The following is a 121,383-nucleotide window of genomic DNA, read 5'->3' as shown; positions in this document are numbered from 1 at the left end:
CTCTTTTTTGGTTCCATATGAAATTTAAAGTAGTTTTTTTCTAATACCGTGAAGAATGTCAATGGTAGTTTGATGGGCATAGCATTGAATCCATAAATTACTTTGAATTTATGACCAAAGTATGACCAGTTTCACGATATTGATTCTTCCTATCTATGAGGATGGAGTGTTTTTCCATTTGCTTGTGTCTTCTCTTATTTCCTCAAGCAGTGGTTTGTAGTTCTCGTTGAGGAGGTCCTTCAAGTCCCTTGTAAGTTGTATTCCTGGGTATTTTATTCTCTTTGTAGCAATTGTGAATGGGAGTCCATTCATGATTTGGCTGTCCGCTTGTCTATTACTGGTGTATAGGAATGCCTGTGATTGCTGCACATTGATTTTGTATCCTGAGACTTTGCTGAAGTTGCTTATCAGCTTAAGGAGTTTTGGGGCTGAGATGATGGGGTTTTCTAAATACAGAATCATGTCATCTGCAAACAGAGACAATCTGACTTCCTCTCTTCCTATTTGAATACCCTTTATTTCTTTGTTTTGCCTGATTGCCCTGGCCAGTACTTCCAATACTATGTTAAATAGGAGTAGTGAGAGAGGGCATCCTTGCCAGACTTATCTTTAAAGAAAGTATTTACAAAACACATATCTGAAGAAGAACTTGCACGCAAAATATACCAAGAACTTGCAAAATTCGAAAGTAAGAAAATAAACTACATTTAACAAATGGACAAATATATGTAGCAATACCTCCCAATAGTAGATATTCTGATGGAAAATCAGCATATAAAGACATGGTGAACACTAGGGAATTAGGAGAAAAAAGTAATGCACTGTACACTAAGGAAAGCAAATTAAAACAGCAATGAGATAGACAGCCTATACATCAATTAGGACAGTTATATAAACAACAAACAAGCAAAAGCCAGCACTACCAATCCTTGGCGAGGATATAGAACAGGAACTTTCCTTCATTACTGGGGAGACTGCATAATGGCATAGCCACTTCACAAGATAGCACGGCATGTTATTGCAAAGGAAACTGCAGCATCACATAGTATGCAGCAACTGTGCCCCTACACATCTACCCAACTGGTGTGAAAACACATCCACATACAAACCAATAAGAAAATACACACAGCAGTTTTATTCACAATGACGAAAACCTGGAAGGAATCAAATCGTCCTTCAGTGAACACATAACCAAACTGTGTCGCTTGTAACCCGAGGCAGAACAGGTGATGGAGACACATGAGACCTTTAGGGTGCAGCAGAGGAAATGGGGACAGACACATGAGAAGGCAGCACTGCAGCCACAAGGATTTCAGATACAAAAGGAAGACACTGACCACAGGCACATGGTATGGCAGCACTTGAGGACAGATATGTTTGCAGTCACAGGGCAGCTAGGGAATGAAGACACTTGAGGATGGATATGGACCTCTAGGTGATGAGTGAAGACCCAGGTATCCTGACATGGGCCACATGGACAAGGAATGGATACACATGAGGGAAGACATGGGCTACGTGCAGAGGGACCAAAGACAAATGAAGACTGGCATGGGAGGCAGGCGCAGGGGAAGGAGACAATCTAGGCAAGATCTGTACTGCAGGCTGAGAGGACGGCAAAACCTGACAACACACAAGGGCAGACATGGAGAGAACCTGCAGAATTCAGGCACTGGGATGGAGATGCACAAAGCATGGCATGTGTGCAGGGACACAGGGATGAAGACATTGGGAGACAGACAGTGCTGCAGGCACAGGGGTTGGAAACAGCTGAGTGCATACAGGAGATGCTTAGATCAGAGCTTAGTGGAAACGTACACCCTAAGTGAGGATGTCAGAAAAGAGAGACTGAAAATCAATCATCTCAGCTCCCTTCTCAGGGATCAAAGCTAAGGAACAATCAAACTGGAAGTATACCGAATAAAGGCAATTAAAAAACATAACAGCAGACATCAATAAATGAGTAAAAAATAAAGCACAACAAAACAAATCAACAAATAACATCAATAAACCATTAGTCAATGTGATTAGGAAAAAGAGAAGTTAACACAAACCATCAATATCAGAAATCAACACAGACACATTCTTCACTGGGCCTGTGGACCTTAACAAGAACTTAAGAGGACTTTGTGAAATATGTGAGTCTAAAAATTCAACAGAGAACAAAATGCACCACATTTAAAAACCAACTTACCCAAACTGACCCAAACATAACATGAAATAGAAAAACTCCCAGTCTACTAAACAAATTGAATAAATTCTTGGAAAAAAAAAAATCAAACCAACAAACAAAAATGTTCCACAAGTAAAACTCCCAGCTCATAATTATGGAATAGTCCATACAAAGAAAAACACTAAAATGAAAATAAAGATAATATTTAAAAAATTTTTTGTGTAGCTGGCATTACATTGAGGACACAATTGGACCAGGACACATTATGGAACACAAATGAATAAAATTATGTCACCTCTTTCATAAACAGTATGTATCTCCTTTTTAATAAACAGAGCTGGGGCCGGGCGCGGTGGCTCGCACCTGTAATCCCAACACTTTGGGAGGCTGAGGTGGGCGGATCACAAGGCCAGGAGATCGAGACCATATTGGCTAACACATGAAACCTCATCTCTACTAAAAATACAAAAAAAAAAAAAAATTACCCGGGCATGGTGGTGGGCGCCTGTAGTCCCAGCTACTTGGGAGGCTGAGGCAGGAGAATGGCGTGAACCCAGGAGGCAGAGCTTGCAGTGAGCCAAGATCTCGCCACTGCACTCCAGCCTGGGCAACAGAGCAAGAGTCCATCTCAAAAAAAATAAATAAATAAAAATAAATAAATAAATAAACAGAGCTACAAATATTCTAAGCAAAATATTACATGAATGAAGCCACCTATGAAAACATACTAGATCAATACTAAATGGAATATACACCAAAATGCAAGGTCCTTACCATTCAAAATAAATCATGTAAGTCATCCCATTAGCAGAAAAATACAGGAGAAAATAGTAAGATCATTCAGCTGAAAAGTTTTTTTAAAGCATTTAATAAAATTTAAAACTGAGCCACAAACACACACAAAAAAACTTGAGTAAAACCTAAAAAGAGGATGGGCCAGGTACAGTGGCTCACACCTGTAATCCCAGCACTTTGGGAGGCCGAGGCGGGCAGATCACCTGAGGTTGGGAGTTAGAGATCAGCCTGACCAACATGGAGAAACCCCGTCTCTACTAAAAATACAAAATTAGCTGGGCGTTGTGGCACATGCCTGTAATCCCAGCTACTCGGGAGGCTGAGGCAGGAGAATTGCTTGAACCCGGGAGGCAGAGGTTGCGGTGAGCCGAGGGAGGTTGCGCCATTGCACTCCAGCCTGGGTAACAAGAGCGAAACTCTGTCTCAAAAAAATTAAAAGTAACAAAAAAAAGAAGGCAACTTCCAGCCGGGCATGGTGGCTCATGCCTGTAATCCCAGCATTTTGGGAGGAGAGGCAGGGGGATCACCTGAGGTCAGGAATTCAAGACCAGCCTGGCCAACATGGTGAGACCCCGTCTCTACTAAAAATACAAAAATTAGCCAGGCATGGTGGTGGGTGCCTGTAATCCCAGCTACTCGGGAAGCTAAGGCAGGAGAATAGCTTGAACCTGGGAGGTGGAAGTTGCAGTGAGCTAAGATCGAGCCATTGTACTCCAGCCTGGGTGACAAGAGCGAGATTCCATCTCAAAGAAAAAAAAAAAAAAAGCAACTTCCTTAATTTGATGAAATCTGATAAAGTCTAATACTAGCCAATAACATATAACATAATTAACAGAGAATTACGGGAAGCTTTTTCCATCAGTGCAGGACCAGATAAAGATGCCTGCTATCACTCTTTAATCAGCATTGTAGTGGAGAAACAATACAGTAAGAAATAAAAAGGCATTAGGATTAATTTTTAAACCAAAAAAATTGTCATTATGTGTATATGACACTATTACATGCCTAGACAATCCCTGAAAACCCCAAAACTGTTACAATTAATAACTTACTGGCTACATTATTGTTATCAACCAGATTACTATATACTAGTATGAAACCAGTAGAAAATAATGATCAAACTAGAGAACAAGTATCTATGACAAAAATGAGCCAATAAAGGATCAATTTGCAGATTTAAGATAAATCCTTCAAATCAATATTAAAAAAAGGACCCTACAAAAACACGCACAAAATGAACAAAGCATATGAAGAAAAGTAATGCATAGAAGCCGATAAACGTTTGCTAAACTCTACCTCACACAAAACCCACCACTGCAAGTTCCAGGTGACAGGATCCCTGCAGAAACACTGCAGGGCAGGATCCCAGGAGGCAGGACCACCAGGGAAGTGATGGAGCCCCTGCAGTGGGGAGATCTCAGGCCCAAGATGGCCATGTGGCTCCAGACCTCCTGCTCCAGCTTCCCCTTACTCCCCACACCAGGCACAGACCCACGTGAGTGCCCCGATGCAGGGAGGATTCTGACTGGCCATGTCTTCTCTGCCACTGTGCAGTCTGCTGAATGGCAGCCTCCTTGCCCATTACATCGTTCCAGGCTTCCCTTTCATGGGTCACCTTCTCCCTCCCAACACAATGCCAGAATCCACCCCAGGAGGATAGGGACCGGGAACCAAACTGTGGCACCATGAGTGGAGACCCTGCAGGCAGACATGGGTGTAGGCACAGAGTGGAAACATGCTAGGCCTGGCCGACGGGTGACAAGCACAGAGGATGGGGACATTCAAGGGCAGACATGGGCTGCAGTCACAGGAGAGAAGACCTGGGCTACAGTCACAGGGGATCCAGACAAAAAGGGAGCTCACTGGCTACAGCTGCATGGCAGAGAGGCACACCAGGGACAGACATAGGTACAGGTGCAGGACAGAGGAGTAGGTGAAGGTTGGCGTGGGCAGGGGGCACAGAGATAAAGACACCCGAAGGTAGATGTGGCTGTAGGCTGAAGGGTGGAGTCACAAGAGTCCTAATGTGGGCTGCATGGACAAGGGCTGGAGACACAGGAAGACAGGCATGGGAAGCAGGCACACTCAGTGACAGGCCTCTGCTGCAGTAACAACAGACGGAGGTACTCAACGAAAGAGACTGGCTGCAGGTACAAACACTGGGGATAGGAGTTTTGGGCATAGTCTCCTGGGAGAAATGATCCAGAAAAAGGACAGAAATGGGCTGAAGACACAGGGGAAGGAGACACACGAGTGCAGACATGGCCCAAAAAGCATGGATGAAAACACTGACTGTGGACATGGATTAGGGGGACAGAGAATGTAGCAAACATAAGCTGGCATGGGCAGAAGCTCAGGGGACAGACAGACAAAAACATCAGAATGGGCTGCAAACACAGGGATTGAGGCACTGGAGGACTGCTACTGCCTGAAGGCTAAGGAGATGGCAACATTCAAGGCAAGCAATGTGCTGCAAGCACACAGGATGGAGACTCACACAGCTGGCACGGGCTGCAGGAGCAAGAAATGGAGACTTCTGACAGGGGGCATAAAGTGCAGGCAGAGGACAGACCAGGTGACAATACACAAGGGCAGACGTGGGCTTCAGTCATTATGGGATGGTGATACTGGTGAGAAGATACAGGCTTCAGGCACAAGGATGGAGACACACAAGGCCTGACATGGCTGTAGGCGATACAGGGTGGAGACACTGGGAGGTCAACACGGCTGCAGACACAGGGTTTGGAAACACCTGACAGAAAATGTGGACTGTCAGATAAATCCCTGCTTAGAGAGAAATTTACGCCTTAAAGGAAATTGTTAGAATAGAAAACAAGATTGACAATCAATCACATAAACTCCCTTCTCAAGAATTAAAAACGATCAAAATAAAAGAATGCAGCATTAAAGTAATAAAGAGCAGACATCAATGAAATAGGAAAAAAATGCAACAGAAACAAATCAAGGATAAAAGTTGGTTTACAGGGTCGGGCGCGGTAGCTCATGCCTGTAATCCCAGCACTTTGAGAGGCCGAGGTGGGCGGATCACGAGGTCAGGAGATCAAGACCATCCTGGCTAACACAGTGAAACCCCGTCGCTACTAAAAAATACAAAAAATTAGCCGGGCAGGGTGGCGGGCGCCTGTAGTCCCAGCTACTCGGGAGGCTGAGGCAGGAGAATGGCCTGAACCTGGGAGACGGAGCTTGCAGTGAGCCGAGATCGCACCACTGCATTCCAGCATGGGTGACAGAGTGAGACTCCGTCTCAAAAAAAAAAAAGTTGGTTTATAAATATTAATACACTTAAGAAACCACTAGTGAAACTAACTAAGGCAAAGAGAAAAGACACAAAAAACCAGTATCGGAAATCAAAAGAGAAGCCTGCTCTACAGAGCAGTATATTAAGACACTAGGAGGGTTCTGTGAAATACTTAGGACTACAAGTTTGACAACAGAAATTCAAATAACATCACATTGAAAAATAAACTTCCTAGGCCGGACTTGGTGGCTCACGCCTGTAATCCCAGCACTTTGGGAGGTCGAGGAAGGTGGATCACCTGAGGCCAGGAGTTCGAGACCAGCCTGGCCAACATGCTGAAAACCCGTCTCTACTGAAAAATACAGCTGGGCACTGTGGCTCACACCTGTAATCCCAGCACTTTGGGAAGCTGAGGCAGGTGGATCACGAGGTCAGGAGTTCGAGACCAGCCTGGCCAACATAGTGAAACCCCGTGTCTACTAGAAACACAAAAATTAGCCGGGCATGGTGGCACACACCTGTAATTCCAGCTACTCAGGAGGCTGAGGCTGGAGAATTGCTTGATTCCGGGAGGCGGAAGTTGCAGTGAGCTGAGATCACGCCACTGCACTCTAGCCTGGGAGACAGAGTGAGACTCTGTCCCCCAAGAAATAAAAATAAAAATAAAAATAAACTTACTAAAATGGACACAGAAATAACATAAAACAAGAAAGCTCCTACATATACCAAAGGATTTGAATTATTAGAAGTCAAACCAGCCAACAAAAATACTGTTCCACATGGAAAATTCCATACCTAAAGAAATATTCCAAATATTTAAGGCAGAAAACACCTAAATTTCTCAGACTCTTCCAAAGAGAAGAAATACAGGAAATATTTTTCAGTTGGTTTTTTTTTTGTGAAGCCAGCATTACATTGACACCACAATCTGAAGACGACATTAGAAAAAAATATATAGGCCCTCTCTTTCATTAACAGAAATACAAATATTCTAAAAAAAAAAACATATGAATTAAACCACATATGGAAATGTAACACATGGTTACCAAGTGGGATATACTAACAAATGCAGGATTGGTTAACATCCAAAAATAGTTCATGTAAAATATCCTATTTTCAGAAAAATAGGAGAAAAACATATGATTTACAGTTTATGTAAAAAAAAGCATTTATTCAAATTCAACAATTAGTCATAAATAACTCTTAGCGTATGTAAAAGAAGGCCGCTTCCTTAATCTGATTAAGTTTGTCTAAAATGAAATTATAGCAAACTACATAAGGAATACAGGATCACTGAAACCTTTTCCCTGGAATCAGAACCAGACACACCGTGTTCAGGAGGTGTGATCGGGACAATAAAAGAAGAAAATAAAGAAAAATAAAGGTGTAAGAACCGTTTAAGCAATATAGCTGTTATTATATGTGGCTGACACTAAGTACATAAGTATTTAAGTACGTAAGTATTTAAATACATAAGTACATAACTACAGGTACATAAGTACATGAAAAACCCACCACAATCCAAAAATGATGGCTATGAATATGTGAATTAAGCCAGGTAACACGATACAAAATCAATCTATAAAATCAATTAGATTCTTATTGATTTTAGCAAGAAAGAAATGTGAAATAAAATTAAGGTACAACGACCAGACTAAAACAAGAAACAACTATCTGCACTAGAAATGACCCCATAAAGGATTAATTTATAGAATACCTTTTTAAATTCTTCAAATCAACGTAAGAACACAAATAACCCAACAGAAAAGCCAGCACTGAAAATAAAGACAAAGACGCAAAGGCCAATAAATATTCACAAACCGTGGCTTCACTAACTTATTTCCAGTTCCAGATGACGGGAGGCCCTCAGGGACCCAGAAGGCAGGACCACAGGGAGGTGACAGCGCCAGCAGCAGGAGGGCGGGCCGGGAAGCCCGAACCCTGGCGCTCCTGGCCCCTGCACACGCTTCCCTCCCTCCTCCCCGTTCCTCTCTCTGTCTCTCTGCCTTGGGCCCCGTGGGATGCGCTCACATCCAGACTCACCAGGCCCGAGACGTTGGGAGAATGGAGAAGCGCTTGCTAACCGAAAGTCCTCCAGGAACACGTGAAGGAAGCTTCGCCTGCACCTGGGACACCCTTCCCTGATGCTGGCCTCACGGCAGGCGCGCCGCACACGCTTCCGGTCCATGACGACCACAGCGCAGAGCAGCACGCGAGCCCAACCTCCACGAAGAGAAAATGGCAGAATGGGCCTTCGCCTCCCTTTTACAGTGGCTGTACTCAACCGCTGTATCTTGGAAGCTTGGTTCTGACTGAGTGAGAAGGAACTTTTTTTGACAACTCTTATTGGATAATAGTCTCCTGCTCTGACTGGATAATCTTAACTAATCATAGTTGGAGACTTATCCAATCTGTGTTGTAGTACAGAGTCTGCTCTCATCCTATCAGAAAGAGGCTTCCAGGATATGTTGTTTGAATACAGACATTATAAAAGGGAGGCAAAGATCTGCACCTGCCGTGGAGGTTGGGCTCGTGTGCTCCTCTGCATTGGAGTTAGCTAAGGAGCGTGTGCAGAACACTTGCCTCGTAGGCCAGCCGTACAGGAGGATGTCCCAGGTGCAGGCGAAATTTTGTTCATGTGTTTCTGGAGGATTTTTCCCGTGGCAAGCGCCTCTCCATCCTCCAGCATCTCAGGCCTGGTGAGTCTGGATGTGACCGCTTTCTATGGGGGCCCCAGGCACAGAAAGATGCAAAGGAGGGTGGATGGAAGGGGAACGTGGGCAGGGCCCAGAGAGCATCAGGTTGCCTGTTTCACCAGGCACCCCTGCTCCGGTGCAAGGCAGAGGCCGACCAGGCCCCCACCTAGCGCCCCTCCTGGGCTCTGGCCCTGGCACCTAGACCCATCCCGCCATTCTCCGCAGCTCCACTGCCCGCAGGCAGGAGCTGCCGGCGTGGAACCTGCGGGCTGCAGTGAGCAGTGGAGGCAGTAGCCGCTGCTCCCTGGATTCCCGGGATGTTTTTCTTTGGCTTTTTTCTTTTTCTATTTTATTTTAGATTCAGAAGGTACACGTGCTTGTTTGTTATATGTATATCACATGCACAATGGGGGGGGGGGGTTGAACTTCTAGCATACCCATCACCCAAATATTGGAGGTTGTACCCAGTAGGTACGTTTTCAACTCTTCCCCCCAACTTTTTGAGTCCCCAGAGTATATTCTCTCCATCTTCATGTCCATGTGTACCCATTGTTCTTACTTAATACACGAGAACATGCAATACTTGTCTGTTTCTGCATTAATTCACGTAGGATAGTGACCTTCAGCTGCATCTGTGTTACTGCAAAGGACGTGATTTTGTTCTTTTTTATGACTACCTAGTACTTTGTGGTGTATATGCACCACATTTTCTTTATTTAATGAACCGTTGGTGGATACTTACCTTGGTTCCATGACCTTGCTGTTGTAAGTTATGCTGCGATAAACATGGGAGTGCAGTGCCTTTTTATATAATGATTTCTTTCCCTTTGGGTAGATACCCAGTAGTGGGATTGCTGGGTCGAAAGGTAGTTGTACTTTTAGTTCTTTGAGATACCTCCCTACTTTTTCCATAGAAGTTGAACTAATTGACATTCCCACCAACAATGTATGAGCATTCCCATGTCTGGAAGAGTTTTCCTAGGTTTTCTCCTAGGATCTTTATAGTTTTAAGTCTTACATTTAGGCCTTTAATCCATCTTGAGTTAATTTTTGTACAGGTGAGTGAGAGGGGTCCAGTTTCATTCTTAAGCATATGGTCAGCCACTATTCCCAGAACCACTTAGTGAAAAGGGTGTCCTTTCCACGTTAAGTGTTTTGAAGAGCCATTGGCTGATTTTTTTCCTAGCATTATTTCTTGAGAAAAATCCTTCAGTAGAATGTTGATGGAAGTGGTCAAAGTGATTACTCATGTATTGTTCCCAATCTTATGGAGTAAACATTCTTTACCCACTAACTTAGTTTAGGATGTTTATTGTAGGTTTTCTTAGATGCCCTTGACCAGATTGTGGAAGTACTCTTCAATTTCTAGTTTGGTTAGGGTTTTAATCATATGATGGATTTAGCCAAATGCTTTTTTTCCTGTGTCAATCAGATTATCACATCCAAGTCTGGTGGTCAAACCTGCAGACATGTATAGTCTTATTACACACTGGATAATGGGTCATTCTTATCTCTGCTTTGCCCATGCAGTGCACCAGCCTTCCTGTGCCCGTTGATGGACTGAGAGGAAGATGAGCCCTTAGGATGCCTGCCATGCTCACTGTTAAGGTAGGACTCATCCTTCTCCCATGAGCACCAGTGTTTCTCCTGCCCATCTCTCAATGACCATTTCCTATCATTGGCCTGGACGTTCTGGCACTTCAGTTCCCTAACTGAAGGTCTCACCCCACCAAGTTCTTTCCACGGAAGTAGGTCATGCCTACTGGGAACCTTTACAGCTCCCCAGACTCCTCCAGGTGGTCAGTACCTCATAATATCACCCAAGCAAGGCACAGAGGGGGTCTGCCCAGTTAATAGAGCTTGTGTTCTGAAACCCATCATCTCACCTTTTAACTCACCAATGGCCCTTTCTCAAGGCCAGGGAAAGGAATGAAGGCTCATTGCTAAAAACCGCAACCTCAACAAGGCTGTACTTCCTTTTAGAGTCCCCTTACCCGGCATTGTCATTGTCTTGGAAGAAGTTCAGAATGCTTCTCCCTCTTGGTTTTGTTACTGACCTGGCAAACATGTTCTATTGTGTCTATTTGTGAAGAAGATCAGGTGCAGTTCACCTTCAGATTTGAAGGCTGACAGTACACCATTAGGAGGCATCTGATGGACTACCTCAACAATCCTCTGCTGGCTCAAGGTTGCATTGACTAGATCTAGCTACCCTCTGACTGCCGTCTGATGTCCACTTGTGGCACTATGTGGATAATGTCCTTCTGCCCGATAACAAAGAGGGAGAGGTTCAATGGGCCCTCATATTGACAACTAACCACACAACTCAATGGGGATGAGCCATCGTCCCACATGATACAACAGCCTGCCATTTCCATCAAATTGTGGGGCTATATTTACTTATTTTTTTGGATGTAAAATGTTAGTTTTATAGGAAGAATGGAATTTAAACTGGCATTGTTTAAATGTGGAGTATCCAAGTTCAATAGTCTGTACGCACTGATTTCTTCCAAAAACAAAAATTTAAGGGGCAGGCCTGAACAAGTCACTAATTACTTGAAGCTATATGGTTTGCAAATGTTTTGCTCTTATTTCAGTACAGTTTCATATAATGAGATGGGATTTTTCCAAAACTGATACACTATAAATCTCAGTGGACATGCTAGTATCCTTTCAATAAATTTGCATTTCAATAATATGGACAATATCCAAGTATTATATACAGAAGGCTAAGAAACAGAAGAAATTACCAGACTATATTATTCAAAACATCAAGAAACTGACGTCTGACTAATGTATTCAATCCTTGTTCTGGAGATCAACATTGTGAATGCATGAATTTCTAAGGGAAATTTTTAAAATTATAATTTACTCATATTATAAATTTTGATGTTGAGAAAATTAGTTTTTGGAATAAATCTTTGATTTTTGTCAAATAACAGAAGAAAAATTTCCAGCATACTAAATAGCATATGACATTATTTATGGCAAAACAAAATGATTCTAATTGATGTTTCCTTTTAAAAATCTAAAGAGTACTCATCCCTTGATCTTTCTGAATTGCCAAATATACTCCCTTAAATTAATAAAATTGAAAATGTAATTATATCAGGAAAGAACTATTATATTCTTATATTCTTTTCAACATCGTTAAGCTATTGTCACTTTTTTAAAATTTTAGTAGGTTTTTGGGGAACAGGTGGTGTTTGGTTACATGAATAAGTTCTTTAGTGGTGATTTCTGAGATTTTGGTGCACCCATCGCCCGAAGAGTCTATACTGTACCCAACGTGTAGTAGTCTCTTATCCCTCACCCTGCTCCCATCCTTTCCCCACCGAGTCCAAATTGTGAGGCTATATTTAGAGTAAGGAAGGCAGACAAAATCTACAACCAGTCGGCCTCAGGCTCGTCACCCTCAGGGTTTCCCATCTCCACCAAGAAGACCCAGGGCATCGTTGGTATTTTTGGCTTCTGGAGAAAACATATGCCAAACCTCCAGTAAGTTCAATTTTTCAGGTCACCTGTGAGACATCCACCTTCACTCAGGCCCTTCTCCAGAAGAAGCTTTAAGGGTTGACCAGCAGGCAGTCCAGGAGGCTCTTCTATTGGTCCTCTGGAGGAAGGATTTGCAGATTTTGGCTTTAGGTTTCAAGAACATCGCTTTTTGACACATAGAGGCTTTAGATTACCCAATCCAGGTCTCTTCTTCCAGTGGGCTTTTGGCATAAATCCTGGGTTTAATGTGTTTGACTCTCTTGAGACAGCTGGCTGCAGCTTACCTAGCCCTCTCTGAGATGGACACTGACAGGATCCAAGCCCATCACATTAAAAATAGATCCCCATTGTGCCTTGGATTTGGGATCTTTTTTTTTTTTTTTTTTTTTTTTTGAGACGGAGTCTCGCTCTGTCGCCCAGGCTGGAGTGCAGTGGCGCGATCTCGGCTCACTGCAAGCTCCGCCTCCTGGGTTCACGCCATTCTCCTGCCTCAGCCTCCCGAGTAGCTGGGACTACAGGCGCCCGCCACCACGCCCGGCTAATTTTTAGTATTTTTAGTAGAGACGGGGTTTCACTGTGTTAGCCAGGATGGTCTCGATCTCCTGACCTCGTGATCCACCCGCCTCGGCCTCCCAAAGTGCTGGGATTACAGGCGTGAGCCACCGCGCCCGGCCGGATTTGGGATCTTCATCTTTGCAAACTGGGCACCACCACCTACCATTTCTTGCCAAGTGGAAATGGTAGTCACGGGACTGAGCCAAGCCCGAACGCTTAAGAGTTTCAGTGCCTCATGAGGATTTCAGTCTCTGCTCCTCCAGTGTGCCTGAGGAAGATCTCCAATAAACAGCTCCCACTCAGCCTTTGGTTAGTTGGGGCCCTTCCACCAGCTGGGGGGCCATCACATTGTTGCAGCAGGGGTATGCCTGCTTCACTGATGGGGCATGCAGAGGTGCCATCTGGGTAGCTACTAGCCGTCCTTCTGCTTCAGACACCCCCTTCCAGCTGCAGAGGAAGGGTCATTCAGCTCAGTGGGCAGAAACTACAGCCATTGTCCTGATTCTACCATCCAAGGCCATCCTGAAATCCACATCTTCACCAATTCTGGGGCCTTTGCTGATGGCTGTGGGTGGCATCACACTGGATGACCATGATCAGGCACTGGGGTGGGGTTGCTTCCCTTTGGGGGTACATTGCTGATACTTAATAATTGTGCCACTTGTTCACCATGTGTCAGCTCACAGCAGTCACAAAGATGCTGCCTCTCAATATAACCAAAAGGCAGACTGCCTTACCCACATCTCTACCCTTATAGCTGAGACTGTGGTACTTGGACCGGCTGGACCTCCTGGGCACACCTGACTTTGGGACATCTAAGCTAGGCCTGACTGTCAACTTGGATTTACATATGGGGCTTCCTTGTCCCATCCAGCTCATTTGCTTGGGCCGTCCAAGACTGGCTGCTCTGCTGATGAGACATCACTCTTTTTTCTCCCTTAGTCACATTTGGAGAGGTGACTACCCACATGCCAAGTGGCAAGTCGATTTTATTGGCCTACTCCAGCAAGGAGCGGGCCTCACCAGCTATGCTCACTATTGTTGACACTTACTCTAGCCTGCTCCTTGCTTTTCTGTTGATGTTGACAGCCCAGAAGGTCTTCTTCCTACCTCAGTCCTGACCCCTTTGTGGAACCCCCATGTCATTCAGTCCAACCAAGGTACCCATTCTACAATTGAGGTCACCCAACAGTGGGCACTGGGGAATGGCATTCACCTGGGCATTTCACCTTCCATACCAGCAGACTGCAGTGGGCTAATGGAGAGAATGTGTGGGCAGTTGGAAAAACATCCCTTCTTTGTAAACACATTGGCCACTTGACTCCTTCTTGGCACTAATGTCTGCCCCTGGTGCTGGCCCATATTAACAGCTGCCCACTGCTGCCACTACTCATCTCCACACCCAGGAGGCAAACCCGCCTTTCAGTCTTTCTGCATGGTTCTTTAGGCCAACCTGCCACCCCATTGTGGGTTAACTGGACTTTGATGCTGCCACAGCCCTTGTCCTGGCCCTAGGAAAGGAATCCTTGAATCATGTTTTCCACTTACCTGTCTTCTCAGGGATGCTATCCATACCTCAAGGCCACCCACCATGGGCATTGGCATCTCAGGGTCTCCTCACCTCTCCCTGTCCAGTTACTGTTACAGGGTTGGGTGTGCCACCAACCACCCTGTATTTGATCCCACTTTGAGACATGGCAGCCACCACCACCTCGCTGTCCCACTGGGGGTTCTGGAACCCGACTGCAGAATCAACCCTGCATGAGAGTGAGCTGACAGCTGGCAGACTAGAAAAATATCCTGGCAGATGCCCTGGGAAGCACATCACCCCCTTTAGGTTTCTAGCAATAAGGTAACTTGGGCTGAATCACATTTCTGGCCAACAGACATACCCCATCCTGGTTATTGCCACTGCTGCTTTTGCTTTATGTTAGTGCTTCTCATTCAGGGCCTCATCTCTATATCCTGGGCAAACCTCCTGAGGATGACTGCCATGCAATGCTCTGGACTGGGAGCCTCCCTGTTGATGTCCTCTACTGTATGGCCTGCTTACTACTAACTCCACGTTGTCTACCACAAACCTCAGACCAGAAACTGCCCCTCCAGTGCCAATAAGCACCCCCGGGGTCATTTGTACCAAAAATACACCTGATAGTGAGGACAGGACCCTGCTCATACTGTTAAAATGCCATTTGATTAGCATCTCCAGTGTTGGAAGGAGTGCCCTGACTTCTGTTCCTACCACTGCTACTACTACTACTGTCAGCAAGCCTGTGAGCTGTGCTTCCACTTACGGCTCCAACTAGGAACTCTCGAATGGTGCCTCAGGCAGAGGCCATCCACTGGACCCAGTTCACCTCCTGGGGACCCAACTTCTTATGCTGCTTCTGGACTGGGCTGACTCAGGGTCCCATTGTCATTACACTGACTGATTCTGACTGTGCTGCCTACAAGAGTCACTCCAGATTTGACCCCCTTTTCTCACTTTGATTTTTCACCATGCAGTGCCTCCACTGCTGGATTGCCAGAATTCCAACAATTAGTTGCAACATCGGCCTCATGACACCTTCTCTCTGGCACTCACATCTTTCCTCATGAGAAGTGGAAGCTGGGACTTCACTGCTAATTGACTCCTATCCCGTGGACTCTGCCATCTTGCTATGTGACAATGCTACTGACTAATATCACTGCCTGATTGACCACAGGCAGCCTTCTGTGTCACAGGCCACTTTCTCTTATAAGAAGTCTGCTTTTTTCTAACACATAGCAAGCTTCCCTTCTGGATCAGCTTCCATAAACGCCTCCTCACCTTTTTTTCTTAGCTTTTCTTCAGACCCCTCTATTGCTGTGACAACTTTACAGGCTAGCGCTTTTGTGACACTCATCTAGTCCTTGAGCCCACTCAGATCTTTCCAATCTTCCAGGAACTACCTCATGCCCATGAAGCTTCTATGCCTTGTACCCCCTGGAGACTAGTTCATGCCTTTCCAGATCACATACTGATTTTTCCACCTGCTGGAAGACTCTCTCATTGTAACCATCCCTGTCATGCACCCAGGATGGCCACACACTGACCCACCAATCATGACTACATTCCTATCCAGCAAGACCTTTACTGATGTATTTAAAACTTTAGACAAATTAAATTTCACAGATTTTAATTGAGTAGAGAATTATTCACAAATCAGGCAGCCTTCAGGACCAGAAGAGGTCAGTGCTCTGCTCCAAAGTGTGTGCAGGAGGGAGCATTTATAGACGGAAAATATAAGTGAGGTCCACAAACAGCTGGACCAGTTATGGCTTTGCATTTGCATTTATTAGGCATGATTTGATAAGTTGGCAGCCTATGATTGGCTGAATCTCAGCTGCTTTTGTTGGTTGGGACTCAGCTATTTGTTACAAAAATACACTCTTAAGTTAGGCTTCAGGTTTCTTTCCATGCTAAGTTATGTTGCAGCTCCATACGTAGAGACTCAAGGTATGGAGGCAGCCTCAGGCCCCATTGAGTTTAACTCTTAGGCCACCCTTATCACTGTTTCTACAGCCTGTGCCTCCTAGAAACACTTGGCATCTCAGTTGTGCTTCGCAGCCATTCGGGATGGAAAGGATCCAAAACTTAGGGTTGATTGGGCCACCTAAAGGATCAAGCTTTTGTGCCTATGACATCACCTCCAGCACACGCAGTGTGTTTAGACCTTACTGCTTAGTTCTGAGTCCTCTCGGTCCTGTCCCATTCTAGCCTGCCGTTGCTCACAATGCAGCAACTCCAAGCCTACTGCCACCCGGACCTTTCAACTCCTTTTACATCCCCATGGAACCATTTTTCCAAGCCTCAGTGTGCCGTGGCTTTTGCTGTCCCAGGTTTCCCAAAGTTCCTCACATAATTGTGTCTTCTCCAGGCCTGTTCACCAATTACTCGGCTCTCAGGTCATGGACAGTTTTTATCATAGGGTCATTTCAGACACCACCCAGTAGCCAGCCTTTTAGCTCACCAGTCATGCCTTTGCTGACATCCTGCCACCTTACAGTCAGACCCTGGTTATGACTCATTTGCTGCTCTTCCCTCACCGTTGGTGAGTCTGCCTCAAATCTGCAGCTGCACCTCACTCGCAGTATCTCCTCTAATAGTTCAGCCACCAGTGGACCTACTATGCCCTCTCTGCTGATGGTGCAGTTCAGTTCCCAGCAACTGTTTCAAGGATGCCACTGATTTCTGTCTTACCTTCACAATATGCCCCCCTATGAGAGACCCTCACACTATTTTTAATTTTATTTTATCTTGTGTTGTTTTCTTTGACCCATATTTTACTTACAAGCATATGCTTTAAATCTCCAAGTATCTTGGGATTTTCCGGATCTTTCTGTTAACTGATTTCTAGTTTGATTCCATTGGGTATGAAAACATAGAACACATGTTTTGTGATTTCTAATTCTTTTGCATTGTTCAATGTATATTTTATGGCCTAGAATGTGGTGTATCCTGGTAGACGTTCCCTTATTCTGTTGCTGGGTGGAAGTATTCTATAGATATCTATTATATTCAGTTGATTAATCATGCTGGGGGAGTTCAACTAGAATAGTCCTGATTTTTCTGTCTGCCATGTCTGTCTATTACTGATCGAAGGTATTAAAATCTTCAACTAAAATACTGGATGTATCTAGTTCTCTTTGCAGTTCTATCAGTTTTTGCCTTGTGTTTTGATGCTCTGTCATTGGGCATATACATTGAGGCATATATGTGTACATTGATATCCGTGATTGAAAAATTGACCCTTTTAAAATTAACAAATGTTCCTGTTTATCCCTGATGAATTCCCTTGTTCTAAAGTCCCCTCTGTCTCAAAACAAGTTTTTATTTTTATTAGTCTTAGTATAGTGTATCTTTCTGTATACCTTGACTTTTAAACTATATGTGTATTTATATTTAAAGAGTGTTTCTTGAAGATGCCATACAGTTGCATTTTGTTGTTTGATTTACTCTACATCTGTCTTTTAAGAGATGAATTTAGACCATTGATTAGTTATTGGCATAATTGGATTAATAATAAACCATATTTGTTAACCGTGTTCTATTCATGCACCTGTTCTTTGTTTCTATTTTTCCTTCTGTTACTTATCTGCCTTTTACAAAATGAGTTTATGGAAGGATTGACTTACAAAAAGCAGTACATATTTAATATGTAAGTTGGATAGTTTTAGAGATAAGTATGTATCTGTAAAACCATCAACACAGTCTATTCTGTAAACATATCCAATAACTCCAAAATTTTCCCTGGTGCTCTTATTTATTATTATTTTATGTGATAAAAACACAACATAAAATACACCCTCTAGGCAAGTTTTTTTTTTTTTTTTTTTGAGACAGAGTCTTGCTCTGTCACCAGGCTAGAGTGCAGTGGTGCAATCTTGGCTCACTGCAGCCTCCGCCTCCTCGGTTCAAATGATTCTCCTGCCTCTGCCTCCTGAGTAGCTGGGACTACAGGCATGCGCCACCACGCCCAGCTAATTTTTTGTATCTTTAGTAGAGACGGGGTTTCACCATGTTAGCCAGGATGATCTCAATCTCTTGATCTCATGATCTGCCTGCCTCAGCCTCCCAAAGTGCTGGGATTACAGGCGTGAGCCACCGCACCCAGTTGCAAGTTTTTTAAGTATAAAGTACTGTAAAATTTACTGTAGGACCTATGTTGTATAATAGATCTCTAGGACTTATTCTTCTTGCATGGATAAAATTTTGGACCATTTTTTCTTTTTCTTTTTACAGCTTTATTGAGGTATAGTTGACAAACCTGTGTGTATTTAAAGTATACAACTTCATTTTTGCTTTATTTATTTTTGCTCTAATCTTTTTATTTATTTCCTTCTACTAAGTCTAAGGTGAGTGTTGTTGACAGCATATCGTTGGACCTTCGTTTTCTATCTTTTTGGACAATCTGTTGATGCATTTGATCTATTTGCATGTAAAGTAATTATTTATACTTAAGACTTACTATTGCCACTTGGTTAATGATGTTCTGTTCAGCAATTTTTTCCCTCACTTCCTGCTTTCTATCTTCCTTTGTGATTTGATTTTTTGTTTTTAGTGATATATATAGAATGATTTCTCTTTCTTTTTTGTATCTAGTGAAAGGTTTTTTTTTTTGTTTTTTTGTTTTTTTTGAGGCAAAGTCTCGCTCTGTCACCCAGGCTGAAGTGCAGTGATACAATCTCGGCTCACTGCAATAGCTGCCTTGTGGGTTCAAGCAATTCTCTGCCTTAGCCTCCCAAGTAGCTGGGATTACAGGTGCCCGCCACCACGCCCAGTTAATTTTTGTATTTTTAGTAGAGACAGCGTTTAACCATCTTGGCCAGGCTGGTCTTGAACTCCTGACCTCGTGATCCACCTGCCTTGGCCTCCCAATGTGCTGGGATTACAGGCATGAGCCGCCACGCCTGGCTGAAAGTTTTTCTTTATGGTTACCATGAGGCTTGCATAAAAGTTCTTATACTTCATAGTCATCAGTTTTCAGTGGATAACCACTTAACTTTAATCACATACAAACACTGTATACTTGGTCAGATGCGGAAGCATCCTCACACTGTCCCCATGACTCTCTGCTCTGTCCTGATTGGGGGTCTGGCCTGGTGGGCTGGGCAAGACATGATGACACTGAGACCACTCCCCACATGACCCAGAAGAAGGTCAGGAGTGTGGTGAGCACCTCCCTGCCTGGCCTTCCCCAGCTGTTGCCTCCTGTGCACAGCTGGACCCCGGGGTGGCCAAGAAGGACCAGGCACCACCCAGTGGGAGGTGGGCCTGGTAGAAATGGGGTGCAGGCACAGATCTCCCCCACCAGGGAACCCTCCTGGCCTGATGGCCACCCTATCCCTAGGGCACCTCATGAAGCTTTCCTGGAGCACCGTCTGGGAGTTTCAGGAGCAACTCTCTCAGAGCCGGGTCCTGGAGGACAACACCGTCCTCAGGAACCTTCAAACCTCCATGAAGGAATTCACAGGAAACACTGGGGCCTGCCACCCCCAGGTGGGCTCCAGCACCAGGTCCCCTCCCGAGTCTCCCTCTGGGGCAGTCAATGGTTGGGGGTGTCCTGGCCCCATCAGCCCTCCTACCTGGCCTTCCTCCTGCACCTCTTCCTCCTCCTCTTCCTCCTCTACTCTAAGAAAGTCAAATGGGTCTGCCGCTCCTCAGGGCAGGCGCTGAGCGCATGTGTGTGTGCTGGACATGCTGTGTGGACGGGCAGGGGCCATGGGCAGGAACCCCCAACACCCCTCCCCCACTTTCCACATTGTCCCCCTCTCCTCCTTGAAGGGCCCTGAGGGACACTGGGGCAGTCAGACCCAGCTATGGAAGCCTCCACCCCCACCTTCAAGTAGCCTCAGAGAGCAGCAGGAACCCCTCATTCTTGAGTGCCCCTCCAAGGGTGTCAAGACAACAAGCCAGGGAGACAAGAGAATCAGTGTCCCTGACCCAGAGAGGATTTGGGCAGAGGGGACGGGGAAAGCCCTGACCCAGAGCCAGAAGCAAGAGTTCAGCAGGGTGTGGGATTGCTGCAGCCCTGGCATGGGGTGGATGGCCTGGAGGGCAGAGGGGAACCCATGCCCATTCACTTCTCACCTGCTGTGAAGACAGGACCCCATGCGAGGTGCTGGGTGACAGTGAAGGTTTCTTCCACCTGAGTCCTGAATCGGGGCTGCTGAACAGCCCTGAGGTGAGGGCAGGAGGCAGGAAGCCCTGAGCCAGCGTGAACCCAGGGGGCCTTTCTAGGAGTGACCTGAGGTTCCCTGAAAGCTCCCCCACCCCAGGCTGCGCACAGCCCTCACCCTGGGATCAGCAGCCTGCAAGGGCATCCTCAGTGTCAGGCCAGGGGGCCACACGGGGACCCCGAGGACTCCAGAGGCCCAGGTCTGTGGGGTCCGCCCTGAAGGGACCCTATGGGCTCAGTGAAGATGTTTCTTTTTTTCAGCCAAGATGCAGTGAGAGTCCTCGAGGGTGACCCCTGGCATTGGGCGCCTCTGTGAGGGAGACAGACTGGCCCTCCCCACCCCACCAGCTCAGCTCCAGGAGCTCATGCCATCAGTCCCCCTGGGACAAAAGCCTTGTCCTCCCCCAGCCTGGCCTGACAGGGCTGTCCCGAAGGCCGAGGCTGAGGCCCAGCAGCACAAAGGGGCTTCCTGAGAACCCAGGGCAGCAAGCCACTCTTTGAGGGCCCCAGAAGCTCCAGATGAGGTCAGCCTGTCCCCCGGTGAGGTCAGGCTTTGTATTACATGGAAACACTTCTCCGGGAACTCTACGCCACAGCTCCACACAGACCTGCATGTTGGGGGTCCATGTTTCCTGTGCTGCCCTTTTGAACATGGCTCCTGGGACTCTGTCACTTCGACATCTTCCATAGACAGCCCTGGAACAAAACGACAGACCCTGCCCAGCAAGCCCACTGGGACCCCGACACCAGGCCCTGCCCGGGCTTATAATAGAGAAGAGGCAGGTCAAGAGACACCCCAGCAGGAAGGTGGCACCCGCCTGTGACTCCCCTTGGTAGAAGAAGAACTTGGAATGGAAGGAGCCCAGGCAGCACCCGCCCAACTGCCTTGCAGCCCCAGATGGCTGCTGGACCTTAGTTTTTACTGCTATTTTATTTTTATTTTATATTTTTGGCTTGTGGGCCTTGAGAAATCCCATTCAATGGGGGACTTGGTCCCATCAAGGCCTCTGGAGGGAAGGCTGAGCATGGAGTTCCCACAGCCCCAGCCAACCAGCAGCATGCCCTGGGGCCCGTGACCCCACCCGTGGGTCAGAGCCCCTCCTCCAGGGCCCAAGTCCCAAGCCCAGACGGACCTGGCTTCAACCTGAGTCCTAGGAGGAGAGGGGCACTGCAGGCCTCCAGGTGACCACGCAGGGGACCAGGGCACTGAAAGCCCTGATGCTATAAGGATTCACATCAGAGAACCTGAGCAAGCCAGGCCAGAGACGCTGAGCCCGTGCACTGATGAGGATGTAGAGGGCTGGCTCAAGGGGGTCAACAGCTGTGAACACTGCTGCCTCTTCCCGGCCTCATTGTTGCAGTGCAGGCAGTCTGCACCCCGGAGCCTGGCCCAACAGCGCCCTGAGTGTCCTAGTCCACTATGCCAACATGGCACCGGGAGGCTTCGCGGCCCTGCCTGCTGCACGACCCCTCTCCCGGAAGCCTCGTCCTGCAGCCTAGCCCCTGTCTCAGCCACAGCAGGCACCACTGCCAAGAGCCTTCCAGCTGGGCTTCCCAGAGGACAGAGGCGCCCTGCAGTCATTGCCTCAGCAGCTCTGACTGTGAAGATAGTTTCATCCACATTCCCATGTTCCCACCAAAGAGAATCCCTGCAGAGGATGCTCTTGATCCTGAGGTGGGGAAAACGGCACGCCGGGTGGATGGAGTCAGCTCCTTTCCCTGGCCACCATGCCTGCCGGATAGACCCACGGACAAAATGGCCATCAGACAGTAATGAGACACAAGAGTCTCAGCATCCTGCTCATGCCCTGACCAGGCTGACCAGGCCGACACCACTGCCGAGTGCCCCATCTGCTGATGAGAGACTTGGTGTCGATCCCTGGGCTGGCACTGTTTCCCACCAGGACCGGTTGGCCACCTGTGGGCAGGCTGCCCACACTGTAGAGAAGGCTGAGATCGGCCTTCACTGCAGGGAGCCCCTACCTGGACATAGACTCGCCAGCCCTGCCTGTTGCCATCACAGCAGACCACACGGCATTGCTTGTGACCAAGGTACCCCATTCACAGTGAGGGGCATGCAGCAGTAGCCCCTGACCAGGGAACTAACTGTTCTCACTATGTCAGCCGCCACCTGGAAGCAACTGAGCTTACGATCGCTCAGTTATGCTGAAGTGATGGTTTGTCTTACAAGATAAATGTTATGCTTTCTACTGGAAACCAGTATACGGTGCTGACTCCCCAACAGCCAGAAGGTGTAGTTCTGAGAGTGGAGGTGTGAAAGTGGACGATGTTCAGTATTGCACCGAATGTCTCAGTCACAAAGTTTTCCTACGCCTGTCCTGGAGAAATGGAGCTTTGCTGGTTGGAAGGTCTTGGGACCCAGGCAGAGTGAAGTTTCCCCCAGGGGAACACAATAATGGTCCTATTTAACATGAAGAGACAGGACTAAGTCTGAAACCCTGGGGCGTTCTCTGGTGTTCTCGGTGTTTTCATGCAAAGAAAGTCAAATAACAAAAGTTTGCCACAGAGGCATCTGAAAAAGGACAGGGCACAAGTATTCAGATCTCGGAGGCTTCAGAATCAAAGATGAGGCCAAGCAGGAGACTCCTGGCCCACTGAGGGCAGGGGAAGTATGTGGGGGCTGCTAGGAGAAGACGTCGTACAGGTCCACCCCCACGTTGTGGTATGTCACAGCACTGTGCACTTGAATAGCTGTGCACATCTTCTCTCCACTGATTATATTATTTCTTTCCATTTGTGACTCTCCGATCACACAGAGAGCTTGCTACAAAATGCACATTGCTGTACCATAGCCTGGGGCTTGCAATCCAAGGCTGGAAAGAATTCCTGCACGTCAAGGGCCTCAGGTGACTTCGTGCACATCCAAGGACAGAGTCCTTGATGACACCTTCCTGCTCAAAAAGAAGGAACAAGGGTCAACGAACAGCGAGCCAGTCATGGAAAGGGATGAAATGTGAGTGCGTGGCCTTCCTGACACCCAGACAAGACTTTGGGCACAAAGCCAGGCTGCAGCTGTGGCCACTGACTCGGACCAGGGACGCCCCCATGCAGGCCAGTGTCCCCTGGCTGCCCTTCTTCCTCCTGCACCCTCCCTTCGGCTGCTTGTGTCAGGAAGGGAGAACCTGCCAGTTTTCAGAAGAAAATGTAGCTTTATTATGACATAGGAAAGACTGAAGTTATTAGGGGAGGAAGAGGAGTCCTGAAACAGCTCCTGAAAATGAGAGGGAAAAGGAAGGTGTAAATATGTTGTAATAAATTCTCCGACTACAGCACAGTCATGGGAATGTTTTTGTTACAATTTTTGTTTTCAAAGTTATAGTAAACAAAACAGTTTCCTGAATTGTCAAAAGAACAGCAGTTTGACACAAGGAAAAGCATACACACCAAGCCAGAATAAATCACACTTGGGTCTATGTGTTGCAATGGTGCTGGTGCAGGAGGGAACATCCAGGGAAGTTCCAGTGCCTGCCAGGCAGCCCAGGTCCACCGAGGGCCCCGGGGCTAGAGGAAGGTCACGTACCACTCAGCTCAAAGCGCTCCCTTCAGGCATCTGAAGAGGGAAAGCCCATTTATCTTCTCCGAAATGCAGGCAAATTTTCTTACACTGGTGTGAATCTGTTGGGGTCACCCAGGGGCCCCCTTAATGGCCAGATGCAGTTTATCACAAACTGGTTTCCTGAATTTCATATTGGATCGGGAGCTAAAAGAAGAGATTCCCAAACCCATCATGTAAATATTTGGTTCTAACAAAGTAAAATTACAAGAGCACATCAAACACAAGACTTAATGCCCAGGGTAGTGCCCAGGCTGCCCCCCTTGGGTGAGAAGTTCTTTAGCAGCAGGCACAGAGGTAATTGTTTAGAAAGGCAATGCTACAGTGAATAAGGGCGATTAACTTGGATACAAACATTTAGAAAGATGCCTGAAAAAAACTGATGTGGCTCCATCTCTCTTCTGGATTCTAATGTTCCCAGAGCAGCAGCCACCCCTAAATGCAAGTGGAGACAGGATGGAGCCCAGGGGGACATGGGGGAGGCAGGGCTTGGCCAAACCACAGGCAGCTGCCAGAAAGGCCCACACACCTGCCTTCCACACTCTGTGGTGGACACGCCAGGAAAGATGTAACTGCCAAACAGGTTCATCTTGCCTGCAGCCTAGACAGAGCCAATTTATCAAGACAGGGGAATTGCAATAGAGAAAGAGTAATTCATGCAGAGCCAGCTGTAGGAGAGACCAGAGTTATTACTCCAATCAGTCTCCATTTGCATAATCCATCAGCATTCGGGGATCAGAGTTTGGAAGGATAATTTGGTAGGTGGTGGGGGAGGCCAGTGAGTTGGGAGTGCTGATTGCTTGGGTTGGAGATGAAATCACAGGGAGTCGAAGCTGTCTTCTTGAGCTGAATCAGTTCCTGGATAGGAGCCACAAAATCAGATGAGCCAGTTTATCAATCTGGGTGGTGCCAGTTGATCCATCAAGTGCTGGGTTGGCAAAATCTCTCAAGCACTGATCTTAAGCTTTTTAATAGGGATGTAATTACCAGGAGCAATTTGGGGAGGGTCAGAATCTTGTAGCCTCCAGCTGCATGACTCCTAAACCATAATTTCTAATCTTGTGGCTAATTTGTTAGTCTTACAAAGGCAGTTTAGTCCCCAGGCGAGGAGGTTTGTTTTGGGAAAGGGCTGTTATCATCTTTGTTTTAAAGTATAAACTATAAAATAATAAATGTGCTTTATCAATTGGGTGTGGTGGCTCACACCTGTAATCCTAGCACTTTGGGAGGCCAAGGTAGGCAGGTAGCTCGAGCCCAGGAGTTAGAGACCAGCCTGGGCTACATGGTGAGGCCCTGTCTCTACAAAAAAATACAAAAATTAGCAGGCATGGTGGCGTGTGCCTGTAGTCCCAGCTACTCAGGAGGCTGAGCTGGGAGGATCTTGAGCTCAGGAGGTGGAGGTGGCAGCAAGCTGAGATCACACCACTGCACTCCAGCCTGGGTGACAGAAAGAGACCCTGTATCCAAAAAAAAAAAAAAAAAAAAAAAAAAGATCATCTTTCTCCCTTCATTCTTGTGATGCAGTGGATTACATTGATTGATTAGGCAGCTCTGATTTTCCAGGATAAGCTGTAAATCTTCATTCTGGTGGGAAACTTTCCTTTTTTTGTTTTTGAGACAGGATCTCTCTGTGTCGCCCAGGCTGGAGTGCAGTAGCATGATCTCAGCTCACTGAAACCTCTGCCTCCCGGGTTCAGGCGATTCTTATGCCTCAGCCTCCCAAATAGCTGGGACTACAGGCACATGCCACCACACCCAGCTCATTTTTGTATTTTTTTTTTTAGAGAATAGAGGGTTTTGCCATGTTGCCCAGGCTAGTCTCAAACTCCTGAACTCAAGTGACCCACCCACCTCAGCCTCCCAAAGTGCTGGGATTACAGGTGTGAGCCACCACGCCTGGCCAGAAGTCTTACTTTTAAAAATGTAGGTACAGAACACATGATTTTGTGGAAATTCTGATTTGCGGGGAAAAAATTTAGGTACAGGCCAACCATTGTTGCTCATGCCTATAATCCCAACACTTTGGGAGAATGAAGCTGGAGATCATTTGAGGTCAGGAGTTTGAGATCAGTGAGGGCAACATAACATGACCCTGTCTCTACCAAAAAAAAAAAAAATCAGCGGGACATGGTGATGCATGCCTGTAATCCCAGCTATTCTGAAGACCGAGGGGAAAGGATCACTTCAGCATAGGAGGACCAGGCTGCATTGAGCTGTTATCCTGCCACTGCACTCCAGCCTGAGCAACAGAGTGAGAATCCATCTCTTAAAAAAAAAAAACAACGGGAGGGAGGTGGGGGGGTCAGCCCCCCGCCCGGCCAGCCGCCCCGTCCGGGAGGTGAGGGGCGCCTCTGCCCGGCCGCCCCTACTGGGAAGTGAGGAGCCCCTCTGCCCGGCCACCACCCCGTCTGGGAGGTGTACCCAGCAGCTCATTGAGAGCGGGCCATGAAGACAATGGCGGTTTTGTGGAATAGAAAGGGGAGAAAGGTGGGGAAAAGATTGAGAAATCGGATGGTTGCCGTGTCTGTGTAGAAAGAGGTAGACATGGGAGACTTCATTTTGTTCTGTACTAAGAAAAATTCTTCTGCCTTGGGATCCTGTTGATCTGTGACCTTACCCCCAACCCTGTGCTCTCTGAAACATGTGCTGTATCCACTCAGGGTTGAATGGATTAAGGGCAGTGCAAGATGTGCTTTCTTAACCAGATGTTTGAAGGCAGCATGCTCGTTAAGAGTCATCACCACTCCCTAATCTCAAGTACCCAGGGACACAAACACTGCGGAAGGCCGCAAGGTCCTCTGCCTATGAAAACCAGAGAACTTTGTTCACTTGTTTATCTGCTGACCTTCCCTCCACTATTGTCCTGTGACCCTGCCAAATCCCCCTCTGCAAGAAACACCCAAGAATGAGCAATAAAAAATTAAAAATAAAATAAAAATAAAAAATAAAAAATAAATTGCTGAAAAAAAAAAAATTAGCCAGGAGTGGTGGCATGTGCCTATAATCCCAGCTGCTCGGGAGGCTGAGGCAGGAGAATCACTTGAGCCCTGGAGGAGGAGGTTGAAAAGAGCCAAGATCCCACCACTGGACTCCAACCTGGGTGACAGAGTGAGACTCCGTCTCAAAAAACAAAAAGTAAAACATAGTTACCATATGACCCAGCAATTCCTCTCCTAAATACATACCCATAATAATTGAAAATACTTGTGGCTGGGAGGAGTGGCTCATGCCTGTAATCCCAGAATTTTGGGAGGTTGAGGTGGGTGGATCACTTGAGGTCAGGAGTTCCAGACCAGTCTGACCAGCATGGTGAAACCCTGTCTCTACTAAAAATTAAAAAAATTAAAAGAAAAAAAGCCTGGTGTGTGGCGCACACCTGTAATCCCAGCTACTGCAGAGGCTGAGGCAGGAGGATCACTTGGACCCAGGAGGCAGAGGTTGCAGCGAGCTGAGATCTCGCCACTGCACTCCAGCCTGGGTGATAGAGCGAGACTCCATCTCAAAAAAAAAAAAAAAAGGGAAGGATTCGTGAATTTGCGTGTCATCCTTGCGCAGGGACCATGCTAATCTTCTCTGCATCATTCCAATTTTAGTGTATGTGCTGCTGAAGCCAGCACTATATATATATATATATTTTGAGGTGCAGTCTTGCTCTGTCACCCAGGCTGAAGTGCAGTGGCATGATCTCGGCTCGCTGCAGCTTCTGCCTCCTGGGTTCAAGCCATTCTCCTGCCTCAACCTCCTTATAGGCGTGCACCACCACGCCCAGCTAATTTTTGTATTTTTGGTAGAGACGGGGTTTCACTATGTTGGCCGAGCTGATCTCGAGCTCCTGACCTTGTGATCTGCTCATCTTGGTCTCCCAGGGTGCTGGGATTACAGGCGTGAGCCATCGCGCCCGGCCTCTTTCTGTTACTTCTTTGGGGTCTCTTAATGAAATGTCCCCTTCTGAATAAGGTCTTCCATGACCACCCTATTTAACTCTTCTTCCTTGTTCCTCTTTTCTCCCTAACATAAATGTACCATTCCAAATTGTGCAACATATAGCCCAGCACCCATGGCATGAGCCTGTAGTCCCAACAACTCAGGAGGCTGAGGTGGGAGGATCCCTTGAGCCCAGTAATTGAAGTCCAGCCTAGACAACAGAGTGAAACTTCGTCTCTAAAAAAGAATATATATATATATATATATATATATAAATTGTTCAACAAAGTGGAATTGTCCACTACCTTCTTTTTCCATTTTGTTATTCTCCATAACACTTATCATCTAACTTACTATATAGTTTACTTTTTTTTTTGAAATGGGGTCTCACTCTGTCACCCAGGCTGTAGTGCAGTGGCAAGATCACGCAGCTCACTACAGCCTTGGTCTCCTGGGCTCAATCAATCCTTCAGCCTCAGCCCCTGGAGTAGCTGGGAATACAGGCGCATGCCACCACGCCCAGCTAATTTTTTATCTTTTTTAGAGATGAAGTCTTGCTATGTTGCCCAGGCTGGTCTCGAACTCCTGGCTTCAAGCAATCCTCCTGCCTCTGCTTTCCAAAATGTTGGGATTACTGGTGTAAGCCACCCCCCACTGGCCCTAGCTTACTTATTTTTTTGGTTTTTTGTCTGCTCCTACACATTACCCCACCCCTCCAGCTAGAATGCAAGTTACATGAGGGTAAACATACTTGTCTGTTCTGTTCACTGCTTTATCCCCAGTGCCTGGCCCACAATTGGCATTCAATAAATATTAATAGAATAGAATATAAACATTTACATACATAGTTATTCATAATTATAGTCTTTTTTGTTTGTTTTTGAGACGGGGTTTTTGTTCTTGTCGCCCAGGCTGGAGTGCAGTGGCGCAATCTCGGCTCATTGCAACCTCCTTCTCCCAGGTTCAGGTGATTCTCCTGCCTCAGCCTCCCGAGTAGCTATGATTGCAGGCGTGCACCACCACGCCTGGCTAATTTTTGTATTTTTCATAAAGATGGGGTTTCACCATGTTGACCAGGCTGGTCTGGAACTCCTCACCTCAGATGATCCACCTGCCTCAGCCTCCCAAAGCGCTGGAATTACAAGGGTGAGCCACCGCGCCTCACCTACAGTCTTATTTTTTTAATAAAAAAATAAAATCATGACATATAAAAAGAAAAAAAAAAAAAAACAAAGTTCATGTGCATTAAAAAGTGGCATGGGCTTGCATGGGCCAAATCAAATTCAGCTAAAAGCCAAACTGGCCCTGGCCCAACAGTGTGAAATCACTGATCAAGGAACTCAAAGGCCCTGCCTTCCTTTTTCTCAGGAATTCCACTTCTAGGAATCCTTCCAGAAGAAATAATCCAAAAAGTGGGCAAAATTTAACACATGCACTTGAGTATCACTTTTATTTTTATTTATCTATTTTTTGTGAGACAGTTTCACTCTTGTTGCAAAGGCTGGAGTGTGACCGTGGCTCACTGCGACGTACACCTCCCAAGTTCAAGTGATTCCCCTGCCTCAGCCTCCCGAGTAGCTGGGAGTACAGGTGCCCGCCACCACGCCCAGCTAATTTTTGTATTTTTAGTAGAGACGGGGTTTCACCATGTTGGCCAGGCTGGTCTGGAACTCCTGACCTCAAGTGATCCACCTGCCTCGGCCTCCCAAAGTGCTGGGATTACAGGCGTGAGCCACCACACCTGGCGAGTATCACTTTTAAACCCAAAGCTGGAAAGTCTCTGAATACTCAGCAATAGGGGAAACTTAAGAATGTCATGGTCAGCCCCATAAAATGAACATTTTGCAGCCATTTAGAATGGCTTACATGAAGACTATGAAGTGTCATCAATAAATATAGGTGATATCATTTTAATGATGATTGTTCAATATCACCATAATTGTCTCCTACTATGAACATACACTTTTTTCTTGTGACAAAAAGAAGAGGGGTTCCCCAAGACCTTCTCTCCTGGCTGGGGTAATGTGGCTCAACAATAGGTCATCTCCCCACTGCCCACCTTTCCTCTATTTCCAAATTTGGAATGATGTCCTGATATAACATTTCTTGGCACTTCCCACATTTGATTCACATTTCAAGCACTTGACTCTCACGAGCACATCTCCACACACCAGTTTCCCTTTGGCTGGCTGCGTGCTGGTCCACAGCCATTTGCCCTGCTGGTCCCACATAGAAGTGCTTTGGGCAGAAATCCACCCCCTGTCCCACCCATCCCTGTCTTGAATCAAAACACTTGAATCAAAACAATCTTGAACATCGTTTCTCACATTGCTGGCTGGCAGGGAGGCACCTGTCTCCGAGAATTCAACACCATGGACAATGGGATTCACTGGGCTGCCATTTTTGACCGTTGCAACCGCAACCCTTTCTCTAAGCAGCTGGGATCACAGCCTCTTCCATTCTTCCTTCTTGTATATCATGTCACGGAGCAGATGCTACACACAGAAACCCAACAGTTCTTTCCAGGCTTCAACCTGTAAAACCCGACTCCACTCTGAGTATTCCAGGCCCACACATCAATGACAGTGCCTTGAAAACAGAACAAAGTTCCGCTGTAGTGTCCACACCAGGTTGGGGGCTGTCACACCCCTACTAAATGTATGAACGACACTAAGATTGGGACAGTACAGGGCGGTGGGGCACTGAAAAGGAGCCCCTAACCCAGCTCAGCCTCCCCGAGGAGTTGCCGCTCAGCTGCGTGCTGTGAGGTAGATGTAGAGAGAAAATGCTTCACAACCAGCAAGCCGGGTGCAGTGTGGTGCAGGCCCATCCAGCGGCCCACAGCGCCCTGCTGGGCTCAGAGGACAGGGAACACTGCAGGGGGTGGGGCAGGGCTGCGTGGAGGGGGCCCTGTTTGAGCTGAGCCTCTGTGCTGAGTTCAGTAGCAACCTCCCTAAAAGTCATGTCCACCCAGCACCTGTGAAAGTGACCTGATTTGGAAATAGAGTCTTCGCAGATGTGATCAAGGGAAGATGAGGTCTTGCTGGATTAGGGAGGGCCCTAACCCGGCGACTGTTATCTTTATAAGGCAGGGGATATTGGACAGAGACACAGGAAGGAAGGCCACGTGAAGACGGAGGCAGAGGTTGCATGCAGAGGTTGCATCCAGAGCCCAGGAACACCGAGGGCTTCCGGCCACCAGCAGAAGCCAGGGAAGGGGCCAGGAGGGGCGGAACCTGCCAACCCCTCGATCCTGGACTCTGGCCTGACAGGATAAACTTCTGTTGTGTTAAACCCCGTTTGTGACACTGTGTGATGGCTGCCACAGGACACCCCAGCAGCTTGAAGCAGGCCTTATCTAAATGCCCCTCGGCACCTGTGGGTGGGCAGCCGCTCCTCCTGGGTGACAGCCGTCCTGGGTGACAGCCATAGGTGATAGCCTTGGGTGACAACCTTCCTGGTTAACAGTCCTCCTGGGTGACTGCCCTTGCTGGGTGACAACCCTCCTGGGAGACAGCCCTCTTGGGTGACATGCCTCCTGTGTGACAGCCCTGGGTAACAGCCCCCCTGGATGACAGCCCTGGGTGAAAGCCTTGCAGGATGACAGCCTTCCTGAGTAACAGCCCCCTAGGTGAGAGCCCTTCTGAGTAACAGCCGTCCTGGGTGACAGCCCTCCTGGGTGACAGCCCTTGATGCTCCAGAGTGGCTGCCTGGCATCCAGCAGAGAACCAGGTGCCAGCACCTCTTGATGGTCCCCAGCAGGTGGTGCGACTGGGCTCCTCTGCACCCCGGGTTCTGGATGGGGCTGGGAGGAGCCAGTTTAGGCGGGATGGAGCCCTGGACCACTTGCTCTGGACCAAAGTCAGGTGGTGAGCATGGGTGCTCACCCGGGTGAGCACCCAGCTTCTTTACCTTCCTGAGGCCTTGGTCGAGGGGCTGGCTGCCCGCCCTGTGCAGAGGACTTTGTCCCTGGGGTGGGTGGGTGCAATAAATTTCAGGGCTCTGATCCAGGGACAGAGGGGCACAGAGGGTAAAGGGTCCCTCACTCTCCCCTGGCAGTGGCCCCTTGTCACAATCTAGGAAAATGTCCAGAGACTGCCGGGTGGGAAGTTTTGCAAACCAGTACAGTGGGTCAAAACCAGTCCAGCCGCCCCACTGAACAGATTCTGCAGTGGGTCACACCTGCAATCCCAGCGCTTAGAGAGGCTGAGGCAGGAGGATGGCTTGAGCCCAGGAGTTCCAGGCTGCCTGCCCCTTGCACCCCAGCCTGAATGACAGAGCAAACCAAGACCCTGTTGCCTCTTTATTTAAAAAACAAACAAAAAAAAAAACTTTTAAAAAGTAGGTTCTGGAGCCCGACTTTCTGGCCCAACTCCAGCTTTGCCACTGTCTCAGGCAGGGGCTCAGAGTCAGACCCCGGGACAAGGATTCCAGAGCAAGTGCTTGGCTTGGGAGATGCAGGAAGCCCCAGGGGAGGGCACGAGAGGGAGGGAAGGGAAGAAGCCAGTAAAGTATGTGTTATCAAGGCAGTTACCAGGGAAGCACCAGGCTCTGTGCTGTGGGGAGCCCTGGGAGACAGTGTGGAGCAGGCCCCACAGGTTGCCCTGCTGAGGAGCAAGGGGTTGGAGTAGTTGTCCGCCACCCCCATAGCCACTGTTGGCTGAGACCCTCTCCTGGGGCAGGGACTCTCCAGGCCTCCAGTGGTGGAGCCTGCCCGTCCTTGCAGCTGGGAGAAGCAGCCCAAGGATCCTGCTCGGGCGTCCCAGGCTTAGAGGTGAAGAGGCGAGTCCTGCATGGGGAGGGTGGGTGACTGATGGATGGGACACCAGCTGTGTCCTCTGTGGTCACTGGGCAGCTGTGTGACCTCAGGCAATTGCTCAGCCTCTCTGTGTCTTCTCATCCTCCTTTGGTAGGAGGCTGCCTAGGCCCAGTGAAGGTAGAGGGCCTAGAACTGCGCCTGACACAGCACTACGCATGCCAGGATCTCAGGAGCCCAAGCGGTAGTCCTGTCGCACCCCATTTCACAGAGGAGGATGTGGAGGTCAGAGTGGCTAAGACAACTGCTCAATGCCACTGGGCACCAGAGGGCAGATGGGGCTTGGGGGACCCTGATCCCACACTCACAGGACCCCTGTCCAGTGCGCTCCTGTGGGTAGATCAAGGCAACGCTGCCTCTAGGACCACCTCCCTCTTGCCCCACACCAGCCAGGCATCCTCTGGGCAGGGACCATGGCACCATGACCCCCACCTGTGGCCGGGCCTTCTGGGTCCTCTCCAGGAGGTGTCTTGGCGCCACGCTGTGGCATCAGCATCACACACAATGCTGAGATGAAAAGTCTTACGCAGGTGTCTTCGCACACCTGAGCAAACATTTCTACAGGAATAATTCCCCCCAGCGGGATTCTTGGATCAAAGGGAAGCACACATGATTATTCTAGAAGTTGACAGGCATTGTCCACCTGACACCCTCACCCACAGGGCTCTTTCCCCACATCCTTGGCAATACCGGGTCCTTGTTTTTAAATCTGTGCCGACCCGATGGGCAGAGAGTGGCACCTTGTCATGCTGTCTCCTGCCTGTTTGATCCAGGATTTTGTGGACCGTGGGTTTGGCAGCTGCTGGCACTTCTTCTGCACATTCCCTCTTTGTATCCTTTTCCAGATTGCTATTTCTTTGTGTCCTTTTCCAGATTGCTATTTCTTTGGGGCTTTTTTCTTAGTGATTTGTAGGGTGCTTTAAAATAAAATCCTCTGTCTGCCATGGTCTGTAGGTGACAAATATTTCTTCTCAGCTAATTGTTTTACTTTCAGCCATGTTGGTGGGGACTTTGTGATTGTTTTGTTTCTTGTGATTGGTCTTTGGAAGTTGCTCATGTTAGTGTAATCGGATTTGTCATTCTTTTCCTTTGTCATTTCAGAGTTTGTGTCAGAATTCTTCCCTCTTCAACCCGTTCCTCCGCCTCCCTCCGCAGACTGGCCAGTGTTCTCTCTAGATCTGCCTCTCCCTCCATGCCATGCTCTTGGGCCCTTCAAGGTGAAGCCAGGTGGCCGTCCTCCTGCCCCTGCCCCTGAAGGAGAAAGCTCCAAGACCTGCTGTGTTCATGTCCCCTTCCTGGAGCCCCATCTTCACGTGCCCACCTATCTCCTTGACATGCCTGAGTCCCTATCGCTTTCCTCTCGCAGCAGACTGAGGTGCAGAGCCCGAGGACTCTGGTCTGACACCGATGGCTTCTTAACTACAATCAGCACACCTGCTGCTCACGACCCCTGGCCAGACCAAGTCACAGCCAGGCCCAGCCCTGGATTCGAGATTGTTATTTCTGCGGAATGGATCATCCAGGCATCTCTGGCTTGTCTCTGGCCCCCCTGCAACCCCCCACCATGCCCCGGGGCTGCTGCTGCTGACGTCTCCTTCCTGCCTACAATGGACCCATTTCCCCCATGTTCATCGCTGGGGCTGGGCCACCTGCTGCTCCCCCTGGCTCATCCACTGCCCGTTACCAAGCCACACACAGCTCATCAACCTACAGCCACACTTGTCACACATCCTTGCAGACCACGAGTCCAGAGAAGCACGTGATGCAACCTCCCACACCTGACTCTTACAACCAGCAGGCCACTGGGAGGCTGCCCTCCTTGCCTCTGGGGCGGCAGCAGGGGAAGCAGGAGAATGAACAGCCTCCAAAACTTCTCCTCAGACGGAGCCGCCATGGAGGAACAAAGGGTCACCATCAACAAAGCCCATTTAGTCCAATCAGCCTCCTGCCCAGCAAACCAGGGAGGCATGCTCTGCCCTCAGCCAGCGTCCCAGGGGCCCGGCCCTGGCAGCCTCTTTGTTATTCCTGGCTCCCGGGACCAGGACTCTCAGGGTGCCCATGCCAGGGAGGCCTGCATGGCCGGGAGCAGGTATTTCCTTCTGTGCCCTCTGCGGGCTCAGGAAGACCCCACCCTGCAGGTGGCAGGAAGGGGCTGTGTTGAGCAAGGGGCCCAGCAGCTGGAGTGGGCCTGGGTCTAACTCTTTACTCCTGTTTGCATTGGCAAATCACCACAGCTGACACGGGCTGCGGGAGCACCACGCTCAGGGGAGCCGGCGATGGCTGTTTCCCAGCTGCTTTGCAATTTGCTGAGTTCAACACATATGTATTGACTGCCCACCATGTTTTTTGTGCTCACTTGGAAATTCTGCTGAGCGCCTACTATGTGCTAGGCCCTCGTCTGTGTGCTGGGGATATGGCCTGGGGCAAAGGTGTCAGTTCAGCTCCCCTGGGAAGTAGACAACAGGTTGGAGTTAGAGATGCAAGAACTGTGTTAGGAGAAGGAGCTGTAAAGGAGAAAGGGGCGAGGGACAGAGCAGTCAGGGAGAGCCTGGAGCGCACCAAGCACAATGCTTGTGAAGGAGAGGGGCCACTGGAGAGCTGGGTGGGTGAGCCTCAGCCGGCCCCAGGAGGTCTCTGGAGCAAAGATGGCCAGTAGTGGGGTCCCAGTTTGGGCAAGATGATTTGAATATGGTGGAGGACCCTCAAGTAGCTGGAGCCTGTCGGCTGACTGCACTTCTTGCAGAGGCTTCTCTCTTGAAGTCCGACCTGAGAAGAGCACCTCCATGGTGGCCACGGGAGATTAAATGCAGCTGCCATCCTGTGGAGGGGATGGACAGCACACCAAGCAGCAACTGCACCCCCTTCTAGAACAGAGGCCCCAAATGACAGTGCTTCAAGGGAGGTGGGAGCTGGCTGTGCACGGTGGCTCATGCCTGTAATCCCAGAGCTATGGGAGGCCGAGATGGGAGGATCACTTGAGGCCAAGGCCTGCCTGGGCAACATAACGAGACCCCCACCTCTACAAAAAAGACCAAAAAAAAAAAAAAAAGTTCAGCTGGACATGGGGACATGGTGGCATGTGGCTATAGTTCCAGCTACTCAGGAAGCTGAGGTGGGAGGATTGCTAGAGCCCAGGCTAGGCTGCAGTGAGCTGTGAGACCCAGTCTAAAAAAAAAAAAAAAAAAAAAAAGATTAAGCAGGAGGGCCAGCCCTTTTCCATCTTTTCTTAACCCTGCTGTTTAGGATGTGGACATGATGGCGTACTGTCTTGAGCTACATGGACAAGAGAAACACCCTAGGGATGGGAGAGAGGAGGGTGGATCCCTGAATGACTGCATGGAGCAAAGTTGCCACCGCAGCCCTGCCCTGCCCTGCCACCCCTAGACCGTGTCCTGGAGAAATGAACCTCTGTCTTGTTATAGCCACTATTGTTAGACGTAGCTAAACTAGATCCTAAATACAAACATAGCATAGCATGTTCTTTTTTTTTTTTTTCTGAGGCAGAGTCTCACTCTTCACCCAGGCTGGAGTGCAATGGCGCAATCTCGGCTTACTGCCACCTCCGCCTCCCGGGTTGAAGCAATTCTCCCACCTCAGCCTCCTGAGTAGCTGGGACTACAGGCGCCCGCCACCATGTCCAGCTAATTTTTGTATTTTTAGTAGAGACGGGGTTTCACCACGTTGGCCAGACTGCTCTCGAACTCGTGACCTCAAGTGATCCACCCGTCTCGGCCTCCCAAAGTGCTGGGATTACAGGCATGAGCCACCGCTCCTGGCCAAACATAGTGTGTTCTTTTTGTCCACATAAAACTTACCATCTTGACCATCGTGAAGTGCACAGTTCAGTGGCATTAAGCACATTCACATTGTTGTGCAACCATTACCACCATCCATCTAAGAACTTTTTGTCTTCCTCAAATTGAAACTCTGTCTCCAACGAACAGTAACTCCCCATTCCCCTTCCCTTAGCTCATATACGTGGAATCATATAGAGTTTGTCTTTTCATGGCTGGCTTTTTTCACAGAATATTACATCCTCACTTTCTTCCATATTGTAGCACGTGCCAGAATTTCCTTCCTTTGTAAGACTGAATATTTCATTGTAAGCACAGACCACATTTTGTATATCGATGGCCATTTGGGTGGCTTCCACCTTTTGGTTGTTGTAAAGAATGCTGCTATAGTGAGCCAAGATCCTGCCACTGCGCTCCAGCCTAGGCAACAGAGTGAGACTCCGTCTCAAAAAAAATGAATGCTGCTATAAACATGGGTGAACAAACGTCTGTTGGAGACCCTGATCTCAATTATTTTTTGGGTATTTTTTGGTATATACCCAAAAGCAGAATTACTAGATTATATGGTAATTCTGCAGAGTGACTTTTCCACTAGTGTTTAACATGGTGTCTTGACAGAATAGCTGAAAGATGACACTGAAAAAGCAGCAGGGGAAGTGCTGTGAAGGCGGCCCATGAGCTTGTAGGAAAGGCGGTCAGCAGCACACCTCCACTGTAATGGGTTTGTTTACCCGCTAGTCTACCAACAGCTGCAGGCCCCTTTCCTGGCCCTGCCCCTGCCCCACATTGCTCCCCACATTAGACCCAGCTGTGCTGCACCTCTGCCCTTCTGCCCCAGCTCCTGCTTGTTACAGGGAAGGGCTGGAGGGCTCTTTATCCAGGTTTGTTATCCAATATGAGCACTCAGTGCACACGGATGGCTTTACCTGGCACTCAGCCAGTGAACTCAGCGTCTGCTCCGGCCCTTTAGCACTGAGCTAGGCTATCTACCTTCATAGGCCAATCACAGGTTGTCACAGGTAAATGACCACACGTGGTTTGTGCCTCACTTTCTGACTTTGGAACATAATCCCCTGGTAGGGGTGGGGGAGGGCCATTTTTCTGGAGCTTCCTCCTATTTTCAAGCTTTATCATGCAGAACAAAACCTTCTAAGCAGAAGCCTCAATGTCCTCTTTCTGTGGGTTGAATGTGTCCCCCAAAAGGCATGTATTCAACACTTAATCCCCAGTGCAATGGTATTGGGAGCTGGGGCCTAATAGGAGGTGTTTAGGTTATGAGGTGCCCACTGTCACGCATGGGTTAATGCTGATTATAAAAGGCCTTGAGACTGTGAGTTTGGTCTCTTACCCTCCTGATTTCCACCATGGGATGAGGCAGCAAGAAGGCCCTCACCAAATGCTGGGCTCAGGCCGGCACCATGCCCTTGGGCTTCCCAGCCTCCAGAATTATGAGCCACATAAATGTCTGATTATTATAAATGACCCAGTCTCAGGTATTCGGTTATAGCAGCACGAAATGGACTCAGACATCTGTCTGCCAGCCCTGCCCTCCTGAGGGCTGGAATGCCGTTCACCGCACTTCCCAGCCTCTCTACTTTGCCTCACACTGACTTCCCTCCCTGGAACCAGCAGTTCCTGCTTATTTGGGCATTTTCAGATCTTACTGATCTTTCAAGGGCACCTCCTCTGTGAACTTACCTGGGTCCTTCCCAGCTTGGAGGGATCTCACAGCACATGCTGTAGCCAGTACCATGTTCTACCGTCTCTTCTAAAGCACAGTTCCTGGGCCAGAGCCCCAGCATGGCCTGCAGGCTGCAGGAAATGTGAATTCCAAGGCCCCCCTAGACTTCCTGACTCAGAAATTGGGGGTGGAGCCAACAATCTGTGTCTTATTGGCTTAGATAGTTCTAGGTCTACCAGGCTGCCAGGAGGCCTCAATGGCCCGACAATCATGGGGCACGAAGGCAACGCCCGCGAGTCAGCAGCAGGGGGTCCCAGCTGGTCTCCCCAAGGGTTCTTCTTCCCTCCTCTTCTTCTTAAAGTGTGGAAAAATTTACAGCAAAGTACACAAATGTTGGTGTGCAAATCAATGCGTTTTAACAAATGTGTCCACCCCATCATCACACCCCAGATGAAGACATGAACATTACCAGGACCCCAGAAAGCTCCCTGGTGCCTCCTTCCTGTCAATAACCCCATCCCCCACCCGCCCCACCAAGAAACCACCACCATGACTTCTGTCTCCATAGATGACTTTTGCCTGTTTTTGAACTCCATACTGTGCATGCTCTTTTGCGTCTGGATTCTTTTGTCTGACTTTATCTGCAAGACTCATCTAACTTGTTGCGTGGAAGAGTCATTTGGTCTTTTCCTCTGCTATGCAATGCAGGAGAACATTTGTTTGATTTTAGTTTATAGAATGCAGTAAGTTTTCTTTTGGTGGACATCAGCACTTGTTTCTCTTGGGTGTCTGACCCTTTCCCATGCTTTCCAACCCTAGCTTCTAAGCTCTCTGAGAGTACAGAGTTTGCCTCTGTCTATCCTGGCCTGACACGCAGGCTCCTCCTGTCAGCATTTACTCAGTCCAAACTGCAACAGGGGCAGGTCCCTGCCAGCTGAGGGAGCTATTCTTCCAGCTCAGCGGGGGGTTGGCCAGTCTTGTCCTCTGGGACAAAGCCCAGCCAGAGTTCTGGGCACTGTGGTTCAGAAGGCCTGAGACACGTGGTTTTACCAGGGCTGGGTACCAAGAACCATGCTTGAGGCTGACGGCATTTCATTGGCAGCGTCTGTGGGGGTCTGGGGGACTCAGCCGTGGGAAGCCTGTTCTGCACACAGCCATGGCGCAAGAAATGCTTTTTCCTGCGACGGTTCAGTGAGAACCATGATGGCAGTGGTGCAGCATCCTCCCAGCTTGGTTTTTAAACATGGGAAGGGCTTCTAAAAAGTCACACAGCTGGTTAATGTTTGAACCAGGGTGGCACAGGTTTGTGCAAAGCAGTGAGTGGAGATGTCTGAATGCTAGGAGGAGGGTCACCCTGGAGGCGGGTGACACAGGGGGCAGTGCAGGTCAGAGGCAGAGGCTGGGCCCAGATGCCATGCGAGCTCCAGGCCACTTTCCCAGAGAAGTGAGAGGCGGCCAGGCTGCCGGAGGTGGTGTGGCCTCTTCAAGCCCTCACTGGTCCTGATTTTGAGGGGTGACTCATGCCGGCTTGGACATCCACTTCTGGCTCAAGTTGCTCTGGGTTCCTCCACACAAACCAAAGGGATTCCTGCGTCACAGGAATCCAGGAATGGGCGGGGGGAGTTGCAGGTTGAGAAGACAGAGGTGAGTGGCCCCAGGGCCCCTCCCCTGTTGAGTCACGGGAAGGGAATGGAAATAGTGTGTGCTGAAGCTGAATCAGGGCCCAGCCTCACCTTCTCAGGACCTCATATGGGCTCTGAGGCGAGAGGCCCACCTGTCCCCCCCCTCCTTGCTGCCTACTCTCCCAAGCATGAGGAGGGCGAGCAGGAAGGATTTAGGTTAGCTCTCAAGAAGGACTTCCTGAATCGCGCCAGGCAACACTGAGAGGCATCTCTCAAAGGAAGTTGTGAAATCTTCCTTGGGACCAATTTGAGGTTTGGTCTGGGTCCAACCAGGACTATCTTTATGGCTCTAGAATATTTTCAAGTGTTAGACATTCCTTCCTCGACGTGACTCAGGGAGCATCCGATGTGTGCCAGGCCTGGTGGCAGGAGCAGAGCCAGCTGAGTGTGGGACATACAGCACTCTGGGGGTCTTCTCTAGGTCAGCATTACAGCAGCCTTGGAGAAGACAGTCCCCACCCCTTCCCTCCTCCCCTCCTCCTGGCTCCCTTGGGCAGCCTGCTCTGCCAGCCACACCACACTCCACTTTCGGATTCCGGAAGGAAACCATGGGCAATAAATAGGACAAAGGGTCAATTTCCTTCCTGTGCAAATCCCAGTAGCATTTGCAGAGCGCCAGGCATGGGAGGGCGCCCTCCTAAGTGCTTTACCTGCCTTCACTCCACCACAGCCCTGTGAGGAAGGTGCTCCCCTTTCACAGAGAAGGAAACTGAGGCTCAGTGAGGTGAGCAGCCTGGCTACAGTGGCACTGCCAGCAAGCAGCAGACCCAGCCTGTGACCTGGGCTGTGGCACAGCAAACAGCCAGCAAGCACTGGGTGCTTTTCCTGTGCTGGGCCAGCACTTTTCAGGCATCAACTCAATTGAACCCTCACAACCACTACACATTGGTAAGAAAACCACCCTGACAGTCCTGGGAAAATGCACAGTCTTAGTGCACTGAAGGAAACAAAAATGGACACATCAGTCATCAAAGAAAACAGAGAGATCCATCTGGAGTACCTTGAATTGGCAAATGGTTTAATTTTGCTGTATAGGGACGCTGGCCTTGCTGGGGCATCATGGAGCGGGGCCCCGCGCTGGTGGGTTGTTCACTGGGACCACCCTTCTGGAATGTGGGAAGGCGGCATGGCAGGACCCACCAAATGCCTTCAAAAGCCAGTGGTCCATGCCCCTGTCTCCTTCCTTAGAGTCTTCCAGAAAAGACTGGTCAGAGGTGCAGCACAGATAAACCTACAAAGCTTTTCATCAAAGCATCACTTACAATGGTGAAAAGGCAGAAGAATCACTGAATTCCACCAAGGTGGAGCAGCCAAGGAAATTATGGGTAGAACACTAGGGAGTCACAAGAAAAAACATGTTTGAGGGGACATTTATAGCAGAGGAAAATGCTCATGATCTAATGCTACACAAAAAGGGCAGGATACAAAATAAGGTGTATTTGAAGAAAGAGGGTGGCATGGTTGTCCATCCACAGCTTTCAGGGACTGGACTAAGTGACCCGGATCAGAGGGAGGGCAAGAGATCTGCTTCCTGCCTGAGCCCTGTGAACAGCTGAAATCACTCGTGTGTCTGCAGGAATCATTCTTATATTTGCTATTCTGTGGTAACTTCAAACCTACACAAAATTTGCAAGAATAAAAAACACCCTGCCACATACTCTTCACCTACATTCACCCATTGTTAACATTTTGTCGCATTTATTTTCTCTCTCATTCTTTTTTTTTTGACAGAGTCTCACTCTGTTGCCCAGGCTGGAGTGCAGCGGTGCAATCTCAGCTCACAGCAACTTCCATCTCCTGGATGCAAATGATTCTCCTGCCTCAGCCTCCCAGGTAACTGGGACTGCAGGTGTTGACCACCATGCTTGGCTTATTTACTTGTATTTTTAGAAGAGACAGGGTCTCACTGTGTTGGCCAGGTTGGTCTCAAACTCCTGATCTCAAATGATCTGCCCGCCTCAGCCTCCCAAAGTGCTGGGATTACAGGTGCGAGCCACCACGCCCAGCCTGTTTTTCACATTTCTATTTGATGCTCCAGAATTCAGAAGCTCTAAGAGGAGGCTGCCTGGGCGACGTGCCTGTGGTAAGAGTGGACAGGCTGCCTCCCGGCTGCTCTGAGGATGGCCCTGGGTCTGAGGGAGGGCATTGCACTCTGGCGTGTTTGGGACTGGACTTTGCAGATGTAAACATGGAGCCTCCCTCAGGAACCCAGGGCAGGCGCCCCTGGGAAGAGGAATGGCTCCTTCTTTCCTCCCTCAGTCCCTTTCCTGAATGCCTATGTCACTTCTGGGCACACAGGGGCTCAGCTTGCAGGGAGCCACTCTCCAGGTGAGGCTCAGGTTTGGGGGCTCTCTCTGTGCTCCATCTGCTCCAGCACACTCTCCTCAGATGGGCCTCCTCTGTTCTCTCCTTTGCTCTCCCTGCAAGGAGTCCAATCCTTGAAGGTGGGAGAGTCCAGAGAAGAAAAGAGTCAAATGGAGGAAGAGGACCCTGGGAACCCTTGGGCGCAGCAGAGCTTGGGAGGTGACGCGTCTGGCCCAACTCTGCTCCTCTCTGCCGGTTCCCAAAGCCAGAAATAGGCAGCTCCCTTATCCTGTCTTTTCAGAGGAAGTGTTGAGTCCAACAGGATGGGGTTCAAATCCCAGCCTCACCACTGATTCTGGACAAGTTTATTCTCCTTTCTTAGCCTCCGTTTCCTCATCTGGAAAGTGGGGCTGTCTGAGAACTAAACCTGAGAAGGCACAAGAAGGGCTTCCCGTGGCTTCTGCAAAGAGCTCCACGAACACTCGCTCTCATTCATCCAAGCAGCAATCCTCGCTGGGCCTCAGGTGCAGGGGGTAGCAGGGAACAAAACACCATCCTTGCCCTTTTGCAGTGTACAATCTAGTGATTCTCATCATCAGTACATGTGGCCAAAGGCCCCTGGCTGACTTGTAGGCTGTGGGGTTGAATATGAGCCTCTGGGTGGTGTGGAAAATCCGGGAAACAGGTGGAAAGGGCAGCTATTCAAACCCTGCGAGGGTGCCGGGGCCATCAGGTTACACGTGGCAGCACAGGTGAATTCAGGTCTTCTCACCTGGGGCTTGTCAGGTACTAGGGACAGAAGGCACCCAGATTCCTCTAAGGAGCCACAGGGCTGGCCAGGCCTCGAGGAGAACAGTGTCAAAGTTCAAGGGACCCTTTCTTTCACCCCTTCAGGAGCTGATGTCCCTGCAGGGCCCCCACAAAGCACAGCCGAGTTTCTCCCGCTTTCTCTGCATCTCTTTCTGCCTTCAGCTTCCTCTGTGGTGGCCTTGTTTTTCCTGCCCATCTTTGGTGGCTCTCAAATGTCATCCCTGCTCCACAGAGAAAAGGGTGCTGAGTGGCCAACCATCCAGCATGAGGGTCCCCTGCAGCAGCTCGCTCAGGCCAGGGCCCTCCCAGGATGCTGGTCCTGTGGATGGATGGAGGCTCCTGCCTGCCTGGTCACCGTGGCCCCGGTGGGGAGAGACAGTCAAGGAGCACAGGCAGGATTTGTGCGAAAGATCTGGCCCGTGGCTCCTTTCTCGGTAGGGGCTGTGGGCTTCCAACCTTCCCAAGATTCCCCATGCAGAGCCAGGGCCTAAGCCACGGACCCCTTGGTCATCCAGGCCCCTCCAAGGCCCTGGGCCCACCAAGACCTCTAGCCTTGAAGCACATGGTCCCCAGCTTGTGTAAAACTTGGCATGAGTGAGAAACTCAGCCTCAGTGGATGAAGACTGCTGCCTCTTTCCGGCCTTTCCTCCATCACACTTCGGGGAGGTGAGGGGGCTCAGGCTTGACAATCAGGGGGTGCTCAGGCACCTCCTTGCATAGGAAAGTTGTTTCTCACCACCCCAGCATGGGCTTGGCTTCCGGGAGACCTTCCTCCTCCTAGGCTGACTCACCTGCTTGGCGCCAGGACGTGGGAGATTCAGGGCCAGAGGCGGGGTCCTGCGGTTGTGGGCTGCACGTGGGTGGTGAAGGAGAATCAGAGTTGAAATGCATAGAGGCTCTCTAGGACACAGTGCAAATGTACCGGCAATCCACCCACCGATTCCAACACCTGACCAAGATCCCCGGATGCAGAGCAGGCAGGCTTTGCCTGTAGCCATGGAGAAACCAAAACCAGTGGGAGGTTCCCTTCCCATCTCTGCAAACGTGCTGTTCCCAGGAGCTCTGTCTACCTTGAATGCCCCATTTCTAGCTCTAGGATTTGCATCTGAGAGTGGGATGTGTGTTTATGAAGGGAAGACCACAGAATAGAATATTTTGGGAAAATAAATGAGAGTTCTTCCATGCTTGGCCTGCTTTGACAATGCAGATTTTCCTTGTACTTGGAGCTTACCTTCTCTAGGCTATTTTCAATATTTTCAGTGGATGTGAGTTTGTTCTTGGAGCCAGACTACTTGGCTTCAAAGTCTCTTGCCACTTCCTACCTGGGACCTAAGGCGAGCCGTGGAGCTCTAGGTCCCTCACCTGTGAAATGGGAAGAACCACGGTGCCCACGTTGCATCATACACTTGCATACGCAGGCACACCCTCCCTGCAAAAAGCAAGGAGCAGGGTAAGGGGGCAGCTATCTGGGTCACATTCCCCAGAAGTAGATCCTGATTTGTATGGCAGTGACTGATGAAGGACAGGCACCCAAGGAGCGCGGTAAGGGAAAGGGGGTAGCAGACAGAGAGGGGAGAAGCTATGCAAGGCTGTGGCCCCAGGCAAAATCCTACAGAAGCAGGTCCCTCTGGGGACTGTGGAGTGGAGGTCACATCTCCGTTTCCCAGCCTGAGCTAAGGATACACGTGTCAATCATTAGTGAAGGGCCATCCTGAGGCAGGGGGTCACTTCCAGCTCTCTGCAGAAAGGACCAAGAGGCTCCAATAGCCTGATGACAGTCTTGCTGCAAAGAGTCATAGGTGTGGACAGTTGGAAACCAAGGCCATTCAGGCCAAGAAAGGGGCACATAGAAAGGTACGAGGGGTCATGCTTCTGTGACCTGCCGGTGGAGAGTGGACAGTAGCCACACAAGACAAAGGTGAGCGTTCTGAATTCAGAGACCGAAAATGGAGGCTTTCACGAATATGCATGCACCATGCTTTTTCATGGGATAGTCTATCTGGAAGATCATTCCAGGCTGCAGTATTTAAAGCTACTTCATTCTTCTTTTTCACAGTTGCAGAGTTCACTGAGTGGCTACACTATTTTGGAGCTCACCAACCTCTATTGATGGGTATTTAGATTGTTTCCAATCTTGCTATTACAAAAAAAAACATACCACAATAAATATCCTTGTACTAGGGCCATCAGCACATTTGCAAGTGTCTAAGTTTGCAAACTTCTAGGGGTAAGTTTTCAGATCAAAAGGCATGTGCATTAAAAAAAATGTTGATAGTGGCCTTACCAGTTTATACTCCCACCAGTAATGCAGGAGAGAGCTTGTCTCCCACACCCACGGTGACACAGTGTTATCACAGTTTTGGATAATTGCCAATGTGATAAGTGAAAAATGGGTTTGAACTGTAGTTTCCATTTGCACTTCTCTGGTTATATATTAGGCTAAACATTGTTTATCAGCTCAAGGGCCATTTCTACTTCCTGCTCTGTGAACTATCTGTTCATGTCTATACTCGTGGACATTTTTTCTATTTCATATTTTCTATTACAGTTTCATTTGTCTTATTGACTGTAGGAACTCTTTATATATTAAGGAAATTTGGATCTTGAGTAGAGTGACTTGAGGATGGAATCAGAGGGAATTCATTCATCCAAGGGCTTCCCATTAGTTCGGCTACCTAAATTTCATATCCGAACCAGTCCTTTCCAGTATGTGGTTTTTTTACTTCTTTTCTTCTTTTGGTTCTATGAGCTAACCTATAATCTCCCGGCACATTCCTTGCTTGCTTTGCCTTGGCTGGACTTAGCCAGAGTTGATTTTGGTGGTGTAAGGAGTCTTGATATATCCACTCTCCCTCACCAGGTTGAGTCTGAGGGTCTGAGTTGATATCGTCCCCATTTTCCAGCTGAGATTCCCTGCTTTTCTCTGTGGGTCCCTCAACTTCCAGGTCCAGGCAACTAGTGACCCTTCCTAGCCAGCTCGCTCAGGGATGTTTGCAGCCTCCTCTCCCCTGTCCTTGTGTCTAGGCCAGAGGTCCTGTTTTCTTCACTTGGAAGGTGATGTCGCTGATTGATTTAAGAGCTTGTTTGGGCTCTCAGCTCTGGGAGTGTAGGCAGTGGTCTCCCTTGATAATTGTGTCCCAGAGCTTCAAAGGTGAGGGCCAGCAGGGCCCTTGGGGATCTTGGGGACCAATCACCACAGTGGACAGAGGAGATGCGGTGCAGAGGGGGAGCTGTCGTCCCAGGTCACACACTGTGTTGGGGGACACATGTGGGTCCAGGACCCTTTCTGAATCACAGTGCTCATTCATTCTTTTGGCAAGCACTCCTCAATGGCTGGATTCCCCAGCTTACAGGCAGGGCTGTGCCATAGTGAGCACCGACTCCACAGGCAAAGGCAACCATAACTGCCCTGCAGGCCAAGGGCAGAGGAGCCTGTTCGGGGAAGTGGGGAGGTGGCTCGGAGAGGGTGGCCTGGAAAGACTAGCTTGGGTTGGGGCATGGCAAGTGCAAAGGCCCTGAGGCAGGTGAGAATGAGCATTTTGAGCATGGAGGCCACAGGGAGAGGGTCCCACGGGCAGGGGTGTCGATCAGAGAGACCGTCCTCCAACCAAGACCATGTAACCAAGACCTAGCAGAAACGGAAACAACGGGCAAAGAGCCTTCTAGGCAGGCGAAGTGGCCCAGGGAAGGCTGTGCAGTTGGAAGGAGCCACAGAGCTACAAGGAAGTATGGCTCCAGACTGGCTGGGACAGACAGAGTGAGCTGAAGCAGTCAGACAGTATGGGGTGGACACAGGTAAGATCCATCACAGGATGGAGGGGGTCAGCCTTCCTCAGGCACCTCACTCAGCTGCGCTTGTCCATCTGGACAGATCCCCCCCTGGGTGTGGCCATCGGGAAGGAATCCTGCCCCATCGCTGACAATGAGCTGCATTCTTTGGAGAAGCGGCCCCTGTCCTCAAAGCTGATGCAAGCCCTGGGTGTAGCAGGTGCACTCAGGAGGCAGGGCTGCCGGCCCAGTGATGGGTGGAGCCACATGCCTGCCCAAGTCTCGGTCTACCCAGTGTGGCCCTGCTGAGGCCACCATACGCACGGTTTTCAGCCTCATTCACTTGCTGTGTGAATCTGGGCTGCAGGGCCCGCTTCTGTGTGCCACAGGCCAGTGCCCTGCAGTGCAGTTGTACCTGAGGACCTAAGGTGGCCAGGGAAGCCCCAGGTGGGACTTGGCAGGGGAAGCAGGGCCTGTGGATGGATGGAGAGCTGTCATGTGGAAAGGCAGTGTGTCCCCAGGCCCTGGCCCAGCCTCCAACCCCCCCCCAAGTCCCCTCCAGGCCTCTCCAGACCAGGGCCACCACATACTGGCTGTGCCATTTGGGTGAGTGACCTCACCTCTCTAAGCCTCAAAGTCCTGATCCCCACTGGGAGGGTGCAGTGAGAGGGTGAGTCTGAGCCCACTAGGGCCTGGCAGGCTCTGTATGCATGGCAGCCACCTGCCCACACTCACCCCAGACATCTGCTCATTCCAGAAACCTCCTGGGAACATCCACCATGTGCCAGGCACAGTGTCAGACAGGAGGGGACAGAGAGAAACAAGATCAACAACCACCCTGCCCTTGTGGAGCTGGCGTTCTAGTACAGGAGACAGACAAGGTGCTTCCGAGGAGGGAGCCGTGCTCATCAGGCAATCCGCAACGCCACTCAGGAGGAGACTTTGGAGCGAGATGGAGGAGCCACCTGGGGTCTTGGCAGAGGGAACTGCAGCTGCAAAGGTCCTGAGGGAGAAAGAGTGCCCAGATTTGGAGGAGCAGAGCTGGCCTCTCGGTGCCCACCCTAGGGAGCAGGTTTTCCACCTTATTCTTAGGGCCCTAGGAGATCCCCTCCGCTGCGAATGCATGAGGATGGCATCGGCCCTTTTATAGAGGGGAAGTTCTTCGTAAGAGAAAACCAAAGTCCCTCCAGTTGCAACTGAAGCTGAGCCTTCTCTTTTAGTTGCCTCCACCCCCCAGACCCAGAGCCAGCTGGTTCCTCCTGCCTCCTGCTCACAGCTCCAGGAAAGCATCCTGGTGGGGAAAGTCAGTGAAACACCAGGTGGCCTAAGGTATCTTCCCAGGACTCCAAGGTGACTAGACAGGGCTATCTTATCAGCCCTGGGATGCAGTCAGGGGCGAAAAGTTCTGAAAAGAAATTGGACCCAGGGCACTGAGGGAAGCCTAGGTCCCTTCTGAGTGCTCTGCACAGAGACAGGAGGAGAGACAGTCAGGTGTTTTGTGAGGGAGGGGATAGGTGGGTGGTAGTAATGAGGGGTGTTCCAGTCAGTGCCCAGTAACCAAGAGGAGAAAGGGAGGAGAGGGGGAATCAACTTCAGGCACAGCTGGATCCAGAACCCTGAGGCTTCGGCTATGGCTGTTCCCCACCCCCCATATCACCCAGGTCTCAGTCACCTTCCTCTCTGTGACACAATAGCCTCCTCCCTAGGGCTCCTTCCTTCCACTCTTGCCCCCACAAATCCATTCTTCATATATTGTTCAAACTATGCAACTCCCCTGCTTAACCCCTCTCCCCATGGCTTCCTGACACCTTCCACGTAAAGCAGAAAACTGTTTACCCAGGCCCCAGAGGCCCCCCCGCTGACCTCCCCAGCCCCACCTTGCTCTACTCTCCCCTTGCTCCATCTGTCTTTTCTGTCCTTTGAACACATCAAGCACATCCCCGTCTGGCCAACATTGCACCTGCTGTCCCCTCCTCCTGGTGTGTCGCCATGTGGCCACCCCTTCTCAGCAGGACAACCCAGATGTCGCTGTCCTCAGCCATCCAGCCCCCAGCCCTCTGTGCACTCCCCACACCAGCCCTGTCCCGTAGTTCCTTCAGTGATGGAAATGCTCCCCGTCCGCTATCAAACACAGCAGCCACCCCGTGCGGCTAACAAGCCCCTGAAATGTGGCTATTGCGATGGAAGAACTGAACTCTTAATTTTCTTCTTTTTATTTTTTTTTTGAAAAACAAAATTTCTTTCTGTAAACTGTTTGAGTGCAGAGATGTTCTTCGCAATCCCAATACAGTACAGATTTCTTTTCCAAAATGAAATGAGCAAGGAAAAAAAGAAAAAGAGCTATATAAAATTTTCTCATGAAGAGCCAAGACAATCTCATCTTTCTTTAAAAACAAAACAGGCTGGGCACGGTGGCTCATGACTGTAATCCCAGCACTTTGGGAGGCTGAGGTGGACGGATCACGAGGTCAGGAGTTTGAGGCTAGCCTGACCAACATGGAGAAACCCCGTCTCTACTAAAAATACAAAAATTAGCCAGACATGGTGGTGGGCACCTGTAATCCCAGCTGCTCAGGAGGCTGAGGCAGGAGAATGGCCTGAACCTGGGAGGCGGAGGTTCCGGTGAGCCGAGATAGTACCACTGCACTCCAGCCAGGGCAACAAGAGTGAAACTCTGCCTCAAAAAACAAAAACAAACAAACAACAAAAAACGATCCTTTTGAATGTGTGGTGCAGGTGTAGGATTGAAGCCATGGGCTTTAGCGCTGCCGTGAGCCCAGGGCTTTGCTCACCGCTAGCACCACAGGGGGAGTAGCCCTCTGGCCCAAGCCATCCTTACTGCTTGTACAGAAGCTTCCTGAACCTAAGTGATCAGTTCCCAGCTCTCCTTAAATTCCCAGTCCCCACCCTGGGCCTCTCTCCCTAACACCCTCATTGCTTTGGGAGCCCCTGAAGTGAACCCTGAAATAGTCCCTCTGTCAACTCTGGGCTCAGACCTTTGCCCTTCTCTGTGTCACTAGGACATTTCAGTCAAGAGGGTGGGAACGGGTGGTTTCAGACTGTCGCAAAGCCACTGCCAGGCGAGGTTGTTTTTTTTTTTTTTCAGACAGAATCTTTCCCTGTCCCCCAGGCTGGAGTGCAATGGCACAATCTCAGCTCAGTGCAACCTCCGCCTCCTGCGTTCTAGCCATTCTCCTGCCTCAGCCTCCCGAGTAGCTGGGATTACAGGCACCCACCACCACATCCGGCTAATTTTTGTATTTTTAGTAGAGACGGGGTTTCACCATGTTGGTCAGGCTGGTCTCGAACTCCTGACCTCAGGTGATCCACCCGGCCAGGCAAGTTTTAAGGCAAATTTTATCCCTTATTCGGTCACAGCCAGACCTAACCTTCTCACCACTGAGCAATCCTGCATTTGCCAGAGATGCAACTTAGGCAACTCTGGATGAAGGTGGGATGAGGGAGCCCGGGGCAGATTCCAGGAGGTCTGGGCCTGACTACAGGAATGGACTTGTGTGCTTATGAAGGCTGCAGTCACCAGGTGCTGCTCCTGGCCCAGCTGCCCCTCAGTGGTAAACAGGAAGGGGGATCCAAGAAAACTGAGATGGCAAAACAAATCTAGGCTCCAGAAGCAACATGAGGTCTTGCAGATCCCACTAGGCAGCCTCATTATATGTAAGAGAAATGCCAGGAAAAGGGGTTACTGCAGGAGGCACCTCGGATCTGATGACAGGCAGGACCTTGCATCAAAATGATTTTTCTTTAGAACAAAAGAGAGGGGGAGAAAAGAAAAAAATCAAAGAAAGGGGTTCCACAAGCTTCATGAGATAAGACACAGCAGTGTTCTAAGGGAAGCAGGAAGGTGGGGGCTGTGGACACAGGGTGGCGGGCACTGCCTCTCATGGATTCTTTTCTCCCTGGTGGGCTGGTGGGTTGGTAGCTGAGGCCGGAGGGCCCCTTCCCCGGGGAGCAGACAGATGACTTTGGCAAGGGGCAGTGGGGAAGCTGGGGTTACTCCATCTGGGCGTTGTAATTGATTCCCCCAGTCTTCTTCAGTTCGCTTTTCATTAAATCTCCCTCCAGCTCCTTCTGATCACTGATCACAAACTCCTTAGTGAAATCCTGTATGACCTCCTTCACCAAGGTCTTGACGTTCTTGCCGATCCACCTGATGAGGGTGGCATCCCTCGTGGTGACACACACGAAGGCAAGCAACGAGATCTCGTCTGTGCACTGGGGGATGAAGTGCTGGTATTCCACTCCTTGCCCGATACGGACGATGGTGGAGCCATCATATTTAAAAGTCACCCAGATGACGGCCAAGCCGTCGTCTCGCGCCAGGTTGTAGGCCTCCCAGCAAGCCTCTTTGTCAACCTTGGTGGCCATTGCCATAGGGCCACAGCGGGGACACTGCCCGGGGTGACTGAGCATGCCCCTGGCTGCGGCGGGGATGGGAGCGAGGTAGTGGTGACAGTGATGTGGCGTCTGCAAGCTCCAAGCACGGCTGCAGCTCTGCTAAAGTCTTTTTTTTTTTTTTTTTTTTTGAAATGGAGTCTCACTCTGTTCCCCAGGCTGGAGTGCAGTGGCGTGATCTCGTCTCACTGCAAGTTCCGCCTCCCGGGTTCACGCCGTTCTCTTGCCTCGGCCTCCTGAGTAGCTGGGATTACAGGTGCCCGCCACCACCCCCAGCTAATTTTTTTGTATTTTTAGTAGAGATGGAGTTTCATCGTGTTAGCCAGGATGGTCTCGATCTCCTGACCTCGTGATCCGCCCGCCTCGGCCTCCCAAAGTGCCAGGATTACAGGCGTGAGCCACCATTGCCCGGCCGCTAAACTCTTTAATTTTCAATTACTGCAATTGCTTGAAACTCAAATAGCCATATGGGGCTAGTGGCCACCATTTGGACAGAGTGACTCCAACATTCCATGTGGTGTAATTTTATTTGCTAGCCTTTAGCATCATGTAATGTGATCTTCTTCACTTGTTTTCTGTCTCTGTGACCAGAGCATCAACTCCTTGAGGTGGGAATTGGTTTGTCTTGTCCACTGCTGTATGCTGGGGCTAGAAGTGGGCCTGGCATATAGTAGATGCTCAATATGTAATTGCCAAATGAATGCATGAGTAAATGAATGACTCCTGGGGACCATGAACTCTGAATTTCTCCAAAAGGAATGCTAGTTCTGCCAGGGCTTGCTGCTGTGTGACCTCAAGTCAGGATCTTGCCCTCTCTGGGCTCAGCATCCTGACCAAGGGGCACTGGGGCCCCTCTGGTCCTAAGGCTCTGAGACTTACTGCTGCTTACTCTGTCCTGTTGGGAGAAAATCTGAGTGTTGGGAGAGAAGCTGAGGCAGGGCTTGCATGTCTGCTAGACTTGCTGGCTGCTTGCTTCTAGCACTCCCATTATCTCAAGTAGCCACATGTTTCAAAGAAAATGCTACACCATCACAGCTGCAGCTCACTCACTTGATACATTGCTTCCTTTAAACCCCCACAGCCTCACCACCTGTTTCTTTGTTTGAGCACCAATAAATAGCCTGGGCTCCCTGTGTATCCATTGTTCTCACTTAATACATGAGAACATGCAATATTTGGCTGTTTCTGCGTTAATTCACGTAGGATAATGACCTTCAGCTGCATCTGTGTTGCTGCAAAGGACATGATTTTGTTCTTTTTTATGACTGCCTAGTACTTTGTGGTGTATATGCACCACATTTTCTTTATTTAATGAACCGTTGTGGATACTTACCTTGGTTCCATGACCTTGCTGTTGTAAGTTATGCTGCGATAAACATGGGAGTGCAGTGCCTTTTTATATAATGATTTCTTTCCCTTTGGGTAGATACCCAGTAGTGGGATTGCTGGGTCGAAAGGTAGTTGTACTTTCAGTTCTTTGAGATACCTCCCTACTTTTTCCATAGAAGTTGAACTAATTGACACCTACCACCGCTTGCTGGAGGTTGAGGACGCCCAGTGAGTGTGCACCCGGGCTGGAGAAGGGAGGAGGTATGGCCCGGAAAAGAGACACAGAAAGGTAATCCAAGAGGGCTTTCTGGAGGAGGTGGCAGCTGAGCCTAGAGGTGAATTTCGTTGGGGAAGACGGAGTGAGGCCTAGGCAGCTTAGGCCATGACCCCTATGGTGGGAGATGGCTGCATAAGGGTCTCTCTCCTGGCATGCATCTTTACCCATGCCTGGGCATCCTACCCCCATCACCCTTTAACCCCCGAGGGCCTTGGCTGGGTCCCAGAAATTCCCAGGAGGGTGCTCAGAGAAGACCATGGGGACTCTCATCACCCCCACCCTGGCTCACTTCCAAAAAGGCTGCAAGAAGGGTGTTGGAGGGTCTCCTGGAGGCTGCCAAGGGCATTTTCTCATGGAGCCCACGTCTCTCCCCGATCCTGGTGGCTGTGATCGGTAATTCCAGCTTCATACTGGCTACAGGTGGATGATGCCCACCTGGTGCAGAAGTCATCGGCAGCCAAGTGAGGCTGGGTCTCTGGAGCTGCCCCAGGGGCTGGACAAGCTGACCCTGCCTGGAGCCAACCTGGAGATGCAGCCTGAGAACCTCAAGGAGGACCTGGTCTACCTGAAGAAGAACCATGAGGAGGTGAGTTCAGCTCAGGGAATGCAGCAGAAATTCACCTGGAAGCAAGCGAGGCTGGGGCCCAGAACCTCCCTGGGCTGGGCCATGCTTCCAGTCCAGTTCCCATCCTCTATGGATGCCTAGCTCTGACCCTCAGAGGACCCTGGGTGAGGCCTGGAGGAGCCCTCTTCTCCAATAGACTTCATTTGTCCCTTCAGGCTCAGCTCACTGCAGTTAACTAACTAATGAGTAACTCGGTGTAAGAACACACAATGCTAATTATTATAATTAATTATAGTAGTGATAGTCATTAAAACAAGGAACTTCTGCCCAGCACTACAAGTGACTCACAGCCATTATCTCAACTGATACAAAAACAGGAAGAAAGATACTGTTTCTTCGTTTTGACCTGTGAAGAAACTGGGGCTCAGAGAGGTTAAGGGATGTATCTACGGCTGCACAGGGACCCTCCTTCAGGTCTGTCGGACTCGTATCCACCCCACCTCTCTGCCCCTCTCCTGCCTCTCCTTTCCAGAAGGTTCTAGGTCCCAGGGACTCCAAGGCTCAACCCAAGGATAGAGATCCAAGGTCCTGCCGGGGCGGTCAGGAGGTCTTACATGCCCTGTCCTGTGGCTTCCTTCTCAGCTGCGCTCTGTGCTGCTCTAAGCTGGGGGAGCCTACTCCCCGAGAAGCAGGACACCCGGAAGGTGTTTCCCCCTGGCGTTGAGGCTGGTTATACAATTGCTTTCCTCCAGCAGATTAACATTTGCTAACGGGGCCTGGCGCGGTGACACCAGCGTAAGGTTGCTTTTTGCATGCCTGTGCTGTGGGGTTGGTGGTGGGGGCAAGGCGGTGGTAGGGGCGAGGTCAGGGCAGTGAGTGAGGTTGCCCATGGTCATCCTCCACCGTGCTGGGGGGTTGTCATCTCTCGGGGCTTAGCAGTTGTTGGGGATGGGTGAAGTCCAGTCCTGAGTCACAGTGTGTGTTGGGAGAGGTTGCTGATATTCATAGCCCTGTATGTTTGAGTAATGACAACATCCATCTCCACCTTCAGGGTGAGGAGCTGTTGGCCTATCTGTGTCTGTCTGTCTGTCTGTCATCCGTACCTGTCTCTCCAAGGGAGAGAAGGCAGGCCCCAGGGTCTTTCCCCAGGATGGCCTTGGGTGAGTTCCTGCTGTCCTCTCTGCCCAGGAAATGAACGCCCTTTGAGGTCAGGTGGACGAGGATGTCAGTGTGAAGATGGACACTGTGCCTGGAGTGAACCTGAGCTGCATCCTGAATGAGATGTGTGACCAGGACAAGAAACTGGTGGAGAAGAGCTGCAAGGATGCCCAGGGCTGGTTCTTCAGCGTGGTGGGTGGCCGTGTGTAAGCAGGTGTGCACACGTGTGGGCACATATGCTGTGTGCTGGTGCAGCTGGCAGATTCACAGGCTGTCCCAGTTGGAAGGACTTTTGGAAACCAGTCGGACCAGCCCTTCATGTCTTCGATGTAAAATGTGAGGCTCAGAGAGGACTCAAGCTCACACAGCCCTTCACTGTGGCCTGCAAAATAGATCCAGTTCTCTGCAAGTCTAGTCTTGGGTTTCCACCACAGCTGTTTACAGGATGTGTGTATTTGAGTACATACGCATACCCTTGGCAAGCACAGGCTGTGTCCGGTGTCCTAGGGACAGCAACAGGTGCAAAAGAATAACACCCAGTGCCTGTCTTTGAGGTGCTGTAGTTCGGTAGGAGTAAGAAATGCAAATGACCGCAGAGCAGGCTGAATTCCTCCAAGGTCCGACGTGGGTGCAGAGGGTCTTTGTGTGCAGGTGCCTTTGGGGCCCCATAGAGGCCAGGGAGGGTTTAGGGGATGGTTCTGGGAGGCGAGGGCTCAGGAACAGCCCCTTTCCTGTGCCCCACTTCTGAAAGTTTCCATAAACCCCTGTGGCCCACTCTGCCTTCCAGAGAGAGCGGCTGAACTGCGAGGTGGCCACCAACACAGAGGCCCTGCAGAGCAGCAGGATGGAGATATGGAGCTCTACATCTCTGTGCAGAACCTGAGCCGTCCCAGCTCAGCAAGGTAGGGCCTCTGTCCCCTCCCCACCCTGTACCTGTCACCCCAGGGTGAGCGCAGCCTTATAGATCCCTGCTTGGAGAACCAGAGTCCCCACCCAGCCTTCACACTCAGTGGCTGGGTGCACTACCACCCAACTGTGCCGGCAGCACCCACAGCTCCATACAGGAGGGGCTCCTCTCTAGTGCTCTGCCATGGGGAAGGGTCCCACGTCCATCTCGTCGCACCACCTATCTCTTGGCCCACAGAAAGCATCGCTGGAGGGCAGCCTGGTGGAGACGGAGGTGTGCTACAGGACCCAGCTGGCCCAGCTGCAGGGGCTCATCAGAAGCATGGAACAGCAGCTGTGCGAGCTCTGCTGTGATGCAGAGCGCCAGGTCCTTCTGGACGTGAAGACGCGGCTGGAGCAGGAGATCGCCACCTACAGCCGCTTGCTAGAGGTTGAGGACGCCCAGTGAGTGTGCACCCAGGTACCTGCTGGGGCGGGCTGGGGGCCCACTTCACCCAGGGAGAAGTTGGTGTCTGAGCACCAGCAAAGTTCAGGAGGTGTGAATGTGGGAACCTGTGGGGTTTGCAGGAGGTGAAACTGAGGATGCAGGCTGGAGTCTAACTGAGGAGCCTTGACTGCCAAGTTAAAGCATCTGGACTAGATCACGTAGGCAATGGGGAGCCATGGAGGGATTTGGAGCAGAACAGGGGAATGAACATCAAGATATTTTAGAACATTCACTCTGGCTGCAGAGGGAGAAATGGATCAGAGGGGTCAGGGTGGGGCCGGAGAGATGCGTCAGGGGGCTAGAGCAGGGAGTCTGGCCAGAGAAGTCTTGCGGGGTGGAGGCTGGGTGGGGGGGCAGGGGAAGGAAGGTGGTGCGTGCAGAAGAGAGGTTATAGCTCAAAACAGCAGGACTGGATGCCTGGATCTCAGGGTAAGCGTGGCTCACAGTCAGGACTCAGTAAGTGTTGGGTGAACACATATGAAGGAGTGGGCATTGATGGCCCTGGGGTTCTGGTTCTGATGACTGTGTGAGTCCATCAGCCACAGGGTGAAGAGCATGGTGGGTGGTGGTCGGGTTTGCAGTTGGGAAGGGTGATCAGGCCTTCAGCTGAGAGTGTCCTGGAGTCTCCATGCTTAGTCACACGTTGCAGCTTTTTGCTCCCCGAAAATGGTGAAGTCCATCTATAGTCTAACGACAGTCTCTCCTGCTTTAATTGGGTCTATTTGTTGGGTCCTCTGGGATATGGAAAAACCACTTGCTCAGCTTCTCCTTGTAAATTCCTGGTGAGTGCCTCCAGGCCTACTGCTGTGCTGTTTCTTTTTCTTCTTCCTGCTGCGCTGAACCCCTGCCCTTTCATTCTTGGTCCTGTGCTAATTTCTGTGCATTCCCAACTGTGATTTTTCAACAATTTAGGGGAACCTCCTCTGCCAGGGCCTGCTTCTCCCCAGCAGTGCTTGCAGGGGCCTGGGCTGGCTGGCATCCCTGGGTCGATGGGTGCTCCTCTCCCTGCAGGCTGGCCACTCAGTACTCCTTGTCCCTGGCCTCGCAGCCCACCCGGGAAGGTAAGAAGCTGCCCTGTCCTGCTGTGTGGACCCCAAGGCGGGGGAGAGGCTGAGGACCCTTCTGTGTGGGAGACTGGGGGGACCACAGACTCAGGGGCAGGTGGGGGGAAGAGCTCCTGCCTGATGTTCCCTGTGCCTCCCTCCTCCATCGCCTGCAGCCACAGTGACCAGCCACCAGGTGTGCCATCGTGGAGGAAGTCCAGGTTGGAGAGGTGGTCTTCTGTGAGCAGGTCCATCTCTCAAGCCACTGAGGCCCCTTTCTGCCTGTGACAGCCCCACCTCGAGGGTCACGGCACAGCCATCAGCTCCAGCTCCCAGCATGCTACTGCCACGCCCCGAGTGTCCGTCTGGGCACCGGTCCATGACCTGTTGTCTTTCTGTATCTACTTTCTGCAGCCCCTCACTGAGGAGGCCTCCTGGGTTTGTCCAGTGCCTGCTATTAAAGCTTTGCTCCAAGTTCAATGCCTCGTGTGATCTGGTCTGTTCATTGGTTTGGGGCAGTGTGGGCTGAGGGACTGGGATAGGTGGAGAGTTTATTGAGTGTTTGGGTATCGGCTTGTCACCTGCCAATCTGTTCTGCCCACTCCATCCAGGCCTGGGGCTCCTGGAAAGATGAGAGGGGAGGAGGCGGAAAGATTAAGGGTGGAGGGAAGGGACAGCCCCTTGTATTGGGAAAAGTTTTTAAGAATCGCCCCTGAGTCCCTGTCACCTGTGGCTGGTCCCTGGGAGGGCCACACAGACTTTCCAAGGACCACACCTGTTGGGGAGCACTCCCTGCCTCAGCCCAGGACGGGTTCAAGAGCAGAAGGAGAGGGGCTCGGTGGGGAGGGGCTTCTGAAGGAGTGGTCCAGGGCACTGATGAGTGAGGGGGTGAGAGCGACGCAGCTAGCCCAGGAAAGCAGACCGGCTCTGCCCAGCTCGGGGTGTGTGTGGGGCAGGGTGGCCGCTGTGCGTGTACGCATGGGGGGTGTCCTGTTTGCTTTGGTGGCTTGGCAGCCACTGGGCTATTGAGGAATCTCTCTCCGCTGCTGGTGGGGCTACCTGGGCCTGTCTGGGAAGTGGAAGCCATTGGCAGTCTGAAACATGACCACCTTCCACCCAGCGGGCCTGGCGGGACCCTGGGACCCAGGGCGGGGCTTGGGGTGGTGGGCGGGGCAGGGTGGGGCTGTGGAGTGGGGCACTTGGCCCACCAAGGAGCCACATCTTGGGGAGCCTGGAGTGGGAAGGGGGCTGGCTGGCTGGGGTCTCTGTAAGAGCCTCTTCTTGGGCAATGTCCTTTAGGTTTCCTGTGGGCTGAGACCTGAGAGAAATGCCCCTCACCTGACCCTGAGGTCTCTTGGGGTACAGAAGGGTGAGAGGAGTGGAAGGGGGCATCCCCCTCTCAGTTGGTTTAGATCCTCTCTTAGCACGGCCCACCTTTTCCCCATCCTATAGCTGAGGCCCTGTTTGCCCACCCCAGCCTGGAGTGTAAACCTGGGGAAAGGTTTACACGAGGAGACTGGGTTAGCAAGGGCTTCTAGGGATGGGGCAGGGTCAGAAGCTGACTGGATGGAACTGTAGCCCCTAGAGTGCATTCCTGGGTGTCAGACTCTGCAGAAGGGGCCAGTGTGGACACTGCACCCCTCTGGAGCCCCAATTTCTTTATCTGCGATGTGGGTTGGTCTCTGAGCCTTGATGGCATTTCTATGCTGTGAGGTGGGCCTGGTGGGTTTGGGCTCAGTTTCCAAGGCAGGATAGGCTCTCGGTCCCCTCTTTCTCTTCAGCACCCAGCCCCGGGCCAGCACCGTGGGTGGAGCAGTGTGGGGTGAAAGACAGCAACTTCAGGGGGGTGGTCACCTGACACTGCAACCCATTTCCCTACCAGACAGGGTTGAGGTGGGCCGGGCTGGGGTGGTGGCTGCCTGGGAGGGCCTGGGGACGGTGAAGTCCTGTATTCTCCTCTTCTCCATATTAGGTCATGGGAAAGCATAGCTGGAGGGCCCACCCAAATCACAGGTGACGGGCCTCAGAGCAGTGGCACGCACACGCGCGGCACCCAGCACGAGGATTTGGAGAAATGAGGCAAATTCCTGATGATGGGTGGGGAGGGCGTCCCCAGCCACCTGGGAGCTGGCAGGTGGCCCGTGGTGATGAAAGCCCAGGGGAACGGAAACAGAGGAGCCTGTTGTAATGGCTATGCCCACAGGCCTATAAAGGAAGCCTGTGAACCCTGGCAGCCCTACACTACTTGGGGCCCCTCTCCTTTCCAGCCCTTCTCCTGTGTGCCTGCCTCCTGCCGCCGCCACCATGACCACCTCCATCCGCCAGTTCACCTCCTCCAGCTCCATCAAGGGCTCCTCTGGCCTGGGGGGCGGCTCGTCCCGCACCTCCTGCCAGCTGTCTGGCGGCCTGGGTGCCGGCTCCTGCAGGCTGGGATCTGCTGGTGGCCTGGGCAGCGCCCTCGGGGGTAGCAGCTACTCCAGCTGCTACAGCTTTGGCTCTGGCGGTGGCTATGGCAGCAGCTTTGGGGGCGTTGATGGGCTGCTGGCCGGAGGTGAGAAGGCCACCATGCAGAACCTCAATGACCGCCTGGCCTCCTACCTGGACAAGGTGCGTGCCCTGGAGGAGGCCGACACTGAGCTGGAGGTGAAGATCCGTGACTGGTACCAGAGGCAGGCCCCGGGGCCCGCCCGTGACTACAGCCAGTACTACAGGATAATCGAGGAGCTGCAGAACAATGTAGGGCCTGCTGGTGGGAGGGGTCTCCGGGGGGCATGACTTCTTCCCCCCAACTCCTGCCCTGGCCAAAGGCCTGGAGTCCAGCCATAGGGTCTCAGGGAGCCAAGGGTGGTTTGGCTGTGGCTTAGCTTCTGGGAACCTGCCTTGGGGCCCCTGTGTGGCCCACATCCCCCTTTTCTGGGGGCAGTAGGCTGAGTCAGGAACAAACAGGCCTCGTGGAGCCCCTTGGAGACTCAGTTTCTCCCTCGTGGAGCTCCTCCACCTGGAGAGGTTGTAGGATGAGGCAGGAGGATGCAGATGGAGGGCTGGGCCCATGGGCCACTGGATGCGTGGTGTCTTGCTCCTTTGGAGCAGGGGTCAGCAGGAAGGGGTTTTGGGAGATGTGGAGTGGGGGTGTCTGAGGGAGCTCCTGATAGCACCTGCTGTGGGGGGAGAGGCAGAAAGGAGGGGGTGGGACCTCAGGGTGGGGAAGGCCTCTGATGTGCCTTATTTGGGGATTTTTCTGGCTTCTCCTTTCCTCCTGCTGTCCCTTAAGACAGGCTCAGCAAACCGCAGGGGGCGGGGCTGCTGGCTGGAGCCCAGGGTTAGGGATTAGGAAGGGTCCTGACTTCTGATTTGGGACCACTCTTTGGTGAGGGCTCCTTTAGCCTCCTTTTGGGGGAGCCTGTCAGGGGCACCCTCTAGCTGACTGTAAAACGAGGGGGTTGCCCACATCCCCTCCCTTGTTCTAGAATTCTGGGACAGTTTCTGCCCTGGGGACATTTTCCCTTTCTTTTCTGGTTGCCTCATACTCCCAGCCAGCTGCCTCTTCTCCTTTAAGGCTGAGCCTGGCATGGGGGTCTGGTGGGGTACTGAGTAGCAGGGGAAGAAGAGGCACCTTTGAGCCCTTCAGACTCCTGCTTGCCCCTCCTCTGCCAATAACACAGCACGGGGCAAGGGAGGGGCTGGGCGGGAGGAGAGGCCCCCAGGCAGGAAGATCTGTTCAGAACTCTGGTGTGGGCTCAGCCACCCTCATCCGATGACCTGACTACTCTCCCATCTCCGCAGATCCTCACAGCCACCGTGGACAATGCCAACATCCTGCTACAGATTGACAATGCCCATCTGGCTCCTGCTGACTTCCGCACCAAGTGAGTCCTAGCTGTGGGCTTGGGCAGCCTGGGTCAGCTGGGGGAGGATCTCAGGGTACCCCTCCTGACCCCAGGACTCCTTGGTTGCTTGTGGCAAGGCCCAGGAGCTCAGGGTGGGGCAGTCCTAGGAGCCCCACTACTTAGTCCAGGATGCAGTGAAGGCAGCCAGTTCTGAAGGTTGCTGGGCTTAGGCAGGGAATAGAAGAGAGGGAGGGGAGGCGGGAGGCAGAGAGAAGTAAGGAAGCTGGTGGGCATAGGATCTGGCCCTGTGATGGTCCTAAGGCCCCGGGGCTGGAATTCGTTTCCACTCGACCCTGTCATCAGCCCTTCCAACCCCTTAGAGTCCTGGCAAAATGAAGGCAGGTGAGCAGCCAGGACCTGGACCTGCAATTCCAAGCAGCCTGGGCTGAAGTCCCTGATTCCCATGGCAGGTTTGAGACAGAGCAGGCCCTGTGCCTGAGTGTGGAGGCCGACATCAATGGCCCGTGCAGGGTGCTGGATGAGCTGACCCTGGCCAGAGCCGACCCGGAGATGCACATTGAGAACCTCAAGGAGGAGCTGGCCTACCTGAAGAAGAACCACGAGGTGAGGTGGCTGGGGCAGAAGGTCAAAGATGCTGAGGAGTGGGTGGCAGAGCCCTGGGGCTGGGCCATGGCTGAGGCCGTGGGAGAGAGCAAAGCAGGCGCACTGGGATTAGTCACCTTAGAGGGCTTCCCTGTCTGCGGAGCCCTGATCCTTGGGGTCCAGCGTGCAGGGCAGACTCCTCTTTGTACCACACTGCTTCTCTGTACCCAAGGAACCTCCCAGGGGCCCGCAGAGGCTCCCTCTACCTGCCCTGGCCTCCCTCACGAGGGCAGGGGATAAGTAAGGAAGTCTCCTTCTTGTCCCATTTCAAACTCTCAAAGCTGAACATCTACACAGAAGCTTGGAAATTAGAGGGGAAATTTTTGGGGCATAGGCCTAATAATTAGATTTTATTTTGGAGAGCCCTTGGTCTAATGGGGGAGATAGAGTCTGATGGTGGAGGCAATACTGAGCAGATGAATAAAAATCATTTAGAGGGTCAGATAGAGCAGAGGAAGAACAAAGGAGGGGTCCTTGTGGGGAGTGGGGTCCCCTCGTGGGGGAAGGCTTGGAAGTGAGAGATCGGGATGGGTCCAGATGCGCACATCCACATTCCCTTTTTCCATAGGAGATGAACGCCCCGCAAGGCCAGGTGGGCGGTGAGATCAATATGGAGATGGGCGCTGCCCCAGGTGTGGACCTGAGCCGCATCCTGAACGAGATGCGTGAGCAGTATGAGAAGATGGCAGAGAAGAACCGCAAGGATGCCGAGGATTGGTTCTTCAGCAAGGTGGGGGCTGCTGCAGGCCAGAGGTCTCTCTTTGGGGCTGGGGCTCAGGGGCCTTAGCACTGACAGTAAGCCCATGGCCAGGTGTCTTGGAGATGCTCCCTCCTCAGCAAGCTGCATGGACCACAGGGTCACCCACTGCATCAACAGACCTGGAGCTGAGCTCAAGCTGGGATCTGGGGGGTGGGTGGGGAGGTAGGGAGCCCCCACAGAATAAAGGCAGAGGGTAAAGACCTTGGGAGTCCCCACCTCTCTCTCAAGAAGTCAGAAACTAGCACCAAGAGCCAGGCTACATGTTCTGGCTGGTTCTCAAGTTTCCGGTCTGTGCCTCCCACACGCAGGGATTAACCATAAAAAGTTAACATTTCAAATGGCATGTTTCTGGGCTTTGGGACGTGGGAAGCTGGTGAGAACGCATCACTCTGTCCACAGTTAGATTTGGGAGGAGGCCTGACTGAGGAGAGGGATCCAGGCTCACACCACCCTGTCCTGTGTTCTGTCTGCAGACAGAGGAGCTGAACCGCGAGGTGGCTACCAAGAGTGAGCTGGTCCAGAGCAGCAAGAGCGAGATTTCGGAGCTCCGGCGCACCATGCAGGCCTTGGAGATCGAGCTGCAGTCCCAGCTCAGCATGGTAGGAACAGTCCTGTGCATGGGGATGGGCCCAGAAGAGGACACTGACAACCCTCACTGACCCCTGGTCTTCCTGCCCTCCTGCAGAAAGCATCCCTGGAGGGCAACCTGGCAGAGACAGAGAACCGCTACTGCATGCAGCTGTCCCAGATCCAGGGGCTGATCGGCAGTGCGGAGGAGCGGCTGGCCCAGCTTCTCTGCGAGATGGAGCAGCAGAACCAGGAGTACAAGATCCTCCTGGACATGAAGATGTGGCTGGAGCTGGAGATCACCACCTACCACCGCCTGCTGGAGGGCGAGGATGCCCAGTGAGTGGGGGAGCCTGGGGTCAGGGCTGGGGGCCTCTTGGCAGGGGTGGGGCTCTCAGACTCACATCTAATTTCCTCTCTGTTTTTTTTTTTTTCTTTCAGCCTGACTCAGTACAAGAAAGAACATAAGCATCTTGGTGGCTGAGGCCTTGGGGATTGGGTGCATGGGACAGGCAGCCCACCTGCACGTTGCTGGGGCTGGGTCCCCAGCAGTTCTAGGAGTTGATGGCTGTCCCTCAGCAGGGGTGGGAGAAGTGACCCATTAGCACTGAGGATTGATAGGAAAAGATCAAATGAGAGAGACGCTGTCTGGTCTGATGGGGTGGGCCAGGGAACTGGTCCTTACCTTGGAGATCCTAGTCTCATGGAGGAGACAGGTCCCAGCTCTGGAGATTGTCATCTGATGGGAAGATAGGAACATGGTCTCATGATCTTTGCTCTTGACAGCTTTCGGATGAGCGAAAGCAGTCCTGTCTCTGGGGACTCTAGCCTGATGGGAAATAGGGACATGGTCCTTGTCCTCCAAATTCCAGTCTGATGGAGAAGATATGATCCTAGCCCTAGGGTTCCTAGTCTAATGGAGGAGATAGGGGCCTGGTTTTTGTCTTGGCGATCCCAGTCTGATGGCAGAGATGGGAGCAAATCTATGCCCTGGAGACTGCAGAGAAATGGAGATGGATTTCATGGAGTCTATACGGCTCCTCCCTGGCAGGACACACTGGGTCAGAATCAAATAACCCATCTGAGGAGGCAAGACTCACACAGGGCCACCGGCAGAGGGATGGGATGGAAGGGAGGCGGTGGCAGGGACAAGAGGGATGTGTGTGCAGTGTGATGTTGAGGTGCCAGTGGAGGCACTCACAGCACCTGGGGGAGGACGAGGGAGAGAGCCGGCTCCTGTCCATGAGGGCTAGGGGGCAAGCGAGGGTCTCCTGGCCCCTACCCACTTTAAAGCGCCTGCTTCTCCTGCAGCAGTGACCACCTGTCAGGTGCCTACCATTGTGGAAGAGGTCCAGGATGGTAAGGTCATCTCCTCCCGCGAGCAGGTCCACCAGACCACCCGCTGAGGACTCAGCTTTCCCGGCCAGCCCCCCAGGAGGCAGGGAGGCAGCTGTCCCATCTGCCCCGCAGTCTCCGGCCTCTCCACCCTCAGCCCCCTGCTTCAGTCCCTTCCCCATGCTTCCCTGCCTGATGACAATAAAGCTCGTTGACTCAGCTATGAAATATGTCCTTGTTCCGGCCGCTGAAGTGGGCACTAGGGACAAAAGGGTGAAATGGGAAGGAGTGACGGTGAGGGGAGATGGTGCTTGGATGCCCCCTGTTGTTGACTGGCAGGTCAGAGGTCAGCTTAGACCAGCATAAAGAGTAAGTCTGGGGAGAGTTTGGAGGGGGGTGCTCGCATCTCCCAAGGGCTGGAGATTTTCAGGGGGTGGTCCAGGCTGCGCTAGACCCGGGGTGGAGTCGGTGTATCAGGTGTGGTCCTAGGTCGCCACTGCTTGCCCTGTGAGTAGCTCTGTGACCTCGGGAAGTTAGGCAGTCACTTCCCCTCACTGAGCCTTGCTTTTCCATCCGTAAATGGATGGGAAGATCTCAGGTGTGGGAGCCCGAATCCTCAGAGATGACTCACTCAATCAGTTGCTCCTTCCTGTCCTGTGGGCTGTGCCCTCCCCCTAGATGGGGCAGGAGGTGGGCAAGGGCTGGGATAAGCACAAAGGGAGGGTGGGTGGGGGAGGCAGGCTGGGTGATTGGGGCCCCGACTCCTGTGTGAGTCTCAGGAAATCCCCAAGAGGGGCTCCCATTGCCTCTGCCCTGGGAATGTGAGCGGGAGGGTGGTGTTTTCAGGGAAGGCTGCGGACCCCAGGCAGGTATGGGAGAAAGGGTGGGGCCTCTCTCAAGGATGTTTCCTCACATGGTCAGCTGTTGCTCAGGATGCGGACAGGGCAGAGTGGGGGGCACTGCAAATGGGGTGGCTGTGCCCAGGGAGCAGTGCCACTCTCCCTGGCGGTCTGGATCCTCATTGGTTCCCCACTAGGGACAGGGGTGGTGTGAGGGAGGGTAGAAACTGCCTCCTAGGAAAATGAGAAGGAACAGCCCTGCTCCAGCCACTCCCGGCACACTCTGAGCTGATCAACCCCAGCTCTTGCTGGTGGCAGCAAACGTGGCTGTGGGGAGCAGTCTGTGGGAGGTGAGCCTGACACCTGGAAATCTTCCTTCTAGTAAATCTGGAAACTGCCAGGTGGGTTGGCCTGCTTTCCTGGTTTTCTTCAAGCAGGGGCTTAGTGAGAGGAGGGTGCCTCCACGTCATCACTGCTGGACCTGTGGTGTCTCTGCTGCTGCAGAATCAGACCAAGGCCCCCAAACACCCTCTCTCTCCTGGTGCCTGGAGGCTGGGGGTGGGGCCCAGGTCCGAGGAGAATGGGAGTGACCAGAGCCCTCTGAGCCTGGGTTGGTGGGGGTTTGGGACTGGCAGAGGCCAGGGATGGGGGTGGGTACTGACCACTGGGGTATGGGTGACTTTGGGCTGGTCACAAGCCCTCCCTGGACCTTGGAGCTATGACATCCCAGGAGAGTGTTTCTCTCTGCAGGGTAGATGGCTGCCTGGAGTCAGGGACTTGCACCTGCAGCGGCATCTGCACGACTCAAAGCAAGGGCAAGCTCTGCTCCGTTGGAGGCTGACGTCTCCCTGCTCTCTGGCAGCAAATGTGGGGCCATGGAGGGCAAGAGGGAGGCACTGTTTGCACCAGGCCCTCACCATACATCCTGCCACAACCAGAAGAACCAGCCCTGGGCTGCAGATGGCTCATTCTGGAGGGTGACTTCATTTGTCCGAATAGTCCCCAGAAGCAGGCAGGGTCTAGGGGAAGGCGCCTTGTTGTGTGGATGGGGACACTGAGGCTCCAAGGAGCAGTGACTCAGCCCTTGTCCCACAGCCTGAGGGGTCAGTAGTGGAGACGGGCATGGGAGGGGAGTGGGCCCCGCTTCCGTGCTGGGAAGAGGAGCCAAGCCCCAGCTCCTCCCCCACCTCAGGCTCCAGGCAGGGCTATCTCTCCCTCCTGTAGAGCCTGGGGTCCACAATTACTGATGGCGTGAGTGAGGAGGGGTCAGAGTGTGGGAAGGACCAGAGACAGCCCCAGACTGTGCCCCTCTGCTGGGGAAGAAGCCCTTCTCCACAAAGTGAGTGGGTGGGAGGCTCAGGAGGCCAGAATGGGGGAGCCCCCCGGTGTGCCCAGAGAGCTGAGCCAGTAGAGGCAGTGGTTGCCAGGGGCTGGTGGGGAGACTTGAGTGACTTTGTCCAAGGACCCCAAGTGGGCCCAGGATGCTGGGGACATGTGCCTGGGCTGGATTGGGGACCCAGCTATGGGACTCAAGGAGGGACTCACAGTTCATCCACACACTCCCTGCCCACTGCACAGAATGTCATCTAGGCAGAAGCTGCGGATCTGTGGTTGCCCTGTAGAGCTGCCACACCTGGTCTTGTGTGATGGACACACATATAGGACTCTCAGGCCAGGCCCATGCCAGTGGTAGCTGCCTCCGGACCCCCCTTGCAGGGGTTGACCTGGCAGCATGTCTTGTAGGGAGACGGATGTGGTGGGGGACACTCATCCATGGCATGACATCGCTCTGCGTCTGGTTTGCACTGAGTCCAGGGGAAGGAGGAGACACCGGTCCTGACCCCAAGAGACCGTGCCTGCCCCAAGGGGACCAGAGGGACTGACGACAGTCCCTCAGCCCTTATGCAGTGTGGGTCTATTGTGGCAACCAAGGTTTTGGGGAGATGAGGGGAACAGAGGGAGCAGAGCCAGGCAGGTCTCCCCACATGCACAGAGCTGAGGAGATAACTGAGCTTGACAGAGACCCGTCCTCATCCTGAGCTGTAGTGACCATTTGAAGAAACATCCCTGAGAGAGGCCCACTCTTTCTCCCACAACCCCCTGGGGTCCGCAGCCTTCCCTGGAGGCACCAGCTTCCTGCTCACACTCCCGGGGTGGGGGAAATGGGAGCCCCTCTTGGGGGTTTCCTGAGACTCATATAGGAGTCCGGGCCCCTTGTTTGTGCAGAACAGGCACCCCAAGTGGGTCCAGGCTGCTGAGGACATGTGCCTCGGCTGGACTGGGGACCCAGCTATGGGACTCATGGAGGGACTCACAGTTCGTCCACAGCCACCCTGCCCACTGCACAGAATGTTTCACCCCGTCATCAAGGCAGAAGCTGCAGATCTGTGGTTGGATTGTGAAGGGCTATGACAGCCCCACCTTCAGAAGGGGGGCATCAAACATGCAGGAGGGGAGAGGAGCCCCGAAGGTGGGCCTGGCACTCACAGATTTCCCCAGATCCCTGGAGCCGTCACAGGGGCAGAGCCTGGGCCTGGACATTCGTTCTCCCCCAGGAACCCTGCTCCCTCTGTTTCTCTGCAGGGCCCCAGCACCCCATCGTGGCCTGACTTTAGTGTATTGGGATTGTCTTTACCACCTTCTCCCCCAGAAGACTATGTCTCCAGGGCTTCTCTGTCTTGTTCTTTGAGTCTGAGTGCCCAGCACAATGCCAGGCACACAGTAGGTGCTTTATAAACACCTGCTCATAAACATAACGCTAGCCACCAGCCTTTGCCAGGTGCTTTATTTATTTGGCCTCAAATCCCCTAATATGCCTGTGACGCAGGGCTGTTATTCCCATTTCCCAGACAAGGAAACTGAGGCTCAGAGAGGCTGAATATCCTGCCCAAGGTTTCGCCCCTGCTTGCCCCGATTCCAGGCTGCTCTGTCCTGGCTCAGTGGGGCTCTACTTTTCCTTCCTCCTGCCCTGAAGCCTGTGGCTCTGGCTTGTCCACCCAGGGCTGGGGGCCCTGCAGCAGCCCCCTCTCTCCCCTCAGCTTCTCTGCCCCCCTCCTCAGCCCCCTAAGCTGCCTCCTGCCTTCCCAGTCTGAGTTGGCTGGGGAGCTTGTAAAACAGCCCCACCAGCAGGCTTGTCCTGAGTGGTGCTGATGCAGGAGTTGGAGCAGGGCTGCGAATCTTCTTGGGGACTCTGATGATCTGTCTGGTTGGAGAATCACTGCAAGCCAAGGCGTGGCATTGGCCAATGGTGATTCCCGGCCTCCTCAGGTATGCTATGATCTCCTGCCTCATGCTTGACATGGGCAGGACGAAGGAGGGAGGAAGGAGGCAGGGTGCGGGGAGGAATCCTCTGCCTGGAGGATGCCCATTGGGCTTCTCTATGCTCACCAGGCTTAGTGGTCCTGGCTCTTGGCCACCTTGGGGCAGGTGTGCATCACTGATGCAGAGGAAACGCCTCCTCCTCCTCTGTCAACTCAGATCCTCTGAGGCCCTGCTGGTGCCTCCCTCTGCTGGGACCCTTTCAGGGATCAAGGCCAGGAGGGCAGCCCCCTCCTCTACTGCTGAGGCTCAGCGGGGTAATGCTTACCCCAGCTGCCTCCTGTGGTGTGGGCGTGGCAGGCAAGCCCAGCACCCTAGGGTTTCTAGCCAGGTTCTGCATTTTCCAGCGTTAGTTTTCCCTCCAGGGTCAAATGATAAGTTCTTCTAAGGTCAGAGACTACGTCATCATTTCCCTCTTCACCCCCAGCCCCCGAGAGCTGTGCACACGGCAGGTGCATGATCTATGGAGTTGGCTGAGCAGTTTGGCGCGTTGGTCAGCAACTTCCTGCAGCTTCTCAGCCCACGCAGATCCTCAGGTCTGCAGTGCTGGGCTTGTGTATAATCCCGCCCAGACATCTCCTGGAATGGGGAACTTGGCGGGGGGCAGTGAGCCAATGAGAAAGGGGTGTGTGTGCACGCACACACGGTGGGGGCAGAGAGTGAAGAGTTCTCGGAGACTCCACTGCGAGAGTCGGTGTGAATCCTGGCTTGGGAGTTGGAGCTGGCTCCGGTCTGTGCTCTCTCACTTTTGTGCTGCTTAACCTGGATAAGGCTTTCGCCCTCTCCGGTTGGGGTATTGATAGCCTTTGGTGACCTTGAAGACCATTTTCAGTTCTGAGGGTGATGGGTCTGTGGTTGGACTGGAACTCCAGGCCCACCCTGACACCTGAACGCTGAGGTTTTTGTCCAAGATTCCGGGGTCCCCTTTGCCCCTCTTTGGGGTGGGGGTGGGTGTGGGGAAAAGAAAGAGAGATCAGTGTCTCTTTCTATACGGACTGTGTCTATATAGAAAGAAGTAGACATAAGAGACTCCATTTTGTTCTGTACTAAGAAAAATTCTTCTGCCTTGAGATGCTGTTAATCTGTAACCCTACCCCTAACCCTGTGCTCGCAGAAACATGCCCTGTGTGGACTCAAGGTTTAATGGATTTAGGGCTATGCAGGATGTGCTTTGTTAAACAAATGCTTGAAGGCAGCTAGCTTGTTAAAAGTCATCACCACTCCCTAATCTCAAGTACCCAGGGACACAAAACACTGCGGAAGGGAGGCCGCAGGGACCTCTGCCTAGGAAAGCCAGGTTTCTCCCCATGTGATAGTCTGAAATATGGCCTCATGGGAAGGGAAAGACCTGACCGTCCCCCAGCCCGACACCCGTAAAGGGTCTGTGCTGAGGAGGATTAGTAAAAGAGGAAGGCCTCTTTGCAGTTGAGATAAGAGGAAGGCATCTGTCTCCTGCTCATCCCCGCGCAATGGAATGTCTCGGTGTAAAACCCGATTGTATATTCCATCTACTGAGATAGGAGAAAACCGCCTTAGGGCTGGAGGTGAGACATGCTGGCGGTAACACTGCTCTTTAATGCACCGAGATGTTTATGTATGTGCACATCAAAGCACAGCACCTTTTCCTTAACCTTGTTTATGACACAGAGACATTTGTTCACGTTTTCCTGCTGGCCCTCTCCCCACTATTACCCTATTGTCCTGCCACATCCCCCTCTGGGAGATGGTAGAGATAATGATCAATAAATACTGAGGGAACTCAGAGACTGGGGCCAGCGTGGGTCCTCTGTATGCTGAGCGCCAGTCCCCTGGGCCCATTTTTCTTTCTCTATACTTTGTCTCTGTGTCTCTTTCTTTTCTCAGTCTCTCATCCCACCCGACGAGAAACACCCACAGGTGTGGAGGGGCAGGCCACCCCTTCAGGTGGGGAGTGTCTGAAAGCATGTGCATCCATTCTGCTCTTACCTCTGATCCCAGAGTGACCAGGGGAGATGTAGCAGTGACAAAACCCTGGTTCTGCTGAGACAAGGAATTGCCTGCCCCAGTGGAGCCCAGGCAGAGGCAGGCTGTCTCTGGGCTCCTCACCTCAACAGAGGCACTGCAGAGCAAGGACAGTGGCCAGCACCAAGGGATGCCCCACAGCACCCTGAGGAGGCCCCGTCTTGATGCCCAGACCCCTCCTCCTCCCTCCAGTCCTTGGTGCTGCACCAGCCTCTCAGGCCAAGGCCACGCCCACCCTGGGCAGACCTCATGCCAGTGATCGTGGGGAGGTGGGTGAGAGTTGGGTATACTGGCCCCGCCTGCAGGCATGGTGGGAGCCTGGAGAGGGCTGAGGTCTGGGTTCTAGTTGCAGCTCTGCAGCTTAAAGCAGAGTGACTTTGAGTGAATCTCCACCTGTCTCTGGTTACCCCTCTGTCCCCTCTGATCAAGAAAATGGTATAAATTTGAGATGCACAAAGAGAGGGCTCAGGATGACAGAACAGGCTTAGGCAAGGAGAACAGGCAGGCAGGTTCACATCTCAGCTTCCAGTGCCTGGTGTCTTGGGAAGCCCACTTATCCTCCCTGAATCCCAGCTCCCTCACCTGAGGACTGGTGGCAGGAATAACGCCTCCGTCATCCCTGCTCACAGAACTGTACAACACACACCAGGCTCTCCATGCGTGCCTGAGTGGGCCCATGACCAGTGCTCTCCCCCAGCTCAGCTGGATGAATGGAGCTGCCAGGCCCAGCGTGGGATCTGTGGACACAGGAGAGAGAACTGCTGGGAACGGATCCCCAGCCAGTCCTGTTTCTACAGGGTAGGGGGGAACTCTGAGGCCCACGGCGGGGTCAGGGGTCACACCTGGCTGCAGTGGCAGGACGGGGCTCCCTCCCACCGGCCTGCAGGTGGGGTGCCTGTGATTAGGAGAGGGCGGTAGAGGAGTGGAGGAGCTAGGTGTGGGGCTGTGTTGTTCTTCAGCTGGTAGTGTGGGGGACGCAGGGCCCCGCGTAGCGGTTCGGGAGGGTGCCAGTGTGTAGAGGTGAGTGTGAGGAGCAGGTGGCTGGAGGGGGAGGATGAGGAGGATGAGGGGCAGGGCTGGCCCTTGGGGAAGGGCCGGTGGGGTGCTTCGCGCATGTTTCTTTGTGGCTAGTGGTGTGTCATCCCCTTTTACAGGTGAGAAAACTGAGGACCAAGGGGCTGTAAGACCAGCCTGTGCTGTACAGCTGGTAAGGGCAGAGCAGGGACTCAGTGCCGCCTGTCTGGCTCCATGGCCAGTGCTGTTTGTATGGTGCACACACTTCTGGAGATTCCGGGGGCTCAAGGCAGCCCTCGGAACTGGAATTAGATCCAAGAGGGGAAAGAGAGTCATAGGATTTTTAGAACCAGAAGGGACTCTGCAATCACCCAGTCCAGCCTGGTCACCACTGAGGGGAAACAGGCCCAGAGGTGGGAGGTGGGGAGCCTCAGGCCACACAGCAAGCAGAGTGAGGACACGAACTCTGCCCCTGCCCAGAGTGGGACATGTAGGATCCCCGCAACTGCTCCCCAAGACAGCCCAGGATGGCATCACTGAGGTCTCTTTCAGCCAAGGCTGTCACTGTGGGGCAGGGAGTTCTGAAGGGCTGACTCACTGCCTGGGGACGCAGTTGCCACAAAGCCACCTGTGCCAAGGCCCCACTGGCCCCAAGGGCTCCAGGAACAGGAGCCTGATTCCCGGCCACCTAGCCTGAGTCACCACCGACTCGCATTTGTGTGTTTTTCTCTCAGCTCCACACTCTCAAAGCTGGGTGGGAACTCTGAGCCAGCACACAGCGGAGTTGATCCTGGGCTGAATAATCCAGAGTGAGGAGTTGGACGGGACCGGGAGTGACGAAATCCAGAGGGGAACCTGGAGTCAGCAGTTAGGAGGGCCCCGCCTTCCCCAGGTGCATATAAAGGTCTCTGGGGCTGGAGGCAGCCACAGCATGCTCTTAGCCTTCCTGAGCACCTTCCCTTTTTTCAGCCAGCTGCTCGCTCGCTCACCTCCCTCCTTGGCACCATGAGCACCTGCAGCCACCAGTTCACCTCCTCCAGATCCATGAAGGGCTCCTGCAGCATCGGGGGCAGCATCGGGGGCGGCTCCAGCCGCATCTCCTCTGTCCTGGCCAGAGGGTCCTGCCATGCCCCCAGCACCTACGGGGGAGCCTGTGTGTCTCCTTCTCTCGCTTCTCCTTTGGGGGAGCCTGCGGGCTGGGGGGCGGCTATGGCGGTGGCTTCAGCAGCAGCAGCAGCTTTGCTAGTGGCTTTGGGGGAGGATACGGTGGTGGCCTTGGTGCTGGCTTCGGTGGTGGCTTGGGTGCTGGCTTGGGTGGTGGCTTTGCTGGTGGTGATGGGCTTCTGGTGGGCAGTGAGAAGGTGACCATGCAGCACCTCAATGACCGCCTGGCCTCCTACCTGGACAAGGTGCGTGCTCTGGAGGAGGCCAACGCCGACCTGGAAGTGAAGATCTGTGACTGGTACCTGAGGCAGCGGCCCAGTGAGATCAAAGACTACAGTCCCTACTTCAAGACCATCGAGGACCTGAGGCACAAGGTGGGTGACTTTGGTGTATGGAGCACTGAGAGAGGCTGGGGCTATAGTGGCCCTTGGGATACCTCTTTTTAGCAATTACACTTTACAAACAGGGAGACTGGGCACCTTTGGGGAGTGGCCAGGATCACCCAGGGAAGTGGTGGCAGAGGGTCCCTTTTCAGCATCTCTGTGCCCGGACTGGGGCTGTTACCCTGAATCTCTTATTTCCTGCAAGGTTTCAGCTGCAAGTTCCGCTTCCCTGCCTTGGGCCCAGGAAGGGGGTGATCGGGATGGAGTGCATCCCTGCATACCCTGAGCTGGTGGAGAAGGCATGCCAGCCCTGCCAGCCAGAAGACTTCCAGATTTGGGGAGGTTCCTTTTGCCCCTTTCTGCCTTTCACGCTCAAGTAGTAAGGTCCTTGCCTGACCAGGGCTCCTGTCCTCCATCCCCACTCCAGATCATTGCGGCCACCATTGAGAATGCGCAGCCCATTTTGCAGATTGACAATGCCAGGCTGGCAGCTGATGACTTCAGGACCAAGTGAGCAGCCAGCATGGTGGGCTGGGGGCAGAGAGCAAGGGACAAAGAGTGGGGCTGTCCACCCAGCAGGGCCAGCAGACCCCGAGCCTCAGAATCCTCAGGGCTGCAGCCTAAGGACCTGACCTCTGTCCTGCCAGTTACGAGCACGAGCTGGCCCTGCGGCAGACTGTGGAGGCTGGCGTCAATGGCCTGTGCCGGGTGTTGGACGAGCTGACCCTGGCCAGGACTGACCTGGAGATGCAGATGGAAGGCCTGAAGGAGGAGCTGGCCTACCTGAGGAAGAACCACGAGGAGGTGCGGTTGCTGCTGGCTTCCGGGATGGGAGGCTGGTTTGGTGGGGTTGCCAGATGCACCCAGGGCCAGGAGAGGAGGCTGTTGAGCTGACCGCCTCCTGCCATCCCTTCCCAGGAGACGCTTGCTCTGCAAGGTCAGACCGGTGCAGAAGTGAACGTGGAGACGGACGCCGCACCTGGCATGGACCTGAGCTGCATCCTGAACGAGATGCGCAACCAGTACGAGCAGATGGCAAAGCAGAACCACAGAGACGCTGAGGCCTGGTTCCTGAGCAAGGTGGGGCTCGGGCCCTCGGTGGGCCTGCAGCACTTCCCAGCTGGGGGCTTTGGGAGAGCCTCACCTTTCACTCTGCTTTCCTGTCTCAGACCAAGGAGCTGAACAAAAAAGTGGCCTCCAGCAGTGAACTGGTACAGAGCAGCCGCAGTGAGGTGACGGAGCTCCAGAGGGTGTTCCAGGGCCTGGAGATGGAGCTGCAGTCCCAGCTCAGCATAGTATGAAGGACCCGGCACAGCAGCAGCCCCCAGGTCACCAGTAATGGCCACCACCCCCTCAACAAGCCACAATTTAGTTCCACCTTTCTTTTCTCAGGGTGGGACCAGAGGACTCATGGGACCTGTTATATAGATAGAGAAACTAGCCCTAGAATAGTGGGCTAGCATTTCTCTATATTGTCTGGCCCATCAGTACCCCAACTGGGATCAAAATCCAGGCACCTCTCAAAAAACATGCCCAGAGACCTGGAGGGACAGGAGTGACCACCTCCATTGACTCTTTTTCTCTCTCTCACTTGCAGAAAGCATCCCTGGAGAACAGCCTGGAGGAGACCAAAGGCTGCTACTGCATGCAGCTGTCCCAGATCCAGGGACTGATTGGCAGTGTGGAGGAGCAGCTGGCCCAGCTAAGCTGTGAGATGGAGCAGCAGAGCCAGGAGTACCAGATCTTGCTGGACATGAAGACACGGCTGGAGCAGATCGCCACCTACTGCCGCCTGCTGGAGGGCGAGGACGCCCAGTGAGTCCCAGGCCCCTCAGTTCTGCCTCCCAGACCCTTTAGCCCCCCTGCTGATCTCAGCACAACCGACTGCCCTGCCTTTTCTCACCCACAGCCTTTCCTCCCCACACGCATCTGGCCAATCCTGTTCTTCCCGAGTGGGTAAGGCTCCTGAGGCTCCCCGGCACTGCAGCCCCTCTGCCTGTTTCCATGGAGTGGGGGCCAGGCCCTTCTCCTCAGAGCTCCCAGCCCTCCCTTCTCCCTGCCCTGGAGTTGGCTTAGCTCTCAGACCCCTTCTCACCTCCTCTTCTCTCTCCCACAGTCTTCACCTCCTCTTCGTCCTCTTCGAGCCGTCAGACCTGGCCCATCCTCAAGGAGCAGGGCTCATCCAGCTTCAGCCAGGGCCAGTGCTCCTAGAACTGAGCTGCCTCTACCACAGCCTCCTGCCCACCAGCTGGCCTCACCTCCTGAAGGCCTGGGTCAGGACCCTGCTCTCCCAGCGCAGTTCCCAGCTGTCTCCCTGCTCCTCTACTGGTGATGGGCTAATAAAGCTGACTTTCTGGTTGATGCAAACCTGTGTGATCTCTGTTCTTGAACTGATGGGAGGGGAGTTGCAGGTGCTTTCCAGAAACCTCCTGGAGCCTCACAGCCTGAGAGATGTGGGAAATGGGACAAATCTCAGAAGATCTTGAAGGCTTTTCCTGGAAGACCTCCATGCTCTATGGAAGTGGGAGGTGGGACACAGGATGGGGGAGTGTCCACACGTGCTGACTGACACCATGGAGGCATTCTACAGAGGTTATTTTACGATATTGCCCTTGCAACCCTGTGAGGTGGGTGTGGTCAGGCCCATTTTGGAATTTGACAACCCCCAGAATTCAGTTTTAGTAACTTGCGTAAAATCATGCAGATAGTAAGTGGCATGGCTGGAGCTCAAACTCAGTTCTGTCTGTCTGCAAAGTCCATGCCTTTCTTTTAACACCACTCTACCTTTTTAGGTATTTTAACCCGAAGACTCCCACGCTTGAATCTTAACTCTACCCATGGGCTCCCCCACGTCTGCACACAGTTTCTACATTGGAGGGTGGAAGGGAGTGCTTTCTGCCTTGAGAACGATGTCCTCGTCAGACCTGAAATCCTCCTTCTCCCAGCCTGCTTCTCCTCACACCCCATCAACTCCTCCTTCCTCATTCCCCTCAGCTGGTGAATTGCATGCTGATGAGCACCCTAGGAAACACCTGCTGCCCCATGGCCATTGCCATGTTCAGATCTTCTTCCTCTCTCCCTAGACCTGGGCACAGCCTAACTGGGTCCCCTTGAGAGTCAATCTCATCCACATTCAATTTCCACTGAATGATTTCCATCAGAATGTGGTCAGGATCAAGAACAAGGGTGAGATCAGGACTCCCCTGCTTAACAGCCGGCGATGGATCCCATTCCCCTCCAGCACTCAGCCTTCAGTCTCAACCCAGCTTGGTGTCCTCCTATCCCTCCCAGCTCCAAACCCCTGAGTCACCCCTACCTGACTGAGATATGACCCATACCTCTCAGTTGCCATTCCTTCTTCCTGGATGCCTTCCATATTTTAAATATTTAAATTTTAAAAAGTTATGTATGTACAACATCATAAGCCTTTTTTTTTTTTTTTTTTTTTTGGAGACAGAGTCTTCCTCTGTCGCCCAGGCTGGAGTGCAGTGGTGCGATGTCAGTTCACTGCAAGCTCCACCTCCCAGGTTTACACCATTCTCCTGCCTCAGCCTCCCGAGTAGCTGGGACTACAGTCACCCACCACCATGCCCGGCTAATTTTCTTTCGTATTTTTAGTAGAGACAGGGTTTCACCATATTAGCCAGGATGGTCTCGATCTTCTGACCTCGTGATCTGCCTCTCTTGGCCTCCCAAAGTGCTGGGATCACAGGCGTGAGCCATGGCACCCGGCCAAGACTTTTTTTTTTTTTATGCTTTAAGTTATAGGGTACATGTGTACAACGTGCATGTTTGTTACATAGGTATACATGTGCCATGTTGGTTTGCTGCACCCATCAACTCATCATTTACATTAAGTATTTCTCCAAATGCTATCCCTCCCACAGTCCCCCACCCCCTGACAGGCCCTGATGTGTGATGTTCCCTGCCCTGTGCCCTGTGTTCTCATTGTTCAACTCCCACCTATGAGTGAGAACATGTGGTGTTTGGTTTTCTGTCCTTGTGATAGTTTGCTTGGAATGATGGTTTCCAGCTTCATCCATGTCCCTGCAAAGGACATGAACTCATCCTTTTTTATGGCTGCATAGTATTCCAAGGTGCACATGTGCCACATTTTCTTAATCCAGTCTATCATTGATGGACATTTGGGTTGGTTCCAAGTCTTTGCTATTGTGAATAAGACTTTTTTTTTTTTAATGAAAAAGCCGTCCCTAGACTGGATACCACAGCTCTGTTCCCGCCTCCCCTTTTCAACTTCAGCTGTTTCTTTTGGGATTTGTCTCCTTACTTCTAAATAACAGGCTTTACCTTGTTACTGTTTGGTTTTTCTGTTTCAGTTTTTAATCGCTTGACTTCTGGCTGTGAAGGATGAGGATGTAGATCTGTTATACAGCATTGCCCCTCCCCACTTCTTTTTAAAATGTCTTCTTCCCACCTTCTCAATATATTCATATTTTTGTTAAATAAATGTTTAATTATGACTATTTAAATGTTATTCATAGTCAAATCATATATTATACTATCTTACATTTTATACTATATTAAATTTCCTTGGAATAAATATCTCTTTTTCAATGTGCCTAAACTTTCTATGTATTGATCATTAATTTGTTTCCTGATTCACTGCTGGAAGCATAAATCTCCTCAGTATTTTAGAACCCTGGGTGTTCCTTCAATTTCATCCTCATGAAGATGTGTCTCCTAGGGCCTTCTGTCCTGCTCTTGTCTGTTCTGGGTGCTGTTTGGGTCTCCTGCTCAGCTGTGATCCTGGAATCTCTCTTCACCATCATCCTGAAATCCTTCTTTTTCCTGTGTTGCTTTCCTTGTTTTCTGGATCCAATGTCTTCCTCCTTCCTGTTTTTATTTTTCCCTTTGTTTTAGTGAAGCACATCCTCAAGTAGTTTCCTGGGAAGGGAGTTATCAGGGTTAAATTTTTTTAGACCGTTTGTGTCAAAAAGATCTTTAGCTGATCCTCACTCTTGACTGATAGTTTGGCTGGGTATGGAATTCTAGCTTGGAAATCATTTGCACTCAGCATTTGAAGGTACAGTTTCACTGTTTCTTGGCTTCTGGTGTTGCTGTTGAGAAGTCTTATGCCATATTGATTCTAGATCACGTCTTATTATCCTATTCCCACACTCTTCCCTAGAAGCTTTTCAGTTCTTCTCTTTCTCTCCAGCAGGCTGAAATACCATGTGTTGAATTGATGCAGCTGTGACTTCATCCACTGGCTGGACACTAGCAGAAACTTCCAATGTGGGAGCTCATGTTGTTCAATTCTGGCAAATTTTCGTGTTTCATGATTTCCTCCCTCCATTTTCTCTCTTTCTGAAATGGCTCTTTTTCCTATGTATTCTGTTTTATTTTCCATCTTGTCTTTTTTTCTTTGTTGCTGTTTTCTGAGAAATTTCTTTAACTTTGACCTCTAACTCCATTATTCAGAGTTTTAAAAAATCTGCTGTATTTGGCCAGGCACAGCATCTCATGCCTGTAATCCCAGCACTTTGGGAGGCCAAGGTGAGTGGATTGCTTGAGCCCAGTTCAAGACCAGCCTGGGCAACATGGTAAGACCCTGCCTCTACAAAATATATAAAAATTAGCTGGATGTGGTGGCCTGGGCCTGTAGTCCCAGCTGCTAGGGAGGCTGAGGTGGGACGATCACTTGAGCCTGGGAAGTCAAGGCTGCAGTGAGCTGAGATCACACCATCGCATTCTAGCCTGGGCAACAGAGTGAGATCCTGTCTTAAAAACAACAATAATCTTTTATATGTTTCATCTCTCATAGCTCTGCATGTTTTTTCAACAGTCTCTTGTTCTTGTTTCAAGATGCAATGGTTTCTCTGATCTCTTTGAGCCTATTAGTCCTGGCTCCAGCAATGCTTCTATTTCTGTCATCAGCTCAGTTTCCTCAGTTCCTTTCTTGCTGTTTGTCTTGCCTCCATCTTTCATGCCAGAGGCTTTTCTCAGATGTCTGGTGGTCCTTGGTAGTCATTCATATTTAAGAGTAAGTCACTGAGAAACTGATTGGAATATGTGTATATGTGTGCAGATAGCATGGGAGCTTGCCACTGGTAGGTCTCAGTATAGAGTAATCTGGTGGAGAATAGGCTGTTTCGTTGGGGGACAGTTATCTGTAGGACTTTTCTTGGGGAGGGTCTTCCTCAGAAGGAATACCTCTAATTCCCTGTCTGGATTGTAAAAGCTACCAGCTTTCTGGAAGCTGAGTGCGGGAAGGAGGCAGAGAAGGTCTCAGTCTCAGCTACTCTGCTACTAGTTGATTGCAGTTTATTGGCCCTGCTTGGTGTCTCAGGATTCAGAGTCCCTCTGGGGAAATTCTCAAGCATAAATATCTAGTTTCTCCTGGAGTAATCGTGGAGTGGTTGGGTTCAGACAAGGAAGGGAGAGAGGAGCTATAGGGGCCTCTCTGCTTTTTTTTTTTTCTTTTCCCGAGATGGTGTCTCGCTCTGTTGCCCAGGCTGGAGTGCAGTAGCACCATCTCGGCTCACTGCAAGCTCTGTCTCCTGGGTTCACACCATTCTCCTGCCTCAGCCTCCCGAATAGCTGGGACTACAGGCGCCCGCCGCCACGCCTGGCTAATTTTTTTGTATTTTTAGCAGAGACGGGGTTTCACCTTGTTAGCCAAGACGGTCTCGATCTCCTGACCTCATGATCCACCCGCCTCGGTCTCCCAAAGCGCTGGGATTACAGGCATGAGCCACCGTGCCCGGCCGCCTCTCTGCTTTTTACATAGATCTCTAGCTCACCCTCCCATTTCTAGTTCACTTGTTCCTCACTGTCAGAGGTACCTGGTGCCCCCTATTCCAGAGACTTTCCAGAGTTCTTAAAAATTCAGAGTTAAAAAGTTCCAGAGTGTAAATATGCTTTGCCTCTTGGCTTCTCTCTGGGCAAGCGCTGGGCTTTCTTTGTCTTTGTTTTCCAGATTCCAAAATTTGATTGCTATAATCTACTTTCCTGATCTCTTTGACCCCATGGATTTTATCCATTTACAATAATTTTAGTATTGGCACGGGGCTCCCCCATGTAGGGTGGTGCAGGGAGACTCACTAACCACAGGAGGTCCTGCCCGGGGCTCCTCCTTTACCCCCCTCCTTTTGGGGCAGGCTGGAGGGAGGGTCAGGTAATGCTGCTCACACAAAGCCTGCCTAGAAGTCCAGAGGTGGGGGGTACTCTGGGCCTCAGCTGTCAAGACTGGCAACCCTTTAACCCCTGATGACCCAGAAAATGCCCTCCCTTAAAATGTCTGAGTACCATGCTTCTTTGGCATCAGGGAGGGGACGAGAGTGTGGTGTCCTCTAAGTCTGCTCCCTGCTTGGCCGGGCTGTTTGCAGCTCCTTGGTCACTGAGTCCTTGACTGCAGGGGAAGAGAGGTTGGCCTCAGGCTCCAGGTTAAGCCACGGTTCTGAGAACGGGTGTGGGGGATCAGGCTTATATTCCATGCTAGAGCTCTGGAGTGGGTGCGTGGGGTTGGGATGGGGCTGCAGAAGTGCCTTTTAAGATTATGTGCATGGACTGATCTGTCATTGGTTCCCTGCCATCTTTATCTTTTGGATTCCCCTCGGAGCAGGGGGAGGAAGGAGTTTCTTTTGGGTTCCATTGAATCAAATGAAAGGGAAAGTAAAGCTGTTCCTATGTCCTGGGCTCTGGAGCTTCTATTCCTGATCCCTGCAGAAGAAGGAGACGGTGGTGGTGGTGGGTGGGGGTGGCGGGGCACAGAGGAAGCCGGTACCGGGCCCTGCACCCCATTCCCACTCCCAGATCCCTCTGGACACAGCATTTTTCTCCACTGAGCACAGCCTTCCCTTGCCCCACAGCCAACAGCAACATGCCTCCCAACAAAAGCATCTGCCCCTCAGCCAAAACCCCTGTTGCCTCTCTCTGGGGAAATTGTAGGACTGGGTCAGGGTGGGGGGACCATTCTCTGCAGGGAGATTAGGAGTGTCTGTCAGGGGTGGGTGGAGCGGGGTGGGGCCCTGGCTTACTCACATCCTCGAGAGTCCTTTGCTGGCAGATTTGGGGAGCCCACAGCACAGGTGTCTGTCTCAGTATTGTCTTCCAAGCTCCCAGGCCACAGTAGTGGGGGGCTCCCCTCTCTGGCTTCTTCTTTGGTGACAGTCAAGGTTGGGGGTGGGGTGAGAGAGGGTCCTGCTTCTCTTCTAGGAGCAGTTGATCCCAGGAAGAGCAGTGGAGCCTCCAGCAGGGGCTGTTGGGGCCTGTCTGAGGAGACAGGACGCGTCAGGCAGCCCCAGACACGACCACATTCCTCCCAACATGCCTGCCGGGGTCTGTGGAGCCCAGGGGCTGACGGGAGGGTGGGTGGGGGCCGGAAGGGTTTGCTTTGGGAGGTTGTCTGGGAGATTGCTGAAGTTTTGATATACACACCTCCAAAGCAGGACCAAGTGGACTCCTAGAAATGTCCCCTGACCCTTGGGGCTTCAGGAGTCAGGGACCCTCGTGTCCACTTCAGCCTTGCCCTTGGCACAGCCTGGCACCACTCCAGCCTCTACTCCTCCCCAGAACATCTCCTGGGCCAGTTCCACAAGGGGCTCAAACGAGGGCACCTGAGCCAGACTTCTGCCTACACTAGGGATGTTCTGGGGGTCTGAGAGGATATCTGGGGCTGGAAGAAAAAAAGGCCCCCCCAGGCCTGTTCCTGGATGCAGCTCCATCCACTTTGGGGCTAAGCCTGGGCTACAACAATGCCAACCAGGCTTCTTGCCATACTCGGTTTACAAAAGCCTTTCACATACGCTGTCGCATTGGCTTCTCAGAGCTGACTGCAGTAGGCAGAGTAGATGGTATGACTCCCACTTTGCAGATGAGAACACTGAGGCTCAGAGAAGCGCCAAGCCCTGGGTCACGGGGGCGTAAATGGCAGAGCCAGGACCCACCTGACTCCAGGCTGTTTCCTGGCCTCCATGAGGCCACCCGCCCTATGGTGTGGTGGATGTCAGATCCTCACCGTAGGGAGGAAATTAGGGTCTGTGCCCAGGGCTGGGGAGAGCTGCCTGGATTTCTCTTTGATGGGGGTGTTGGGGTGGGAATCACCATACACCTGACTGGCTGAGTGTATTTCAGGGATGGCACAGGCTTCTCAGCAGAGCATGGCAGGTCAGGCCTGGGAGGGCCCCCCAGACCTCCTTGTCTCTAACAGCGGGTCATGGTGAGGGAGGCCTCTCTGTGCCCAAGGTGACCTTGCCATGCCGGTGCTCTCCCGCTGGGTATCTGTCCCCTGCAGTGGTGGGCTTCCTCTAAGTGGATGTTAAAGGCCCATCCAGTTCATGGAGAGCTAGCAGGTCACCAGGTTTAAGGTGCAGAGGCCCTGCTCTCTGTCACCCTGGCTGAGCCCAGTGTGCGGGTTCCTGAGGGCTGGGACTCCCGGGGCCCCATGGGAAAGTGTAGCCTGCAGGCCCATACCTCCCCCTGTGAATCACGCCTGGCGGGAGAAGAAAGCCCAAAACACCCCAAACAATGAGTTTCCAGTAAAATATGACAGACATGATGAGGCAGAGGAGAGGAGGGACCTGGCTGGGAGTTGGCGCTAGCCTGTGGGTGATGAAAGCCAAGGGGAATGGAAAGTGCCAGGCCCGCCCCCTACCCATGAGTATAAAGCACTCGCATCCCTTTCCAATTTACCTGAGCACCTTCTCTTCACTCAGCCAACTGCTCGCTCACTCACCTCCCTCCTTGGCACCATGAGCACCTGCAGCCGCCAGTTCACCTCCTCCAGCTCCATGAAGGGCTCCTGCGGCATCGGGAGCGGCATCGGGGGCGGCTCCAGCCGCATCTCCTCCATCCTGGCCGGAGGGTCCTGCCGCGCCCCCAGCACCTACAGGGGTGACCTGTCTGTCTCCTCCTCCTGCTTCTCCTCGGGGGGAGCCTACAGGCTGGGGGTCGGCTATGGCGATGGCTTCAGCAGCAGCAGCAGCTTCGGTAGTGGCTTTGTGGGAGGATATGGTGGTGGCCTTGGTGCTGGCTTCGGTGGTGGCTTGGGTGGTGGCTTTGCTGGTGGTGATGGGTTTCTGGTGGGCAGTGAGAAGGTGACCATGCAGAACCTCAACGACAGCCTGGTCTCCTACCTGGACAAGGTGCATGCCCTGGAGGAGGCCAACGCTGACCTGGAGGTGAAGATCCATGACTGGTACCAGTGGCAGCGGCCTGCTGAGATCAAAGACTACAGTCCCTACTTCAAGACCATCGAGGATCTGAGGAACAAGGCGGGTGAATGGGCAGCAGAAGGTGCCATTCCAGCTAGCTCCTTCTGGGAACAATAGATGCCCCAGGACACTGACACCTTAAGATTTCTCTATAGGACAGAGCCCACCCCAGATCCCTTCTTTCGAGGTCTTGGATGCCCTAACAGCTGATCAGTGAGAGGATGCTCTCTCTTCCCCAGCCTGCTCATCCCCTTCTGATGTCAAATCCTCAGATCAAGTGAGATCAGTGGTTCCTGTCCTTACATTTTACAGAGGAAGCAGTTGAAGCTTTGAGAGGTGCTGTGACCAGCTGCAGGTCACATAGCAAATTAATGGCAGAGCCAAGGCTGGGGCCCTTGTGTCCTACCTTCCAGCACAGGGGAGGAGCGAGGCTCTAACAGGACCAGGCAAGACATCCAAACCGCTCATTAGCTCACTAGTCTGGGCTGTGGCTGCCGCCGCCCATAAGCCTTGGTACAGTCTGGTCCCTCCCCACTGCCAGGCAGACATGGAGAGGCTGCAGAGACAATCAGTGTGGCCCCTTGACGTGCCTTGCACAAAGGGAGCCTGGCAGGCTTGTGCCCTGACTCCAGCCCCCTCCTCCCTGCTCCCACCGAAAATCCTTTGCTTGACTTAACCCACTGCCCTTTAGCCACACAGGACTCCTGCCCTGGCAGTCACTTTGCTTGTTTCCACTTCAGGACATTTGCACATGCTGTATGCCCCTCCCCTTTTTCCTTCTCCTGGCTCACTTCTCCTCCTCCTTCAAGTGTCTCTTTCTCAGGGAGAAGGTCACTGATGCCCCCAACCATGCCACACCCTTTATTATGTGCTCTCCATTCCCCCACCAACCATGCTCACCTCAGTTGTGAATTGCATGTTTATTTTTGCAGGTCTATTTTATCCCATAACTGTTCATCAAGATAAGGGCTTGCTCATTACTTTATCCCCAGCACTCAACCCAATGCCTGGCACATAGTAGGTGCTCAATAAAGGATGAATCTGAATTTACAGTGAGGAAACAGGTTCAGAGAGGGGAAGCAACTTTCCCCAAATAAGTGGAAGAATCCGGCTTTACACTATGACCTGCCTGGCTCCGAAGCCGGTGCTCTCAGCCTCCCTGCTAGGTGTGTCCCAGCAGATACAAGCCTGGGGTGCCTAGACTCAGATGGAGGCACCTATGCGGGCCCACTCCATCCCCTCACTGTGGTCTGATAGGGTCTGGCTGGGCAGAGTGGTGGCAAGTGCCTGTTGTATGAGAAAGAATCAGTGTTGACAGACAGGTGCAGGTACCCACAGCCCTGCACCAGTGGGCAGTGCACACCTGCCTAGATGGCTCGTGGAGGCTCCAGGGGAGGAGCCGTGACTCAGCGGGTGCTCCCTCTCCCAGCAGCCAGCCACATGCTGACTCAGGTCCCTCACTTGCCCCACCTGGGGATCAATAACAGACAGCAATGGGGAGTAAGTTGAGGGTGTGGGAAGCAAGAGGGCTCCCACGACCAGAGCAAAGCTGTCCTTGTGCTGCCTCCAGGTCCCCATGTCCCCAGTGGACGATACCTTTGCCTCTGGGGACACCTTGCAAGTAGGGTCTTTGGTTCCCTCTCTGTCCCTCTGTCTGCCTATCTGGGTCCTTGCAGCCCTTCTCTCCTACTCCATCCACTCCCCAAATGGAGGGCCTGCATTTGGGGAATGTAAGTACTGAAGGCAAAATGCCTGGGTTTGAATTTCGTTCTGTCCCTTGCACCCTGCCTGGGCTCAAATACTAGCTCTGCTTATTAAGTTCTTTTAAGGGGATGACCTTTGAGCAAATGTCTTAGCTTCTGTTTTCCCAAGTAAATGGACACAATAGTTGCTACCTTGTGAAAGATTCATGTAATTGACCAGTGTTTACCAAGTAGTATCAGTGTTCAGTTTCAGTCATTGGTGATTCTGCAGTTGGACTGTGATGGGGTGTTGGGGTGGGGGTGGTGTGTGTGTGTAGCACTTAATTGCACGCAGAAAGGAAAAGACACTTTTGATGACCGAGAGGCAGCTTTTCTCTGTTTTTGTGTCAAAAGGGAGGAAGGGAGTTTGGAGAGGGAAACGAATTCTGTTCAATACTAAGCTCTCTTCCTCAAAAATCAGAGGTACATAGAATGTGTAATAACTTACAGAATTTCTAGACTTCAACAATCTGAATTTTTTTAAATTCATTTTTATTTTTTCAGGTTGAGACTGAGCTAAAGTTAATCTGTGGTGACATTCTGAATGTACTGGACAAACACCTTATTCCAGCAGCTAACACTGGCAAGTCCAAGGTTTTCTATTATGAAATGTAGGTTCTATACTAAAAATTAACAAGTGTACTTCAGTAATTTTAAACACGCTCAGGAATAATTGGCTTTGTTTCTTTTTTTCTTAGCTATTTCCTATTATTTTCCTTATTAAATATAACGAAAAATCCCACAGAAATTAACTGAGGAGCCTCTAAATATCAACAAAATTATCACTTGATAGACTAGAATTAAGCAAGTGGTTCCAAGAAATGGCACAAGTGTATTAATCATAAAATAAAACTTCTACATGAAACTTTCAGCCAGCACTGTGAAATGTGTGGCCGTTTAGGGGAGGGGAATGAGATAGGTCCCATGAAAGCAAAAGAATATAAATAGGTAAAGCAAAAGCTAATGCATTTTTTATAATAGCCTGACCATCTTTTTATTCCAACATTGACTATCCTTCTAACATTAAACAATTATTTTTAAATAAAAGTTGGAAACCTACATAGAAGAAAGTCATGATTCTAAAAAGGCCAACTTTTAATCTCACATTTTCCTTCCTAGTATAGAACCTACATTTCCTAATAGAAAACCTTGGACTTGCCAGTGTCAGCTACTGGAATGAGGTGTTTGTTCAGTGCATCCAGCACGTCGCCACAGATTAACTGTAGCTCAGTCTCAACCTGAAAAAATAAAAATACATTTTAAAAAATCAGATTGTTTCAGTCTAGAAATTCTGTAAATTATTACACATTCTATCTACCTCTGATTTTGAAGAAGAGAGCTTAGTATTAAAGAGAATTGGTTTCCCTCTCCAAACTCCCTTCTTCCCTTTTGACACAAAAGCAGAGAAAAGTTGCCTCTCGGTTATAAAAAGTATCTTTTCCTTTCCGCATGCGATTAAGTGCTACACACACACACACCACCCCCACCCCAACACCCCATCACAGTCCAACTGCAGAATCAACAATGACTGAAACTGAACACTGATGCTGCTTGGTAAACACTGGTCAATTACATGAATCTTTCACAAGGTAGCAACTATTGTGTCCATTTACTTGGGAAAGCAGAAGCTAAGACATTTGCTCAAAGGTCATCACCATAAAAGAACTTAACAAGCAGAGCTAGTATTTGAACCCAGGCAGGGTGCAAGGGACAGAACAAAATTCAAACCCAGGCAGTTTGCCTTCAGTATTTACATTCCTAACAACGTTCAACAGGCAGTTCCTTTAGTGGAAGAGATCCAAAACTAGTTAAGATACCAAAAATCTATGGACCAAAGTAACTATTGCCACTCATCTCTATTCATTTATAATGCTGAAAAGGTACAGCACCTCTAAACGCACATACCCAGCTTGCTTCCTTTTTTTTCTTTTCCTTTTTTTTTTTTTTTTTTTTTGAGACTGAGTCTCACTTTGTCCCTCAGTCTGGAGTGCAAGTGGTGCGATCTCGGCTCACTGCAACCTCCGCCTCCCGGATTCAAGCTATTCTGGTGCCTCAGCCTGCGGAGTAGTTGGTATTACGGGCACTTGCCATCATGCCTGGCTAATTTTTGTATTTTTCTTTCTTTCTTTCTTTCTTTTTTTTTGAGACAGACTCTCGCTGGTCGCCCAGGCTGGAGTGCAGTGGCACGATCTCCGCCTACTGCAAGCTCCGCCTCCCGGGTTCACGCCATTCTCCTGCCTCAGCCTCCTGAGTAGCTGGGACTACAGTCGCCCGCAACCATCCCCCGCTAATTTTTTGTATTTTTAGTAGAGACGGGGTTTCACCGTGTTAGCCAGGATGGTCTCGATCTCCTGACCTCGTGATCCGCCCACCTTGGCCTCCCAAAGTGCTGGGATTACAGGCGTGAGCCACCGTGCCCAGCCCCTGATTTTTGTATTTTTCTTAGTAGAGACAGTTTCACCGTGTTGGCCAGGCTGGTTTCAAACTCCTGAACTCAGGTGATCCGGCCGCCTCAGCCTCCCGAAGTGCTAGGATTACAGGCGTGAGCCACCACGCCTGACCTTATCACAGTTTTTTTTGTTTTTGTTTTTGTTTTTTTTTTTTTTTTTAAGAGACGGAGTTGGCTGGGCACGGTGGCTCACGCCTGTAATCCCAGCACTTTGGGAGGCGAGGCGGGTGGATCACGAGGTCAGGAGATCGAGACCATCCTGGCTGACAGGGTGAAACCCCGTCTGTACTAAAAATACAAAAAATTAGCCGGGTGTGGTGGCGGGCTCCTGTAGTCCCAGCTACTCGGGAGGCTGAGGCAGGAGAATGGCGTGAACTAGAGAGGCAGAGCTTGCGGTGAGCCGAGATCACGCCACTGCACTCCAGCCGGGGCCACAGAGCAAGACTCCGTCTCAAAAAAAAAAAAAAAAAAGAGACGGAGTCTCACTCTGTCTCCCCGGCTGAAGTGCAGTGGTGCGATCTTGGCTCACTGCAACCTCCGCCTCCTGAGTGCAAGCAATTCTTTTGCCTCAGCCTCCTGAGTAGCTGGACTACATGTGCACGCCGCCACGCGTGGCTAATTTTTTTTTATATTTTAGTAGAGACGGGGTTTCACTGTGTTGCCCAGGCTGGTCTTGAACTCCTTAGCTCAGGCAATGCGCCCGCCTCAGTCTCCCAAAGTGCTAGGATTATAGGCATGAGCCACTGCGCCTGGCCTATCACAACGTTTTAAAAGTGAAAAGTTATGTACATATAAATATTCCTTACATGTGTATCTACATTATTAAAAACCATAAACCAACTGAAATATAAATGGGGGAACAGTTTAACACACATCAGTAAGACTGAAACTTGTTTATGCTAAGAGAGAAAACATAAAATGATGAGTGCTAGGAGAATAACTGTTAAAAACATGCCCATTGGCCCGGTGTGGTGGCTCTTGCCCTGTAATCCCAGCACTTTGGGAGGCTGAGGCAGGTGGATCACCTGAGTTCAAGTGATCAAGACCATCCTGGCCAACACGGTGAAACCACGTCTCTACTAAAAATAGAAAAATTAGCTGGGCATGGTGGTGGGTGGCTGTAGTCCCAGCTACTCAGGAGGCTGAGGCAGGAGAATCTCTGGAACCCAGGAGGTGGAGGGTGCAGTAAGGTGAGACGGTGCCACTGCACTCCAGCATGGGCAACAGAGAGACACTCCATCTCAAAAAAAAAAAAAAAAAAGAATTCTATTGCCCAGATTAACAAACTAATTTTGTGCCAACTGCCTTAATGAAGATAAAATAAATGAAATAAACTACTAAATTTAGTGCAAAAGAGCAGAGCAGACAATCTATTAATTTGGTAGTTTTGTTAAGAATGATGATAGCTAATATTCATGGAGAGCTTGTTATGATATGAGCCACGTCCTATCCTAAATATCCTACTTGTTTTAACTTCATCCTCGCAACAAATATATGAGATGGATTCTAAAACTCTCTTCACTTAGAAACAACTGGGGCCTAGAGAGGAGATTTCTCTGTGCCATATGATGCTGTTTGGTAGCATTTTGCCCTCAGTGGTTTCTTTCAAAATTGGGGTCAGTCCTCTCAAACCCCTTTGCTGCTTTATCAACTAAGTTTATACCCTCTTCTGAATCCTTTGTTGTCATTTCAACAATGTTTACAGCATCCTCACCAGTAGAATCCATCTCAAGAAACCACTTTCTTTGCTCATCTGTTAAAATCAACTCCTCACCTGTTCGCGTTTTCTCATGAGCTTATTGCAATTCGGTCACATCTTCAGGCTCCGCTTCTAATTCTAGTTTTCTTGCGAGTTCTGCCCCATCTGCCGTTACTTTCTCCACTGAAGGCTTGAACCCCTCAAAGTCATCCAGGGTGGTTGGAATCAATTTCTTCCAAACTCCTGTTAATGTTGATATTCTGACCTCCTCATGAATGTTCTTTTTTTTTTTTTACTTTCACATTTTCGTTTTTAATGTTAACATGAACCTCCACTATGCTGAACAAATATGTTCTTCTAATAGTTGTATTAAATTGTTTATGTTAATTATTTTTACAGCTCAAATATTTAAAGGAGTGAATTGGAAAATACTTCATTAATGCATCGAAATGTCCAACAATGATAGACTGGATTAAGAAAATGTGGCACATATACACCATGGAATACTATGCAGCCATAAAAAATGATGAGTTCGTGTCCTTTGTAGGGACATGGATGAAATTGGAAACCATCATTCTCAGTAAACTATCGCAAGAACAAAAAACCAAACACCGCATATTCTCACTCATAGGTGGGAATTGAACAATGAGATCTCATGAATGTTCTTAATGGTATCTAGAATGGTAACTCCTTTCCACAACGCTTTCCATTTACTTTGCACAGATCCATCAGAAGAATCACTATCTACGACAGCTTTAGCCTTACAAAATGTATTTCTTAACTAATAAGACTTGAAAGTCAAAATCACTCCTTGAACCACGGGCTTCACAATGCATGCTGTGTTGGCAGGCGTGAAAACAACATTCCTCTCCTTGTACGTCTCCATCAGAGCTCTTGAGTAACCAGGTGTGTTGTCAAAAAGAAATAATATTTTGAAAGAATTCTTTTTTTTCTGAGCAGTAGGTCTCCACAGTGGGCTTCAAATATTCAGCAAATCATGCTGTAAACAGATGTCTTCCAGGCTTTGCTGTTAAGTGTACAGAGCACAGGCAGAATAGATTGAACATAATTCTTAAGGGCTCTAGCATTTCTGGGATGATAAACAAACAACGGCTTCAATTTAAAGTCACCAGCTATGTCAGCCCCTAAGAAGACAGTCAGCTGTCCTTTGAAGCTTTGAAGCCAGGCACTGACTTCTCGTTTCTAGGAGGAAAGTCTTAAATGGCATCTTCCACCGGAAGGTGGAGGTTACAGTGAGCTGTGACTATGCCACTGCACTCCAGCCTGGGTGACAGAATGAGATCCTGTCTCAAAAAAAAAACACACACACACACAAAACAAACAAACAAACAAAAGCCCCAAAACCAGCTTCTTGCTTCTGTTGTCACATCTCTTACCTCTGACTTTGATCCTCCTGCTCCCTTTTATAGGACCTTTGTGATTACATTGGGACCACCTGTATAATCCAGGACAATCTCCCCATGCCAAAATTATTCATTTAATCACATCTGCAAAGTCCCTTCTACAACATATTCACAGTTTCCGGGGATTCGAATGTGGATGTTTCTGGGGGGTCGCCCACTGATAACCAGTATTATAAGTTTCTTGTAAATCCTTCCAGAGATATTTTATCTATAAATAAATAAATGCAAGTCCATAGCCTTCCCCTACCCACTTTTTATGCAAATGGCATTATTCCATATCGGTGCTCAGAGTTTTCCTCTTTTTCTTTTTTCTTTTCCGTCTTCTTTTTCTTTTCTTTTGAAAGCTACACAGAACTTATTCTATTATATGGAAATACCCTAATTTATTTCACCTTTTCCCTGTTGGAAGACTTTTAGGCTCCTTCCAATGCTTTGCTTTATAATCATTTGTGTTATAATGCTGCAATGAATAACCTTGTTTGTTGGATGATATTCAATTTAAAATCTCATTTTTCAGGACAGGCATAGTGGTTCATGCCTGAAATCCCGGCCCTTTGGGAGGCCAAGAGAGAAGGATCACTTGAGCCCAGGTGTTCAAGACCAGCCCTGGCAACATATCGAGACCTGGTCTTTTCAAAAAAATTTGAAAATTAGTGGGGCATGGCTTGGTGGCCTGCACTTATTTGGTCTCAGCTGCTCGGGAGGCTGAGGTGGGAGGATTACTTGAGCACAGGAGGTGGAGGCTGCAGTGATCCATGATCACACTCCTCACTACACTCCAGCCTGGGCAACAGAGTGAGAACCCATCTCAAAATAAAATAAAATAAAATAAAATAATCTTGTTTTTCAGAGATTGGGGGTGCCATTTAAGACATTTTGAAACCTCACAGAACTTTTTTGGGGAACTTGTTGCCTTGGAGATTAGCCTGCCCTGTCCTGCCCCCATGACCTGTACTTGGTCTTTCTCCCTCCTGGCTTCCTTAGTTAAGCCTTGTGTGTACTTATGAGCCCATGTCCATCACTCTCTGCCTTCAATTCTAGATGCTGTGATGTGAATACGCTTGAGTGGAGGCCGCATGCTTCCCAGGAGGGTGTGTATTTTCAGCGTTGTCTCTCATGATAGTATGAAAGGCTCTGGAGGGAATCACAGGCTGCCACAAACAGGCAAGGGGAAAAATCTTCCACAGACGTGTTTCAGGGACAACAAGCTTCCCAATCCTAGCCCACGCTGGCCCATAACTGGATCAGGCTGACTCTCCTTCCCCCACACCGCTGGTGTAGACAGGGACAAGAAAGAGAAGTCAGAGACACAGAGAAGCTGTGATTTGCTTGAGGTCACCAAAGTATTTAATGGCAGAGTTCAGACCTGACCTGAGGGGCAAGAAAAGCCACCCCCCTCAAATCCATGGGGAGCAGAGACTATCTGGATCAGATCTCAGATTGCCTGGGGCTTTCACAGTGCCAGGTGTGTACACTGAGCTAGGATGGGTTTCCCAGGGTGCTGTGTGGTCACATAACTCAACAATACAGACCAGAAAGCAGTGACCAGTGGGCTGAATTTGGCTAGTGGGTGTTTTCTGTTTGGCCTGCACAGTGTTTATTTTAACTTGTTATTATAGGAAATTCAAACATGCAGAGAGAATTGTACCATCAACAACACACACCCATCACTCTGCTCCAACAATGATCAACTCAGGCCTATCTTGCTTCATCCTATACCCTCCCTTGCTTGCTTCTCTTCCCACCTTCAGATATGTGGAAGCAAATCCAGAGATTTCATTCCATTGTAAATATTTCATTGTGTGTCTCTACAATATGGGAATTTGGGGAGTTTCATTTGAGACAGGGTCTCGCTTTGTTGCCCAGGCTGGAGTGCAGTGGTGCAATCATGGCTCACTACAGCCTCGACCTCCCAGGCTCAAGTGATCCTCCCACCTCAGCCTCCCAAGTAACTGGGGTTAAAGGTGTGCACCACCACATCTGGCCAATTTTTTTATTTTTTGTAGAGATGGGGGTCACACTATGTTGCCCAGTCTGGCCTAAAACTCCTGGGCTCAAGTGATTGTTTTACCTCAGCCTCCCAAAATGCTGGGATTATAGATGTAAGCCACTGGGCCCAGTCAGGAACTTTTACATAATCCTTTTTGACAAAAAATTTCCCCCAAGAAATTAGAAAGTTTTACAAAAAAAAAAAAAAAAAAAAAAAAAAATTCAGGTTTCTGTCTCATCTTAAAATTTTGGAAGTTCTGCCAATACTAAGCCCAGACGGTAATCATTGGTTAGTGCTGAGTAGATGTTGACTTTTTAGATTAGGGGTGTGACGTGTACTTTGCCACAGTCCCCACCACTCCCTACCTGGCCATCTGACTCATACACATCACCTGCCTGGCTTCTTTAGGCATTTAATTTGTGTAGGAAATTGACCTAAAGGAGATATTAGAGAAGACATTAAAAACTTGAAGAATGTGAAAATCAGCCGTGCGATAGAACTGTGCTTTAATGCAGGTTATAGAACCACACCGGATATGAGGCATTTCGGAATAAACTTTGAAAACTGGAAGTACCAGTTTGTGAATTTTGCTCAGAGAGACCAATGTGGGGGGTGGGTGACAGTAGTGAAGCATCTCCTATGTGCCAGTCTCTTCTACCACAGGCTTTTTCTCACAAAATCATCAATCATATGCAGTAGGAGAAACACCTTCCTATTTTACAGATGAGGAAACTGAGGCAAAGAGAGGTGAAATAGGCTTCCCAAGGCCACTCAGGTCAGGAGCAGCAGAGTTAGGGTCCAGACCTGGAGTCGGCCTGACTCCAAAACGACACGTCCTCACCATGGCTCATAGCCCCTTTAAAGAGGCGCGGAAGAGAGAATTTGACAAAGTGGTTGCCCATGGGCCTGGGATGGGTGGGGAAGCTACACTAGGGCTCGGGGCTGCAGAGGGCATCTGGGAAGAGGCTCTGCTGAAGGTGGTCAGGAGGGCAAAAGTCACGGTGGCCATTGTTATATGGTGGTGGTGGGGAGAGGTGCATGCCTTCTTCTTGACCCTCTCTGGTGACCCTCTCGGTGGAACCTGCAGACCCTTGATGGGTCCCTTTGTTCCCTTGGGCCTCCTGAGGCCCCAGCCAGGGCGCTGGGCACTTTGCTGGGAGCTTGGCATGGGGTCCAGCAGCCCCCATTGCTACCTAGTTCCTTACCAGCCCAGGGCGTCTGCCTGCTACTTCCCTGCCTGGAAGGAAAGCCTTCCGCCTGGAGCATTCCTGGTGTGGCCTCCGCTGCCTCTCAGACTCTCACACAAGCTCAGCTCCCTGTAGCGTCCTCTCAGGGCCAGGATTCTCCTTATCACAAGCTTAGACTGTCTGAGTAACTAATTGGATTTGTGTCTGCCTCCACACAGGACCCTAAGACCCGTGGGGCTGAGACTCCTTCTGTCCTGGTCACAGCTGCACCCTACCCCCTCGCATGGTGCGGTCACACCCAGGCCAGCCACTGACTAGCCCTGGAGGGGAGCAAACAGGAGGCTGGCCATCTGACTGAGGCCCCATGTCTTCTCCCTGCAGGCCGTCCCCTTTTCTGGGACTATCCAAGGGGGTCTCCAGGACGGACTTCAGATCACTGTCAATGGGGCCATTCTCAGCTCCAGTGGAACCAGGTATGTGTATATGGATGGAAACGTTTCACTCCAGCCTCGTCCCTTAGTAAAGCCACTGTGCCTGTGAGCCTCGGTTAGTTCAAACAATAACATCCAAGCTCACGTGCCTGGCTCAGGGGAGACCCAATGCATCCCTAACCCATGCCACAGGACAGCACTCCACAGGCACAACCTGCACCCAGGGATGCCATTAACCTGGACTCCAGGATGAATGGGGCCCTGGGAGCTGAAGGTCTCAGGAGGGCGTGGGATGGTCAGAGTTGGGTGATTATGTTCTGGGCTGAACCTTGCACACTGTGACTGAGAGTTGCAAAAATCAAACTTCCTCCATTTCCCTAACTGCTCTCATCCACTCTGAAGCTCTCCTTCTGCTGACATGAAAATATTGAAAATTGACATCCGAAGTAATTTGGTCTCTTTCGGTTTCAAGGCCTTTTCTGGAAACTACTAAGTCAATTCAAAATACTAACATTGTATCAGAGCTGTTTCCCACCCCTTCCTCCCTCCCAAGGTGGGCTGTCTGGGAACAGAGAGGAGCTCACGTGGCTTGTCAGTGGATGGGAGGGCCCCCGACCCTCACGCAGGCCTGGCTGACCCCTGCTGAGGCACCCTGACTGGGTGGCACAGAGGTGTGCAGCTCTCTCCTGGTTTAGTGAGGGACCACGGGTGGCTGCCTGCTGAAGTCTGCGGGGCCCACAGAAGAGCCTCTGGACTCATGGCTCTCTCTCGGAAGCCTCTCTGCCTCAGTCCCAGTGGACCTCTCTTAAGACCTTCTGGGCCTCGTAGATCCCAGCTCAACCTCAGCTCGGCCACCTAGATTCTTGATGACCTCCTCCGCCATTGCCATCCTGCTGTCGGACTTCTCTGAGAGCCTGCAGTGCCCCCAGGAGATGCCAAGGGCAGGGAGGCCCTGATCCCCCTGAATCCTCCAACCAGGGGAATCAGAACCATGCCTCTGATCTTCCACCCCTTCCTCTTTCCCTCTCCCTCCGTTTCCCCCACCTCCCAGCACCAGGAGGGCTTCCCACTCCCATCCTGTTGCACAGAGACAGATCTTACCTCAGAGGGCCCTCTCCTCTCAGGAGCTTTCTGTCTCTCCCTTCCTTGGGGCAGGAATTTCCAAAGGGCCACAGGAATGAAGCTGAAGGACTCCAAAGGAAAAAAATACATGCAGTGATATTTCAAATGCAATCTTCTCCATTTATTCATTTAATTAATTTATTTTTTTCTTTAGAGACAGGGACTTTTTTCTTTCACCCAGTGCAGTGGTACGATCATAGCTCACTGCAGCCTCGACTTCCTGGGCTCAAGGGATCCTCCCATCTCATCCCCCAGAGCAGCTGGGACTATAGACACGCATCATGATGTCTAGCTAATTAAATATATATATATCTTTTTTTTTTTTTTTAAGTAGAGATGAGATCTCGCTCTGTTGCTCAGGCTGGTCTTCAACTCCTGGGCTCAAGTGATCCACCCACCTTGGCGTCCCAAAGTGCTGTGATTACAGGCGTGAGGCACTGTGCCCGGCCCCGATTTCACATGCTCTTTACATTTGTTCTCTTCTTTCACACTTAATCAGGCATGTGCTGGCCTCCAACAAGTGTCCACTGGCACAGAAGGCTCTCTCTTCTAGGTGTGCTTAACAACTTCCGTCTTTGTTACCAACTGGTAATCACTTTCCAGGACCTATGCTTCTTGTTTGCTAACGCCAGCACTTTCCCTTAGCCATTTGCTACTTATGTTTAGAAAATCGTGCTGTAAAGGCAAAATGCAATAATTGCACAAAAACACATTGGATCCAAATTAGAGAAACAAAAAGGATGCCAACCAAGCAGTCTCTGCCACGCAGGTTGTATGCAAGATCCCAGACAAACACAGGGCAGAGGCACCGAGGCCCTCCTGTGCCTGTCACTGGCAATAATCCATGCCACAGAAGACTATTTGCTTTTTTTGGGCCTAGGTTTGCTGTGGACTTTCAGACGGGCTTCAGTGGAAACAACATTGCCTTCCACTTCAACCCTTGGTTTGAAGACGGAGGGTATGTGGTGTGCAACACGAGGCAGAAAGGAAGATGGGGGCCCGAGGAGAGGAAGATGCACATGCCCTTCCAGAACGGGATGCCCTTTGACCTCTGCTTCCTGGTGCAGAGCTCAGATTTCAAGGTGAGCAGGAATCCCCTCCCACCTCTCGCCCACAGGACTCCCAGCCCTATCAGGTGAATGTGAATGGCCTTTTAGGTAACCACTTTAATTGACATTCAGCCAGAGTGACACCACCATACAGATAACATGACCATTTCCTTGTAACGGTGTTACCCATGGCTGTGTAGTCTCCTTACGCACCTTCACCTGAATCTACAGGTGCGCCTCCTGCTTCTTTTACTCTGAAAATAAGAACTAGAGGAGTCATCACGTTGCTGTTAGGTGTTGTGTGTCTTTGAATTCCAAGCTCATTCCATTCCTCTGCTATCACCATACCTCCTCTCCAGGTCCCTGGTAACATTTATTTTTCAGCGACATTGTTCCAGCCTTTATCCAGAGTCTATTACAGTTATAGTTCTGTAAGCACATTGCAAATTACCTTTGCAAGCACAGTAGGTCTCTGGGCTTGAGAAGCCGGTGGGTAAGTCAGTCTGAATATGCTTATCTGAGATAAGGATGTTCCCATCCATTCAGTATGCAACCCGATGTCACCTCTCCTCTGCTCCCCGTGAGCATGTTATGCATATTTAAATAATACCCCTGCAGTCCTAAAAAGGAATGAGATCATGTCCTTTACAGGAACGTGGATGGAGCTGGAAGCCGTTGCAGGAGCAGAAAACCAAACACCGCATGTTCTCACTTATAAGTAGGAGCTGAACGATGAGAACACATGGACACAAGGGGGGAAACAACACACACTGGGACCTGGTCAGGGATGGAGAGCATCAGGAAGATTAGCTAATGGATGCTGGGCTTGATACCAAGGTGAAGGGTTGATCTGTGCAGCAAAACACCGTGGCACACATTTACCTAGTTAACAAACCTGCAGATCCTATACTCATACCCTGGAACTGAAAATAAAAGTTGAAGGGGCTGGGCACGGCGGCTCACCCTTATAATCCAAGCACTTTGGGAGGGTGAGGAGGACAGATCGCTTGAGGTCAGGAGTTCAAGACCTGCCTGGCCAACATGGTGAAATCCCGTCTCTACTAAAAATACAAACATTAGCTTGGTGTGGTGGTGGATGCCTGTAATCCCAGCTACTCGGGAGGCTGAGGCAGGAGAATCGCTTGAACCACTGCACTTCAGCCTGGCTGACAGAGTGACACTCTATCTCAAAAAAAAAAAAAAAAAAAAAAAAGTTGAAGGAAAAATAAATAATAAATAAATGAAACCCCAGGAAATTCAGTTTGGTTCCTGAGCATGGGCTCTTTCTGGAACAATATGGCCTCCTAACCAGGCTGGAAATTGAGGAGTGAGAAGAAAGGAGCAGGAAACAACCAGAAGAATGGAAAGCCCGACTGGAGCCCAGTAGATACTCTGGTTGATGCACTTCGGGCCACACACACGTCCCTGTAACTGGCCCCACACTGAGACCAGACTCAGGTCTTCATTTTCTAGAAGGAGGGACCAGGAGCTCAGGGGTGGTCCCCATCCCGGCCTGGGGCGCCTCCCCCGAAATACATGCTCTCTTCTGGCAGGTGGTGGTGAACGGGAGCCTCTTCGTGCAGTACTTCCACCGCGTGCCCTTCCACCGTGTGGACACCATCTCCGTCAATGGCTCTGTGCAGCTGTCCTACATCAGCTTCCAGGTCAGACTGTCCACCTGGCACCGGTCCCAGGGGCTGGGATGCAGGGCCCCGTGTAGCTGTGCTTAGGCCCAGCTGGGTGGACCCAAGCCAATCTCCTACCCAGGTCACTCTGGGGAACCTCTGCTTCCCTGTCCCAGTACCTGCCCGCCCCTTCTCCTCTGTCACTCTGCCCCTCCTTCGGTGTCACTGTCTCTGTCCGGAACACCTGCCTTGGTCTCCCAGACTCCTCAGCTGCCCCTTTCTCTTCATCCCTCAGTTTCCATCCTGGTAAGGAGGGCATATTGTTCTAGAAAGAGCCCAGGCTCAAGAACCAAACTGAATCCAGTTCAGATTCCCAGCTCTGCCATTCATCATCTGTGGGATCTTAGACAAGCAACTTTGCCTCTCTCAGCTTCAGTTTCGTCATCTGTAGAATGAGCATGGTCATTGCCTGCCCCCCATGGGTGGTTGTGTGATTCAGTGAGGAGACAGATATCAGAGGTCACACAGTGGCGCCCCTGGGCCCACACCAGGGTCTGTTTGACCTCTGTGTTTTAAAAACTTTGAATGCGTTGCCAACATCTAAAAGGTCAGGAGACCCAGGTATGGTGGTGGAGGTCTGCAATCCTGGTTACTCAAGAGGCTGAGGCAGGAGAATCGCTTGAGCCCAGGAATTAGAGTTCTGCCTGAGCAACATAGCAAGACCCCATCTCTAAAATCTTTTTGTTTGAATAATAAAATAAAATAAATAAAACTAAAGAAGGTCAGGAGATACCAATACCACGTGAAAAATGGGAAGATTAGGGTATGCTGGGCCCACATTCCCACAGGGCACCGGCAGGTGGATGGGAGCTGCTGTTACCCTTTCGGCATTCGAGGGAGCTCCCTGAGATGAGCGAAGTGCACAGTAGGCCCTCAGCAAATCTGGGCTCCTCACCCTTTGGTCCTCATCTCTCATTCCCTCCTTCCCTGACTCTCTCCCCTGCGGGTGGAAGGGGAGGGAAGAGCTGGAGGGAGACTGTCCCCCTGCGCTGCTCACCGAAGCCTGGCCCTTTCCGCTCCCGCCTCCGTGTGGCCCTAACCCCCTTGCTGCATCCCCCTGCCTGCCTGTCCTCTGCCTCCTGCCCCTGCATCTGCCTTTCGGCTTCTCCTTGGCTCTATTAATGCTTCTCCTCACCGGCCGGTGCCTTTTGTTTTAACAGAATCCCCGCGCAGTCCCCATTCAGCCTGCCTTCTCCACGGTGCCGTTCCCCCAGCCTGTCTGTTTCCCACCCAGGCCCAGGGGGCGCAGACAAAAAGTGAGTTCAACACAGAGGCCCTGGGTGGCTGAGCAGACAGCAGGAAGGACCGAGGGTTTGAGAGGCTGGCCCCAGCCAGCAGGCCACCAGGGCCTATAGGCCACATCTTGCCCACTCAAGAGTTCCCTGTCTTTGTCTGCTGGGCACCCAGAGCCGGGGACCTGGGTGTTGCCCTGGATTCTTCACTCCCCCTTCTTTATGTCTCTCCAAGGCACCAACATATCTCCCTCCCAAAGCCACCGATGTGGCCCAGGCCTCTGGGATTCCTCACCATGACTACAGGGGTCCAGTTCCCCACCCCCCACACCCAACCGCTGCCACAGTGACCTTCTTATAAGCAAATCTGATCACACTCTCTCCCTGCTTAAAAATCTTAAAAGTCCCCAGCCCTTCAAACAAAGCCCAAATTCCCCAGCAGGACATACGAATTCCTCCCCAGTCTGGCCCCAGTCCACCTCCTTGCCTCACCCCCAACCCACGAAGCTCATGCAACCTCCACGGCTCACTCAAGGCCCTCTCGGGCCACCATGCTTTTGCATATGCTGTCCCTGGTCCCGGAAGCACCCTCTGCCAGCCTGCCCCCAGCACACGCCTAATCGCCCTTCCATGCTCTGCCAAAGTGTCGCTCCTCTGGGAGTCCTCCCTGCCCAGAATATTGTTGGATGCTCCCCCCATGCCCCCATGGAGTCTGTACATATCTGTGCCATGCCAGTTCACAGCACCCCATTGTAACTGTTTGCGTGTCTGTCCCTGTCACTCCACCCCCATCTCCCTATGCCCATGAGGCCCCAGAGGGCTGGGACTGTGGGTCGTTCATTTGCACAGTGCCTGACACTCACTAGGGACTCGAAGAATGAATGAATGTGGAATGTGGTTTTCGCAGCCAGGGAGAATGGGATACCAGCCAGGGCAAGAACAGTCTACTGGGTGGGGCAGGATCCACGACAAGGAGGTGAGCAACCCTTCCTCTGGCCACTCAAGCAGTGGGGACTGGGAGGAGGGGCGCTTTGTCTATGTAGCCTTTTTATGGCCCATGATGGTACAGACAGTGCACCTGCCTCCTGCCACGCTGACTTCAGGACTGGTGGAGCCCCAGGGAACATTTGCAGGGCAGCCAAACTTTGGCCCTGGCCCTGGCGCTGGCCCTGGCCCTAGGGATGACAGAAAGTGTGCTGGATACAGTCAGACAGAACTGGCCGCCATTTTGGATTTGATCCCTTCCACCTGGGCAAGCTTGGGCAAGTTGCTTAATCTTTCTGAGCCTCATTGCCTCACCAGGGACATAGGAGCTGAGGCTGCTTCCCTCTTTGGAAAGCACTGAAGCCCAGGACTCGGCCCACAATAGGCCTTCAACAAATACCACTTCTCACCTTACAGGTGAAATATGGCACTGGAAGTAATGCTCTTGGCTGTGGGAGCTACAGAAAGCAATGAGGTCTCTATCAAACCCAGCCTCCTCTCTCTCGAGAGGAACCAGTGGGGATACCCTACCCCTCAACCCCAAAGCCCTGTGCACCTGAGGGTAAAAATCTGGGTGCCACGGGCTCAGGAAGGCTTGCTTGGGAGCAAGAGGGAGGTGGGTGTGTCTGGGGAGGCATTTCTGAGCACAAGAGCCTCCCTGGAGTTCTGCCATCGTCTCTCCCCATTCTGTGGTGCCCGCAATAACCACCGTTCTGACTCTCCTCACCCCTCCAGCCTCCCAGTGTGCGGCCTGCCAACCCAGCTCCCATTGTAAGTCTCTTGCTTTCTTTTTGGATCCTCCTGATTTTGGCTCTTCTTCTGGGCTAATGGAGGATGCAGGGCCAGGCATTGGGCCTCCCCCATCGGGAGTGGGGAGGGCAGAGGCCAGGCCCTTGACCATCTACCCGGCCTGGCGAGGTTGGTGGGTGAATGTGGTTGGCTGGCCGTGATGGAACAACCTGAGTTGCCACTCCATGGGCAGCCACGGAAGACCATGCCCCACATTCACTTCTCTCACCTGCAAAGGGAGGCTAGGCTGAGAGACATTTCCCCGAGAGGAAAGATGGGCCAGAGCCACCTGCGTCCCCATCTGTCTTCTCCAGGGTTCTAACCTTTGCCCCTCCCTCATCCCCTGGACCCACCCTCCGTGGGGTCTGTGGGGCCACTGGGCTGGTTATGCCCCTGGAGGGTGCCTGCCGTGTGGCACTCTCTGGTGGGAACTGGGGTGGTCTTTACTCAGGAGAGCCTGGGTGAGACCTGGTTTCTTTCTTCCAGACCCAGACAGTCATCCACACGGTGCAGAGTGCCTCTGGACAGATGTTCTCTGTAAGTCTTCAAGTTCTGATCAGTTCACAGCTGCACAGTGCCCTCCTTCCCCAAGAACTAAACTCCCTAGAGCCCTAGAGTTGGGAAGAAAGCGGTTTAGCAAGGAGGGTGGGGACATCTGGGGCTGAGTCCTTGGCTCAGGTGACATGTGGTTAAAACTATCCTTGGGACAGCAGAGATTCTGGATTTATCCAGTGGTGGAAGAGGCAGGTTCCCTAGAGACTGGAAGGGAAACTGGTCCTTCTGTCACCAAGTGGGGAGTGCAGTGGCCCCAGCACCCGGATGTGAGGTTCCTGGCCCTGCCTCCTTGGTCCCCGGGATGTCACTACAGATCACAGGCTTAAGCTCTTCTCCTGCTGGTGCAAATCAGGCCGGGAACTTAGCATTAGTGGGGCTGCCTGCGGAGGGGCTGAGGGGCAGGTGACCATGGTGGGGTCTGGGAACACGGCAGGAAGTTCCAGGAAGGCTAACATGAAAACAGAGGTTTACGGGAGAGTCCAAGGGCCAAAGGCTCATGAGGTCAGCCTCACAGGGGAGCCCCCTCTAGAATGCGTGGGTGCGCGTGGGTGAGTGCTCGCGCACACACGCGCTCTCCCATTGAATTTCCTGGTTTCTTTTCAGCAGACTCCCGCCATCCCACCTATGATGTACCCCCACCCTGCCTATGTAAGTGGTTTCTCAGGGAGGGCAGAGGTTCTGTTTGTGGTGGGCAGGCTAGGGATGAAGGGCCGCTGCGGGGGGATCCGCTGGCCTTGAAAAATTAAAAGCGAAGGGCTTTCAAAATGGTAAGCTGAAGGGCTTCAAAGCGTCCCAGTGAATTAGAAGACTGTGGAGAGGAGTTTTCAACCTTAAAACTGTCGTGTCAACATGAGCACATTGCATGGCCCTCCCTTTTCACCCCACAAGTCTTTCTTTCTGTGTTTGGCCAAATTTCCTTTCATGACACTAATCTAAGCCCATTAATTTGAGGAGCACCGGAAAGTTTTCCTTTGGCTTTTATGGAACCAAGTAAAGATATCGTGGGCTTCTTCTCAGCTGACAGCCTAAATTCATGGGAACTGGTACAATCTTCTCCTTCCATGTGGCGGCTGCCCTGGCTGCCACTGGCTGACCTGTCCCCCTCCTTCTGACAGCCGATGCCTTTCATCACCACCATTCCGGGAGGGCTGTACCCATCCAAGTCCATCATCCTGTCAGGCACTGTCCTGCCCAGTGCTCAGAGGTAAGCCAAAGGCTCCAGTGACCTCTGGGAAGAGAGAGCCCTTCAAGGTCATTCCAGCCATTCCCCTGGCTTTTGGCAGGCTGGGGATGATGGGGAGGAAATGGGGCTCAGAACTCAGTGGACAAAGGTCCAAGTAGGCTGCCCACCCCAGGTTCCACATCAACCTGTGCTCTGGGAGCCACATCGCCTTCCACATGAACCCCCGTTTTGATGAGAATGCTGTGGTCCGTAACACCCAGATCAACAACTCTTGGGGGTCTGAGGAGCGAAGTCTGCCCCGAAAAACGCCCTTCATCCGAGGCCAGAGCTTCTCGGTAAGGCGCCGCAGCCTGGAGCTTGAAGAGGCTCCTATGGGTACACAGGGGGAGGGGGTAAAGGAGGTCTGGGGTACCTTGAACAGGATGGGAGCTGATGCCTCTGGGATGAGGGCCCAGAAGAAAAGGTGGCCAAAAAATTATTGTCATTATTATTAATAATTATTACTGTCCTGCATGAAGGAAGTGTTGGGATCTGCTTTTTTAGATGAGGAAAGAAACTCACAAGTGCAGGTTACTTGCTTGCGGTCACACAGTCAGTAAGTGTCAAATCAGACCCAAGAAGGAGGTGTTATTCATTTCTTCACTGACTCATTCAACGATTTCACTGTCGCCCGCTTTGTGCAGGAAGCACTCCACATGCTGGGAGCGCAGTCATGAAGCAGACAGGTAGGGTCCTTCCTCCAGAGAGTTTACAATTTAGCTGGGGGAAGGAACAAGGAAACTAAAGCATGAACAGACTGTTGCAGATAACAACAGTGCCACGCAGAAAGCAAAACAGAGCGATGAGATAGAGCGAGCCTGGGAGGGGCAGCTAGGGCCAACATGCAGAGGTGCGGGTGTGGCCTCTCCAGGAAGAGCAGCAGGCGTGCTCCGCCCTGACCACACATTCAAATCACCCAGAGAGCTTACAAAGAAAATATAGGTGCTGGGACCCCAGCCCAGGCCAATGAGGCGGTCAGCCTGGGCATTTGTATTTTTAAAATATGCCTGAAGTGATTACACTCTGCAATCAGAGATGAAAATGACTTATGTAGGGCTTTGCAGCCATGGAGCCAGGGAGCAACATTCTTTGAATTTTGGACAGCTGTGTGACCTCAGGCAAGTGACTTAGCTACTCTGTGCTTCAGTTTCCTCATCTACAAAATGGAGCTAATAATCATATGAATCTCCTAGAGCTGTAAGAATGGAATGAGGCAGTATCTGTAGCACGCTTAGGACAGTGCCTTACACATGGCATGTGTGATAGGAGTGTCAGCTATTGCAAAGGGCAGGAGGTTTTAACATTTGTACCCTGACTGCCTCATGGAGAAGGCATTGGGGTGGATAAGACAAGTTAGGAGGCTGATGCTGCAGGAGCCCAGGCCCAGAGCACTCCTGTGTGCTGGGTCCGAGGGATACAGATGGCACAGGCCAGTGCTCTTGTCCCTGATGTCGTGGGAACAGTATTCTAGGCCAGGGAACAGTACAGGTGAAGGAGCACGCACAGCCTGTTTAGTGAAGAGCCGGTCGCTCAGTGGGGATAGAGTGCAGGTGAGGGGCTTATTAACAACTGAGGAGGGAGGGAGGGAGGGAGAGAGGAGGCTGCAGTGAGGGTGGAGGACTTCCCAAGTGTAGTGCAAACGGCATAATCTCTGCACAGGTGTGGATCTTGTGTGAAGCTCACTGCCTCAAGGTGGCCGTGGATGGTCAGCACGTGTTTGAATACTACCATCGCCTGAGGAACCTGCCCACCATCAACAAACTGGAAGTGGGTGGCAACATCCAGCTGACCCACGTGCAGACATAGGCGGCTCCCTGGCCCTGGGGCCGGGGGCTGGGGTGTGGCGCAGTCTGGGTCCTCTCATCATCCCCACTTCCCAGGCCCAGCCTTTCCAACCGTGCCTAGGATCTGGGCTTTAATGCAGAGGCCATGTCCTTATCTGGTCCTGCTTCTGGCTACAGCCACCCTGGAATCGAGAAGGCAGCTGACTGGGAATTGCCTTCCTCAGCCGCAGCAGCACCTGGGGCGCCAGCTGCTGGAATCCTACAATCCCAGAAGGCGGGCACAGCCAGGGAGAGGGGAGGGGTAGGCAGTGAAGATGAAGCCCCATGCTCAGTCCCCTCCCATCCCCCACGCAGCTCCACCCCAGTCTCAAGCCACTAGCTGTCTGCTCCTGGTGGGAGATGGCCTCCTCAGCCCCTCCTCTCTGACCTTTAACCTCAGTCTCACCTTGCACCCTGCACCAACCCTTCACCCCTCCTGGAAAGCAGGCCTGATGGCTTCCCACTGGCCTCCACCAACTGACCAGAGTGTTCTCTTCAGGGGACTGGCTCCTTTCCCAGTGTCCTTAAAATAAAGAAATGAAAATGCTTGTTGGCACATTCATGTGGGTTGACTGTGGCTTCTTTAATTCATTTGGAGACATTTTGGAATCTGTGGAATCAGGCGGAGGGGCTGCTGAGAGGAGTGGGATGGGAGAGCATGGACTCCCTTTGGGCAGGGGGTCCTGACCTCACACCTCCTAATTAAAAAAGGATTAATGGCTGGGCATGCTGGCTCACGCCTGTAATCCCAGCACTTTGGGAGGCTGAGGCAGGTGGATCACCTGAGGTTGGGAGCTCGTGACTCGCCTGTCCAACATGAAGAAACCCCATCTCTACTAAAAATACAAAATTAGCCAGGCGTGGTGGTGCACACCTGTAATTCCGTCTACCTGGGAGGCTGAGGCAGGAGAATGGCTTGAACCTGGGATGTGGAGGTTGCAGTGAGCCACGATTGCGCCATTGCACTCCAGCCTGGGCAACAAGAGTGAAACTCTGTCTCAAAAACAAACAAACAAAAAAACGAAAAACGAGCTGGGCATGGTGGTGGTAGCGGTGGGTATCTGTAGTCCCAGTTACTTGGGAGGCTGAGACACAAGAATCACTTTAACCTGGGAGGCAGAGGTTGCAGTGAGCCGAGACTGCACCACTGCACTCCAGCCTGGGTGACAGAGCAAGGCTCTGTCAAAAAAAAAACAAAAACAAAAAAGGAAGCCAGTGCATGGGCTCCTCTGGTGGCCACAGGGTCTAGAATTATCAGGTCTCAGGGATGACTTCACCAGGGCAGTGTGGAAGGGAAATGTGGGGTTGAAGCCCCCACACAGAGCCCCCACTGGGCCAGTGTCTAGGGGAGCTATGAGAAGAGAGCCACCGTCCCATAAGGGTGTTGGAGAAAGCAGGCTGGGGCTCTAGTCTTTTGGGCAGGAGTCTCGGACACACGAAAGGTGGTAATGAGGGACCCCAGGAAACAGCCCCATGCCTCCGAGATGGGAGACGGGCTGGGGCAGAGCCTGTGAGGGCCACAGCAGGGCCAGAGCTGGCTCCTCGGACCTGGCATCCCAGTGGGAGGAGGTGGCTTGGGGAAGGGGTGTCAGGAGAGGCTGACCCGAAGCACCGTGTGGGTGTGTGTTCCATTGTGGGTCTCCCTGGCAATAGGGTCAGGACTTGCATGAGAAAAGTGGCTCAGCGTCCATGTGTGGGGTTCTGCCAGCCACTGAGCCACCACCAGACAGCCCAGCTCCGCGTCAATGTGACGCCAACACATCCTGCTTGGCCCAGCAAGAATCCAGTTCCTCAGGCCCCCGTGTAGTCCTCAGAGTGGCGGCAGCAGCAGCGACTGGGAGCTTGTTGGAAACGCAGCATCCCGCACCCCACCCCACCTGCGAGATCAGATTCTCTGTTTTCACAGGATCCCAGATGAGGCCCGCACATTAAAGCTGGGAAGCCCTGGTCCGGAGTGGACTCCTGGCCGTGTTGCTGAGATGCATGGCTGTCATGCAGGGCAGGGCACGTCTGGAGCCTGAAGTTGGCACTGCACCTTCTCCTGCCACCTGAGACGCTGCTGCTGGAAGGAGGAGGGGAGGGGGAGGGTCCTGGGCCTGGCCCAGGAGGCACAGGCCAAACCCCAGCTGGGAGCCACGTGTTGCCAGGACCCCAGAGCCCGCCACTGAGCTCCTTCCTTGGTTCTGACCAGGAGAAGGAAATGGGCCTAGTCTCTTAAAAAGCCTTCCCTGGCCGTCTCCAAACCCAGGAGGGTCTTCAGTCCCTTGGGCGAGGATGCTGTGGCCCACACTCGCTTTGACACCCTGCATTCCCAGAGGCCACATCTGTACTGGCCAAACTCACGTGAGACAGGTGGCCCCAGAGCAAAACCTTTCTAAGACAGTGTCCAAGAAGAAGCTCAAGACCGTCCCTGAAGCTCTGGCCTCATATGAGAATCCCACTCTGGCCAGACCCCGCGTCAGATCCTTTGTGTGGGAGGCAGGCCTGTGCCGTCCACCCTACCGCAGGTCTTTGGACCAGGACGAAGCTCCATCTGCTGCTGTCACATCTGGCAGCCATTTCAGAGGAGCCGTGGCCTGCCTGGGGTGTCCCTCTGTGGGGCATCTGTCCAGGCTGCGACACCCACCAGCTCCCCACTCTATAACTGAGGGCCACATTCCCTACAAAACATCCCCCACCAGCCCCCCCAACAAACACACATACAGTGTGATTAAAGTAAAGTTCAATTCATGTAAATATCTCCATCAAGGAATCATACAGAGAAGACTCAAGTGGCCATTAGGAACAGACTAGGGTGTTCGTTTTTTAAACAGAGGCATAAATAATTGTACCCATGAGAGTTAAATACACAGTGGTGTGACAGCACTTCCTGGTGGTCACTTGAAGTGGTGCACTCACCAGCGGGTTCCATCTTTCACCCACTTGCCAGGCCTGGCATTGAAGATTTCGTCTCCAAGGGACCAGGGAGGCCCCAGCTTGAGAGAGGAGGCTCCGATCAATCCAGGGTGCTACTTGGTAGGAGGTCAAGTAAAGAGCTTGATGGGGAATGAGGTGAGAAATAAGACGTGAGGCTGGGGGATATCACTTTCCTCCATCTCCCCAGGCCCTGTGACCTCGGATAATGCAGAGCTGCCTCCATCATTAAGTTCTGTGCTGGCAGCTTTAACCCCTCCTGTGGGCCCTCAGAGCGCTGACATCTCCAGGCTGCTGGGCTGCACCGCCGCCCTGTTCTTCTTTGCCTCGTAGGGAAATACAGCACCAAAGATATCGTCATGGAAGTGCTTCTGGCTCTTTTAGGTAAAAACAGAGACCAATGTGTCAAGTCCAGGCTGGAATGAGCCCCTGGGGTTGCCCAGCTTCCCTATCACATGGACCTTCATGAGCCATCTGTCTTCCCAACTGTTATACTTTGATTGCGCTTGAATCTGGTTTAGACCCTAAACCCGCTCAGCACCTGCTCTGGAGCAGGCCCTCTAACCATTTCCAAAGCTTTACTTGGCATTCCCATTTCCTGCCCTGTGCTCATCCCCCACCCAAGATGCTCCAGGAAGTGTGAGCTTTCAGATTAACACATTTGGGAAATGCTACATCCTTTCTTTCCTCCCAGCCTTGAAGGGTCCCGATGCACAGCAGCACGTTGAAGGCCCCCAGAAGTCTTGTAGTAAAGCAACGTGCTTGCCTTGGCTTAACTAAGCATGTCCTAGGCTATTCGACCTTGTAACCTTTTGGATGCCAAACATCTACCGACTCATTTAACACATTTGGGGAAATGCCTGTTATCTCCTCACTGTTCTTCAAACACGCCAGCTTAACTCCCACCCCCGGGCCTTTGTATCTGCTGCCCTCTCCAGAACAGCCCAGAGTGTTTCCTTCAGTATCCACGGGGCTCCTCCTCACCATCTCAGGTTTATTCTCAGACGCCGCCTTCCAGCTCCGCCTTCCCTGGCCACCCTATTTAAAATTACACTCCCCAGCGTCCCCTGGGCTATTTCCTGCTGTTTTTCTCCGAAGCACTACACCTCTTCCTTGTTTGGGTTTGTCAGCCCCAGTGGAATGTAAATAATTTTTGCCTGATTCATTTACTGCTCTATCCCTAGCACACAGTAGGTGCTCAATAAATATTCAGTTGAATGTATGAATGTGTCTTAGGGAGAGTATGGAAGTCACAGTCACAGGCTTTGGAATCAGAGAGACGCAGACTGAACTCTAGGCTCTCACTGCTGTAGACCCCATAGGCCCCCTTCCCTCTGTAAAACGGGGTGCTTCCCTCATAAAGTCCTCAGCAGGACTGAAAGAAATGTCACATGAGAATCCTTGGCAAGCACTTGGCCCAGTGTCAGCCCTTGATAAATATCACTATTATCTTCATCAATAAAATGCAAGCCCTTCCTGCTGGGAGGATGAGGGTGAGCAGACGCCAGCCTGTGTGTAAATAAGAAGTGTGAGGTTCACACGAGGCTGACGGGGGGCAGCCTTGCTCTCCCCTGTGTTCACAGCCTTGCTTTGGCCACACAGATACTTTCTGAAAGGGGGCTTTGGGGAGAGGGCAAGTAGACTCTCTTGCTCCCATTCCACAGATGGAAAAATGGAACACATTCACCTGACTTCTCAAAGCTGCCAACCAGTCCAGGATGTGCAGTGGGGCCTTCTGACAGCCCACCCAGCTCAGATCCCAGCCACTACTAAGATTCCCTTGGGGTCCAGAACTTTTCTGGGCCTGACTCCCCTGGGTCTACCTGCCACCCCTGGTCCTGGCTCCAATAGCCTGTGCCCTTGGCCAGGACCCTCAGCCCATACACCCACTATTATACCTTGAACTGAAAGAAATAGTCCTCGACCTGCTCCTCATTCAAGTTCAGCTTGGCAGCCACCAGCTGCTAGGGTGTGGGCCACATCCCAGGCCATGCACACAGCCCTGCAAACATAGAGGTGGCCCGGCTCCTTGTGGAGCACACAGAGCACCTCGCTGGCCAGCTGCTGCTGCAGGATGTCCTGAACACAGACCTAAAACCAGAGGAAACGGTGGGTCCAGTTCCCGGCCACTGGAGACAAGGATTGCAGGCAGGACTGCTGGCCTCAGGGAGGTGGGGAGAGGGCACTAAGGGCTGTGGAGTGAGTCCCCTCCCAGCCAGGGCCTTGCACAGGTCCAGGCTCAGGATGAGGAGGAGCACATATGCTCTGGGGGCTGGGCTGGGAGTAGAGAGATAAATGCTGGACACAGGCCTGCCCTCAAGGGGCAGACTGTCCAGTGGGGCTCCCAGACTGTCTCTGAATTTGCCATGCTTCAAAGAGGCATCAATGAAGGCAGTCCCCCTGCCCAGGGCTCTGCCTACACCCCTGAAAAGTACCCTCTCAATGCAGACTGTCCATCGGGTCCCTGCAGGGTACGGATCCCGGGCTTCCCCGTTAGAAGGTCCAGGAGTCAGTCGGGGACTCTCTGCTCCTGCTCCACACAGGATGCCCAGTGGCCCCAGCACTGGGCACAGAGCACTGGGCCCGAGAGGTGCCCTGATGGCAACAAATGTGTGAGAGCCGAGAGTCTATTCTGACACCTCAGGCTCAGAGGGCAATGCGGCCCTGGGGACAGCTGAGCCCATCTGAGGGCCATGGTAGAAGCATCGGCCGCTCTCCAGCCTTGCTGGGTTTGAACGTAGCCAGCCTGGACCACCTCTCCCAGGGGAGTCGCCTGTCCCGGGGGCCTGCTGACGACCTTCAGCAGGCTGGGCTCTGGGCTCAACCCGCCTGTGACCTAGGTTAGTCCTGAACCTGTCCGGTCCTGTCACTTCTCTTGGAAGAGAGGGCGTAACAGTCTTCACAGCCTCACTCTGATGGTTGTGAATTACCTGCATTTTAGAGCTCAGGAGCTGCAGGCTCAGGGAGGCGAGGGGCCTGTGGGGACCCCGGGCTCACACTGGAGCCTGCGTTGTGTACTGCTTCACCTGCTTTGAGGCTGCATTTACCTTGGGCTTGCCAGGCAGGCAGGAATAGGCTGTGGACACCGCAGGCAGCACCCCCTTCCGGGCCATCTCCAGCATCTCCTCCTGGTAGATGTGGTCCTCATTTGGGCTGCGGCACTCGAACACCAGGGTCATCCGGCCTCCCTGCACTCCTGCAGGAGTCCCGGGCTGTTGTTACCATGTTGGCCAGCAGGGCGCTATGGCTCAAAGCCGAACTGGAATTCTCACTTCACTCCCACAAGTATCCTAGCTAGTTAATAGCATTATCCCCACTTTACAGATGAAGAAACTGAGGCCCAGGGCATTCCAATCACTCATACATAGTCATACAACTGAAAGTGCAGATGCAGGATTCCCTCAGCCCATCGGAGGTCAAAAGCAGGGACTTTCCCGTTACCTCCACTCCCGGGAGAGGGAGCCCCGGTTCCAATGCCGGAGACCGGAAGGCGGTCGTTCTCAACCACATAGGCCCCACACAGGGAGACAAACTTGGGAGGCCTTCCCTCCAGAGAGGTCCAGGAACCGTTTGTGGGGCTACGGTTCTGCTCCTAGGCAGGCGCTGGCCTCTGGTACCCTCCCACCTGGGAAGCCTCCAGCCACACCCTTTTGCTGGGAGTCATGGAGCCGCTGCTGCCAGAAACTGAGGAAGGGAGCGATGCCTGTGCCAGGCCCGATGAGGACGCAAGGATGGGAGGGGTCCTCGGGGAGCCGGAAGCCGCTGGCACTGAAGAGGACAGGAGAAGAGGGGGCCAGTCCTCAGACACCCCGGGCCCACGCACACACAGGATGGCTGGGGAGCTGGGCCTGTGGGGAGCGGTCGTACGGAGTGGAGAGCAGCTCCTATTTGATTTCCCACGTCCTGCAGGCGGCTTCACTTCTGTCCAGCCACCAGCACCTCCCCCAGGTCCTTCTGAAAAAGGGCCAAGCTCACTGGACTCTGGGCCCTTCCAGCTCTGCTGTCATCGCTGTCTCTGCTAGAGACAGCCACACCAGTGTGACCCCAGTGTCTTCTTTGTGGGCCAAGGGGCCCTGAGCGGCACCTAAACCCCAGATCCCTCCCTTTCCTCCCCGAACCTCCAGGGGTCGGCGGTCCCACAGGGGACAGAGTGGAAAGGGCACTTACTTCCGCACAAAGCAGGACACTTGGTCTTGGGGCTTCAGTTGTTGAGCCATGTGCTGCAGACGCCGTGGTGCAGGGGACCCTGGCCATCTGCAACGATACCACAAAGTGACCAACGTCCCCCCACTGCCCATGCGCAAACTGTACCAGCTGCTCCACCCACACCACGGCCTCCTTGGACGCCCCCACTCAGGCACTCTCAGGACTCAATGAGCAGCTCTTTGTCCTCCTGGTTCTGAGATCTACCCGCTGTGAGCCCAGAGCTGAGGAAGGTTGAAAGGGACTTAGAGAGGTTGCAAGTTGTTCCATCTTCCAATGCAGAAAGTGAGTCCCGGAGAGGAAAAGTGACTTGGACAAGGTCACTCAGGTCATGGTGAAATCAGGACAGCTCAGCTTCCCTGACTCCTACTCCAGTGCTCCTTCCAAAGAGTTTCTCCAGGAACACTCCCAGCTCACCACTGAGCTCCACTGACAGCAGCATGAAGTGGCCCCTCGGGGTCCCTACTGCTGTGGGTGCTCATGAGCGTGGCCCTTGCTGGTTGCAACCCTGGGTGGTGGATGAGCTCTGCGCATTTCAGCCTGCTCTGACACCTCACTTTCCTCCTCAGTTGCCCCTCCTGGGCTTGTAGAAACCCAGGAGGTTTCTCTGGGTTGCATTTCTTTTACAATGGCCCAGCACTTTCAGGAGGCCTCCAACCAACTGCAGAGGTCCCCCTGGTTTTCCTCAGATTAAATTTTGCTCTCACAGGACATGTCTGCCTCTCCTCTCCTGGTCTGGGTGGGTGTTCTCTAGCAGGACAAACAGAGTCTCTGGCCAGTTTTTAGAAACTGTGTTTTTGTTTCCTAGAGGACAGAGGGCTCAGAAGTATAGGCAGCTCCCAGCTTTGCCAGACCAAGCAACACTCAGTTACAGAGGGCAGGGCAGGGGGCAGAGGCCAGTGGTGGAGCCAAGACCACCTGAAAGAGATGTTGGCCTACCACTCTATGGCAGCGTCACCCCCTCTTCACTGTCCCCAGTGACCCTGACCTTTCCTTCTTGGCTTCTGCACAATGAGAATCATCTAATTATTTCTACACTCATCTCTCCACTGCTGCCTCTAGATGCTCCCTGAGGGCAGGGCTGATGTCTGTTGTATTTCCACACCTGCCCCAGTGCTGAGCACGGAGAGATGTGAAATAAACCGTCACTGAATGAGCTCAGTGAGTGAGTGAACAGCCAAGGCAGAATCTCCCCTGCGTTCAGGCTGCACAATCAGGAAGACTAAGGACCACTGGGCTCTCACCAAGGGTTGTGTGCTCTCCAAGTCTGATCTCATTAAATTGTCTCAAGAGTAGTGGGACAGTGGAGTGGTGGAAGGCTTGGACTCAGCAGTTAGACCACCCAGGTCCAAATCTCAGCTCTCCACTTACTCGCAGTGTGACTTTCTGTGCCACCTGTAAAATGCACACAGTACCTACCCTACGTGGTAACTGATCATATACATACAGAAGGCTTGGTTTACTGCCTGGTTCATAGAGCTCTCTCCCACATGCCTCCTATTACCATTAACAACTCTGGGCTGTAGGTGTTCCCTCCCTCCTTGAACTGATGAGGGAACTGAAGGGGCGGAGCGTGACTGCTCCACAGCCTCTGCCCCAGGCTCACCTCGAGTGTGGTACATGAGCACGGCCACAGTCAGGTGGATCGCTGTGGGCGTGTGATCCTGGGAGGAGCTGATGGAGTAAAACCTGGGCTTCAGAATGGGGAGCAGGGAGAGCAGGAAGCCAGCAGACACCTGCAGGGATGGGAACTCCTCCAGCAACTCCAGAAACGTGGGGCTGTTGGTGAACTTCCACTTGCTGTACTCTGAGGACTGAAAGCCAAGGGTGATGTGAGCGACTCAGGGCGCCTGCCCCGCTTTGGGGAAAAGGCTGTCACAACCCAGTATTCATTCATTTCTTCACTCACTCAACAAACAAGTCCGTGTGCCAGGCACTGTCCAGGGTGCTGAGACTACCAAGCTTGAGAAGAAATAGTTCCTGTCCTGGAGGAACTCAGTCTGGTACACTTATCTAACTTATGTGACCTCCACTGTCAGCAACTCATGGGCTGGGGTCAAATCTTTGTTGAATGGCACTTTCCCCAGCTGTCGTATCCTAGGCAGTTTGGGTGGTAGGTGGGCAAATCATTAAAAACAAATCAAAATCTCTAGTGAGAAAATCTTTTTCATTGTCTTTCAATCTTCCCGAATCCTTTGAGGGGTCTGTTGCTAGGCTAGGCTTACTCTCAAACCCTTGTAAATCCGTCCCTCCTGCCTGAAAACACTCTCCCTCAGCCCCTGCTTTTATCAAACAGAGCAAAAGCAGCTCTCAAGCTCAGAAGGTTTACCACTGTAGAATTTAATGATATTGTTTTGTTTTATTGCATGTATTTTTGTGATTACTTTCCATTAATGGCAAGTGACATTATTTTTCCATTTAGAGTGATTTAAAATTTTTCTTAAAACACAGGTAATCAAATTTTAAAAACTGAGTTGATTTCTATGAAAATATTAAGTAATGGTGTAAGTTCTACACAGATATGACACGATGGAACAGATGGTTCCTGGAATTTGGGAAATGTTGATGGGCGGCGTTCCCTAACCTGACACTGCTTAGAACGTTGATGGGTGGCATTCCCTAACCTGGCACTGCTTAGAACGTTGATGGGCGGCATTCCCTAACCTGGCACTGCTTAGAACGTTGATGGGTGGCGTTCCCTAACCTGGCACTGCTTAGAACGTTGATGGGCGGCGTTCCCTAACCTGGCACTGCTTAGATAGGGGAGACACCTCTGAACACAATAGTGTTTATAGTGCCATTTAGATCTACTGGGTTCTGACAACTCATGGGTCTTTTTTTTTCTTTTTAAATAAATAATTACCTTTTCTTGATCACTATTGTATAAAACTTGGAAATACAGAAAAACATGTAGAATAAAAGAAAATATAGAAAAATATATAGAATAGAATGAAAAATCACTCATCATCTCGCCACTCAGAAATAACCACTCCTAATATATTGGTAAATGTTTTTCTCTCTGTGCACCAACATAGCTGTTATTATAGTACATATATTTTATTTTTGTAGCCTGTTTTATTTCCTTAACCTCATAGTATAAGCATGTTCCATATCATTCAAAATTCTTTATAAACATGGTTATAAATGGCTGTAAGATATTTAATGTAGAGAAGCCTCATAATGGATTTAATCATTCCCTAGCTGTTGGACATTTAACTATTCTCCAAATGTTGGGTTGTTTCTGGTTCTGCCTATTATCATGTTGTGATGAATATATTTTTGTTTGTTTGTTTATTTGTTTGTTTAATAGACAAGTCTCACTCTGTTGCCCGGGCTGGAATGCAATCATGTGATCATAGCTCACTGTAGCCTCAAATTCCTGGGCTCAAGCAATCTTCTTCCCTCATCCTCCCAAAGCACTGGAACTACAAGTGTGAGCCACGGCACCTGGCCTGAATATTTTTATGCACAGCTCTTTGTCTTTATTTTAGATGGTTTCCTTATAGTAATTTCAGAAGTGGCATTCCCAAATGGGAAGATTTTGTAAGGCTTTTAGGGTACATATTGCTGGACTTTTTTTTAGAAGGATGAAACATGAAGGTATTCAGATCCCCCGGACCTACATGATGGGACATACCCTAATTTGTGTGTGGGGTGGTGTTGTCACTAGAAAGAGCTCAGACTCTGCTACTTTGGGCAAGTTACCCAACTTCACCAACTCCTGTTGGTGCAGGTCTGAGTAGTCACTTCCCAGAAATCCAAGAGTGACTGTTGTTCACAGCTAGGCTCATGAGTGCTCATATTTTAGCTTTAAAAGTACAGATATGGGCTGGGCATGGTGGCTCATGACTGTAATCCCCACACTTTGGGAGGCCGAGGTGGGTGGATCACTTGAGGTAAGGAGTTCAAGACCAGCCTGGCCAACATGATAAAAACCCATCTCTACTAAGAAAACATAAAAGTTAACTGGGCATGGTGATGCGTGCCTGCAGTCTCAGCTACTTGGGAGGCTGAATCAGGAGAATCTCTTGAACCCGGGAGGCAGTGCTTTCAGTGAGCCGAGATCGTGCCACTGCACTCCAGCCTGGGCGACAGAGCGAGGCTCCAAAGTACAGATGTCATTAACTTCAGTATGTGTTATTTCCCTTTCACGAGAAGGGCTCAACAAAAATATTTGGGAAAACTACTTGTCTCAACAGCCTAAAATGCTGTTTTTGTAGCAGAAGCAGGAAAGGTTTGACCAAACATACCTGACATTAGGAAGAAATGCAACAGGGGCTCACGCTTCCTGGTGTCCACGATGCATGTGCCAGGAGCCAAGCAGAGGGCCTGGTGTTGAGCATTTCTAATCTTCCCAAGCAGCTTTCCCCACCATGGATTACACAAAACATTGGTTCTGCAGGATGCTAACAGGTATTCCTTGCAAAAAGGAATTTTGTTGTTTAGAAAAACTGAGTTAATGAAAGTGGAACCCATTCTTTTGTTATTTGAGAATTCCCAAGATGAGGATATGATATTGAGCATTTGCCAAACTCACTTGATAATAAAAACCTTTTCCATCTCATAGGATTGATGTTCCAAAGACCAAACTTTGAGAATCACTGCTGACAACAAGCTTACAATATAATATTTCTCTTTGTATCTCACAAGTAGGAAAGCTGAGGTCAGGTAAATTGACCAAGATAGCAAAACCTAGTGATTAAAGGACTCAGGGTCAGAACCCAGAGCCACCTGACCTCAAACTCATGTTCTGTTCCACTCTCTCCCCGAAAGGGGCTCAGACTGTAGGGTGCCCCTGACCCAAGTGAGTGCCTGAAGCCAGAGGGCGAATATGAAATCAATATCAGAGCTTGAATAGAGAATCCCAAACTGTGTTGATCCTGGAGACTGGGCCACACTAGAAACTGATGCAGGGTGAATAAGCCAAGGAAATGAGCAGCCTGGAAGCTGAGCATGAGGAAGGCAGTTGGGATAAATTTTGGGGACTGCATGGACTGCTGTGTCATGGAATCAGCTGGCTTATGGGGGAACAGGATTCATCTCTTGTACCTGGGGTAAGGTGGAGAGACGAGGAGGAATAATATTCTATTTGAGGGCTGCCCAAGAGTCTCCTCTTATTGCGTCGCAGCTCTTGACTACGTTAATTCTCCATGCCTCCCGCTATGAAATCATCAAGTATTCTTCTGTCTCCTGTTGTCCCCAAAGTCTCAGCCTGGGCTGTTTTCTTCTAGGGCTCTGCTTTTCCACAGCTTTAAAACCTCTCCACGTGCATTATTCTGGCTTCAGAGGTGTGGAAGAAATGGATTCTGATAACGCAATAGCATAATATCTAAAACACTGCTGGTCCATGCACTCGACAAAGATTCATGTCCCAGGCGCTGGTCTAGGCACCACAGATACATTAGTGAGCCATCCGGACACAAATTCCCGGCCTCATGGCATAGCCCTTCGCTGAGGGAGAGACGATAAGCCAGATAAAGAAGTCAAATGTTAGACAGTGATCCGCAATAAAGAGAAAAGGGGGAGGGGCCTGACATTTCAGCTTGGGTGTCCAGAGGGCCTTACTGAGAAGGGGCTTTTGAATTTCCATCACAGCCTTTTGAGCAGAGAAGGGATTTAACATTTGCTGCACTTCTGGCAGCTGACAGGCATTGCACACTTATATATCCCATATTTTCTTTTCCTCTGTAACTTAACAGATGAAGACAGTGAGGCTCCGAGAAGGCAAGTCATTTTTCCTCATTAGAAACTTGTTCTGACACCAGAAAGCCCACGCGCTCTCTGCAATCTCACACTCTCTTCTTGAAATAACCAGGCCAGCCACTATGTTACCCCACTTTATAGGAAAGGAAACAGAGGCCAGAGAACCTTGGAGGCCTGCAGAGCTGGGACTGGGGTTCATGTCACCTAACGCCCAGTCCAGTTTTCTTTCTGCTTTAGTAGACTGGGAGCAATGAGTATAGGATTGGTTTTTTGTTTTTTGTTTTTTTTTGGTTTTGGTTGTCTTTTGTTGTTGTTGTTGTTGAGATGGAGTCTCGCTCTGTCACCTAGACTGGAGTGCAGTGGCACGATCTCGGCTCACTGCACCTCCACCTCCTGGGTTCAAGCGATTCTCCCACCTCAGTCTCCCGAGTAGCTGGGACTACAGGTGCGTCCAGCTAATTTTTTGTCTTTTTAGTAGAGACGGGGTTTCACTGTGTTAGCCAGGATGGTCTCGATCTCTTGACCTCGTGGTCTGCCTGTCTCAGCCTCCCAAAGTGCTGGGATTACAGGCATGAGCCACCGTGCCTGGCTTGTTCTTTCTTTTTTACTGATGTACGGAAAGAAACAAAAGACTCAAGGGCTTGTCAAAACTTCTATGCATGTGAAATGATAGAAGTTGACTTAACAAGAAACGGCAGTGACCAAATGACTCAGCACCCGATTGCACTGCACCGGTCTCTTGAACAGCTGCGAGGAGACTAAAGCCTTCTAAACGCTTCCGGTGGAAGGATGGGCCACAGGCCAGCAACATGGGCAGGACCTGGGAGCGTGTTAGATGTGCAGAATCTCAGGCCTCATCCCAGACCTACTGGATCAGAATCCACATGCTAACCAGGTGATCGTATGCATGTTAAAGTGTAAGAAGCCCTGCTCTGACTGCCCCATCCTGTGGTGCAATGAGGCTGGGTGTCCCCACAGAGCAGTCAGGAAGCCTAGGTATAGTTATAGGAAGACTCATGCCAGGTAGGACTGCGGAGCTGGGGTGACATGGGCAGAGGCCTCTGCAGAAGCTTAGCTCTGGTTCCCCCAGCAGCGGCAGCTCATTTTAGAGGGACTGAAGGGGAGGGTATGGGATGGTGGTGTTTCTGTTTCATTTACTGTCCCATTGAGACTAGGACTGGTGGAAGAGATGTTCTCTATGACCTGCTGAAACCTGAGAAGGAATCTGCAGGAATAAACAAAGCCTTTAGAGCTTACTAATTCTGATATTTGGAGGACTTTGCAAGGTTTAGTTCAATTTATTATTTACTGATGACCTACCGTGTACCAGACATTGCACTAGGTACTGGGAATACAAAGGGAATCAAATGTCCTAGTGTTGTATTGGGAAGGGAGGGTCACATTCTTGCATGTGTCTGTGTTTGGGGATGAGATGAGTGAGAGGCAGGCCTGCAGGGATAGAGCAATTGCATACTCGGTGTCACCTGGGTCCCGAGGGGCAGGACGAAGGACAGATTAAGGAAGGCTTCCTGAAGGAGGTGGCTCCTAAGCTGTCAAGTAGGCTAAGAAATGCTCTATGCATGGGCTACCCACTTCCATACACTCGCCACACACACTCACTCAGATGCACTCACACACAAACTCCCACCCACACTCACACATCCGCATCCACACACACACTCACAGCATGTATACCTATTCCATCCACACACACACGCACATGCATCCACACACAATCTCCCACCCACACTCACACATCCGCATCCACACACAATCTCCCACCCACACTCACACATCTGCATCCACCCACACATTCACAGGCATGTATACCTACTCCATCCACACACACACTCACATGCACTCACGATCTCCCACCCACACTCACAATGCACATCCACACACACACTCACAGCATGTATACCTACTCCATCCACACACACATATAGGCAAATTCACACACACCCACACATGTGCACAGGCACCTACACACACACACACACCACATATTGTAGTATTTTTCTGGGGAAACAGAGAAAACAGTCACTCTTTTGAAGAACCTCAGAAACTGCACAAGAAGAGCTCTTCATTTATCATCAAAATTCAGATAAAGTTGAAGGTCTAACTTCCAAGAAGATCTAGACTGTTTTCCAGATTGTTATAAACGCATCTTCGGACATGAAGGAGCACCTCACGGTTGCATTCAGATACCTCCTGGGATGTGATTTAGTCTTGATGATTATCATTACATGTCAGTGAATATAGTTTGATGGAAACTTTTAGGGAAACAAAAATTTTCAGAAACTGTGTCCAGATTTACTGTAGTAGTAGTCAACTCTGAGGATGCATTTTTTGACCAGGCAACTATTGTTGGGGGCCCTATACCTGACTTGGAGAGGTGTGTTTGTGCCTTTTAGGTAAGATGAGGAATAGAGGGCCCTCAGACTTAAGAGCTACATGTGATATTTGAGATAAATTGATCCTTAACATTTTTCCCAAGTCAGAGTTCTCATTACTTGTCTCCTTGATGCCAATAGAGTAAAATGCAAAATGGCTCACCACAAATGCAAAATGGCTCAAAGCCCCTCCCTTTCAACTGGCCACATCCTGGCTTTCCTGGGCTCTTTCTACTGAACCAAGCTCTGTGTTCCAAGAAATCATCCTGTCCTCAAATCTCTGTACCTCGTTCTCTGCCGAAGCCATGCCCAAGCAGTTCCCTTTGCCTGGTATGTTTCCCTCTCCCATTTTCCTGCAACACTGCCCCTCAATGTCTTCAATGCAAAGTTCCAGCCCCTCCTTCTAGAAGCTTCCAGAAGCCAGTATTGGGCTTTGGCATTAAACAGCCTGTGTTCAAACTCCACCTCTGTCATTGACAGGGTGACTCTGAGTATGTGGGTCCTTTTGAGCCTCTGTTTTCTAATCTTTAAAAAAAAGGGAGGGGAAAATATTTACTTCACACTTTTATTTAGTTTGTCAAAGATTAAATGAGACAATGTGAGTGAAACTGACCAGCATACAGGAGATAGTCAAGAAATATTTCAGTGGATAATGGCATTTCTCTCCTGATGAAGTTGGATTAACCCTCTCTTCTACAGTCCGGAAAGATCTGTACCTTATACAGCTGCCTGGGATCTGAGGTTTCTGGGTTTGTGAGGTGGGCTCATCTTGGTCTCTTGCCTGGTGACTTTAGCATAATCCTTGCTCAAAAAATTAAATTAAATAGACTCTTTGGGTATTGCTTTCTTTTTTTCTGCCACATTTCTTCTAACAGCCACCGAGCCTGAAGACAGCAAAGCTGCCCAGACTTTTCTCCTGGGCTCCAGCCCCTCCTGTCTGACTGCTCAAAAGAATCTCAGCAAGCAGGTCTCACAGGCACCTCAAATCCAGCCTGTGTAAACCTGATCTGCCTGTGTCCACACTCCTATATCCTAGAACCATGGTTCTCAAATGTGGGCGTTTTTGCCCCCCAGGTTACATTTGGCAGGGTCTGGGGATGTTTTTCTTTGTCACGACTTGGACAGAGGGTCCTTCCTGGCGTCTTGTAGGCAGAGGTCGGGGGTGCTACTGAACATCCCACACTGCATAGGACAGTCTCCGTAACAAGGAATGATCCTGCCTCAAGTGTCACTAGTGCCGGGTTGAGAAATCCTGATCGAGAGGGAGCCTTTACCTGGTAGGTCAGGCCATTGCACCGCTCTGCTCACCATCCCCCGGGACTGGTGTTGTGGAAGACAATTTTCCACGGACTGGGGGGCTGGGGGGAATGGTTTCGGGATAAAACTGTTCCACCTCAAATCATCAGGCATTAGATTCTCATAAGGAGGGCACAACCTAGATTGTTAGCATGCGCAGTTCACAATAGGGTTCGTTCTCCTGCGAGAATGGCATGCCGCTGCTGAACTAACAGGAGGCAGAGCTCAGGCGGTAATGGGAACAA

At 51.2% G+C, this 121,383-nt stretch overlaps 5 protein-coding genes, 2 long non-coding RNA genes, 1 other non-coding gene and 1 pseudogene across 11 annotated transcripts; 6 read left to right on the top strand and 3 right to left on the bottom strand.

Annotated features, from left to right (window-relative positions):
• The first annotated feature begins 19,823 nt into the window (after positions 1 to 19,823).
• Positions 19,824 to 47,450, top strand: LOC129533546 (uncharacterized; annotated as a pseudogene).
• Positions 27,755 to 27,861, bottom strand: LOC115934727 (U6 spliceosomal RNA). Its single transcript, XR_004070490.2, has one exon. It is a non-coding gene; the product is annotated as a U6 spliceosomal RNA (small nuclear RNA).
• A 3,358-nt stretch (positions 47,451 to 50,808) lies between the features above and the next one.
• Positions 50,809 to 51,409, bottom strand: LOC101126043 (coactosin-like protein). The gene has a single exon (XM_055385995.1). The coding sequence runs from the start codon at positions 51,407 to 51,409 to the stop codon at positions 51,035 to 51,037; it is 375 nt and encodes a 124-aa protein (XP_055241970.1). The 3' UTR covers positions 50,809 to 51,034.
• A 1,127-nt stretch (positions 51,410 to 52,536) lies between these two features.
• On the top strand, positions 52,537 to 57,681 carry LOC129533365 (uncharacterized). Of its 4 annotated transcripts, XR_010133858.1 has the most exons (9): positions 52,537 to 52,792; positions 52,942 to 53,054; positions 53,463 to 53,628; positions 54,796 to 54,957; positions 55,553 to 55,667; positions 55,910 to 56,131; positions 56,239 to 56,316; positions 57,071 to 57,219; positions 57,378 to 57,681. It is a non-coding gene; the product is annotated as an uncharacterized lncRNA (long non-coding RNA). The 4 variants fall into 4 exon arrangements; XR_010133859.1 differs by lacking the exons at positions 52,537 to 52,792; positions 52,942 to 53,054; positions 53,463 to 53,628 and adding an exon at positions 54,105 to 54,311 and having other exon boundaries at positions 56,239 to 57,219; XR_008679531.2 differs by lacking the exons at positions 52,537 to 52,792; positions 52,942 to 53,054; positions 53,463 to 53,628 and having other exon boundaries at positions 54,341 to 54,957; positions 56,239 to 57,219.
• Positions 57,682 to 59,471: 1,790 nt separating this feature from the next.
• LOC101134688 (keratin, type I cytoskeletal 17-like) lies at positions 59,472 to 64,572 on the top strand. The gene is made up of 9 exons (XM_063706617.1): positions 59,472 to 59,937; positions 60,985 to 61,067; positions 61,499 to 61,652; positions 61,937 to 61,939; positions 62,260 to 62,421; positions 62,925 to 63,050; positions 63,137 to 63,357; positions 63,460 to 63,494; positions 64,333 to 64,572. Exons 1-9 carry the CDS (start codon positions 59,506 to 59,508, stop codon positions 64,422 to 64,424), a joined length of 1,308 nt encoding a protein of 435 aa, XP_063562687.1. The 5' UTR covers positions 59,472 to 59,505; the 3' UTR covers positions 64,425 to 64,572.
• A 7,904-nt stretch (positions 64,573 to 72,476) lies between these two features.
• LOC115932656 (keratin, type I cytoskeletal 16-like) lies at positions 72,477 to 75,422 on the top strand. The gene is given in 9 exon segments (XM_031006193.3): positions 72,477 to 72,672; positions 72,675 to 73,063; positions 73,500 to 73,582; positions 73,720 to 73,876; positions 73,991 to 74,152; positions 74,242 to 74,367; positions 74,670 to 74,887; positions 74,982 to 75,028; positions 75,189 to 75,422. Coding segments are annotated over 9 exon segments (1,419 nt in total). The 5' UTR covers positions 72,477 to 72,530; the 3' UTR covers positions 75,284 to 75,422.
• A 7,318-nt stretch (positions 75,423 to 82,740) lies between these two features.
• On the top strand, positions 82,741 to 83,364 carry LOC115932653 (keratin, type I cytoskeletal 14-like). The gene has a single exon (XM_055387082.1). It carries the CDS (start codon positions 82,786 to 82,788, stop codon positions 83,362 to 83,364), a length of 579 nt encoding a protein of 192 aa, XP_055243057.1. The 5' UTR covers positions 82,741 to 82,785.
• Positions 83,365 to 94,180: 10,816 nt separating this feature from the next.
• LOC115932657 (galectin-9B-like) lies at positions 94,181 to 105,187 on the top strand. Its single transcript, XM_063705955.1, has 9 exons — positions 94,181 to 94,211; positions 96,243 to 96,373; positions 97,894 to 98,004; positions 100,977 to 101,012; positions 101,517 to 101,567; positions 102,192 to 102,233; positions 102,701 to 102,789; positions 102,941 to 103,103; positions 104,467 to 105,187. Exons 1-9 carry the CDS (start codon positions 94,181 to 94,183, stop codon positions 104,611 to 104,613), a joined length of 801 nt encoding a protein of 266 aa, XP_063562025.1. The 3' UTR covers positions 104,614 to 105,187.
• A 2,153-nt stretch (positions 105,188 to 107,340) lies between these two features.
• On the bottom strand, positions 107,341 to 117,803 carry LOC101126519 (uncharacterized). The gene is made up of 5 exons (XR_004068881.3): positions 115,997 to 117,803; positions 113,353 to 113,560; positions 111,711 to 111,797; positions 110,591 to 110,739; positions 107,341 to 107,920 (listed from the first exon to the last, which is right to left on the bottom strand). It is a non-coding gene; the product is annotated as an uncharacterized lncRNA (long non-coding RNA).
• Positions 117,804 to 121,383: the final 3,580 nt, after the last annotated feature.

Source organism: Gorilla gorilla, chromosome 4 (assembly GCF_029281585.2).
Source record: "Gorilla gorilla gorilla isolate KB3781 chromosome 4, NHGRI_mGorGor1-v2.1_pri, whole genome shotgun sequence".
NCBI classification, from domain to species: Eukaryota; Metazoa; Chordata; class Mammalia; order Primates; family Hominidae; genus Gorilla; species Gorilla gorilla.
This window is presented reverse-complemented; position numbering and strand designations above follow the sequence as displayed.

What these genes read in the sequence shown, in the direction of transcription:
- LOC115932657 (XM_063705955.1), top strand. Translation starts at nt 94,181, where the DNA reads ATGGGGCCATTCTCAGCTCCAGTGGAACCAG. An exon ending in CTGCCAACCCAGCTCCCATT is followed by an intron (nt 101,013 to 101,516) that starts GTAAGTCTCTTG and finishes TCTTTCTTCCAG; the next exon opens with ACCCAGACAGTCATCCACAC. An exon ending in CCTCTGGACAGATGTTCTCT is followed by an intron (nt 101,568 to 102,191) that starts GTAAGTCTTCAA and finishes TCTTTTCAGCAG; the next exon opens with ACTCCCGCCATCCCACCTAT.
- LOC115932653 (XM_055387082.1), top strand. Translation starts at nt 82,786, where the DNA reads ATGAGCACCTGCAGCCGCCAGTTCACCTCCTCCAGCTCCATGAAGGGC.
- LOC101134688 (XM_063706617.1), top strand. Translation starts at nt 59,506, where the DNA reads ATGACCACCTCCATCCGCCAGTTCACCTCCTCCAGCTCCATCAAGGGC. An exon ending in CCTGCTGACTTCCGCACCAA is followed by an intron (nt 61,068 to 61,498) that starts GTGAGTCCTAGC and finishes TTCCCATGGCAG; the next exon opens with GTTTGAGACAGAGCAGGCCC. An exon ending in AGGATTGGTTCTTCAGCAAG is followed by an intron (nt 62,422 to 62,924) that starts GTGGGGGCTGCT and finishes TTCTGTCTGCAG; the next exon opens with ACAGAGGAGCTGAACCGCGA.
- LOC101126043 (XM_055385995.1), bottom strand. Translation starts at nt 51,409, where the DNA reads ATGGCCACCAAGGTTGACAAAGAGGCTTGCTGGGAGGCCTACAACCTG.